At 53.1% G+C, this 135,670-nt stretch overlaps 9 protein-coding genes and 2 long non-coding RNA genes across 20 annotated transcripts in view; 4 read left to right on the top strand and 7 right to left on the bottom strand.

Annotated features, from left to right (window-relative positions):
- The window catches only part of Ikzf3 (IKAROS family zinc finger 3), an 83,532-nt gene extending 72,469 nt beyond the window's left edge, over positions 1-11,063 (top strand). For both annotated transcript variants that reach the window (XM_013117634.3, XM_021230578.2), the window contains one exon: positions 8,556-11,063. In XM_013117634.3, coding sequence (XP_012973088.1) covers positions 8,556-9,259 — 704 coding nt within the window. In that variant the 3' untranslated portion in view covers positions 9,260-11,063. The remainder of the gene's footprint in view (positions 1-8,555) is intronic.
- A 10,897-nt stretch (positions 11,064-21,960) lies between these two features.
- Grb7 (growth factor receptor bound protein 7) lies at positions 21,961-32,005 on the bottom strand. 4 transcript variants are annotated; one of them, XM_040749644.1, is made up of 16 exons: positions 30,208-32,005; positions 29,438-29,509; positions 26,530-26,686; positions 26,275-26,425; positions 25,968-26,124; positions 25,749-25,870; positions 25,564-25,641; positions 25,195-25,344; positions 23,994-24,104; positions 23,708-23,806; positions 23,400-23,480; positions 23,197-23,313; positions 23,019-23,079; positions 22,817-22,904; positions 22,621-22,714; positions 21,961-22,467 (listed from the first exon to the last, which is right to left on the bottom strand). In XM_040749644.1, the coding sequence occupies exons 2-16, from the start codon at positions 29,502-29,504 to the stop codon at positions 22,321-22,323; spliced, it is 1,680 nt and encodes a 559-aa protein (XP_040605578.1). In that variant the 5' UTR covers positions 29,505-29,509; positions 30,208-32,005; the 3' UTR covers positions 21,961-22,320. The 4 variants fall into 4 exon arrangements, with proteins under 4 accessions (XP_040605578.1, XP_005075996.1, XP_012973035.1 ...); XM_005075939.4 differs by lacking the exon at positions 29,438-29,509 and having other exon boundaries at positions 30,208-32,004; XM_013117581.3 differs by lacking the exons at positions 29,438-29,509; positions 30,208-32,005 and adding an exon at positions 29,945-30,125.
- Positions 26,693-30,722, top strand: LOC110341968. The gene is made up of 2 exons (XR_002383979.2): positions 26,693-26,891; positions 29,281-30,722. It is a non-coding gene; the product is annotated as an uncharacterized LOC110341968 (long non-coding RNA).
- Positions 32,006-37,169: 5,164 nt separating the features above from the next.
- Mien1 (migration and invasion enhancer 1) lies at positions 37,170-38,443 on the top strand. The gene is made up of 4 exons (XM_005075938.4): positions 37,170-37,319; positions 37,431-37,528; positions 37,837-37,913; positions 37,996-38,443. The coding sequence occupies exons 1-4, from the start codon at positions 37,231-37,233 to the stop codon at positions 38,077-38,079; spliced, it is 348 nt and encodes a 115-aa protein (XP_005075995.1). The 5' UTR covers positions 37,170-37,230; the 3' UTR covers positions 38,080-38,443.
- A 476-nt stretch (positions 38,444-38,919) lies between these two features.
- Positions 38,920-62,632, bottom strand: Erbb2 (erb-b2 receptor tyrosine kinase 2). Of its 2 annotated transcripts, NM_001281381.1 has the most exon segments (29): positions 39,144-39,761; positions 39,892-40,144; positions 40,374-40,562; positions 40,756-40,853; positions 41,216-41,362; positions 41,599-41,674; positions 41,789-41,944; positions 42,081-42,266; positions 42,470-42,568; positions 42,743-42,865; positions 42,947-43,085; positions 44,385-44,432; positions 46,289-46,449; positions 47,058-47,148; positions 47,529-47,661; positions 48,105-48,304; positions 48,480-48,570; positions 48,657-48,730; positions 50,220-50,346; positions 50,654-50,773; positions 52,474-52,615; positions 52,756-52,826; positions 52,829-52,856; positions 52,858-52,871; positions 53,040-53,108; positions 53,893-54,027; positions 54,979-55,192; positions 55,908-56,059; positions 62,369-62,473. In NM_001281381.1, coding segments are annotated over 29 exon segments (3,762 nt in total). In that variant the 5' UTR covers positions 62,442-62,473; the 3' UTR covers positions 39,144-39,408.
- Positions 62,633-73,632: 11,000 nt separating this feature from the next.
- On the bottom strand, positions 73,633-74,298 carry LOC106021588. Its single transcript, XR_001196829.3, has 2 exons — positions 74,180-74,298; positions 73,633-73,897 (listed from the first exon to the last, which is right to left on the bottom strand). It is a non-coding gene; the product is annotated as an uncharacterized LOC106021588 (long non-coding RNA).
- A 252-nt stretch (positions 74,299-74,550) lies between these two features.
- Positions 74,551-85,620, top strand: Pgap3 (post-GPI attachment to proteins phospholipase 3). Of its 3 annotated transcripts, XM_005075936.4 has the most exons (8): positions 74,551-74,731; positions 75,750-75,847; positions 76,726-76,878; positions 82,598-82,660; positions 83,166-83,227; positions 83,509-83,645; positions 83,811-84,015; positions 84,181-85,620. In XM_005075936.4, exons 1-8 carry the CDS (start codon positions 74,551-74,553, stop codon positions 84,242-84,244), a joined length of 963 nt encoding a protein of 320 aa, XP_005075993.1. In that variant the 3' UTR covers positions 84,245-85,620. The 3 variants fall into 3 exon arrangements, with proteins under 3 accessions (XP_005075993.1, XP_040605576.1, XP_021086235.1); XM_040749642.1 differs by lacking the exon at positions 76,726-76,878; XM_021230576.2 differs by lacking the exons at positions 83,509-83,645; positions 83,811-84,015; positions 84,181-85,620 and adding an exon at positions 83,396-83,501.
- Positions 85,621-86,407: 787 nt separating this feature from the next.
- On the bottom strand, positions 86,408-89,457 carry Pnmt (phenylethanolamine N-methyltransferase). Of its 2 annotated transcripts, none has more exons than XM_040749641.1 (3): positions 89,124-89,457; positions 87,030-87,237; positions 86,408-86,931 (listed from the first exon to the last, which is right to left on the bottom strand). In XM_040749641.1, exons 1-3 carry the CDS (start codon positions 89,266-89,268, stop codon positions 86,487-86,489), a joined length of 798 nt encoding a protein of 265 aa, XP_040605575.1. In that variant the 5' UTR covers positions 89,269-89,457; the 3' UTR covers positions 86,408-86,486. The 2 variants fall into 2 exon arrangements, with proteins under 2 accessions (XP_040605575.1, XP_005075992.1); XM_005075935.4 differs by lacking the exon at positions 89,124-89,457 and adding an exon at positions 87,871-88,127.
- A 271-nt stretch (positions 89,458-89,728) lies between these two features.
- LOC101842435 (titin-cap) lies at positions 89,729-90,876 on the bottom strand. The gene is made up of 2 exons (XM_005075934.4): positions 90,717-90,876; positions 89,729-90,553 (listed from the first exon to the last, which is right to left on the bottom strand). The coding sequence occupies exons 1-2, from the start codon at positions 90,824-90,826 to the stop codon at positions 90,160-90,162; spliced, it is 504 nt and encodes a 167-aa protein (XP_005075991.1). The 5' UTR covers positions 90,827-90,876; the 3' UTR covers positions 89,729-90,159.
- Positions 90,877-92,627: 1,751 nt separating this feature from the next.
- On the bottom strand, positions 92,628-119,895 carry Stard3 (StAR related lipid transfer domain containing 3). 2 transcript variants are annotated; one of them, XM_005075931.4, is made up of 15 exons: positions 119,740-119,895; positions 101,480-101,740; positions 98,898-98,975; positions 98,520-98,597; positions 98,345-98,398; positions 97,351-97,468; positions 97,069-97,167; positions 96,774-96,829; positions 96,324-96,416; positions 95,593-95,655; positions 95,385-95,480; positions 95,009-95,088; positions 94,829-94,933; positions 93,709-93,802; positions 92,628-93,315 (listed from the first exon to the last, which is right to left on the bottom strand). In XM_005075931.4, exons 2-15 carry the CDS (start codon positions 101,687-101,689, stop codon positions 93,211-93,213), a joined length of 1,329 nt encoding a protein of 442 aa, XP_005075988.1. In that variant the 5' UTR covers positions 101,690-101,740; positions 119,740-119,895; the 3' UTR covers positions 92,628-93,210. The 2 variants fall into 2 exon arrangements, with proteins under 2 accessions (XP_005075988.1, XP_040605574.1); XM_040749640.1 differs by lacking the exon at positions 119,740-119,895 and adding an exon at positions 102,189-102,211.
- Positions 119,896-120,577: 682 nt separating this feature from the next.
- Positions 120,578-130,612, bottom strand: Ppp1r1b (protein phosphatase 1 regulatory inhibitor subunit 1B). The gene is made up of 7 exons (XM_005075930.4): positions 130,080-130,612; positions 128,704-128,764; positions 128,432-128,454; positions 128,043-128,118; positions 123,513-123,716; positions 121,417-121,539; positions 120,578-121,331 (listed from the first exon to the last, which is right to left on the bottom strand). The coding sequence occupies exons 1-7, from the start codon at positions 130,158-130,160 to the stop codon at positions 121,282-121,284; spliced, it is 618 nt and encodes a 205-aa protein (XP_005075987.1). The 5' UTR covers positions 130,161-130,612; the 3' UTR covers positions 120,578-121,281.
- Positions 130,613-135,670: the final 5,058 nt, after the last annotated feature.

The following is a 135,670-nucleotide window of genomic DNA, read 5'->3' as shown; positions in this document are numbered from 1 at the left end:
TCAGACCATCTTTGGACACTCTACAGATGTGGACCTTGGAAGGCCCAGCTTCTCTCTTTTCTGAACCATTGCATCTTCTGGGCTCGGGAACTTGGCAGAGTTAGCTCTCTTTGTTTATTAGCGAAGCCTGTTCTTTGACAAATTCGTATTCATCTACGTACCTGGTTACTCTCCTCTCTGCTCTGTCTTATGGACACCCTCACCCCTGCCAGTTGTCCCCCTCTTACAGACCTCTTGCCCATATTCAACAGTTTGGTTTCATTTAGTGTCCCAGGAGTTAGCCTAGGGCTGTCTGCCTGATCCTAAACTTGGAACTAACTGTAGAGCCCAGTGGATTCACCAGGGTGTATCAGCTGGGCAGAGTGGCTCTTGGTCTTGGTTTTACCTGAAGTAACAGCTTCAGGGCCCAGAATAATTGAGGGCTTCTTTTTTCCCATTTTTTTAAATGTGGTAATATAACACGATTAAGAAAACACCTTTGTTTCTCAGCCATCTAGATAAATCTCAGAATGCTTTCTGGTCCTCTGTTTACTCACCTATGAGTGAGAAAACTAAATAGATTATGAAATGGCCAGAAGGTCCCTCCCATCTATGGGAGATGGATTAGAAATGTCAGGCAGAAACAGCTTGTGTTTAAAACGACCTGACTGTGGAACTCTGACAGCCTCTTCTCAAGACTCTAAAGATAGAGTATTTGTGCCATACACCAGTGCCAAGTTTTGAGATGGGTTTTTTTGTTTGCTTGTTTTTGTTTGTTTGGAGGATGACTCCCAGAGCCCTCAACGATGCAAGGTAAAAGCCCTAGTAGTAGCCAGGCATTGATGGTGCATGCCTTTAATCCCAGCACTCGGGAGGCAGAGGCAGGCGGATCTCTGTGAGTTCAAGGCCGGGCTGGACCGACAGCCTCCAAAACAATACAGAGAAACCCTGTCCTGTAAAACCAAAAAGAAAAAAGAAAAAAAGAAAAAGAAAAAGAAAAAAAAAGAGTTCTGGGCAGGGCAGGATAGAGCCAGATAGTGGGATCCTGTCTCAGAGAGGGGGTGGGGTTACACAAGTATGAGGATCCATTCATTGTCCACCCCCCTCAGAACCCACATGAAAGCTTGTGTAATACCATCAAGAAACAGGCAGGCCTCTCTAGCCAAACTGGAAGCTCTAGGTTTAGTGAAAGACTGTCTCAAAAAGATAAGAGGGAAAATGATTGAGGAAGACACCCAAGGTAGACCTCTGGCCTCCACTTGCACACACACACACACACACACACACACACACTCACCAGGATATGCACATACACACACCAAAAGAGAAAGAAAAATCATTTAAAAGGGAAACTCCTTGGATCAATTACCTGAGCCAACCATTGTGCTGGAAAGCCCTGGGGTCTCGGGAAGGAAAACAGAGCATCCCCTGTGGCATGGTGTCATACGGGATGCAACATCAGGGGCCCAGACTGGTGTCCCCTCCCTCTCTTTTTCTCTCTCCTCCCTTTCCTCTCCAAGGCACCATTTTCTGCAAGGCTTCTGCCGCCAGGGAAGTGGCACTGTGTGGGCTGTGACGAATGAGTCACTCCCTTTAATCCTTGTTAAGACTGAACACACAGCTCTCACATCAGCCCTGGCTGCCCTGGCCTCTTGAACCGTAAGGGCAAAGGTCAAATAGAACCCTCAGGTTAGCTGACCCCTTCCCTGGCAGGGGCAGTGTGCCTCATCTACATCAAGATGATTTTTTTCCAAACGACAAGACAGGCTTGTTTCTAGCATCCTAACCTGAATCTTGTCCTGTTACAAAGGACCATACTTGGCCATACTTTGGGTCAGGCTAGCCTCAAATAGTTGACCCAAAATAGAGGGCAGATTTCTCCCCCACAAGGAGGAAAAACATAACTTGTTTCTGAGTTTTCCTTTTTCCTGGTTTTCATTTTCCCCCCTTGGGAGTGGGACTCACCACATCTCCTTTTGAAAAAAAAAGTATGTGTTACTTTATTAACGAAAGTTCCCGTGTTAAGAAGAACATGAAAAAAAAAGATTTTTGTCACTGGTGGTAAACATGTGAGTGAGGTTTTGACACTTCTGCAGGCACCATCAGCTTTCTCTGCGAAGTGGCAGAATGAAAACTCACCTACTTTGGCTAACGGAGCAGCAGGAAGCAGCTTTAACACCCGTTAAAGAGTAGCAAGTGTCTTTTCTCCCACCCCTTGCCAAAGTCTTGGTGTCCCTGCTTCTGCATTCATTATGGTGTCAACACATTTTTAAGGATGTTGGGGACCTCCAGAGAAGCCCTTTGAGTCAGGAAGGAAAGAAAACCAAAGCACTGGGGGGCACAGCCAGACAGAGCAGGGCCAGGCCCAGGTCTGTGAGGTGCGACAGTCTGGGTGGCCGTCCTTCCCCAGGAAGTCACTAGAGCAGCCCCGTGCACCTGTGCTGTGGGAGCTTCAGGCAGCCAGAAGTCTGGTCCCTGAGAGCTGGTGGCAGGGAAGCCCCGAAGGCGGTTGTTCTAGAATGTCCAGAATATGTCTCCTTGAGAAAAGAAATGTCTTGGCCTATAGCTCTTTAAGGACAGATGACATCCAAGCAGCATTATCTTATATCAGAATGTCACAGATGACAGAGACCTCTGTAACATACAGTGTAGTCTCCAGCTCCGCCCCTCCCTGTTAACCCAGAGAGTTTACTCTCTACCCCCACTCCTGAAGGGAACATTAGTGAATGCTAGTGATCCCAGGTTCCCTCAGGTTGGGATCTGAATCCCCACTTTCCTCGCTTATCCACCTGCCCTTCCCTTCCCTTCCCTTCCCTCTTTCCCTCTGTTCCTCCCTTTCCCTCCTTCTTCCCATGCTTGCAGTAAAGGGAGGGAAAACAACAGGAGGCAGCAAGAGACATACTTAAGTGACCTGAGAAGCTTCAAGACTCAAAGAAAACCTGTGTTTTTCTATTACCCAGCATTGACTGCAGTGTTGGGTTTGCACTGTTTTCCTGGAGCTCAAGTAATTTTTGCCATCCTCTTTAGGTGATAAAACCCCTTTAAAGTCCTCCCAGTGCAGTGGCATCCAAGGGGCTTGCCCCGCCTACTGCAGCAGCACAGTCCACTCACTCTGCCTCCTCGAGCCCCGCCCTCTTCATGCGTCTCTGGACTTTCCCACTCCTGCACAGCCCTTTCCAGGCTCTGGGTCTGGATGCCCTCCCTCCCACATCCTTGTCCCTGGTTCCCTGTGCCCATTCCCACTCTGCGCTTCAAACCTGTGCAGTATTGTACCTCTCACTGTGGTAGTGACTGCCTCCACCACCACCTCTGATTCCGGGGACACCTGAATGATAGATGCATGTGTATGTGCATGCTGTCTGTAGCCCGTCTTTCAAGTGCCCTACAGTTTTCTCTCCCCTCTCTCTTTTCTAGTTATCCTTGGCTCCTCCCTGTGGAGGATGCTGCTTCGTAGTGGAGTGATGCAAATGTGGCATCTTGTCTGTGGGGCTGCAGTGATGCTTGTGTTTCCCAGCGCATAAGTAACTACAAAAGGCCATGACTCTATGAGTGCTGCGCGTGCCAGGCTCTCTGTGGGCCATCACCACTCTGCATCGCGGATGCTTCCCACACGTGTAAGCTGACGGCTGTGAGAAGAAAGTGCCACAGTTGCTACCCCTAAACGCCCTCTGCCATGGCTATGAGAACTGTCCCAGCAGAGTATTTCACTGCCTGTGGAGGGCTGAGCCACCATGGGCAAGGAAACCTCTGGCATGTGCTGAGGCGTGTGACTCTTGGATTGTACCCTGGTTCTCCATTCACCATGGACAACCTTGCAAGAGTGAAGCCCCCACTTGACCTCCCAGCTCCTCATCTGTGAGATGACAGCCAACCTTAAAAGCTATCAACCTCGAGGGACTGACAAAGCGGGCCGTGAACTAAGTCTCTAACACAACACCCAGTACCACAGGGCCTCAATTAAAGTCGTTTTATCATTAGCATCTTTTTTTTTCGAGACAGGGTTTCTCTGTATTGTTTTGGAGGCTATCCTGGAACTAGCTCTTGTAAACCAGGCTGGCCTCGAACTCACAGAGATCCTCCTGCCTCTGCCTCCCAAGTGCTGGGATTAAAGGCGTGTGCCAACAACTCCTGGTTTATCATTAGCATCTTATGTATAAGGCTCTGTGTGAAATGTAAGGACCAGAAGTGACTGCATTCTACAGTGGATCTTGACCCTAGACCCTGAGGGCAGTTTTAAGTTTGCATGCCCAGTCTATAACTCTAGGCTTCCAAGCTGACAGTCAAAACCAATGCAGGCGGGCAGATGTTCGTTGAGAATTACTGACATGCAGATTGAACACCTTTAAGAAGGTTCCTAAACAAGGAGTGGCCCAACCAGGCAAGCTGAGCTTCTGCATTTAGGACTCATTGTTGCCGTTTGTGTTTTCATCAGAAGAAAACCTCTGCTCTGCCTGAATCTGGTATCATGAATCATCCAGAGGTGTGGTTCGAGTTGACTAGATCTGGACCCGAGGCTCTGAGCCGCCTTGGAAGCAGTTATACTCTTGTGGTTTGACTAACCTTTTTTATGAGTGTGTTACTAAAGAAACGTGAGGTATTGGCTTTTCAATTAATGTAGCCTACCCCTTCGGAGTTTCATACACATTGAGTCATCGGATCTGCAGGTGACTGATAATCATCTGCAGCCATCAGGTTACGGTAACTGGGAGATGAGGGGATCTGATCAGGGTGAGCCCGCGTGCATGAAGATCTGAGGCGCTCTGCTCTCCACCTTGAACAATGGTCTGCGCTAACCACACAACCCAGGCACCTGTTTCCATTCTTCCAGGGACCTTTTTTCCCCTCCTGCCTTGCCTCTTTCCGCTTGCGGCATCCCAGCTGGTGCTGAGAGGTGCTGTGGGTGACACGGATTGTGAATTCACAAGCTTGGTAAGGAGAGCCCAAAGCACACTCCTGGGAGAAAGAGGTGGCGACGGGCCTGCCCAGCCATGGAAGCTTCCCAGAGCCCCTCCCGTCACATGAAAAGAGAGTGGACACGTCCTGTTATTTAGGAAGTTTGGCAGGGCCAGCCACACTGAGAAACCAGATTTCACCAATCACGAATCGTTTCCAGGGGAACGAGTGTGTGTGAACTCAGTGTTGTCTGTTCTTTGTGTCATTGCTGCGGCCAGCCATCATCAAGGGAGCTGGAAATGGTTACTTTGGCAAGCACATCCATTTCTGTTGCTTCCTAGTGAACTGCCAAGTTAGGGCATTTTTCTTCTCCTTGACTTCTTTTTTCTCTCAGGTATAAGTTTAGAAAGTAACATGTCCAGAAGATAATGGGGAGGCCAGGCAAACGTGTCTGGTGGACTGGATCTCCTAGCTGGCCTCTGCCTCAAGCCTTGTTCTGGTACATCTTACACGTTGCTGTTCCGTTCACCACAGCCTCCTTTCCTTAAAGGCATCTGGCACTTGCTGTGTGGTATTCAGAGTGTCTGTCATTTGGCCCTACTGTGTGTTTTCAAGGGTTGTCTGTTTGATCATGATACTCAGATTGAGCTATATCCCCAGACCTGTTTTGAGAAAAGATTCACCAGTCACCCAGGCTGATCTTGAACTCCCTCTGTAGCCAAGACAGGTCTTCAACCTGATCCTCTTCCCTCAGCCTCGGGGATAGCTGGGATCATAGGCCTAGCTCTTTCTTTTTGCCCCCCCCCAGATCTTTCTTTCCTGAGATATGGGATACAACCTGCCTGGAAGCACACAGAACATTTATAGGCTTTGATACCTGTGCAAAGAATACTAGGGCCAGTAAGATGGCTCAGCAGATGAGGGGATTGGTGTCAAGCTTGGCAGCCCGAGTTCTTAATTGAGGTCCTACATGGTAGACGGAGAGAAGTGACACCTACAAGTTGTCCTTTGACCTCAACGAGCTTGCTGTGGCACGTGTATGTACCCCCTTATACACAAAACAAACAATGTTAGGAAGGAAGGAGGAGGAAGGATGGATGGAAGGAAGGAGGAAGAGGAAGGGAGGGAGGGGAAGGGAGTGATGGGGGAGGGAGGGAGTGATAGGGGAGGGAGGGAGTGATGGGGGAGGGAGGGAGGGAGTGATGGGGGAGGGAAGGAGGGAGGGAGGGAAGAGATGCTGGCATTTGCCAGGTATTATGCTGGTGCTGTCCTCAGTGATTCACCGGTGGCCCTGTGAGGAGGGACTGTTCATTTCACACAAGGGCACCCTGCTAGTAGCCAATGGAACCAGAATTAAACCAGTCTGAACCAGTCCATGTGACTATAGCATGTCTCTGCACGGAAGCTACCCCAGTGTGTGGACATTGCAGTGTGAGGCTATGTGACGTTTGGGAAACCCTTTATACAGCTGTCTTCCTGCCCATGTCCTTCCAGCCTTCGTCTTCTCTTCTCCCTCAGACATAACAATCCAGATCCTGCCAGTTCACCAAGACCCTCCTCCAGAGTTAGATTTTTCCAAGAATTCAATTCTTCCCCAGAGTACTTCTGAAATTTTTGTGTCCCCTTAATGTTGAAATATACAGTTGATACCAAAAGGCCTCGTTTTGCCTATATGAGATCTTATAAAACCCCCCTTTTAAATTTTTGTTTTTATATCCCAACTGCAGTTTTCCCTCCTTCCTCTCCTCCTAGTCCATCTCTTCCACCCCTCCCAATGCCCTCCCACCCATCCTCCTGTTTCTCCTCAAAAGGGCAGGCCTCCCATGGATGTCAATTGCAGTGAGACTAGGCCTCCCCTCCTATTAAGGCTAGATGAGGCAGAAGGAAAGGGTTCCAAAAGCAAGTAACAGTGCCTCCCTGACCCCCCTTTTTTAAAAACAGAATATGAGATCCTCCCCTCATTGAAACCTCAAATGGGGCATTTAGAATAAAATCACATGCCTCCGTAGATGAACAGTAAGTACTTCCAGAAAATCCACACCATAGTTTAGCTCCAGATTTTTTGCCTAAACATCTTGTTCCCATCCTGCCAGGGCAGAGACTGTTCAAGAACGGACACTGAGTTCCAGATCCCTGTTTTCTTAGGGTGCCCTTTCCTTTCTTTCCTTTCTGGACCCTTCTCTGTGAGATGCTGACAAACTTGGAACCCTGAACGCCTAGGGAATGTTCCCAAAGAGAAGGACAGGGCACAACAAACCTCTCCAGGATCCAAAGTCAACACAGTGACCTAGGAGCCACATGCAAGCCCTGTCCCATCTCCCACACTCTCTCCTCTCTCCCCTAGCCACAGCGCCACAGTGCGTGGGGGCCACCACCCACCACCGCTCCCTGCCTGCTCTAGGCCCAGAGAGCCCCTTCTCTTTCCTAACACACTGCCCTCGGTGTGCTGCTGCTGCTGCTGCTGTTTCCAGGGGTTTCTCAGCAGTTTGACATGAGAGTGGAGAGGGTGACCACAAGAAAATCTCTTCAGTTAGGTGTGCAATGGGTCCTAAGAATCCAGATGTAACAAGGATACATCTGTCAATCAAAGATCAGTACCAAGTGGCAGGCATGGTGGTTTAACCCCCATCTTCTCATCTTAGCACTTGGGAGGCTGAGGCAGGGGTAACGGGTTAAAGGGCAGACTGGGCTACTTAGAGAAACCCTGCCTTACAGTTGCAAACAAGCTTGCATTCGCCTCCCACTTTAAGAGATGGGTAGAGGTTATTAAAAAGTCTTTCCTAGGACTGGGGTGTCAATCGATTAGTAGAGTGTGTGCCTAGAATGTACCAAGTCCAGGGTTCTATCCTCAGGACCGGGCCTGGTGGTCTGCCTGTACTCTCAGCATTTGAGAAGTGGAGGCATGAAGAGGGTTAAGGTCATCTTCAACTATATATTGAGTTCAAGGCTAGCCTGGGATACGTGAACCCTGCCTAGCTTTTCTTCTTAAAGGGAAATAAAATAAATTAGGAGAGAGCCAAGCTGCAAGCCGCTATGGCTAATCACTGAGACCCCTACTATTTGCAGTACCTAACATTACAGGCTGAATAAGTTTGGGTTTTAGAGTCAGGGTTTCTCTATGTAACAGCCCTGGCTGTCCTGAAACTCTGTAGACCAGACTGGCCTCGAACTCACAGAGATCTGCCTGCCTCTGCCTCCCAAGTGCTGTGACTTAAGGCATGCGCCACCACGAATTAACAGTTTGGAAAGTGGCAACGCTTTAAAAGTGCACACCGTGGGAAGGTGGAGGTCCCCGGTCCCTGCTCAGTGGCAGGTCACCCATCCCAGCTTATCCTGATGTCTTTGCTTCCTGTGGCCCTCCCACTTTCTCCAATGGACACACCTCACTGGAGAGAAGCCACCTCCAGTGGCTTCACCTAATGACATCTCTCTGCCCCTCTCTTTTATCCACTGGCTTAATGTAGACAATTCACACACACGTGGCTGGTGGATAGCACCTCCTGACGCTATCTCCCTGTGGAATGAAGTGTCGCCCCCTCCCCCCACGCCCCGCCATGGCTGTATACCAGTGAGCAGCAGCCACAGCTTACCCTCCCTCATTCCTGGAGGACTCTGGAAAAGAACTGTCCCCGTTGTCTGCTCCCTGCTATTTCTTCGGTAACCCTGCCTCTCACTCATTCCAGGTGAGAAGCGTCACTGCTTTGATGTCAACTACAACCCCAGCTACATGTACGAGAAGGAGAGTGAGATAATGCAGACCCGAATGATGGACCAAGCCATCAACAACGCCATCAGCTATCTTGGGGCTGAAGCCCTTCGCCCCTTAGTCCAGACTCCACCTGCTCCCACCTCTGAGATGGTGCCAGTCATCAGCAGCATGTACCCTATAGCCCTCACACGGGCTGACATGCCCAACGGGGCCCCGCAAGAGCTGGAGAAAAAAAGAATCCTCTTACCCGAGAAGAACTTGCCTTCTGAACGAGGTCTGTCCCCCAATAATAGTGCCCACGACTCTACAGACACTGACAGCAATCATGAGGATCGCCAGAGTCATGTCTACCAGCAAAGCCACATGGCCCTACCCCAGGCCCGCAATGGGATGCCGCTTCTGAAGGAGGTCCCTCGCACCTTTGAACTCCTGAAGCCCCCTCCCATCTGCCTGAGAGACTCCATCAAAGTGATCAACAAAGAAGGGGAAGTGATGGATGTATTTCGGTGTGACCACTGCCATGTCCTCTTCCTGGATTATGTGATGTTTACCATTCACATGGGGTGCCACGGCTTCCGTGACCCTTTCGAGTGTAACATGTGTGGATATCGAAGCCATGATCGCTACGAATTCTCCTCTCACATCGCCAGAGGAGAACACAGAGCCATGTTGAAGTGAGCATCAGTCTCCGAGCTCACAATCTGATGATAGCCTTACCCAGTAGACGGAACTCAAACCCACAGTCCTGCCCAGTTATGTTAGCACTCGGTCGTATTCACTCAAGCAGTCAGGGAAACACTGTCTTTGACCAGAAACTGTTTGCAGAGCCATCATGTTACTTTGTGAAGCCTCCCTTTCCCATCAGTTGAATTTGATGGGATTTAAAAGCCAAAGAATGGTCTGGTTCATTATCTTTTGTAGCAATAGACAGCCATCCGCTGCAGCTTGCTGCCAACTGGAACAGTCCTCGGTGGGCTGCAGGAGACATTCGCTGGGACACAGCCGCCATACGTGGAAAAGTCTTTTGACGCCGTGCCCAGATCCACACAGTGGAAGCGCTGAGCAGCTGCCCCTGCCTTAGGCCCTAGCCTGAGGCAGAAGGGTTAGGACCTAATCTCCTCTCCTTTCCCAGTCTGACATAACAGTAAGGAAGACAGCCATAGAGTAGGTGCCTGCTGCCAGTAATGGAAGAGCCTATTATCAGAGCTTCAGTTCACATCCTAGCACACAAAACAAAGCGGAAGCCATCCGAGGACCCACCCACTTCACCTGCCCACCACCAGGGAAAACCGGAGGTGATCTGGCCTTAGCCAGCTGTCTGCAAGAAAATGCTACACCAGAGGAACCGATGCTTTTAAATACTGAGTGTTGCTGACACCCAAGTGTCATCCACTGAGGGGCAGTGGTATTTGTTTCCCCTGATTGAGATTGGCAGAGCATGCTGGGGACACAGCTTGGTGGTACAGTGTTGGCCAAGTTCAACCCCCCAGCACTGGGGGACAAATGGGAAAGAAAGAAAAGGGAGAAAAAGAAAGATTGGCAGAGCAGAGTGTGTAGGGACACATGGGTTGGCAGTTCTTGTCACCTTCGTGGAGTACTGGTTGAAAACCCAAAGAACATTTGAAAGTGATTTTACATGTGCACATACACAGAGGACCCAGAATTCACCGTTTAGCATCCCTCAGGAGTGAGATCAGGGATGGGAACCACAGATGTTCTGACCAGGGTGCTGTCTTAAATTAGAACTGCCGCATTCCACTGAGAGTCTTGGAAGTCTGTCTTGTTCTGTAGATGGACCAGTCAGCATTGTCACTACACACACAGACACCAAGACATCAAGAAGACCTGGAGTAGAAGCCACAAAACGAGTGTGCCAAGCTTATATCTGCTACTAATTAGTGTGTGGTGTGCTTTTGTACAAATCATTTAACTCTAAAAGCTAAATTTCCTTTACCGTAAAGTAAGAGTTGGATTTAGACCTTCTTGATGGTCCCTCCTGGCTTTGATACACAGTATTCAGTAACCACAGGTTATTTTTAAACCTCCTGACGTGTGGGCATCACACAGAAAGGACCACAACGAAAATGTGTTTCATATCTCTTTGGTGTGAAAATGTTAGTGCGTTAAGTTTTTCCTTCAGCCACTGAGTCATGAACGTGAGGAGTCCCTGAGGAGGGACAAAGAACAGGCAGGTGATTTGGTCTTGCCAAAGCGTGCACACAAATTAGTATCTACAGCTGCTTGCTGGGGACCTTTTCTTTCTTTCCTTTTTAAGAACTTGTGTTAGGGAAAATAAGTTCTGCTTACAGGGAAAGCTCCATGGAGCCTATTTACAAATTAAGAGCTAGCTTTTTGAACATCTCTGCCACAGCCAAGAATCCCGTGTTCCTGGTAGATTAGCATTTTCCTTCTAAAGGGCTTATGGATCCGGCTCTCACTCAACTCGTTTATGCAATGCCAGTAATTAAAGCATTCCACCTCAGACACACAAATGGCTTAGCCTGCTTTGTAGCATGGTGTCTGTCTCAGGGAAAGTGGGGGCAGGGGCATGAAATTCCATGGCAACAGTTCTGTATGCCTGAGGCTTCTGCTAAAGGGCTGGGTGTCTTCACTGTATCTCAGCAGAGCTGGATCTGAGCTGTGCCGAGTTGTTTGTGCCCATAGTGGAAAGAGGACCTGCCTATTCTACGCTTGAGATTGTTCACATCCTGTTGACTTGGTGGGGGTGGGGGCACAATGGGAGGGAGGGAGGGAGTTGGAAAGTAGGGACTAGAAGGAAAAGATGTAGAGATGAGCATTTCCACCAGAGTGCTGTTGAAGTCCGCCACACACACACAGACACACACACAGAGTCATCTCAAGATGGTGAACCTCCACAGAGCAGACCCAGTCCTGTGGGCGTGGACTTGCTGGATAACTTCCATCTCCTGAGGCTACTTTCTGAGTGACTTTCACACTTCACAGAGTCTGGCTGAGCCTCAGCAGGGGTCCTTGACTCCAGGGTCCTACTAGAGTTCAAATACCTTGAGTGCAGACTTTGAGCCTGATGGGGTGCTGTGGTTAGTGCAGTGGTTAGCACCATCAGTGCATGCGTTCCTTCTGCTACCTAAGGGCCCCCCCTTGATGGAGGTGGGGGCTGAAGTGAGAAGGGGTAGGGATTTGCATCCTCCAAGGACTGTAAAGTCCTGGGGTAGCTTCAGCTGTCTCACACAGCCCCTCCCCCCTCCCCCGCCATGAGCCCTGTGGGTCTTTCCTTCCTTTCCCACCAGCCCTCTTAGAAACAAACTCCAACCACACACCCAAGGGGGCTGCAAACTGGGGACCAACCAAACCCACAAGATGTTCCCCTGCAGCTAAGGTGACAGAGGCGCATGAGGGTGCGAAGAGTAGAGCCGGCTCTCCAAACACTCTTTGCCAGTATCTGAAGCGCACAGAACTCAAGATAAGTGTCCTTCCCTTCACCCCAGCATTACCACAAGAGGGAAAATCCACCCATCTTCACATGCCTTAAATCATCCCCAAAGAGCCAGTGCCCGGCAGACCAGCCAGCCTTGTCTGCTCACCCTCAGCCCCTCCTGACTTTGCCTCTGGGTTCATCCACAACAAAATTTCTCCCCTTTTATGAGCTTACCACTTTGCTTGTCACCCCCCCCCTTGAAGAAAATATCCCCAAGTGTCTTTCGCAAAGAGGAATATTTTTAAAACACAAAATCTGACTTAATTGAAATATTATGTAACTAACGAAGGTCACTTTGGCATAGAAGTTTTCCAAGTTGATCCGCATCACTATTCTCCTTGGCTTCTTTGTCCCCCTTACTAAATGTGAAGGTTAGTGTGCCAAGAGGGGACAAATGCTACCCCAGGCTAGGATATATAGCTCAGTGCGAGAATGCGTCATGCCTAGTGCTAGCATGAGAGACGCCCCGGTTTCCAAGTCCGCTGGAAGAGGAAGGAAGGAAGGAAGGAAGGAAGGAAGGAAGGAAGGAAGGAAGGGAGAGAGAGAGAGACAGAGAGACAGGGGGAAGGGAGGAAGGAAGGGAGAGAGAGACAGAGAGGGGGGGAAGGGAGGGAGAGAGGGAGGGAGAGAGAGAGACAGAGAGAGGGGGGGGAAGGGAGGAAGGAAGGAAGGGAGGGAGAGAGGGAGGAAGGGAGGGAGGGAAGGAAGGAAGGAAGGAAGGGAGGGAGGGAGAGACAGAGAGAGAGAGAGAGAGGGAGAAAGAGAGAGAGAGAAGGAAGGGAGGAAGGAAGGAAGGAAGGAAGGAAGGAAGGAAGGAAGGAAGGAAGGAAGGAAGGAAGGAAAAAATCATACTTTTGAAATACATCCCAGGGCAGGCAGGAAGGCCATAAAGTCGGTTCATGGTCCTCACTGTAAGGTGCACCTCACCCCACTGAAAGATATGCTGGTCTCTAGTAAGGCTTGGAAAACTGTGACAGCTCTGACTTGTAAAAGAACTTGGGCATCTTCAAGAATGTAGGAGTCTTGAATTAAGACTTCTGCACTCAAGAAGGAAAAAGAGTGGTGAGTTGTGGTTTTTTGCTTTTGTTTTTGTTTTTTACCTAAAAATAAGCACCAAGAGCCTCAGCAGAAAAACAATATATACTGTTATGTCTCAAAGGATAAAGACGCTCTTTTATATAGAGGGCTGTCCAGGAAACCTCAATAGACAGTGTACTGGGCAACATGACTGGGGAATCTACATTCTTTATCTGAAACCAAAGGCTGAACCCAGGCGGCCCTAGGACTGTTTCCTAAGAAGGCGGGACTGATCAGCCATGGGAATTATCAGTGAGTTCAGGGATGGGGACCACTGGCCCTAAGGACAATGGACTTGGAAGGGCCTAGGATATGGGTGTGGCCTTTGGCCTAGGGTGAGCTCAGAATGTAAGACTGCATCTGTCTTACCCAAGCTGTAACCTCCATAACCAAGCCATCAATACGCTAAACAGGTTTTTTGCACTTTTTGAAGAAGTTGGATGTGCTGTTCCTTCTAAACATTCCAACTGTGGACTGTTTTACCCATTGATGCCATGGGAGCTGTTATCTGAAATTGGAACATTAATGTTTTGATTAAAAGTGTAAAGTCATAATGATATCTACCTTCCAGGGTGTTGAGGTTTGCTGTAGTCTTGTCTATAAAGTAAAGTTGTTTTTGAGGGAGGGGTGTTATGCCATCTAGCTATAAATTTTCTGCTGTAAATCCTGTGTCTGGTTAGGACATGAAAAAAAATAGTTCAAGATCACACTAGAGCCAGTGCCACTGTGGAGGAAGACCACTAATGTCTAACTGTTTCTTTATCATTGTGTTGCACAAGGCTAGAGAATATGCTGGACTTGGAGCCCATGTGAATGAGCCACATAGGACACTGCATGGTCTTTCACCAGGACAGTAGCTTAGCTTTGTTCCCTCCCTGTCTGTCAGGCCACAGCCATTAGCCTTCCTAGTCTTAGAGTTTTCCCATGGGGTCCTTGTCCTCCATCCCTCCAGTGAGCCATCCCTGAAAGCCCAGAGAGCAGCCCCATGGGCGCACCACCTTATATCAAACACAACTTTGTTTCTCTGCCTTTCCCAAAAGACACACACATTTTAACCTGTGAGGGAAACGGAGCAGCCTTTGAAAATGACTGATGTGGCTGCCAGTGACTCATCTGTATGAGGACTTTTCCAGGCTAGCAGGCAAGGCTCTTCCTGGTGGGCCTGCCTCTGTGGATTCACGGAAACCAAATTACTGTGGGTTGCAAAGAATTAGCAGGTCATTTTAGAAGCAGACATGCCTTCACCCAGACTGTGGTTTTGTATGCTCAGGTTCTCAGTCTGTGAGCACTGGGGAAGGATCGTTTTTGGCTACTGGAAAAAACCATAGCTTATTTTTAATTTCTGGTTGTCAAAGCCACCACACGTGTGGTCTGTGGATGACCCTTGTCTGCAGAGTGATGAGGGAGGAACAAAAGGTGGTTTGGGGCTCAGGGAACTCTCACCTAGAAGCTACCACAAGGCCTATGCCATTGACCTTTTCCCCTTGCCTGTTTCCCAGAAGCATCCCCTGCCAGTGGTGCTCCCCTCCCCCCTCTGGAGTTCTACCTGAATCCCACCATTGGAAGCACTGTACAGTAACTCCCCACACCATAAAGTTTGTCCAAAGTTTACTTTGAGTGAAGCCGTGCTAACCTCGCCAAAACATAAGGAACGTGTCTCCTGTATGAAACAGCTTGCTGATATTGTCAAGTTTTCTTTACTGTGTTTGATTTTTACACTGATAAATAAAAAAATAAAGTCCTGGTGTGTTTAAAATTAGACTCATTGCATGCTTATCATTTGTCATGGTTGCTGTCAGAAAACGGAGGGATTTCATCCTGCCTTGGGGAACATTTCCATAATTTTGTCTTGGTTCTTTCTTTAAAATCAAAGTATCAAAATCAGTGGAATTATCACAGAAGTCAGCAGGAGTCAGTAAACTCTCTCCCCAGACACACTGCTGAGCCTGCCTGCTGCGTGCTTCTGGTCCCTGAGGCCACAGCAGAGTTCTGGGTGCACATTCCTAAAGCTCACCGGGGATTCCAGCAGACAGGGATCTGGACACAGCAGGAGCAGTGACCTCAGAAGAGTCCCCTTACTCCACATCACTTTACCACCCTCCCTTCCAGCAGAGGGAGGGTTAGGAGACAGGCAGGTAAGCAAGCCTTGGCTGTTGTCAGCTGTGGATCTTTAAAACAGTGAGAAACCCGAGTTATAGTTTATTAAACTCAGACAAGTTACATACAGTCTATAGATACTTGGGGACTCAAACCTAAGGTGAAGAGGGGCATAGGCGACTCCCAAATGAATGACACAGCCTTGTCTTGTTTACCCGGTATTTACACCAAGACAACTGGAGGAGTATGAGAAGTCTGGCCTTCTGCCAGCTTCATATAAATTCATTCAAAGGCATGGATCATGTATGTCCAGGGATAACCATGAATGCAGCCCAACACATAAGTCATAAACTTAAACATTGAGATTTTGTTTAATTCGCTTGTGCAGTTCTTGGATGTGAACTTTGTAGATGATAATGTCGAAAGATTGGATACACATGTCTCCCTTGCCCTGTCTTGAGGTGTCTGCAGTTTGGATTTAACAAGCTCAGTCCTTGAGTGGACTGGTGGTGGGGTGCCCCCTCCCCCAACAACTCTATTCCTCCCTTTTGCTTTGAAGACTTCCAGCAAATCCTCCCAGGGCAGGAGATAGGAATGGTGGACCAGCCTGCCCTTGTAGTTTAGCATAAATCACTCAAAAGCAGCCTTTCCTCAGTTAGCCAGCAGGCATGTATGTGGCTTTCCCAAGCCCACTTTCCCAAGCTGGGAGAAAGGGAAGACAGGGAGGCCTTGAATACTCTCCCGGGGAGGGGAGGAGGGGGAAGGGGCATATCCCTCCAGCCTAAGGACACTTCACATCCCTAGCTCTAGTGACCAGTGTGGCTTTAGAGGGGCGGTGGCTCAGTGAGAGAGGCCACCTCACACCTGCAGCCTCCCCCACCCCATCACTCCACACCCCAGGCCACCTGCACGGCGGGAGGGTGCAAACCCCCACCTGCAGGCAACTGCCTCCGGAGTGAGGGTGAAGAGGCAAAGGATGGGACCCTTCCCTGGGACCCAGCCTCAAAATCCCCCAGGGGCATTAGACACCAGAGCTCCAGACCACCAGGAATGGCTTCAGGGGGATAGTGAAGTGGGGTGTCCCACCCAGGCCATAAATTCTGCCCCTGGAGCATTCCCAGGCAGACGGTTGTTTGCATAAAAGCCAAAAGCCACTGCACCTGGGCTGGGGAGGCCCTCTAGGGAGCTACTCCTTGGCTTGGGGGGAAGGAGGAAGGAAGGTATCATGGAAAGTCCCTGAAGGACACGGGTGTTGAGTTTGCTGCGGTTTTGTTTTTAACTCTGTCTTGACCTGTGAAGTATGCAGCTGCCTCCCTGTCCCCCAAATAACAGAGCACCCCCCATATATATATAATAAGCACATACACAAGGAAAAAGATCTGCAGTGGAAAGAATGGAGATTAGAGAGCTTGTGAGTGATGTAACCTGCCACCACCACCCTCTACCCAGGAGTGAGGGGGCAGGAAACCCCAGAACTTTTTTTCCCATCAACTCCCCCTTCCCTCTGCCCCCTAGCCCAAAAGAGCAGCCTAGTCAAATAAACCACAGCCCTGGGGGAGGCAGATGGATGGAAACGGGTGAAGGGCAGCAGGTGCTACCCCCCCAAGTATGTCCCACCACCAACTCAAGCCCCGCCCCGCCCCACCCCCGCTGGAATTACATTCTCAGCCTTTCTTGCGGAGCTCCTCTGTGTGTTGGGGGGAAGCTAGCAAAGCTCAGGACAACTTGGTACCAGTACTCACATTCTGGTCTCAAGTCTCAGCTTCACGACTGGTGACCTGGGTGACCTCCAGGGCTTCCCTTTCTGGACCTTAATTTTCCCTGGAGTCATGAACCTTTCAGATTTCAGTGGGTTGGGACTCTGTGCTCGACTTCAGCCCATTGCACTAGTAGACACCAGGCCTATCCTCTAACTACAAAAGCAAACCCAGGGAAAGTGACTCCTGTTCCCAATCCCCTAGTGCTCCTAGGGGATTGGGCGCAGGAGGTAAGGGGTGTGGCCTGGGATTCTCCCAAGATGTCACTTTCTTAACTGTTTGTGAGATTGTGGGCCAAAGAGGTAAGGGACAGAGAGGTACCAGGCTCCTGCCTCTTCTGTACAACTGTGGGAGGCTCTGCATGTGGGTGCTGAAATGCTCTATATCCCTTCTCATGGTGGACAGAGATTCCCGAGTCAGGGAACCTGGGAGGGACAACACAGGGGTGGGGGGTGAGGCCCGAGGTGGGAGAACCAGCCGAGGAGGTGAGGGAAGGGCCAGCTACATTTCTGAGAAACAACCCAGCAGCTTAACCCAGGGCCTGCGGCTTCACAGCTCTCCCCTCCTGCCGCCCACGCCGCCCTGCGCCTCTTGGGGGTCTCGCATCCCCGACGGGACGGCGGCCGCTGCGGACATGCAACAGATCTGGGGACAGCGGAACGGAGCCTAGGGGCGGTGGAGAGCGCAGGAAGGCGTGGGTTGCGTGACACCCCAGGGGTCCCAAGCGCTAGACCCCGCCTGCCCGCAGGTACCGCCCTTGCCGCCCCCACCCAGGTCCTCCTCTCCCAGCCCCAGCGGAGCGGGATCCAGAAGTGAAACCACGGGGGTCACAGCCCGGCGCCGCGCTGCGCCCCGCCCTTCCGGGCACTGCCGCGAGGTAGGAGCACCCCGCGCCCCCGAGTGCAGCTAGGAAACGGGGGAGGGGCAGGGGAAGTGCTCGAGAGCCAACCGGGGAACCTCGGGAGGCGTCGGCCACAGTTCCCGGAATGGCCGCTGGATGGCACTGCAGCAGCGCGGCTGGACCCGCTCGGGGACTCGAAGGGACCCGCAGAGCCTCAGCACCAGGTCGCTGCCGGCACCAGCTGGCATGGAGCTGCACGGGGACGGATTCGAAACTGTGACGTCACGCCAGACCCTAAGGAGAGTCCCGGGACCGACAGCGTGTATTTGGATCATCGCCCTGCAACGTTCAAAGAGCGTCGGCATTATTGTCGTTGTGCAGGCTGAGTTGGCGGCAGGAGTGTAGCTGTGGGCACCGGATCAACTCGCACACACCTGTGTGGGTGGGACCCTGCGTGCATGCGCTCTCCAACCCCAACCTGGTCTCACCAGTCTGGGGCCTCTTCTTACTCACTAAACCCACTCCAGGTTCCTTCGCCTCCCCTCACCCCAGAAAAAATCCCCACCGAGTTCATCCCTTAGATGTGTGGGCTTGGGTGACTCCACAGCTTGGGAGGAGAGAAGCCAAAACTGTGGAACCTGTATACGGTCTAATGGCAGTAAGAGAGCCAGGTAAGCCAGAGTTGGCGAAAGCTGAATGAGCTGGAATGAGCTGGAATGCTATGGAAAAGATGGGCAGGTACCCAGAAGGAATGTGGGAGGGGGCAAGTTCCTCTGCTGGAGGATGTGGCTCAGGCCTTAGAAACCGACAGGTATAATAAGCCTTCCATCATCACGTGTGCATGCGCGTGGTGTGTGCAACACACCCCACTCCCACACAGCTTTCCCTCGACCCATTTCCACCACTGACACCCTAATGGGTTACACATACGGTGGCCCTAAAGGAGGCTCCAAAGGGAAGCAAGAAGACTGCAAGCTTAGAAGCCAGTCTGGACTAGTAAGATGGATGTTCCCCCACCCCTCATAGATACATCTCTTTCATAATGTCACATATACATCACGCATATGAGAGGTTGGCTTAATTACATTCATCTATTATAATTTGTTATAAGTTTATCTGTTTCTTAGTGTGCATGTGTGTGGGCTTTGCACTCATGCCATGGGGTGTGTGTGTGTGTGTGTGTGTGTGTGCGCGCGCGCGCGCGTGTGTGTGTGTGCGCGCGAGTGTGTGTGTGTGTGTGTGTGTGTGTGTGTGCGCGCGCGTGCGCGCGTGAAGGTCAGACGACAATTTGCCACAGTTGGTTCTCTCCTTCCACCACAAGGGTGCTGGTGATTGGCTGGGATGTCAGGCTCGGCAACAAGTGCCTTTACCCAATGGGCCTCTTTGAAAGCCCTCAGAACATTTTTTCACATTTATTTATTTAGAGGGAAGTCACGTGCCATGATGGTTGTAGCAATGGAGGTTAGAGGACACCTTGCAGGAGAGCGGGCTCTCTCCTCCCACCAGGTGGCAGGCGCCATCCTTCCCATCCCTTCCAGTCCTCCTCCTGGGCTGAAAAGGATGGTGGCCACCACCTGCAGCCTGGGCTGGTTGTTTCTAACTTTCTCTGTGGGTCACATACTCTGAGACTCAGTTTTCTATGTGTAAAATGGGAGGTATCTTGGGCTCAGGGATTCTGATTGGCCGGTTGACATAAAAGGGGCGTAATCCCCTGCCAAGTACCTCAGGTGCTGAGGAGACACTGGGTTTCTTTGGGGGCAGCTTAAAAGGTGGCTCACCTTGGCCCCTTTCCTGGGACCTTGGCACAAACACCTCAGGAGTGGCACTGGGCATCCATGGGCGGTACACTCCTAGTTCCAAGCCTGAGGACTAGTTCTGGGGACCATGGCAGGTGTCCAGTGTGGAGAGTGAGCTCTGCGGGGGAGGTCCCAGCAGGCAACAGGCTGGAGTGTGGAAGAGGTCCCTTGTCTCTCTTTGTCAGGCCAGGCTCCAAGCTCCCTACGCAGGCATCAGGCAAGAGTGGGTTGTCTTTGTCCCAGTTGGCCGCCAAGGCTGCTGAACTTGGCCCAAGTGCTCCTTGAAGTGACTGGCCCTTTGAGGCCACCTCAGGCCAAGCTGACTGCAGAGATGGGACCTGAAGAGTCCCTTCAGGAAGGTCTATCCTGAAGTTGAGGATTTCCATCTGAAAGCCAGCTAAAGGGGAGCAGATTGTGCCCAGACCTGGCACCCAGAGCCAGTGAGCCATCCTGGCTGTCCTGCAGTCTCCCCTCCCAGTTCCTGGGAGAGCTGGGATTTGAACAGGGACAGTGACGTAGCTGGCAAAGTAACTGTTCCTTTACCTAGTGCTCAGTCGGTCTCACCGGAAATCAAGACCTGTCCTCTCACCTGAAATACTTTAAATGAGTCTCCTCCCACTTGTGCCCCTAACCCCTGCTGGGTTGTTGGTATTTGTTGAGATAGCCTCACTATGTAGCCCAGGCTTGCCAGAACAGTGCTGGGACTACATTTTACCATCCCACCCAGGTAGAGTAAGTCTTTTCAAGGGGTGGGGTTCGAACTACCACGCCATTACCATTCCTTAATTTTTTCTAAAATTTAAGCATATTCCCTAATATCACAAAAATTAAAACATCCCCCAATTGCTCATAAACGTAGTTTATGATCCAGTGAGTTTGGATCTGAATCATTAGATTGTCACACCTAAATTTCTTAGAATCTAGACATTACCCGTCTTTGCTTTTCTTGTCATTTCTGTTATTGTTGTTGAGGTAGAAACTGAGCACCCCTTCTGTAGTTTCCAAGTCCAGATTTTGCTAACTGTCCCCATGTGTCAATTCATGTGTTCCTCTGGCCCCCCTATTTCTGGTAAACTAGTTATTAAATCCACAGAACCAGAGTCCAGTTTGACTTCTTTTTGGCAAAATAATGTCTGCTTGGGGCTCACAGTCTAAAAGACGTGTCTGTGCAACTCAAGCAGGAGGTGCAGCCGTCCGTGTTGGATACACTTATTGTGTGCTGACTGCATCATTGGGTACACTCATTATAACGCTTCTATCGGGTTAGATGACAGCATGAAACTCTTGGGGAAGCTCAGCCTGACTGAGCAGAGGGCAAGTTTGCACTTTGCAAAAAGTCATTGTGGAAGCTGAAGGCTGGGCTGAGAGGATAGACGAACTTGGGACTGCAGACTTATTCCCTTTCTGGCTTTCTGGGTAAGGGAGACTATAAGGACAGAAAGCAGACCTGAACCTGGAAAAAGGGAGAAGAGGTTGGAGGAAGGCACAGGGGCTTGTGGGAAGTGAGACCATTATCTCTGCCATGGTGTTTTTCTGTTTGTCAGGCCTGTCCATCAACTAGTCCAAGACTTATTGTTGATTCATCTTGTTTTTGTTTGTGGAGAGAAGGGGTCTCCTGTAGCCCAGGCTAGCTCCGAAATGTTCTTCCTGCCTCTACTACCTAAGTGCTGAGATTCCAGGCATGTACCACCATATCTGGCTCATCTCGGGTTCCCAGGCTCTGTTAGATATAAGTGCTGTCAGAGAAGCCCAGCCTTGGAGCTGAAGAGACAGCTCATTCGTTAAAGGCATGGACTGCTCTTGCAGAGGACCCGACTCTGGTTCCCAGAATCCATAGCAGACAGCTCCTGGCTACCTATAGCTACAGTTCCAAGGGACCCAATGCCCCCTTCTGGCTTCCTTGAGCTATTGCACTCATATGCACATACTCACCTACTCACATAGATATAATGCATTATTTAAAATAAGTTTTTTTTAAAGGAATGAGGTCGGATGGTGGTGGCGCATGCCTTTATTCCCAGCACTCTGGAGACAGAGGCAGGTGGATCTCTGTGAGTTTGAAGCCAGCCTGGTCTACACAAGTGCCAGAATAGGCTCCAAAGCTATACAGAGAAACCCTGTCTTGAAAAACCAAAATAATAAAAAAGAATGGAAAAAAAGCACAGTCCCTCGTTACCGATTGTTCACTCATCCATTTAACTAGCACTGACTGACTGTGCCAGAGTCCTTGCTAGGATACAGAAGCTCCCAGGCAACTAACACCAATTTTGTGCTCAAGGCATATTCTGGTTGACCAACACCTTCACCTCTGAGGGTTCTCTTGTTCTCTTCTTGCCAGGCAGAACTCATGGATGTATCAAAAAATAATCTTTATTGTCACTAGTATAAAACAGAGCAGATCAACTGGCCTCTTCGTCTGTACAGAGTGTGGGGCATGAGGCCACCTGGGCTGCCCCTACTGCTGTCATAATGCCCCGAGCAGGAACAGTGCCTCAGGAGCTTCTGAGGAGAGGGCCACAAATGCCCGCCTTGGGGACAGGAGTCAGGGGTGAACGGGGCTGGGGGACCGTGTGTTGCCTGAGGGAGGTAAAGCAACAGGAGAAAAGAGGGATGGGGTGTGGGGGAGCTCTCAACTGGTCGCCATCCCGTCCACCTGCACCAAGTCCACTGAACGGAGGGTGGGCAGCCGATGGGCGGTAATGGCTCCCGTGGCCTCAGAGGGCCACACGGCCACAGCAGTGGCGCAACACACAGGGCAGGATGCCTCGGTTCAGCTGGTGGAATTCCACGAGCTGCAGCAGGTCTGTGAAACGGGTCTGGCCGTCGTCCATGCTAAAGTACAGGCAGCCCTCATCTTCGCTCTGTGGTATGGCCAGAGGGCAGGTCAGGGGGCGGCCCTGGGTGGAGGAGCGGCCCCCGTTTCTTGCACGAGGAAAGAGGAGGCGCATAGTAGGACTTCAAGTCATGTTTCCCCTGGCTACAAGAACCCAAACTATAAAGAGGGGGTCACTCACAGGTAGAATGAGGTAATGCTTGACTTTCTGCAGGTGACACAGAGACAAAACAAAACCCTGTGGGTTGCGCTGGCTCTCCCGGACCAGGAACACACTTTGGGGAGACAAAACCGCATTACCAGGGATTCCTGGTTGCACCTGCCCTGGGGTCTCCATGGTCCCCAGGTCTGTTGCCCCACCCAGCCCAGCCTCTTACCCATCCACCAGACCCTGCTGTCCAATTAGCCGCTGGCTCTCCTCCCGGGAAATGCGTCCGTGGAACCAGGGCTGGGTACGGTGGATAGCTGGGGTCAGGAGAAAAGAGAAGCTGGTCATTCAGGGAAGACATGCCTGACCCAAGCCAAGACTGCTCAGAGCAGCAGCACCGCCCACCCTGGGAACTCTAGACCGTCACCCACCTGCGCTGAGACTCGAGCCGGAGCACGGGGTGGGCAGGCTGAGACGGTGGTTTGTCTTCTTCTGCATTGGGGCATGAGAGTCAGAGCCATTGGCATCTACCCTCTCCCCAACCCCTCTCCCTCCCTCTCCCTCCACGAAAGCCAGTGCAGCGAACACACAGATGTACGCAGGCCTTACCCTCCAGGCCTGGGCCTCCTCCATGGCGGCACTCAGAGCTTCCCGGGGGTTCTCAATGACACGGCCAGCATGGCCAGAGAAGTCCATGGCCACTAGGGTATTATCTGAAACACTCCTCTGTGACGAGGACAGGAGGAGGAGGGTCAGAATAGCTATCCTGAGCCTGTATCCCCACCTCTCCTAATATCCCTGAGTATACTCACCAAGGGCGAAGACCCCAAATAGGATAGGCGCAGGTGACGAGACTGAGTCTGTTGATAGTTCTTATATAACTGTACCCCATACTGGAGACAGGGGAAGGAAAAAGGGGTGAAGTCGAGAGAGCCTAGGAGATAGGCTGTGACACCCTTCAGGCCAGTACTTCCCCAGAGTGGGGCTGAACCTGCCCTTCCTGACCGGTATTCTCAGAAGCCCGGCTGTGGTGAGCTCTTACTGGGAAGACTTCCTGAAGGCAGAGCTACGTCACCTCCCTCAGGCAAGATCAGCCCCCCTGCCATTCCAGGGGTCTTACCTTGAAGAGACGGAAGGCAGTCAGCCAGCAGGTCCGGCTCTGCTCATCCTCACTGCAGAAGATGTGGAGCCCCTTGTGGCCATTTCGAAGCTTGTTGGGCTGGGAGAGAGGAAGTGGGCTGTCCCCTGTCTGATTCTGTGCCCAGCTGCCCAAGGACTATCCAGATGTGCAGGTATAGGGAGAGTAGGCTGGGTTTCTCAAGACGGGGTTCAAAAGCCACAGGTAGAACTCTAGAATTTGGGCAGCTCTCGCCCTGCCCCCGACCAGGCCATGCTTGGGTCCTCACCTTGACACAGAAGCCGAAGTCCGTGGGCATCCCATAGAGCTTGCGGCCCTGGGTCACCACATACGCATTGGACTCATTCACGTCTGCCACGTACTGTAGGTGCCTCGGGTCCTGGGCATGTGAGAAAGTAGGGCTTGTTACAGGTAGGTCCTATCTCCACATTAGTGTCCCACCAGGTAAAGAGATTTTAGGACCAGGGAGAGGCAGGGAAATGCCCATGTTCACACTGCAGACAGAGGAGACGGCTCAGTTGGTAAAATGCTTACTGTGCAAGCAGGAGCACCTGAGCTTAATCCCCAGCACCCACCTAAAGAGCTGGATGTGATGCTTACACTTCTAATCCCAGTGTGGGGATGCCAATCAGCCTGACCTAATCTGCGAATCCTAGGCCCTAGTAGGGACCCTGTCTTCAAAAACAAGGTAGACAGCTCCTGAAGACCTGAGACCAATAGTGATGGCTGACATTCACACACACACACACACACACAGACATGTAAAGAGAAGCCCTTTCCTTGCCAGCAGCTTTGGTTTATCCCCCGCCAGTCGCCTGGGCTCTGCCGTGCTGTAGTCCCCAAATAACACATAAGACGCTGTATTAATTATGAAGCTGTTGGCCTTGCTTGTTTCTTACTGGCTAGCTCTGACTTAAGTATTTATCCCATAATTGTTAATCTAAGTGTTTCTCTTACCAGATACCTTTTGGGGCTTCTTATCCCTATGGTAGTTACATCTTGACTTCCTGTCTTTCTCCTACCCAGATTCCTCCTGGACTCCTAGTCCCACCTATCTTGCTTCCTTATTGGCCAACAGTGCTTTATTGACATATACACAAGACTTCCCCCATCACAGACACACACACACATAGACACAGACACACACAGACACACACACACATAGACACAGACAGACAGACACACACAGACACAGACACAGACACACACAGACACAGACACACACACACACACACACACACACACACACACACACACACACACGCAGAGGCGCCTGTGTTTTCTACTGCCATTCCTAGAGTAGGTGATCCAAACGGGTTGGGATGGATAGATTCTGGCATGGCCTGAAGCCAGTCAGCCCAAGGGGAGGGAGGAGCAGCTGAGGGTCCCCTGGCCCAAGAGTGGAAGGGTCGAGGAGCCCCAGTGCGGAAGAAGTACACGACAGGCTAGAGTTGACCTCAAGACCTCACCTTAGAGGTGCCCTTGGTGGAGTAGTAGAGGCCAGACCGGCGCAGAAAGCAGAAAAACTGTTTCCAAAGCTTTCGGCCTGAGCTCCGGCCAGAGCCCCGAAGCTGCAGGAAGCCCTGGATCTCAGGGAAGCTGCCGGCATTCAGGAAGTTCTGGGGACAGATGTGAATAGAGGGTGAAAGGCTTGCCTCCTCTCAGGCAAGCCTTGCAGCAGCACTGAGTATCACCATTTCACCAGCAAGGTCACCATGGTGGAGGCAGACACCAGCAAACACAGATCAGATCACTCATAGCAGCAGGAGGTAGGAACACTGGATGACTCGGGGTAGCGGGGGTGGGGGGCTGTGGGTCTATGGTGAAGCAGACCTCACCTGGATGAGGTCTTCATGGGACGTGCCTGTTTGTGCATCCAGACAGCTGGAGACCATCTTTTCTGGGAACAGCATATGCTAGGAAGAAAGAAATCAGGGGTCAACGCTCAAGAATCTAGGCTAGGGATCCAGAGTATGTGTGTGTGTGTGTGTGTGTGTGTGTGTACACCCAGGTTCTCACTCACCGGGGGACTCTTGAACAGTTCATACTTGGCAAAGTTTTTGCGGAAGACAAAGCGACTGTCTCCACCAACAGGCCAGGCCTCCTGCACTTCCGCCACCAACTCATGGTCCTCCACACAGCGCTCTGAGACCAAGCATCGGTAGAGATTAACCAAGCCTCACAGATGAGCCATCTATTTTGCCCAAGACATCACCCCACGGCTCCTTGTGCCCCAACTCACCCAGTGCTAAATAAGGGTGGCACTCGACCAGGCCCCAGCTCTCATCGCCCAGGGCGTGGGCTCGCTGCACCAGCATTTCACACACATGTCGAGCTGTGGCGCCTGCTGCCACCTCCACAGACCGGCAGGCCCCGTCCTCACTGAACACCTTCACCACCTGTGCCCCAGGAACTGCAGGTTACTTGGGGCAAGGCAGAGGCGGGGATTTTACTCTCTGATTTGTCTTCCGGGACCAAGAGGTCCCACCACATCCACCCAGGGCTGGGGCAGCTCTGTCCCCACTGCCACCTTTCCCAAAACAACTCACGTGGAGGCGGCTGGAATCTCGAGGAAGCAACCCCCTGGCACTGGAAGAACCTCCAAGAATGGGTTTCTGCGAAGGCGGGCTGCAGAGCTCAGGGAATGGGTTGGGGATGGAGGGTAGGGAGGTCACCTGAAGCTCCTCTTCTCGAAGTTTCCTATGTCAGAGTTGAGGGATGGAGCCCCTATGTGTTAGTCAGTGCTGGCTTGCCTCCCTGTCCCCAGACCTCCCTGCCAAGGCAGCCCCACTGCCCCATCCTACCTGCCGCTTGGAATGGGCAGAGGCTGTGACCGCTTCACATCCCCCGCTGGAGGGTTGTCAGGGGGTGGAGGAGTCTCAGGAGGGGTACCAGGAGCTGGGCACACATCTTCTGGGGAGCTGCTGAGATGATGTAGACTCAGATCCAGTTCCATGGCACCTGTGAAGACAATGTTGATGCCGTGTGCTGTCACTGTTCCCTTCAAACTGCAGCTTCCTCGGAGCCCCCAGAGAGGATACAGGACACGCCCACTTTATCTAAAGGCACTCTGGGATCCTGAGAAGGAAGCACGCATGCGCCCAGTGTTTGGGACTCCAATGCCAGTGCTCTCCCTGCAGCAACACCAGCTCAAGGGAAGGAACAGGTAGGCTCCATGCCACGTGTCCCTAGCTGCAGGCACAGGGTCGGGGCAAAGGTTGCTCATGCCACTGGGCTCTGTCCCGGCTTTTCCCAGCACTTTGTTATCCTAGCACCTCGTTGCCAGATACAGTTTGCCAGGCCCGTTGTGGTAACACCTGGCGGACAGACAAGTGATAGAGAGAGTCGATGAGGGACGGGAATCAGGAGGGCAGGACGGTGTGCTTAGGTTGTGGTGGGAACAGAGGCCTTGCCGGGGGGGGCTCTTACCCCAGCAACTGCAAATGCTGTGGGCCTTTCCCGACCCCTCCTCCTGCTCAGCTTTCCCCCAAAGCCTCAATGATAAAACCACCTCCTATGGACGAGAGGTCTCTCGGATTGTCACACTCAGCCTTGTGCTGGGAGCTCTACCCCATGACAGCGCACCTGTCTTAGCCCATCTCTGGTCTGAAAGCACCTGGCACACATCAGAGTCTCACCCATGCCTTAGCACCCACAGGTGCAGAAAGTTAGGACGAGTAAGGACAGGCGAGACCAGGCAAGCGGCGGGGGTCAGGTTCTCTGCAGGAACCAGCAGACCCCATGGTGCTGAACCTGGCAGGTCCCAGAGAAAACGCCTATCCCAGTATCCTGCCTGTTCTCCAGACCCTGCATCGGGACTATGAGACTGCCCAGGAGACCTGAGCAGGTTCCTGGCACCAGGATAGGACAAACTCTTGACCCTTCTGTGAAGGCAATTAGGGATCTGGGGGACAGGTGAGTCAGGGCGGGGCGGGACAGCTATGCCCCAGGCTCTCCATTCAACTTTGACTCATCTATAGGACTTCCTGGCTGAGGAAGCACACAAACAACCTGCCTCTGCCCTCAGTCCCTGACTCCCTAACCTACAGGGGTGCGGGCTGGGGAAAGACGAAGATGTGGGGAGGAGCAGCCCGAGGCTCCTCTGACATCATCCTCCCCACCCTTGGCCAGTGTCCAGCCCAGGTGGGACTAATCATCTGCCCACCTTAGTCCAGAACCATCACCCTGCCTATAATGCCGGGAGGTGGGAGGAAATGCCCGGCCTGGATCCAGGAGCCTATCAGGATTGGAGCCTACCTCCCGGTTATTCCCAAGCAGCATCCAGCCCTGCCTAGCCTGAGTCTGGAACCTACAACTCTCACATCCGGCCTTGGGGACTCCTGTTATTGCTCTGTGGAGGAGGGTCTCTGAACACACTCTGGGATGTCCTGTGACCTGAGGGGTACCATCAGGCAGGAGTGGAGTTAAGACACCCACGAGGACAGGCAGACAGACTGACAACACAACCCCAGGAGAGCCAAGCAGAGTAAGCAAGACACACCTGACACTTAGCATGCCCAAGTCACCAAGCAAGGGGCATCAACTCCCACACACCTGACCTTTCATTTCAGGGAGGAGGAGTCTTCCTCTGCTGAGGTGCCCCCCCTCAAAGTAAGAAAGCAATCCCCCACTGGACTGGAAAGGGGGAGGGTAGCTTCAAATCAGATTACACTCTGATGTCAGAGTCCCAGGTGCCGGCTGTACTAGGGTTAGCTTCCAGATCCCTCCACCCCACCCTTCAGCAGGAGATGATTAGGAGCAGTCAGATACCTAAAAGATAAGGCGGGGCAGGGAGCCTGCTACAGCCCGGCCCGGCAGCCCCTGCCCAAGATATCTGAAACAGTCAACTAGGGCCTAAGCATAGCTTCCAGTGCAGAAACTGGGCCCCCAACCAACTAGTCCTCTCAACCAGGACACTCAACTCTGGCTATCCAGGCCCAGCAGTTTTGGCCCCACCCTCTCTCCTACCCTCCCAGCTGCCTTGTTTACTTCCTGAATCTTGCCCCACCTAGCAAACCCCAAGGCGAGTGGCAAGGCCTAAATGTTTGGGGCCAACAGCAAACAAGGCCACCATGCACTCTTCTCAGGGCTAGGGGAGGGGTTGGTGCCAGTGGCCCTGGCCGTCTGAGGGCTGCTTCTGGTCCAGTACACCAATCCAAACCCATCAGGACATGGGAAGGGAAGACGGTGCTTAACCTTTAGGGGTGCCTGGACCAGATGAGGAGGCAGGAAACCCTTAGTTGACCCGAAGGTGATGCTCCGCCCACTCCGCTCAGGAAAAAAAAACATCCAATGGAATAGAGGGGGGCGGGACAACTCTTGTAATGTTTAATTTGGGAAGAATGCTAGAGTTCCCAGTAGAGTTCCCTGTAGAGTTAATCATTATTTTGCTTTTGGGGAGGTGTACAACACACACACACACACACACACACACACACACACACACACGAGGGAGAGCAGAGTCCAAGCTAGCACAGACTCACAATCCAGAAGGCATCACATTCTTGGGGGGGCAAGGGCAAAAAAGACTGAAAATATTACCATCTGGCCCTCAGGTGCACTCTGTCCTATCCTATCATGAAGAACCAGACCCGGACCTAGGACTTCCCCAGCTTCAGCCTCAAGGCAGGCCCACGTGAGCCGGCACACACTCTCTTCCTGCCCCTGCACAGCAGCCCCTGTTCACAGCAGCCCTGCTCGCAGCACCCGCACCTCCAGTTTTCTTTGTCCATCGCATGTGCATGCTGGAGGCATCCTCAGCCCGGCCGGGCTTCCACATCCGAGCTGGGACAACGAACGACATGGAGAGATGGAGTTCCAACCATTGTGGACCTTCACTCCCCTCCAAATGGGAACCCCCGATTGTAGGAAACTGAGCTCAGCAAGGTAGTGGAGGGCCACCTCCGGACCCCTGCCACCCCAACTAGCTGGTCGTGAGTAGAAAGAACTAGTTTTAGCCGGAAAGTCCAGGTCTCCGGAGGTGACTGAGAGACTCACTGGGAGAGAAGGAGGGAGCGTGAGGGGCACAGAATGAAACACACGGGAAGTCTGGGGGTGCAAGGCGAGGAAGGGGAAGGATTCGAGATGCCGAGCAACAAACAAACAAACAAAACAATGCAACGAAGACGCAGAGAGCTTCGGGAGGATGAATCTTTCCCTAGGCACCCAGACCGAACTTGCATCCCACCCCCAAGATGAAGTTCCCGCTTCGTTCCTTACCCAGACCTTGGACGTCGGCACACCTGCCTGAGGCCACCGGTTTAGGGAGAAAGACTCGAGGCCTTAACTACCACCGCCCCCCACCCCGCCTGTGGCCTGACCTCAGCGAGCGAGGACTACGGGGTGGGGGAGCGCCGACTGGCAGCCTCCAGGCCATCTACCTGGGCAGCGGGCCAGACCCGCCCGAGGCAGGCACAACCTGAGGCCCTGGTGAAGCTGGGGGTAGAAGCAGATTGTCTTGAGACAGATCTCGGTCGCCTTACCTGGAAGAACTCCAGCAGAAGGAGCGGGACACCGGGCCCAAAGTCAGGTTCTATCTAGAGATCCCAAACACTTGGATTTGGTTTCAAATACACTCTCTATGCTCTACAGGTGGTAGGAGGGTATCACGCCTTTGGATGTTGAGGCGGGAGAATGTGGAGAGAACCCTGTGTATCCAGAGTCCAGGCTGAGAGAAACTAAAATTATCTTGGGCAGGTGAGGGCGGGGCCTGAGAGGCGCCCTGGAGAAGGAAGCGCTGGAGGAGGGGCGGAGACTCCGCACAATGCACCGCCTGGGATAGCTCTTGCCCTTCCTACCGGGCAGCAGGTGCCAGGGAGAGAGCAGGTGCCTGAGGAGAGGCTGGGAAGAGTAAAAAAGCACAGGCTGGAAAGAGAAAAATCTAGTGTGGAGGCTGTTTGTTAGATAAGAAATGGCCCCGCCCACTCCTACTTGTCCCTGCCCAATGATGGTCAGTTCATTGGTCAAGCTAAGGGGCGGTCTTCAGCTCGCCCCCATCCCCCACCCACGGCCTGGACAAAGGGCACTCTGCTTTTAAGAGGGATGCCTGAAGAGATGCTCTGCCCTTTGACCTCTGTTGTCCTGGCCCCTCTGAGATACCCAAGGTACCCTTCCGAGCCAAGCCCAGGGTCTCACCTTCCCGGTTTTAAAACGAAGAGTGGCAAGGTGGCCTAGTGGGAGGGCCACGGTGATATGGCCACAGTTTTGGCCCTGTTACAGCAGTAACTTCAACTTTCTGGTTCAGCCCTCAGCAAACATGGGGATCGGGAAGAGGGGGTGAGAGACCCGGATCAAAGTCAACGGGGGGGGGCGCCTCCCAGCTCCCTATGGATGACAGTTAAGAAAAGCAAACAAGCCACCGGTTGATAAGGGGTCTGCCATGAGGAAGCAAGGCCTCAACTTTGCGCTTGAAAAGCTGGTGTGAAATGTGAAAAGCCGCTGTGGAGGTGCACTTTAATCCCAGAGGCAGGTGGATCTCTGTGAGTTCTATGCCAACCTGATCTACTTTGCAAGTTTCAGGACAGGGAGGACTACACTGAGACACATTGTCTCAAAGAAGGAAGGAAGAAAGGAAGGAAGGAAGGAAGGAAGGAAGGAAGGAAGGAAGGAAGGAAGGAAGGAAGGAAGGAAGGGACGAAAAAAGAAAGACTAGTATGAATGAGGCAAAGCAAAGAAGGGGCAAAGTTACTTGGACCAGGAAGCAGTTTGAACAAAAAAAAAAAAAAACCCACAAACACAAAAGACAATTTACTCATATCCAACCATGGAAGCACCTAGCGGATCCGGGTTTGGGGATACAGAGCAAAGCAACAAAAACAGACCCGCCCTTAGCCTGCTGCAACCCAGTCAGGGAGACTGACCTTTAAGAGTCAATACAAATACGAAGTGACAAGTATGCCAGGCGAGTGACTCACAGGAGGCAGGGAAGGCCTTTCTGTGGAAGTGAGAAGCAGGCAGGGGAGGTGCTGCCGCCAGCGAGTGGGAACCAGAGGGGTTAACCATCCATGGTGTCGCACAAACATGGAAGAGCTGCTAGGCGGGAGCACAGGACGCAGAGCTGAGGGAGTGGGGGTGGACAGGAAAAGCGGCCATGCAGGTGAGCCTGGGCAGGTTGTACAGGTTGGGAGGGGTGGAGAAAAGCCTCGCCGTTCTTAAAAGGCAGGAACACAGCCTCCAACACTCTTAGCTGCTATGGAAAACAGGTCCTTGGGCCCCTCCTCTGCCAAGGAGTCTTCATCTCTGAGACAGAGCCCCAGGAATGTGTGGAATTGACCAGCCCTCGGGTGGCTATTTTGCAAACCAGGTTTGAGAGCCATCCATCCTGTTTGTCCAGACTGGCAGGAGTGGTGGGCAGAAGTCAGACCCTACAGGTTGTATCTGGGCCCAAGGGGAGACACAGAGCAGCAGGGCAGGGCTGTGCTTTGCAAGATCCATGTAGGTCCCTGAGGATGTTGAAGGCTGGGCTGGAGGGAGGTCAGACTTGGAGAGCTGAGTGAAGATTCCATTTCTTCCTTTAATAAAGACTTGTTTTTATTTATGTGTACATGTCTCTGTGTGTGGTACATGTGTGTGTGTTCCTGCAGATCTCCTACCGCTGGAATTACAGTTTGGTCTTTTGGAAGAGCATCAAGTGCTCTTAGCCCCTGAGCCATCTCTCTCTGGCCCCAGGATTCCATTTAGAGGAAGTAGGGCTGGAAGGGCACGGAGCAGATCTGAGGCCTCAGGGAGGAGACAAGAGAGGTTACCCGTGGGGACAGAGGCTTGTAGGAGCTTGGAAGCCATTCTGTCTGGACCTCTCAAGGCTATGCATGTGTCAGGACTCACTGAGAGGTCCCTACATAACTATAGTATGTTGTTAGCGTGGGGAAAACCGGGGCTGCATATCACACCGTGTGTGTGTGTGTGTGTGTGTGTGTGTGTGTGTGTAGAGGTCAATGAGGATTGGTTCTCTCTTTCCAGCAGGTGGGTTCCAGGGCCCAAAACTTAGATCATCAGGCTTAGCAGTAAGTGCCTTTAACTGCTGAGCCATCTTGCTCATAGAAGATGACCTTTAAGGCCAGGCGTTGGTGGCGCACGCCTTTAATCCCAGCACTCAGGAGACAGAGACAGGCGGATCTCTGTGAGTTCGAGACCAGCCTGGTCTACAGAGCTAGTTCCAGGACAGCCTCCAAAGCAATGCAGAAAAACCCTGTTTCAAAAAACCAAAAAAAAAAAAAAAAACCCCAAAACAAAACAAAAAAAGATGATCTTTAAATATGCATAAGTTAATTTGAATTTAGGATAAACGTCACCACAAGATAAATGTATAATCTGGGTACTCAGGAAGATTAAGAGTTCAAAGCCAGACTGAGTATTTCCAACTACACAAAACTGAAATGAAAGACACAGGAGAAGGAACCGATTTCCTGCTGTCACTTGGCTTATGATGCTGGCTTATTTGCATCGGAACAAAACAAAACCTAGTTTGCTTGGCTTTTGTTTTTGTTGTTGTTGTTGATTGCTTTGGGGATTTTTAAAGATTTAATTTTTTTGTGTGTATGTGTTTGTCTTTAAGTGTACCACACTGTTGACTGGTGCCATAGAGGCCACAGGAGGGCCTCAGATCCCCTGGGACTGGAGTTAGAGATAGTTATGAAGCACTCACATGTGGGTGCTGGGAACTGAACCCGGCTCCTCTGCCATAGCAACAGGTGCTCTCCATTTCTCCAGTCCATTTTCGGTTTTCAGAAACGTCATCTTGGGGTCTTGATATGTAACCTTGGCTAGCCCCAAACTCCCTATTTAGCTAAAGTTAGTCTTGAACTTGTGGCCACCCTCCTGCCTCTGCTGGGGTTCTAGACCTATACCATCATAAATACCTTGATTTGAAGAAGCCTGGGAGAGGGCTCAGCAGGTAACGATGCTTGTTGCAAGCCTCATGACCTGAGTTCAGTTCTCAGGAACCACATGGTTAGGAGAGGATTCCCACAAGTTGCCCTCTGATCTCCACATGGGCACTGTGGTATTAGTATGTCCACACCCACACATACATACACACCCATAATGAATACTTTTATAATTTAAAAAGATACCTTGATTGGAAAATGCAGTTCATATGTAAACTACCAAATCTCAAAGTCTAGTTTCTATTGCATCTATATCAAGCAAATCACTGTAAAGTTAAAAATTCAAGGAACCATCTGATTGATCAATGGAAAGCATTGAGAATCCAAATATAAACCTTTGTGTTTCTATATCAGTGGCTTTTTTTTCCCTTTTGGTTTGTTTGTTTGTTTGGTTGATTGTTTTTTTTTTCAAAACAGAGTCTCTATGTAACAGTCCTGGCTGTCCTGGAACTCACTCTGTAGACCAGGCTGGTCTTGAACTCACAGAGATACACCTGTCTCAGCTTCCTGAATGCTAGAATTGAAGGAGTGTACCACTATGTCTGGAGACAGTAGTTTTTTGATAAAGTTGCAGAGCCCATTTAATGGACAGATAGGATCTTTTGAGACAGCGTTTTCCTATGTTGCCCAGAATGTTCTCCCAAGTAGCTAAAGCTACAGGCATGTGCCACAATACCTGGTAGAGAAGGGTATTTAACTGAATGTCACTGTGACAATTTAATGCTTAGATACCAAAAGTTTAATTTAGCTCTGTACTTCCCAGGATGCACAAAACTGATTCTAAATAGATCCTAAAGGGCTGTAGGGATGGCTCAGGGGTCAAGAGCACTTGCTGCTCTTCAGAGGACCTGAGTTCAATTCCCATCATGGACCATCCAAAGGCTCACAACTGCCTGTAAGTCCAACTCCAGGGGATCTCCACAGGTGCCTGCATACACATGCCCACATACAGATGGAAATACATACATAAATAAAGAATAATCATTAAAAAATAAATCGTAGACAGCCACGGTGGCATATACTTTTAATTCCAGCACTCAGGATGCAGAAGCAAGTGGATCTTTATGAGTTCAAGGCTAGCCTGGCCTGCACAGTGTGTTCCAGGACAGTCAGGCTATGTAGAAAGACCCTGTTTCAAAACCAAACAGAATATTATATACATAATAAATAAATAAAAATAAAAAAAAACCTATCTGGACGATGGTGACATGCCCTTAGTCCCAGCACTCGGGAGGCAGAGGCAAGTGGATCTCTGCAAGTTCAAGACCAGCCTAGTCTACATAATGAATTTCAATACAACCAAGGCTACACAGAGAAACCTGTCTCAAAAAAAAATAAAATAGGGGGGCTGGAGATATGGTTCAGAGGTTAAGAGCACTGAGTGCTCTTCCAGAGGTCCTGAGTTCAATTCCCAGCAACCACATGGTGGCTCACAACTATCTATAATGAGATATGGTGTCCTCTTCTGGTATGCAGGCAGAACATTGTATACATAATAAATAAATAAATCTTTAAAAAAATAAAATAAAGCTATCAACAACAAAAAAATGAAAACCAAAAATTAAATAAATAACAATGAAGGAAAATCTGTAGCCTTGGGTTAGGCAAAGGATTTTATTTATTTGTTTGTTTGCTCTGGAATTTACTCTACAGACCAGGCTGGCCTTGAACTCAGAGAACCACCTGCCTCTGCCTCCCAAGTGCTAGGATTAAAGTCGAGTACCACCACTGGGCATGCGAAGGATTTATTTATTTTTTTTTTTATTTTGGTTTTTTTGAGGTAGGGTTTCTCTGTATTGTTTTGGAACCTGTCCTGGAACTCGCTCTGTAGACCAGGCTGGTCTCAAACTCACAGAGATCCACCTGCCTCTGCCTCCCGAGTGCTGGGACTAAGGGCGTGCGCCACCAACACCCAGCTGCAAATGATTTTTTAAAGAAAAAAATTTTAATTGAATGTAGTCATTTAGCGTAAGTGTGTTGCATAAAAACAAGAAAAAATACTTGTAAATTATCTATTTCATTATAGATATAGTATGCGGAATACATAAAGACCTTTTTTGTGTTAGGTTTTGTTTTCTTCAAGACAGGGTTTCTCTATGTAACAGAGTTGGCTGTCCTGGAACTCATTTTGTAAACCAGGCTGGCCTCAAACTCACAGAGATCCATCTACCTCTGCCTCCTGAGTGCTGGGATTAAAAACATGCACCACTACCCCCTACTCCCCCCTGCAGCCCAATAATTCTACTCCTAGGAATCCACCAAAGAGAAACGGTGGCACACATCTACAAAATGACATCTACATTTATAGAAGCATTATTCAAAACAGACAAAACCCAAAGTAACAATAGTAACTGCTCTATCTACACAATGGAATGAAATCATCAATAAAAAGGAACTCCTGGTACACACCATGTACAGTATGAGAGAAACCAGGGCAAGAGCCACATGATGTACAACTCCATTTATGTGAAATATCCAGAAAAGACGATAACGAGAGGATCAGGGGTTGTTCAGGACAGAGCTGGGAGCTGGATGGACAGCAAGCAAAAAGGAAAGACGGTATTAGATTGGTGGAAACGTTCTGTAACTGCATGGGGTGACGACAGAACCCAGCAAACAAAAGTTGAGCAAACAAGTTTAAAGAGACTCCAGAATGGGAGGCGTGTTAAGGATACTGTGATACTGACGTGTTAAGGATACTGTGGTACTGGCATGGTGCTTCAGGGAAGGAAGGCAAGGAAGACTCAGGCGGCCTCCACTTCCAGAATTACAAACTGGGTACCATGATAGTAGCCTTCTAGAGAGAGGCTAGGATGAGATGGGTATGCAAAAAGTGGGTGTCCGTGAGGAAGCAAAGTCTGAGGACACAGGTACATCCTCTCTGTTAGTGCAGGAAAGTCACAAAGGTTAGGAAACCTTGGCACTTTAGAGTCAAAAGAACTAGATAGAGTGTTGGGCTGATATGTGGCTTCACCTGTAAAGACGTTTGCGACAGAGCCTGACAATCCCTGGGACCCACAGGATGGACAGAGAACGACTTCTGAAAGCTGTGCTTTGACCTTCACTAGTAAATTAATAAAGAAATGTAATAAAAGTTTTAAAGGATGCCCTCACATGCACAAATCCACACTCACACACACACATACTTAAAATAGCTTTGAAAGATTAAAAAAAAAAAAGGCCCAGCATGTAACTATGGGGTGGTTTCAAATGTCATCGTCATGCTAGCGAGAAAGACCAACAATGACAGACCATCAGCTACTTCAGCTTCCTCCTCAGATGCTTGTCCCATTTTCTGTCTTTTGTAAATGGGAAAGAACCTTGCAATCAGAAGCAGTCCGTTATTTAAGCAAATCCATGACGTCCAATAAGCAATGGATGCGGAAAAAATATAGTGCTCTCAAAACCCACATCAGGGAGGATTTGAGCAGATTCCCCCGGGGCTGGGTTCAGGATACTCGCTCTCCAGCCGCAGTACAGGAATCAAGATGTAGCAGTAGCTGGTGACTGCAGGGGGCGCCCAGACGCAATGAGAGAGCCACCACGCCCGTGACCACGCCCCTCACGTGACCTCGGCCTGGCGTCACACCCGGAAGCAACCCTGCAGCGGAGCGGGCAGCAATGAGTGGGGAGCCAGGACAGGTGTCCGTCGTTCCCCCTCCCGGGGAGGTGGAAGCAGGCAGTGGAGTCCACATCGTGGTGGAGTACTGGTGAGCCAGTCGGGCTGGAAAGAAGCCCTGTGTTCGCCGGCAAGATGGGGGTGGGTCCGCGGGAGGCCCCACCCCCGGAACCCCAGCTCACCCCTCGTCTCTTCTCCCCAGTGAACCCTGTGGCTTCGAGGCGACCTACCTGGAGCTGGCGAGCGCCGTGAAGGAGGAGTATCCGGGCATCGAGATTGAGTCGCGACACGGGGGGACAGGTGAGGTCCGCAGAGCACCTGCTGAGTCAGTCTGTTATAAACCCCAGCTCTCCTACCTTCTAGAGCTAACATTGACTGCTGAATATAAAGCCCCAAGCAGTGTTTGGCACATAGTGAAAATGCCTGGCGCGGGTTTGGAGTGATAGAGGGACACACAGGTGAGTCCTCCCTAGATTCTTGGGCTGAATGGCCTAAGGTTTTAAAATCCGGGAGACCACGGACGGTCTTGCCTGCAGTCTCTGGAGTGCCAAGGACCTCCCTGGATTTCTGCCTGTTCTTGGCTCATCCTTGCGTTTATTTCATACCAGGGGCCTTTGAGATTGAGATCAATGGACAGCTGGTGTTCTCCAAGCTGGAGAATGGGGGTTTTCCTTATGAGAAAGATGTGAGTATTTGCAGCGTTGGGAGGATGGCGGAGACACACCCTCCTCTCTATGCATAACCCTGCCCCCCTCCCTCCTCTCTAGCTCATCGAGGCTATCCGAAGAGCCAGCAACGGAGAACCTTTAGAAAAAATCACCAATAGCCGTCCTCCCTGTGTCATCCTGTGATACGCGGTTCTTGGAAGCTTGGTTCTGGGGTTCAAACCTTTGTTTCCTTGTGGTTCCACTAGGAACCCCCTCTGCCATTTGCCCCTTACTTAGCTCCATGTAGCTAAAACCCCGACCTCTACTTCGCCCCTTTGGGCACAAGGAGGACTAGACATGTCTATGGTCTTGGGGGCAGTAAAGGCATGTTCTCTGTGGACATTTCCACTACCACCTCACACACCTTTCCCAGGATCGGTGCCCTCTGCAGCTTGGTCCCCTCTCCAACTTGGCAATTCCTGTCAGATGCCACAGGTGCCGTAACTTACTTCCCCCAAGTCCTGGGCAATGTCAGCTACTGGCAATAAAGAGCTATCGGCGCTACAAACATTTGTGCCAACTGGTGTGTGTTTATGTCCAGCCTGCCGGGAGCACGGAGGACAGTCTGGCCCTGTTAACACCTACTGGGTTGGTCTTTTCTGGACAGATGCATCTGTCTAAGGCAAGGAAAATGAGTCACACAGACAGCCCTCCCCCATTCCACTTTCCCATAGGAGGAGAGGACCTCATTCTGGGGGTGGCCTTGTAAAGAGTGTGTCCAATGGAGAATGAGCCCGTTGCCAAAGGGTCCTCAGAAAGGAAGCCTAACTCCCCAATCTTCCCAACCCAAAAGCAAACCGCCTCAAGTTTTTGGAAGCTCTTTACCCACATACTCCAAGGCGAGCTGTGTGTCAGGTGAGCAGGAGAGTCTAGTCTAAAGCCACTCCCATACATAGGCTGCGGCCTCATCTACAAATCTCACTGCAAATGGAGAAAGAGGGACACCACTCCCTAACTTCCATATAACAGCTGCTCTCCACCATGTCCTTATTTCATCTTTTAAAAAACAAAAGTAAAAACAGAACAAAATACACTCTGTACAAGGATTGGTCTGGATGCTAGTGCAGTGTCCCTTTCCTCTTGGGATGCACATGTCTCAGTCCTAGTGGCCTGTCCTGCTCCCAGGATATTCCCTTGGGGCCTCTTCCCTTCTAGGCTGAGTGTCCCTCAGTCCTCAGAACCAGGAGAGCCAGGCCAGAAGAGGGGCCATGACTGTGATGCCCCTGGACCCTACAGGCTGTCAGGGCAGGGTCTGTGATCCACTGAGGCTGTCCAGTGTGCCACCTCTTCCAACCAGGCGGCCCCTGTCAACCACTCAGGACTCAAGCAGCAAGGAAGGTTCCGCAGGGTGGGCTCCTGGCAAGCAGGCTGCCCTGGAAATAATGTGGCCAGAGGACCTCCCCCTGCTTTGGGGTGAAGGAGACCAGGCCTCCCTCACTCTGAAGGCAGAACAGGGCCTCTACAAACGTGACGTCACACGGGCACATCCAGGCCCAAGTACTCGGGGTTCTCTGCTGTAGGGGTCCCTTCAAAGGTACTTGGTGGAGACCCCCGCTCTGATGGGTCCTGGTCCCAGTAATAGAGGTTGTCAAAGGCTGGGCACAAGGCGGGAGGATGGGGTTGAGAAGCAGAGCCTCCTCTGGGTACTAGGTACTCGGGGTTCTCCACAGCACCCCCAAAGGTAAAAACGTCTTTGACGACCCCATTCTTCCCAGGAGAGAGAGTCTTGGGTCTTTCCAGAGTAGCGCCAGCAGGCCGCACAGGAGGCAGAGGGCCCTCCGGAGTCAAGGGAGGCTGAGGCCGCACCTCTGGCTGATTCACATATTCTGCAGGGGAGAAGAGGGACTGTTAGGGAAAGGAACCAGGATGTCCCTTTCCCACCGGTACCTCTCAGTGGGTGGCACCTGAGGGTTCTCAACTCCCCCCCTCCCAATCTCTCAGGCCTGGATTCCATACCAGGCTGGGGGCTGCAGGCCAGGGGAGCAACGTAGCCATCAGTCTCGGTGGGCAGAGGTAATGTGGGATCCTCGCTGTACCGCTGTAGAGGGCTGAGGTCACGTGGAGAGATGCTCTGCGGCCCTTTGGTAGCCCCCATTCCCAGTTCACCCTCAAACACATCAGAGCCAGCCCCTTCCGAGGGAGCCAGTGGGGACCTGGGGGGCTCTTCTCCCGAGGGCTCCATGCCCAGTGTCAGCTCGCCGCCTCCACTCTGGGGTAAGAGAGGGTCAGGATGGAAGTTACTCAAAGGTCTGGGAGGGGGACCTTTATCGGGGAATGACATGGTCCCAGGAGAAGAACACAGGTCACCTTGGAGTCATTATGGAGAGAATGGAGTCCCAAGGGTTGGAAAGCAGCAATGGTAATGGAATCTTAAGGAAATGTGAACGTGGGGGAGTATTCAAGGGAAGGGACCCCGACGTTCTAAGATGGGCACTGACCCTGGTTGACGAGCTACGGTGCCTACGGTGGGCCGTGCTCCCGGCGCCTGGAGCAGGGTCTGGGCAGAAGAATCCCTGCTGGGGGACCAGATACTCTTCGGCGTCTACCAGGTCCCCCATGTCGTCATCCTCCAGCAATGAACGGTAAAAGGTACTGTCCAAGGGGCTGGAAGGGCCCAAGTCCTCATTCTAGGGAGGAAGGAGACACAAAGTGACAGCCCTTCCCCCAGCCTTGCGTTTAGTTCCCAAGAAAGGTTTATCACGCTTGGAGTAGAGGTGGGGGCTGGGCTTGGGGGTCTTGGCATCTAGGTGTCCCCTCCCTTTCCTGTCTGCAGGAGGGAGGGCACTGTTAGGGCAGGGATGAGGTGGGAAGGCCCCGTACCTGGATGACCACAAAGCGCTGGGGGTCCCTGGCCATGCGGGAGAATTCTGACACCAACTCCCGGAATCTCGGGCGACATTCAGAATCTATCATCCAACCTAGGGTGGGAGAGAGCTCAGCATCCTTGTCCCTGGACCAGGCTGAGGACCAGCTGCGTGGCCCCTTCCAGCTCCCCTTCAGTCTGGCCTAGACAACCCTGGCTGAGCCCAAAGTCCTCACTCACACGGCAGAGGAGCACACAAGTGGACTCTGGGTCCTGAGCCAGAGCCCAGGAGCATTTCTCCTAGTTTCCCCTTTAAGCTGGCGTCCTGGGCAGCTAGGATCTACTGTGAGTGGGGTGAAGCGCCTTTTGAGGCTCCTTCAAGGACACCTGAGCCCATTCACATCTCACCCCCCCCCCCCCCACATAGGTCGGCCCACTTTCCTCTACACCTGAGGTTCGGCCCCGGCCACCACGCACATTTGACCATAATCATGTAGACATCGATAGTGCAGATTGGAGGCTGAGGCAAGCGTTCTCCCTTCTCCAGCAAGTCAGGGATCTCCCGGGCTGGGATCCCATCGTAAGGTTTGGCCCCAAAAGTCATCAGCTCCCACACAGTCACACCTAGGACAGACAAGCATCAGGAGTGGGGGAACAGGATGCTTAGGCATACAAAGGGAGAGGCTGTGCCAAAAGGTAGGATCTACCTGGTCTCCTCATACCCCAAGGTGGGCACAGACTCCCACAGGGTGGACTTCAGCAGCCCCCCCCATCCCCACCCTCATTCCTGTATCCATATCCCACCCTGACACCCTGCCATGGCTTCTCATCCAGCCCTCCCTATCACCACACACACACACCATAGCTCCACACATCACTCTGATGGGTGAACCGCCGTCGAAGAATGGATTCCAATGCCATCCATTTGATGGGCACCTGGGAATGCAGAGCAAAAAATCCTGAATGGGTGTGGTAGGGAGGTGACCCTTCTCAAAGTTCTCCCAATGGCTGAATACCACTCCCACCCACCCCAACCCTCCCTCCTCCAACCTTGCCCCCGTCTGCATGGTACTCTGTCTCATCAATATCCAGCAGCCGTGCCAGCCCAAAGTCTGTAATCTTGACGTGGTTGGGACTCTTGACCAGCACATTCCGGGCAGCCAGGTCCCTGTGCACGAGCCGTACATCCTCCAGGTAGCTCATGCCCTGAAAGATGAGCATCAGTGTGGAACCTGAGTCTGGATCTCACCTTATTAACATTCCCCATCCCAGCCTGGCCCCAAATGAAGATAGGGACTTGCACCCAAAGGACCTGCAGAGTCAGAAGCCCCCAAGCACATACCTTGGCAATCTGAACACACCAGTTGAGCAGGTCCTGAGAGCCCAGGCGACCTCGGTGCTCTCGGACATGGTCCAGAAGGCAGCCATAGGGCATAAGTTGTGTCACCAGCTGCACTGTGGATGTCAGGCAGATGCCCAGGAGGCGGGACACATAGGGAGAACCCACACCAGCCATCACATATGCTTCCTGCAGGCAAGGGCACACTGAGGGATACAGGAAACCACCTGCTCCCTCCCACCATACTCCCCCCTCCCTACAGGGCCTGCAGACCGGGAAGATTAAGAATCAAGGTTTAGAAGTTCCATCCCAAACTCCAGGAAGAGAAAGCAGCCCACATCTGCAGCTAGGGGGCGTCTCACAAGTCCCTGTAGAGAAGGTGAGGGGCTTACATCTAGGATTTCTTTGTTAGCTTTAGGGGATGTGTTTTCCCTCAACACCTTGATGGCCACCGGAATTTTCACGTTCTCCCCATCTGGGATCCAGATGCCCTGAGCAGAAAGAAATGGGCTTGAATCAGGCCTGTGGCCCAGATCCAGCTGGTCCCCAAGAAGCCACTGATGAGTAGCCTTCCCTGCCTGGTCCATGTCTCTCTCTTGACCACGCCCCTCCAGGCCCAGCCCCTCCTCTAGATCCACTCATGCCAGAGCCCAGCCCCTCCTGACCTTGTAGACAGTGCCGAAAGCTCCTGATCCAAGCACCTTCACCTTCCTTAGCTCGGTCTCTTTTAGGATCCGCATCTGAGCCTGGTTGGGCATGGCTCCACTGGGCGTCAGCGGCTCCACTAGCTGGAGAGAGAGAGGGTGGCAGGGTGAGTGCCAAGCAAGCTAAGTGGGGGGGAGAGGTAGGAGGTCCTCACCCCACCTCACCTCAGTTTCCTGCAGCAGCCTTCGCATTGTGTACTTTCTGATCTTCTGCCGCCTTCTCTTGATCAGGATCCCGACAACCACCCCTATGACCAGGAACAACAGGATGCCCACCACCGTTGCGATGATGGAAGTCGCCGGGCTGAAAACAGAGCCCAGAATCAGAGATTAGGGCTAGCCTAGGGAGGAAATTTGAAGAGACCCCATGAAGGGACAGAAATGTGTCTTGGCTCAAAAATATCATGGGAAGATGGGCACGCCTTTAATCCCAGCACTCGGGAGGCAGAGGCAGGCGGATCTCTGTGAGTTTGAGACCAGCCTGGTCTACAAGAGCTAGTTCCAGGACAGCCAAGACTACACGGAGAAACCTTGTCTCGAAAAACAAAATGAAAAACTTTATGAGAGAAAATCCAACAAGGACTTTGTTAATCTGTACTGTGCCCACCCCAGAGATTCTGCCACACTTGAAATGGGGTCCAGGAATGTGCACCCCAGGACTCTCAGGTACTAGTCAAAGCTTTCTCCAAGGAGCCATGGTTCCTGGCCTTGCAGCTGTTGTACCTAGGGTACCCATTACCAGAGCCCCTCGTTCTCCATATTTATGAACCAGTTCATCTTGGGGCACATAGGACCCCCTGAGATTCATCGGACATTTATTGCTTGATTCACTTATTTCTGTGACTATATAGCCCAGGCTGGCTTTGCACTTACATGCATGTGCCTCAGCCTTCCGAGTGCTGGGGTTATGGGTGTGTGCCTCCATGCCCAGCCAGGAAGCATCGTCATCCTTGCTCCTTACACCCCCACCTTGCTCTGCACAAGGCCTGCCATATATTAAATTAAGTGTTTGCTCCATGGACAAGCAGCAGCTCTTCAGAGCATAACCCAGCTTGCTTTTCTCCTTTCCAAAGCTCCCTTCTGGAAATCTATGGCCCAGTGGTCAAGAACTCTACTCTCCAGATCGGGCCCTCACTGCTTCAACGTTTACTCCTCTGCACTCTCTGGTTCATAGGACACACACTAAAGATCCCTTAGCTACTCTAGACTTGCCAGATCTTCCACCTAAGTACGAAGGAAGCACAGCGCCCCCTCCTGGAAGCCTCCAGCTGCCAAGCTCAAGCACTCAGAGGTTCTGCATGCTGCCACAGTATTCTCTGCTTGGTTCATCTCCAGGTTTAGGAACTCGATCCTGGCCTGAGTCCCTAGAGAAACATCACTAGAGGCTCTTGGTACACGCAACACATTCCCAGCGTCCCTTACCCCATGGCATCCTGCATAGGTCCTCATCCACTTGTTGAAACACAAGTCAACAGAGGAAAAAGGGGCTAAGGAGTGAGGCACGTGGGGCATGCTGGGAAATTCCTTTCTGTATTACTGACCACCAGGGGCCAATGAAGGAGTCAAGCAGGGGCAATGGGGTGCTTCTGGGGCTCAGGCCCACCTGGCTCTCTGCTCCGCTGGGCAGCCTCGTTCATCCAGGTCCACACAGCTGTAGAAGAGAGAGTACCACCATCAACTCTGGGAACAGCCTCCTGGGGCAGGTGTGATGGGATTATCCCCATTGTGACAAGCAGAACGGCTCCAGGTCACCAATTTGCTCTGTGCCAGCCCACAAGAAGATTCCTTCTTTAGTCTGGAAGCCTAACTCCTGCATTCCTGTAACTTTCTGTGCTGGGCAGGAAGGGGTACACTATCAAGGCTGGAAGATCAGCTACTCCCTCCATGAAAGAGGTCCAGGGTATACGGCACATGAGAGGGGAGGTTGGCAAAACCTATTAAACACCATGGGACTGGGCCTTAGCTAAGTGGGAGAGGGCCCTAGCATCTATCTCCACCAAGCAAGCAATAAAATACCAACAGTTCTGCCTCAACAGTTGGCACTACCATGCCAACACCAGGTCACAAGAAGGCATGCACACAGATGCTCCTTTGTATGCGGTACTGAATGGCAATGAACTATTAAAAAGAAAGGCAAGCAAGAGCAATATCCTCAAGTAGGGCTGGAGCTGAGTGACATGCCATGAATTGAGAAGTCTGCAGAGGGGTAGACCAAGATGTGCTCACAAAACAAAAAATGATGCAGAAACTAGGTGAAAGGCAACGCGCAAAGTATGTAGAGAGAGTTGTATTACATTAAGAAAGGAAGGTAGGCTGGAGTGATGGCTCAGCAGTTAACAGCATTGGCTGCTCTTCCAGAGGTCCTGAGTTCAATTCCCAGCACCCACACGGCAGAACACAACTGTCTAGCTCCAGATCCAGGGGATCTGATGCCCTCACACGGACAAAATACCAATGCATATGAAATAAAAATAAATAAATGGCAAAAAAAGTTAAAAAAAACCGAGGGCAGGTCAGGCAGTGGTGGCGCACACCCCTTTAATCAAAGTACTTGAGAGGCAGAGGCAGGCAGATCCCTGAGTTTGAGGTCAGCCTAATCTACAGAGTTCCAGGATAGCCAGGGCTATGCAAAGAAACCCTGTCTCAAGAACAAGCAAACAGCCGGGCATTGGTGGCGCACGCCTTTAATCCCAGCACTCGGGAGGCAGAGGCAGGCGGATCTCTGTGAGTTCGAGGCCAGCCTGGTCTACAAAGTGAGTTCCAGGACAGCATCCAAAGCCACAGAGAAACCCTGTCTCGAAAAACCAAAAAAAAAAAAAAAGTGTTGGGGAAGTCCTGTGCATTTGTCAATAAAGTACTGTTGAGCCTATAGGAAACCTAGATAGGAGGGACTAGGAGTCAAGGAGAACTCTGGGTAGGAGAAACACAGGAGTTCGAGATGTAACCGCCATTGGGGTAGGAAGCCTGGAACCTCTCCGGTAAGAAGCATACTTAGATTAACAATTATGGGGTAATTACTTAAGTCAGAGCTAGCCAGTTAGAAACAAGCAAGGCCAACAGCTTCATAATTCATATAGCCTCCTGTGTGTTTACTTGGGACTGATACGGCTCTACAACCAGGCTGGCGGGAAAGCGGCTCTGAAACCAGGCGGGCAGAAAGGCTTCTTTCAAAGAAAAAGCTTCTCTTAACAGAAAAGAAAAGAAATATAAAAATTACATTTCAGCCTGGCAGTGGTGGCACACCTTTAATCCCAGCACTCAGGATGCAGAGACAGGTGGATCTCTGTGAGTTCAAGGCCAGCCTGGTCTACAAAGCAAGTTCCAGGACAGCCAGAACTGTTAACACAAAGAAACCCTGACTTGGAAAAACAAAACAAAACAAAACAAACAAAAATTACATCTCAGCATGAATGAAGGTGGATTTATGCCCCCTTTCACAATAAGAGCTCCAGGGAGGCTCCAATCATGAAAGCCCTCCTCTCTATAGAAAAAAATCCCTCCACTCACGAATGGGTGCAGTTGATGGGGCAGGGCTGGCACATGCCCTCCTCATCTGGGTACTTCCAGATAGGCATGTAGGAGAGGTCTGGTTTCACCCCACTGGGGCATCGAGCCACGCAGAAGGGCGAGTCCTTGTAGTGGGCGCAGGCGGTACACTGGTCAGCCTCCTGGATGGAGAGGAAGGGTTTGCGGGGCGTTAGGATCACCATCTCTACAGCAGAAGGACCAGGCCCGATGTCCCTGACCATTCAGCAAACTGTCTCCCCGTCACTAGGGTAAACATCCCTTCTCTTTACAAGGAAATGGAGGCGCCCAGAGAGGAACGTGCGTTCTCTAAGGTGTGACAAGTGACAACTATTATGTACAAAGTTTTTTCCGTGCTTGGGCACCGTACCAAATCCTATTTAATTTCATTCTCACCACGCCCCAACCAGGTAGGAACTATTGCAACATTCTCCTTATAGAAGTGAGAGCTGAGGTTGGAAACGGGACCTGGATTTGATCCTTAGCCAAGGAGACAGGCTTTCTTGGGACTGTTTGAAGGGCTCCAGTGTCACCAGCACGAAGGGATAGCCCATGGTCCACAGCACAATGTGGGCAGGGCTGTCCCCCATTCCAGCCTTCCTGACCTTCTCCCCTCCTGCTGTCCAGGTCTGAGCCGAACCTTCTCAAGGAACATTTTACCCTGCAGCAACCTACCAGACCCTCAATACCCTTCTGCTTGCCCGTCCCCCTCCCCTGTCACCCCCCCGCCCTGAGCCCACCAGCACCTCACCGATCCAGTGCAGGTCTCTGTGCTGTTTTGAGGCTGACACTCGGGGTGGCATGGCAGACAGTGCTTGCCATTCACATACTCCCTAGGGAGCCTGTGAGAGAGGTGGGTACAGTAAGAGAGGTGGGTACAGTAAGGAGGGGTACAGTAAGAGGTGGGTACAGTAAGAGAGGTGGGTACAGTAAGAGGTGGGTACAGTAAGAGAGGTGGGTACAGTAAGAGGTGGGTACAGTAAGAGAGGTGGGTACAGTAAGAGGTGGGTACAGTAAGAGAGGTGGGTACAGTAAGAGGTGGGTACAGTAAGAGGTGGGTACAGTAAGAGGTGGGTACAGTAAGAGAGGTGGGTACAGTAAGAGGTGGGTACAGTGAGGGTCTGGGAGGTGGGTACAGTAGGAGGTGGGTACAGTGAGGGAGGTGGGTACAGTGAGGGTCTGGGAGGTCCCCCATGTGCGCCTCAAGCCCCCCCCCACATACCCCTTCCACACGCGACACTCCTTCACACACTCCTGGCCCCGCAGGAAGTGACTGCAGTTGACACACTGGGTGGGCCCTGGCCCCCAGCAGTGCCCATGAGCACACAGTGGGTAGCAGGCAAAGTCCTTGAGACCTGCAATGAGGGGAAAAGCAGCAGACAGAGGCGTTAGGAGAGGCTCGGGTCTAAGCAAAAGGCTGCGAATGAGCATGGCTCTGGGCTGAAGGGGACTGACGCTATGACACTCAGGGAGAGGAAGACTTCCGTGGCTCAAGAAACAGGGAAGGGACGGACATCTGGGCAACATGGAAGGACACCACTGGAAGCCATGTCACAAGGCCAAGCCATCACAGGCGAGTGAAGAATGGCTCAGCAGGCGCGCCTTTAACCCCAGCACTCGGGAGGTAGAAGCTGGCGGATCTCTGTGAGTTCGAGACCAGCCTGATCTACAGGGCAGCCAGGGATACAGAATGAGATCCTATCTCAAAACAACAAAACAGGGCTAAAAAGGTTTGCACGGGCCAGAGGCTATTGACACTCCTGTGTACTGGCCCGCAGTGCTGGGCTTCCTGTCTTACCACATTCCTCCTCTGATGGGTTCCCACTGTGGAGCAGGGCCTGGTGGGGGTTCCGGAAGAGCTGGTCCCAAGGCACAGTGTGTACAAAGCACAGATGGGTGTTTCGGTGAATGAGTACCAGCCCGCTGCCCAGCTCCCGCAGTGAGCGCAGCCCCAGCCAGCGGATCCCCAGGCCTTGCAGCGCCAATGAGTAAGCACCACTGTGGAAACAGTTTCCAGTTGCAAGCAGGTGCCTACTCTAGGTTCATTTGCAGCCACCAACGGGTGCTTTCACCCTCGCCCTGCCTCAGAACACTGCAAACTCATGTAAAAGCTACTGTGGTGTCACTGGGGAGCAGTGTACTCAGGCCTCCTAGGCTCCCTCTCCGCACTTACTCATGGAGAACTCGTCCCCGAATGACTCGAAGGTTCTGGAAGACGCTGAGGTCATGGAGGCTGTCTGGCCATGCTGAAATGTATAGATAACCTGCAGGCAGAGCAGAGGGCTGGGTATGCACAAAGGTCCAGAACTCCTGGCCCCTGTGGAGCAGGACACAGAAATACAGGGCCCACCTGTGATCTCCTCCAGGGTTTCAAACACTTGGAGCTGCTCGGGCGTCAGAGGGGCAATGCCGGAGGCAGGGTTCCTAGAAGGATCAGGAGGAATGAGTAGGGCAGGAGGGTGGAGGGCAGAAGGCCTTAACGCACCAATCTCCACCCTCACCGAAGCCTTCACTTAAAGCCCAATCAAGCCTGGCTGCTCCCATCCCAAGAGTCAAAGCCTAGGGTCCAAGTCCAGCAGAACAACATTTGTGTCCTTTGATCTAGAAGTCTCATTTGCAGAAGTATGGTGGGCAGGGACACTGGCTTCAGCTGCCAGGGCACAAACAAGCTGAACTGTTTGTATGAGAGAAATTTGAAAATGGCCCAAGGTAGTCATTAGTGAATAGGGGTGCTGCCGCATAAAACCCTGCTCTCTGCAGGCTCTGAAATACAAACACCGAGTGCTCAGTATCTGTCAAGCCCTGTTCTAAGAGTATCCCAAATATTAACTCTTTCAGACTTTACCACCACCTGGAGAGTAGAGCTATGATGGTCTGCATTTTACATGAGGGCACCGAGGCATAGACAGGAGAAGGCAATGAAACTAATCAGTAAGACTGCCATACAAGGGTGAATCTAATACCCAGAACCCACACAAAAAAGCCCAACCCCAACACTGGGGAGTTGAAGACAATTCCTGGGGCACCCTGGCCAGTTGGCCTAGCCTGTTCTGGTGAGCTCCAGGTCAGTGAGGAGCCCTATTTTAAAAAGGCTGCCCTTCAGACACACACAGAGACACACACCCACAGACACATACAGAGACACACACACACAGACACAGGACACACACATACAGAGACACATACAGACACATATAGACACACACACAGAGACACGGACACACAGACACAGACACATGGGGCCGGAGAGTAAGTTTCAAACCCAAGCCTGTACTCTGTTGCTTTGTCTTTGCTGCCTCCTGATCTATAACTATTATTAGAATGAGACAGCTTGGGTTCTGAAGAAATGGCTCAGTGGTAAGAGCACTAACTGCTCTTCCAGAGGACCCAGGTTCAATTCCCAGCACCCACATGGCAGCTCACACCTGTCTGTAACTCCAGTTGCAGGACTCTGACACCCTCACACAGACATACATGCAGGCAAAACACAACGAGGCAGCTCAACATGTCATGAGCAATTCCCCAAAGCAAGGGCACATGGCAGTTTCAATAACCCAGCCTCCCCAGCTGACACTGTCTCTCTGTCCATCAACACACAGAACACAGAACTTTAACAATGTCCTCTCTGGGATGGGAGCGTTGGACTTCATCTGGGATGGTTTCATGACCACATATGTCCATGTCTATGGGTAACAAACTATTTATAAAAGTAACCTTCAGCCTCCAAAACAATACAGAGAAACCCTGTCTCGTAAAAACCAAACCAAAACAAAAAAGGTAACCTTCTACTCCATGTCCTCAGCTCCCTCTGGTCCCCCACCTGGGGGGTTCCTCAGAGATGCTGATGCTACACCTGGGTCTCCAGGACCCTGTGTCTTCCCTGACACTGCCTCAGGCCACTGTGTACCCTTACCCATCAAAGCTCTCTGGCAAAAACGCCAGGCTCCCAAAGATCTTCTTGCAGCCAGCGAACTCCTGGATATTGGCACTGGTGATGGCCCTTGCCCCCCGCAGGTGCTCCATGCCCAGACCGTAGCACACTGAAGACAAGGGTATGAAAGAGGGCACCTCAGCACCACATGGCATACCCGAGACACGTCCGCCATCCCCTCCTGCAGTGGCGACTTTCTTCCCTATGCTGGCAAGAGACACTCAGGGACCGACTTGTAGAGGGACAGGGGAGACATCGACAGACCGACTTTGTAGAGGGCTGTACAGGGGAGGCAGGGACAGTGGGAGAACAGCGCTGCAACCCCCCAAGGGGAGGGCGGTTCTAAGCAACAGTGGGGTGGGCCAGGCTAGGATGGCCATCAGGGGCTGCAGCTGGTCTTGGAGTGGGGCGGGTACCTCGGGCGCAGGACTTGCTGCATTTCTCACACCGTTGTGTTCCGTCCTCAGCCGTCACCTCTTGGTTATTCAGGGGACAGACCAGAGTGCAGGATCCCACTTCCGTAGAAAGGTAGTTGTCTGCACAGATTGGGAACGCAAATCCATGTCCCCTAGCCTCCCAGGCCACCACGAGCAAGGCCACCGTGCCCAGGTCTAAGAGGAATACTACCAACCGAGCCCTGAAGGCCAGCTCTGTGTGTCTGACTCCGGACACCGCTTACAACACTCCTATTGAACAGCACTGTCATTTGCATTTTGCAAAAAGGGAAATCAAAGCACCGAGTTATGCAAATCACCCCATCATTGTGCTACTAAGTAACAGACGCAGGAATATCTTATTTTTTTAAAGGTGTGGTCCCATGTAGCCCAAACTGGCCTCAAATTTACTATGTGTTTGAGGATGACCTGGACTCCTGGTTCCACCACCTCTACCTTCCAAGTGTTAGAGTGACAGGTTTGTGCCACCATGTCCTAGGAACCAGGACTTGAACCCAACAATCCGACTCCCCAACTTGTCCTCCCACCCTGACCACAGGGAAGTGCAGTCGCACGGAAAGGCCCACTCCACTGCCCATTAGAGGAAGGAAAAGGGGGTCCTCAGGCCCAAGCCCAGTCCTGCAGCATCCGTCAGTGCCTAGGGTTACTGTCACACAAAGCCTTCTCTATGCAGACTGTAGAACAAGACATACATTTAAAAGAGTATTTAGTACAGTCTGGGCATTGTTCTAAAAGAGTCACAAATAAGAGGCAGGTGGAGCCGGGCGGTAGTGGCGCACGCCTTTAATCCCAGCACTCGGGAGGCAGAGGCAGGTGGATCTCTGTGAGTTCGAGCCCAGTCTGGCCTACAGAGCGAGTGCCAAGACAGGCTCCAAAGCTACACAGAGAAACCCTGTCTCAAAAAAACAAAACAAAAAGTCACAAATATTAACTCATTGAGGCATTACACATTATTAGGATGGGACTATTACTGCCCCTATTATACAGGTAAGGAAACTGAGGGGAAAGCAATTAAGACTATTAATTGGCAGCGGACAGATTTCAAATCCTGCACACTAGCTCCCAAGTCTGGGCTCTTTTGCTGCCACCTGCTATGTAGCTGTTAAACAGAATGAGGCAAAAACCCCGCACACACTTGGCAGGGCCAAGCAGAAGGATCAGAAGTTCAGCATCATTCTTGGCTACACGGTGAATTCAAGGTAAGGTCAGCCTGAGCTACATGAGCTCCTGACTTTAAAAAGGGGTAAGAGGTAGGGGCCAGGTGTGGTGGCACACACCTTTAATCCCAGCACTTGGGAGGCAGAGACAGGAAGCTCTTTATGAATTTGAGGCCAGCCTGGTCTACACAGCAAGTTCTGGGATAACCAGGACTACACAGATAGACCATGTCTACAACAAAACAAAACAAAAAAGGAAAAATCAAGGGCTAGAGAGATGGCTCAGCAGTTAAGAGCACTGGCTGCTCCTACAGAGGACCCAGGTTCAGTTCTCAGCACCCACATAGTGGCTCACAACCACCAGGTCCAGGGGATCAGACGCCCTCTTCTGGCCTCCATGGGCACTGCACACATATGGTGTACAGGCACACATGCAGGCAGAACACTCGCACATAAAATAAAAATAAATAAAATATTATTTTTAAGAAAAACAATGAGGTGGCCGGACTTGAGAGTCATGACCGGCCCTCCAACAGGCACACGACACTTACAACATGCTCCCATTTATACAAACCACCTTCCCCAGCCAAGGCATTAAAGTGACGTCTTCTACCCAGTACTCACAGGGACAGGTGGTCACACAGCTGGCACCGAAGGTGTAACGACCCTCAGGGTTGGGCATGGACTCAAAGGTGTCTGTGTTGTAGGTGACCAGGGCTGGGCAGTGCAGCTCACAGATGCCACTATGGTTGAAGTGGAGGCAGGCCTGGGAGAGACAGGCCGCTGGCGGTCACTGGGATGCTGCGACCTGGGGTGCCAACCCCAGCAGGGCAGTGCCAGCAAAGACGCCTGCCCCTTGCATCCTGGAGGGTTGGCCCAAGGGGCACAGGAGCGAGAGGCACATACCAGGCAGTCAGAATGCTTGGGGCCCGTGCAGCCTGCAGCACACTGCTCATGGCAGCAGTCAGTGGGCAGCCGGCCCTTGCAGCGGGCACAGCCGCTGGTGCAGATGGTGCCGGTCACTGTTGGCGAAAGGACAGGATGCCTGGGTGGGTGGGGCCTGGGAACCAGACCCTCAGTAGCATAGTGTCACCTTCTGCGAGACATCTTACCCAGGTAAGTCACCCCACCACTCCTAGTTGTCCACCTGCCCAGCCCCGTCTCCAGACCCCAGGTCTCCTCAGACTCACAGGTTTGACAGTCCTCGGGGCTCGCACCCCAGCAGTGGTTGTCTTTACAGGCTGGGGCACAGGGTGGGCCTAAGGTCGGAGGCAAAAGGAGACAGTAAGGGAGGGAGGAAGTGACAGGGGATATGGTGACAGGGGAGATGGTGACGGGGGAGATGGTGACAGGGAAGACGGTGACGGGCAGTGACAGGGGAGACGGTGACGGGCAGTGACAGGGGAGACAGTGACAGGGGAGACGGTGATGGGCAGTGACAGGGGAGACGGTGACGGGGGAGACGGTGACAGGGGAGACAGTGACAGGGGAGATGGTGACGGGCAGTGACAGGGGAGACGGTGACGGGGGAGACGGTGACAGGGGAGACGGTGACGGGGGAGACAGTGATGGGCAGTGACAGGGGAGACAGTGACAGGGGAGACAGTGACGGGGAGACGGTGACAGGGGAGACAGTGACGGGGGAGACAGTGACGGGGGAGACGGTGACGGGGGAGACGGTGACAGGGGAGACGGTGACGGGGGAGACAGTGATGGGCAGTGACAGGGGAGACGGTGACAGGGGAGACAGTGACGGGGGAGACGGTGACGGGGGAGATGGTGACAGGGGAGATGGTGACAGGGGAGACGGTGACCAGGGACATGGTGACAGGGGAGACAGTGACGGGGAGACGGTGACGGTGACGGGCAGTGAGAGGAAGAGGTGGTGAGGGGAAATTTGGTGAGAGGACCATGTCAGCAGAGCCCAAGTACAATAGAGAAAGAGTCCTCAGCCTAAGGCAGGGAGACGCAGCAGCCAGGACAGGAAAGAGGACGGGGTAGGGTGGTCTGGGTAGGGTGGGTTGTCACTCCAGCATGGCTTACAGGCCCGGGAGCGATTGGTGTCTATATCTACAGGAGCCAGCTGGTTATTCTTGCGGAAGACATCCTTCCACAAAACGGTGTCCTGGTAGCAGAGCTGAGGGTTCCCTCTGATCAAAACTCCTCCCTTCAGGATCTCTGTGGGGAAGACAAAATAGTGAGTTCCCTCCAGGCCTCCCTGGGGCCTCCTACCTTCCCCAGTGAGCAGTCACACACAGGAATAACCCAGGACTAGGAAGAGGGATCGGGTCGGCAGAGTGGGGGTGTTCAAGTGGATGGGGGTTCCCCAATCGCCTTTTGCCTCACCCTGTGCACACTGTGTGGGGGTAAACAGAGAGGCTCTGAGGCAGGGGTACAGCTCAGTGGCAGAGCAAGCATTCAGCATGCACCAGAACAAAAAAGGTCCCTAAAGTCTGAAACCCCACTTTACCACCGACTGGCTGTGTAACCTTGAACAAGTCATTGATCCTCTGCATGCCCCGGGTTCTCATCTGTAGAGTGAGAATAACACTGAAGACGGCTGGTGGTGGCATGCCTGTGATCCCAGCACGAGGGAGCTGAGGCAGGAGGACTGCCTCGGGATCAAGGTCAGCCTGGGCTATGCAGTGAGATCATTTCTCGGAACAGCAAGACCAGAAAAACAAAACAAACACAACAGACCCAAAAGTACTTGACAGATTAGCAGCAGGACTTACAGGATTGTAGCCTGACTGAAATGAGACCCAGCATGTAAAGCACCTGGTACCCTGGGTTGCTCACTGCGTACTTTGATATGGCCAAGATGGAGGGAGAAAAAAACCAGCCTGGTCTCAAATAATTAAATCACGGATCTGAAGCAAGCTGCAACTTCCTGAAGAGGAGGGGCTCAAACCTAGGGCCTTGCAATGCTAACCAAGCACTCTGCCACTGAGCCACCCCACAGCCTTCTCTCTCTAATCTTCACAGGGGGTGCAAAGAGAGGGAGACTCGGTTGGCCTGCACACAGGCCAGAAGGGACCATACATAACCCTCACTGAGCCCCTCCACAGCCAGAATGGCTCTAGTCAGCAACCAAGACCCAGGAGAAGCTTGCGACGGTGGCAAAGGCACCTGTGAGACTTCGAAGCTGCAGCTCCCGCAGCCCTTCTGGGGTTCTGCCTGTGGCGGTGGTAACATTGTCCAAAGGATCTCGGTTGTCTAGCACAGCCAGAGCATACTTGTCCTCAAAGAGCTGGGTCCCTCTCACGATGCGCAGCCTCTGCAGTGGGACGTGCCTCACCTGGCTATGAGCGATGAGCATGTATCCCTGAACTTCCTGGATGTCCTGGCGGGAAGGGCAAGGGATGAAGAGAGAAGCCTGTCTGGGCTTGAGAAGCGCCTGTACCTCACAAGGCCTGAGGGTGTCATCCAGGGTGGGAGATAAATCCTGCAAGGCCCCCTGGCTACTGAGTAGTCCTGTCCCCTCAAGCCCTAGGGTGATGGAGCCGCCCTAGGCTACTCCCCACCTGGCCTCACCAGATTCTGGTCTGGCTGATCAGGCCTGATAAGAGCTCAGGAGCACTTTGGCAATTGCAAGCGGGTGCCCCACCCCCTACACATCTGTGTTTCATCAGGTGGGGTCTGTGTAAGATGGTGTCTGTGATTCAGCCACTAGTCTGTCCCTTGCACCTGCTCCAGGGCTTGGGGATACAATCCAGTAGGCTGGACTCCTCTCCCTCCTATGTATAACTTTCCCTCAGACCATTTCTCTTGAATTCTTCACGATGGTGGACACAATGTCCGCTAGATAATCAGAGAGAGACTGGGGCCTGGAGAAGTTAAAGACACAGACCACATTCACAGGACTGGACCTGGAACTTACACCCCTCAAGGAATAGTGACGGGGACAGTTGGAGCAGTCACTGTGGAGGGGGTCAGCTGGGTTTTACACAGGCATCAAAAGCATCCCTGTTTGAGGGGCCACAAGACAGGAGACAGAGGGGAGAAGTACCCTTGCTCTCACACCTCGCATCGGGGGGCTCAGCAGGACCAGGTCTCACCTGCAGGAATGAGAGGGTGGCGTTGGCAGGCAGGTAGGTAAGCTCCAGGTTACCCTGAACCACCTGGCAGCCCTGGTAGAGGTGGCGGAGCATGTCCAGGTGGGTCTCAGGACTGGCAGGAAGCCGCAACTTCATGTCTGTGCCGGTGCACACTGGGCAGAAGAGAGGATGTGGGTCAGGACACGGCTCGTGACCTTCTCCAAACTAGTCACCTCCTCCACGCTCACTCTCTGGAGTCATGTCATCTCAGACAGGGAGAAAGCGTGGCTGACAGCCTTTCCCCCCACGCCTCTGCATCCACAGGGCGGAGAGCGGAAGAATGCTCCTGTGTTTGGGAGGAAGCCCACAAGCTGGGGAAAGGCCCCTTCTAGCTGGGCCACCTTGAGCATCCAGAGGGGCCCCAGTGTGTCAGCCCTTTAGGGCTTACCACCCATACAGGGCTTGAGCAGGCAAAGAAAGCCTTCCTTTGTCCCAGAACTGAGGGTGAAAATCCCCGAAGAGGAGAGGCGATGATGAATCAGGCCCCTCTGGATACCCCCATCTGTCTCGCAGGCAAACAAACTCAGGGTATCCTCCTCCTGCCATTCCAACACGCCCACAGGCCAAGTTCCCTGCTCAGGACAACTGCCCCACAGTACTGCCCAAAACATGGGCAGGGGTGGGGGGTGACTGGAGTCACTGCTGGGACATAAGGGGAGTCAGAGGCTGGTCATCACGGTAGAACTCCCTGGAACACATCCACATGGAGAAGAAAAGCCTAGAACACCAGCTAGGGGACTTGGCCGCAGATCCCAACCAGGGTGAGGCATATTCTGCAGGCTCCTACACTGGCTCCCTCTCACCCTCACCGCCTCTTGGGGCAAGACTCCAGAAGCAGCTGGCAGAAGCTATGCCACGAAACTCCTGCCACACGGGCACTACGTCAGCTCTGTGTACCTGCCCAGTGCCAACTGTCAGCTGAAGGGGTCCCAAGACGCACTGCCATCCCACTGCCTCCCTGACCCTCAGGCTGCTTTTCTAGAGACCAGATATTCCCACTAAGTCTCCAAACAGGAGAAGCGGCCCCCAGCTAGGGGGCTCCAGGTAGCAGCTGGCACCAAGCCTACCAGCCCGAAAGAGATTAAAGTGCCCAGTTGAACTTGTTTTTCTGCTCGGGTGAGAAGATGAATCACCTGGTGCATCTTGCCCAGGAGGTTGGGGGGAAGGCAGGTGGAGGTGAGGTGTTGCCCTCGCATACACAGGCCCACAGGTACCTGCGCTACTGAGAATTCCTATTGGTTACTGCTCCGCCTTCCAGTGACTGTGTGCAGATTCAAGAGACAGTGCAAGACCAGCTTTGGGATCAGACTTCAGGAGCCCTGTTGTACCAGTGACATGAAGCCTAAAGCCAAATCTTAGTTATCTTCCCACCTCAGGATCTGGGGAAAGTTCCTGGTCTCCCAGGCTGCCTTCAATGGCCTCAAGCTGATGGCCTTCTAGTAACACTGACAGAGGTCTCTTACCCCTCTAGGCAGACAGGGAAGGAAGCAAGGAGGGAGGAGGGGAAGGAACAGAAATAGAACTCATCTCCTGGATGGAGGGTAGACAACCAGGCCATACCACACCCACTTGCACCCTACCCTTCCTCTTCTTGCTCACCCCCACCCCCCCCAAATCTCCTAAAAGAAACAGTAGCAAGGGGTGGCAGCCAGGCCCAAAATAACGCCCTGCTGCCAGGACCTCCCCCCCCAGCATCACAGCTTCAGCTGCTGATATGCACAGCTGTCTCTAGGCCCAGCTCCCAGGGCTAGCCTCGCTGAGGACAGGATGGCAGAGCTGGAGTAGGGCCCACCCCTGTGGAAGCTTACCCCCTGCAGCCCTCTGCTGCCTCATCTCCAAAGGGAAGGGACACCAGCTGTGGCAGGCCAGCCAAAGGAAAACAACAACAGCACTCGCCATGGTAACGGAGCTGAGTACCTGCTGTATACATCAGGGGCTGAGATTCCTGCCTCTGTTTTACAAAGAAGGAAAGTGATCCATCCAAGATCACAAAACAGGTTCAGCGGCAAATCCCTTGCACAAGACCCGAGTCCCAAAGCCAGCACCACAACACCAGAAAAACAACCAAAACAACAGCACAAGCAGCAATCGAGCGAGAGAGGAGGAATCTGAATCCAGGTCCACCTCAGATCCCGTTCCCTCCACTAAACCTCAGCGCACACACAAATAATGATGCCACTCCCCCACAAGCATAAAAACACATTAATTCTCCAGTGTGACCAGTAAACACAGGCTCAGGCAGGGCAGGGTGGCTGGGCCGGGCAGAAGGTCAGAAAGAGTGGCAGCCACACCCCACTGGCCAGTTTGTTTATATGATTTGTGGTCGGTTTGAGTGAGAGTCTTAGAGTGTTTGCAGACAGGTGGGAAAATTGGTACTCTGCGACCTCCTCCGGGGGGGGGGGCAGGGAGCTGCCAGCTATCACCACACACACCACCAGGGAAACATCTGAATGAACCCTTTCCAAGCTTCCCTCCCACTCCCCACTCTTTACCAGGCTCACCCCACCGGCTCTGGCCACTGTCCTGTGAATTTCAGGGTGGGACAAAGGGCTCTAATTCTACACAGGGATGCTCTCGGCCTCAAGACAGGTGCCCTTTAGAAGCCCCAGCTCCCAACTCTTGGAGACAAAAGCAGCATGAAGCAAGACCATCCCAGAGCAAGGTCAGGGCTCATTGTGAGTGCAGGACAAGTATCAAACGAATAAATGAACGAATGAAGGAACGAATGAGTGTGAATGACATCTAGTCAAGAGCCTCCAAACTGAACAGGACAAGTATCCATCCCTCTGCTCAGAGCTGGTCTCAGTCCTTCAGGTCCCTCCTGCTGAACACTGGCAATCAAGGTTCAGCCCCAGCTTAGGGCTTCCCAGATGTGTTCTTGTCTCCCCACTGGTCCTAAGACCCAGCCGTGTTCCTTCTTCTTTCTTCACTGCAGCGTGGAGAACAGAAGCCAGGACCTCCTGCACGCTGGGCCTCCAGCTGCTGTCACAGTATGAAAGCCAACACTTCCTTCGGTCTTCATAAACACTGCCAGGAAACTACCTACATCCCCAAAGCTCCCCAACCAGGCCAGAGGCCAGCCTTCACTCAAGTGACACCAGGACTCCCTTGCCACACACAGCTGCTCTCTGACGCTGGTGTCAGAGCAGAGCCTGGACTCAGGTTCTTTTGTCCAGAACCCTAGCTCAGCTACTCTTGGGTCATAGCACGGGAGAATACGTTCAGTCCTCCAGCACAGACAGAAAGTAGACTCAGATCTCTGAGGCCAATGGTGACTGGAACTTAGCTGGCCCCTCGGTGAGCATTTACTGACCTCAACAAGTGGTCAACTCTTACTCCCTTCAGAGGGCCCTGAGAGTTAGAGGCGAGGAGGGAGAGAGAAGCAGTCTGTAAACACAAGCAAGCTTTGTAAACAGACCCGCAGCAACCCAAACATAGGACTTTTACCGACTCACCCACTACCACTGCTGACAATGTAGGTGCCCTGCATAGCTGCTGCTTGATCAGTGCCTACCAAATAGCAGAACTGTCACCCCAGGAGACCAGGAGCGCTCTCCACCGGTTAGGGACAGGAAAGGGGTTCTCCTTCCTGACCATTCACTCACCCAAGTGTGAGCACACCTTGCCTGGGCCTCCTCTGCCCCCAGCTCAGCCTCCACCTCATCTGTGTACATTCCTATGGGCCTGTGTGTCCCAGTGGCCTCTGCACCTTCCTGCCCTCCATCCCGGGCACTGAGGACCCAAGAGAAAGGCTAGCATGGGCTGGAAGGGAGCTAGCTAACTCTGCAGCCAGGAAGGGATCTCAGGCCCCATCTCAGGGCGCCTTCTCCAGCCTGGATTAGGAGCTGGGAAGGCCATACTAAGTAGTAACAGACTAGCACTTTTTCCCTGTGTGGCTGCCTGACTGCCCCAAGGCTCTTCTTACTCATCCCTGGCTGATGCCTAGAACTCTGACCACCTCATAAGGCCCCTGATACGTCTCTTCATTTCCCTGAGGTTCATCTGTCCACCCACTTTACAGGACAGTACAGAGAGGGAACAAAGCCATCTACGGAAAAAGATCTGCCATGTACGAAGCACACACACGTTTTTAGAAGGTGAGGGAGAAGCAGACAGCAGGTTCTGGGTAATTCTAGATCAGGAAAAAGGAGAAAGCCTTTTCATTTGACTTTGAAATGCAGTATTTTTTTCTTGTTAAGATTTGTTTTATGTGATATGTATGAGCAATTTGCCTGCCCTTATGTGTACACTATACACATGCTTGGTACCTGCGGAGGTTAAAATTAAGCATCCGATCTCCTAAAACTGGAGCTATAAAGCTGTGAACCACCATGTGGGTGCTGGGAATGAAGCCCATGTCCTCTGCAAGAGGGATCTATTTAGTCCCCCTACAGCAAAAAGGGGGAAGGGTTTGGAGAGAACCACCCCATCAGAACCGAAATAGGAATAAGCCCTGCAAGGTTCACTGCACTTCTCAAAACCTAGAGCCCCGAGGATCCCAGCACCGTCTTGGCCCTCAGGGCCCTCCCCAGGTCTCCTTTCCCCTACACACCTGCCCTACACCAGTTCTGGGGTATCATCTGGAGCTGGAGGCAGCTGAATGGTGTTCTGCCTTTTCAACCATTCCTAGCAGGACAGTGTCTTGTCCTCTGCACCCAGCAGTGTACCTGCTGGAATAAGACTCCGCCCCCAGCCTCCCCCTGCTCCCCGCTGTCCCCATCCCATCTGGAGAACTGACCCCTCAGGCTCCCACTGCTCAGTACAAGGCCACTCCTGGCCAACTCCACTCCCAGACTCAGGTGAAGGATGCCCTCATGAGAAACTGAAAAGAGCCCTCATCCTCAGCCAGGCAAGGGGCATCTCCCACTGTTTACAGCAGATATAGCCTAGTACCTTGAGGGAGTTCCCGGAGAGGGCAGAGTTCATCTTGTGTCCCCAAGTCAGCAGACAGATTGCTGTTTGGCAGCATAGACATACAACCATCATAAACACCTCAGACACACAGGGGTACCCCCACAGGAAGCACAGCAGTATACTGATTCTGGTGGACACACTGGTGATACCCCACCAGTCTCTGGGCTCCCTGGCCGCTGGAGAAAGAACGTCCATGGCTCCCAGGAACCTCTTTCTATGTCCTCCCCGATTCAGGAAGCAGTGCCCCATGCCAGGTAGATTCACATTATGATTTCAAATGTGTGGCTGGAGTCACACTGCCCGGGCTCCACCACGTCTCCGATTCTCCAGCCCATGTTTTCACCCTGGGACAATGAGAAGGCTAACTAGTATTTCTACTGTGGAGTTGTTCTTAGGACCGAAGAAGGAATGCATGCAAACCACCACCCACGGAGTCTGGCAGCGCAGACCCACACGGAGTGTATACCAGCTTTTACGCTTATGGCAGAAAGGGACATATGGGTTAGTATACACACTGCCGCGGTCGCCCTCCCAGCCCCCAACACGAAGACAGAGGCAAGAGAACAAGCCAGCTGTCTGTCTATCCGTACCTGACCTTACTTCTTTTCCATGCCCTCCCCTTAAATGCCCAGGAACCCTTCCCACTCTACTAAATGAAAGCCGGGAAACACAAGACCACCCTTCAAGGTGCAGCTCTCTCAGAGTCCCAAAGCACACAGTTCTTAGACTGGCTCTAAGGAAACTTGTTCAAAACAGAACTGTGGAGAGTGCTGCCCAAGTGGTAGTGCACTTGCCTAGCACGCCCGAGACTGGGGTGTGGGGGTGCGGTAGAGGGTGTTCTATCCCCAGCACCGGGGAAAAAAAAAACAACTTGTTCAAAACAAATAACTACTCCCGCCCCGTCCCCCCAAACCCCAGACACCGTCGATAAGCAACTCAACTGCGGACCCGCCACCCTGCTCAACAGGACCGGTTACTTTCCCCACCGCCCCCTCCTCCGCGACCCCGCGGGAAGCTGGAGTAACTTACTAAACCCAAAGGGCCGGAGGGGGGAGGGGAGGGGGAGGGGCAGGGCAGAGGGGACCCCGAAGGCATCTTGCCCAGTCCAGTCCGGAGGCGGAGGCTGCCAACTGGGAGAGCTTTGAGAAAGCGTGAGGGGGCTCGGGAGGGGGGGAAACACGCGCACGCACGCACAGCGCTCCGCACACCTCCCGAGGAAAACTTTCTGGCCAGTTTCAGAGAACTTCCCCCGAGGAGTTCCCGGAGCTTCTTTCTCTGAGCCCGTGAAGCTCCGCCGAAGGCAGCGGAGGCCGGTCCCGACCTCCAGTGTGGTCCTCCCAGTGACTGCCCCATCCCCAGCCGCTCTGATCCCCTCCGGGCCGCGGCGCCGGCAGCCGGGATCGCCCCATCGCCCCGGACCGCCCGGTTGTAGAGCTCACGGGGCCCCGGGGTCCCGGCCGCCGTGGGCGCAGCCGCAGCGGCCCGCGTCCTCCCCATGCCAGACCCACCTTGGGTGCCCGAGGCTCCGGGGGACAGGAGGGCGAGGAGGAGCCCCCAGCCACACCAGGCCGCCAGCTCCATGGTGTTCACTGCGGCTCCGGCCCCATGGCTCAGGCTGGACCAGGCTGCGAGCACGGGGCGCGGCGAGGGCAGACACAGGCGCGGCGCCGGAAGGGGCCGCCGGGGAAGGGGCGCTCCTGGTCTCTGGGTCCCCAGCGGCGGGCAATCTCAGCTCCACAACTTCACGCCGCACTTCCTCGAGCAGCCCTCCTCCTCCTCCACCTCCTCCGCCGCCCGTGATTGGGAGCCGCGCGCTCCCGGCTCGCCCCCCCACCTCTCCAACTGCATTCCAGCAAGGCTGGGAGTGGCTGCTCTCAGCTTCACTTTCTCCCTCCCGGCGCAGGCCTGGGTGCGTCGCGCCCTGTGCCCCGACGCCTGGCTAGCTTGCTGCAGTTCTCACCCATTCCCTAAAAGCTGAGCATCCTTTTACCCCTCTTTGCAGTCTCAGGTTTTATCTTGAACATTCCTGGGACCTTTGCATGTAACTTCATCATACCCTTAATATCAAATAGTGGGTCTGCCCCCACACCCTTCAGGTAGAACCCACAGTCTGGCAAGAGGATGTGTTACGTCTAACTGGTGACTTCCAGGACGCTCTGGGAAGTCAGTTTCATCCTTTTGGCTATCTCCAGCCTGATCTTAGAGGGATCCTCAGAACTAGAAGTAGCTAGTCACATGGAGGGACCTCTGTTCAGCCTTGGAAGAACAGCTTCCCTGTTTCCTTTTTAATTTTTTCCTTTTTTGAGACTTATTTTTATTTGAAATCATGCGTGTTCACGCGTGGGGTGGGTGGGGAGGGGTCATATAAGTGCAGTTGTCCCCAGAGGTCAGAAGAGGGCGTGGGAATCCTCTGATGCTGGACTTACAGCCAGTTGTATGCAGCCCACGTTGGTGCTGGGAACTGAACTCAAGAGCAGCACAAGTTCTTAACTGCGAGCCACCTCTCCAGCCCCATCGCTGTTCTTTATGAGTTCACCCAGTACTTAGTTCGTTCAGTGTCTCCTCTGTCCCTGTCCTGTCTCCTGCCAGTTTACCCCTGAGGCCTGGGGACAGTTGGGAAGGGGAAAGAAAGGCACGCCTTTTGTTGGAAATTCCAAGAACACCCTGCAGGAGACATGTTTACACTAACAAATTACCCGTTGTTTGTCTGAAATTCAAAGCGAACTCGAATAGTTACTTTTTATTTGCTAACATCTAACTAATGATGTCAGTTGGAATGGTTCAGTCAAGAACACACCTGTGCTGGTCATGAGGCAATCAGGCAATGGGAGGCATCTCCTAGGAGTGAGAAATGAAAGACAGTGGCCTCTGGTTGTCACACCAGAGACCAGGGAACAAGGACTCTCAGATTGAAATGAGTGGAGATCTTCACTCTATCACGTACTAGCTGTGTGACCTTAGGCTAGTGACTAACCATCTCTGGGTCTTGGTTTACAAATCTGTAAGATCTAGCACACTGAGCTAAGGGCTAAAGGAGAAAACATTATAAGAAGTACTCAGCAGTCTGGTGCATAACGAATTATAATTGAATGAACAGTCTCAGATTTAGCAGTTGTGGAGCAGATGCGATATTTGTGGGGATCAATTTGAGGCACAAAGTTATTAGATAAAAACAAGCCACGTGCATGAAAATAAAGAGTCTGAAACTTACCCACCTAACCAAAGTAGATCAGCATGCCAGAGACAAAGGTTTGGTTTGGCTTGGTTTTGCCTGAGAAAGATCTCATTCTGTAGACTAGCCTGGAATTCAATATATAGAGGAGGCTGGCCTCGAACCTGAAGTGAGTGACTCTCGTGCCTTGGGGGGTGTTGAGGTGACAGGCGCACACCACCAGCCTGTGTTTTGTTTCTTTAAGAAGTAGAACAAGGGGCTGGAGAGATGGCTCAGAGGTTAAGAGCACTGCTTGCTCTTCCAGAGGTCCTGAGTTCAATTCCCAGCAACCACATGGTGGCTCACAACCATCTGTAATGAGATCTGGTGCCCTCTTCTGGAGTGCAGACACACATGGAGGCAGGATGTTGTATTCATAATAAATAAATCTTTAAAAAAAAAAAAGAAGTAGAACAAGTCAGCAGTGGTGGTGCACGCCTTTAATCCCAACACCCAGGAGGCAGAGGCAGGTGGATCTCTGTGAGTTCAAGGACAGCCCGTTCTAAGAGCGAGTTCCAGGACAGCTGGGACTGTTTCACAGAGGAAACCCTGCATCGAAAAACCAAAAACAGAAGCAGAACAAGAGGACTGAACCTGTGGTTTGGTGATATTGCATGCACATGCCTGGTATGAATAGGGAGGGAGGAAACTGAACACAGAGAAAAGATGCATGGCCATCACATGTAGTAGGAATCACATGTAGCTTTTGTCTATGTAAATGAGGTGATGATGTCAAATGATTTACTCCTTGAGTCACTGTCGGGAACGGTCAATACTGACATGTATTGTAACATAGCAGCCACTAGACTAGCCATCCCTCGGGCGTTGGTGGCACACACCTTTAATCCCACAGGTGGATCTCTTGAGAGTTCGAGGCCAGCCTGGTCTACAAAGAGAGTTCCAGGACAGCCTCCAAAACAACAATACAGAGAACCCCTGTCTCGAAACAAAACAAAACAAAACAAAAACCAACAAACAAAAATAACCAATAGCCATCCCTATATTCAACTAAGCAGGGTGGACTCATGCTTACAATCCCAACACTTGGGAAGCTGAGGCAGGAGGATTGGGGGTGTTGAGGCCCCAAAAATGTAGTAACAAAATGAAATACACAGACACACTTCCATATTTGAGGATTATGAAAATCAAGGGTCAAAAAGAGTAAGAAGCTTGTCCAAGGCATTTTCGGGCAACAGAGATAGCTGAAACACAGCAAAACCAAGTCCTTCCCCTGGCCCCATCCTCCAGTCAAGGACCTAATCTATGTCTTCCTAGGCTCTTCTGGGAGATGACATACTGACCTGGCTCTGAGAGTCGTTGGAGATGTACACTGGCATGCTAAGGCCGTTAAGGTCACACTAAAGATGTCCCTTCCACCCCAGCCCTACCCCTCCCATGCTCTCGGGTTAGTGCAACTGAGAGCAGCCGAAGTTTGACCCCAACTCTGAATCACTCTGCAGCCACATTCCTCCTCTCAGAAGTCCCTGAGGTCCCAGGTATTGTATCATTATTCTTCATTTTGCAGACTAGACACCCTGAGATTCTGAGAGGTAAAAGCAACTTTGCAAGGTCATACAGCTGAGCCACAGAAGCAGTGGCATCCACATTATCTTCAAGCAAGGGGCCCATGAGCTACCCCTCTCCCTAGACTGCTGTAGGAGAGCAAAAGTGGTTCCTCCATCTGCCATCAGAATCCCTTCATCTGCAAAAATACCTCCTCCCCTCTCCCTGCTTCCTGCAAACAAGCCCACGTTCTGGGCATCCGAGACCCCAGCACTGCAGACAATGCTCAGTCCTAGTGGGCTGCAGGGAGGGCGGGGCCTGGGTACTGAGCAGGCAAGGGGAGGGGGGAGAAGGGAGGAGGAGGAGCTGGGGTCAGAACTCACGCCCTGGGGAGGAGGCTCCAGAGGGCTGAGCCTCCCCAAGAGAAAGAGTGCATTGAAAGCCTGGAAGGAAAGGAAAAACCTTCTGGGTGTTTGACAAGCGGAGAGGAAGGGGGGCAGGGTGGGCGATGCCGATTCGATTCTCTGCTCAACTGTCGCTTTAGCAAGGCCTGGCAGGGAAGCCAAGGGAAGAGGATGTCTGGGGACAAAGACTGGAGGGGCAGGCTGGGGAGAAGGGGGTGGGCACTGGAGGCTGAGAGTTTGTGAGACAAGGGAACTTGGAAGAGAGACAGGGAAGGACTGCCCTAGGACGGAGGGCCCTGGACTCCCACCCAGAAGCAAGGTGCCCGAGAGTCACCTGAGAAAATCCTAGGCAGAGGAAAGAGGCTGTGGGCAGATCACCAACATGGAAGGGGCATGGAGGGGCTCTGGATGCTGGAGGTGACCTCTAAGGGTCACCAAGCCAAGGTCTGAAACCAGTGGCCTGTGAAGTGCCGGTCAATCATTGACCAGCCTGGGGGGCACAAAAAGTGTGGTGTGGTGTGGTGTGGTGTGTGTGTGTGTGTGTGTGTGTGTGTGAGCGCACGCGCGCTCCTCCCTTCTGCCTACCTCACCAGCCAGCCCTCAGGTCAGAGCCTTGAAAACAAACAGAAAAAGGGAGGGGACAGTCTGGTCCACAGTCCGAGGTCCATGCTGCAATCTAGGGCCTCCTGTGCAGCCTTGAGATGGGGTGCAGCTGTCAAGGCAATGTCTGTATGGATTAGTTACTTGGAAGGAGTCCCCCAGGTAGGCACAAGGCCTCCCTAGTCCACAGGAGAATAATGCAGACACTTCTGATAGGACAAATATGTCTTCCTAATGATGGTCCTTTTTTAGTTGAGAGATGATGGCACATGCCTTTAATCCCCAGCACTCAGGAGCAAAGGCAGACTGATGTTTCTGAGTTCAAGGGCAGCCTGGTTGACATAGAGAGTTCCAGAATGACCAGGACTACAAAGAGAAACTCTGCCTTGGGGGGCGGAGGAGATGGCTTTTTTTTTTCCAAGACATGAGTCTCACTATGTAGCTCTGGCTGTCCTGGGGATAGGGTTTTGATATGTCATCCAGTCTGGTCTTGAACTCCTGAACTCAAGCCATGCTGCCATCTCCAGATAGTTGGCAACTGCAGCCGCGCCTGGCTTCTCATCGGTATTTTAGGAAGTGGCATGGAGGTGGTGGCCCCTGAAACTCCCACTCTTGTCTCCTGAGAGCCTCACTGAGACATTCCTCACTCAGCCCAGGGTTCCTTTGTGCAGGTGAGCTCGGGGCAGGTGTCCCTTACTCCACCGTGACACTTAGTCCCTTGAGGTCCTAAATTCACCCCCCCCCACTAGAGTACAGAACACTGGGGTGTGAATGAGGACTCTGCCTCTGGCTTTGGAAAGAGCAGGCTCGAAAGTTTGCAGAGCATGTGGTGTTCCAGTGTCAGACTGCTGTCGAACCCACCTTGCCGTGTCTTCTCGTCCTTTGCCCTTCCATGTATTCATTCTCCCCCGTCCTTTAGTTCTGAGGACTGAACCCAGAGCCTCACACATGGCAGTCAAACACTTTACCATTGAGCTGTATCCCGCTCTATTTCTATTTTTATTTTGAGAAAGAATCTCACAAAATTACTTAGGATAGCCTTGGACTCATTCTATAGCCCAGGCAGGCTTTGCATATGTGATCCCCTGCCACAGGCCCCACAGTAGCTAAGATCTTTCTTAAGTTAAAACAGGAAAAAAATGCAAAGGCACCGTTTCCTGTATTGGTGAATGTCAGGTAGAAAATAATTAGATAATGTAATAGTGATCTAGCTGGGAGGGTAGGGGTGGGCAGGTGGAGAGCCTGCTTTGGGGTGGGGTAGAGAGCACCTTTGGGTGAGTGGAGTTCTCACCTGTCTGACCACAAAGAAGCAACTCCGAACACTCGTAGGGGGCAGAAAGTTCTAGACTGGGAAGAGTGAGTGCAAAGGGCCCGAGGCCAGAACAAGTTTAGTATCTCAGAAAAGCAGTGAGGTTGCCTAGGAGACAGACATGCAGCGTGGACTGAGGCAATGACAACTAGAGGTCTGGTTTGGGAGTCTCAGGACTTCAGGCAATGGGAAGCCACAGAGCCCTGGAGCAAATCCACGATGGGGTTTCTGCTTATGGACAGCTATTTGACTGCCATATGGAAGAAAACGATTGTGGGAGCCGGAGGCTGGCAATATGTCCGAGAGGTGCAAACACAAGGGCGTAGGGCAGCTGGTGATAGAAGCGGAAAAAGGAGCCAGGGTAAAGAGGAGTTAAAAAGTGTTTGGCATCGGGCATTGGTGGTGCACACCTTTAATCCCAGCACTCGGGAGGCAGAGGCAGGCGGATCTCTGTGAGTTCGAGACCAGCCTGGTCTACAGCGCGAGTTCCAGGACAGCCTCCAGAACAAAACAGAGAAACCCTGTCTTGAAAAACCAAAAAACAAAAAACAAAAAAGTGTTTGGCTTCTGTTTTTGTTGTTGAGACAGGATTTCTTTGTGCAGCCCTGGCTGTCCTGGAACTCACTCTGTAGACCAGGCTGGCCTCGAACTCACAGAGATCGGCCTGCCTCTGCCTCCCGAGTGCTGAGATTAAAGGCGTGCGCCACCACTACCCAGCTCAATTAATTTAGTTTTTGAGACTGTTTCACTGTGTAGCTCTGGCTGGCCTAGAATTCATTATGGAAGCCAGGCTTACTTTGAACATACTTCTACCCTCCTCTTTGAACCCCCACACCTGTCCAGATATATTTGCTAAAATAACGAACCTAATAGGTTCTTCTTTCTCTTCAGCTTGAGTAATAGATACACATAGATGTGTATATTTTTTACTAATGAAACCATTGTGAAGATTTTTTTTGCTTGTCAGTATATAACACCTATAGCCCACTGCTATGAATTTCTAGTTCACTTTCTATTTTAGAGATCATTCAAATTGGCAAAAATCACTGTCCATTGACAGGTATTCAGTCCCCTGTCCCTGTTTTTTGTTTTTTGGGTTTTTTTTCCTTTTTGAGACAGAATCTCACTACGTGGCTCTGGCTGGCTGATCTGGAACCTGCTATGTAGACTAGGCCTCTGCTTCCCTGCAGAGTCCAGGGATTAAAGATGTGGGCCATCACACCTAGCCTCCTACCAGGTTACACTTGGGTGGGTTTTCTTGGGGTGGAAATGCCTGGGTAGACCGTGTGTGTGCGTTCCAGTCACCTTATTCTACAGAGCAGTTGCACAGCATGCTATCAGCCTAGCAGTGACCAAGTTACCTGAGTGTTTTGCTTGACACTCGTTCACTTGTCTCCCTCGTCTGACCACAGACAGCCTACCTCGCTCAACACTGTTTCCACAGCCTGTGCACCATTGACAGGGCGCCCTCACTGTGGCCTGTGTTCCCCGGGTTTGCTCTAAGAGTGCAGCTTGCCTTGAGCTCTCCTTACACAGTTTGTCTGTCTTCCTCCTCCCTGGACTCAGAACAGTTCCTTTTGAGGGCAAAGAGAATTGCTGGGGATTGAACATAAGACCTGGCATGAGTGCTGGGAACCAGTGTGTCCTACACGGCTATGTCTTGGTCCTGGAAACCTGACTGGGGTAATGAGGGAATGACGAAAGGACAGACACTCAGATGCGCTTACAGAAAACCTGGGGCCAGGGGGTTTGCGCTTGCTCTGGTGGTGGGCATGAACTACACAACTTGGGAAGCTCGGTGTGTCTGTTACCCAAGGCACAGAAGGAGGGCTTACTTAGTGCTGCAGTTTTTTCACACTCTGCTCAAAGTAGTATTGTGACGGGAGAAAAGCTTGGCCATTCTTCTGAGCCTCGTGGGGAGGAAGGCTTTGCCAGTTTCCTTGGGTCTGAGGCATTGTTGTGCCCTGTCAGCACTACAATTCCCTCGGACCTCCTTGGCTCTGTGCGCTCCTTACATTCATTCACTCAGGGCTCACTCGGCTCCCACAAGAAGCCACTTCACCTTTTTCTCCCTTCACTGGCTGATGCAATGGCTGCCACACAGTAGGGCTCAATAAACCCGAACTGAAAGAGTGATCCATGAATTTTCAGCCTGTGGCACACTCAGAAACCCAATGTGAGTTCAAAAGCAGGTTAAGCTAACAGAGGGCAATATGAAAAGGGGCTGTAGGCTGGAAACCTGAGAAAGAGGAGACTAGTTAAGTGTTACCAGGGAAAATGTCCCAGGGGACAACATCCTGCCGCCAGACAAAAATTCCTAGGGAGAGACGGCTCAGTGGGTAAAGGCCTGTTGCCAAGACTGATCCATGGAGTTTGATCCCTGGGACCCACGAAGTTGAAGGAGGCAAGTCCCACACACTGTCCTCTGACCTCAACACACCATGGCATGTATACCCCCCACATAAATAAAGAGAATATAAAAAAATTAAAGACAAAGTAACAACAAAGTCACTCATAGATCTAACTTGCTTTCCTTCGTGATTCATAAACAGACTGCCCCCATCCCATAAATAGAGTGCAGACTCACACTGGTAGTAGCAGAACAGTGGGTCTTGTAAAGACAAACAGAACAAGAGGAGAAACCCTGACTGTAAGGCAGGCATCAGGAAGCAGAACGGGAGAAAACAATCATCCAACTTTGCTTAGCTCTAGTCCTCGGGTTGAAGCCAGGGCCTTGGGTGCTGTGACTCCCAGCCATTTCTGCTTCTGTTTTGTAAGGACCAAACCAGACAGAATTCTTTACTGTGATGACTCCAGTAGACCAGGGCCCTCTGCTTTTGTAGCCCTGGTTGACTTTGGGGTCTATCTGCTTCTCTAAGCACCCAGTTCAGTCCAAACAGTGGTCTCCAGCTGGATAAAGATCAGAAGCCTCCACTGGGATAATTTTTTCCACCAGGCAGATAGGCATAGGTGTTTAGGGTACTACAAAATGCTAGGGACTGCACAAATGTTCACTGAGCTCCAAAATATGAACATGAATTTTATTTGTTTTGGGATTTGGGGTTTTTCTCTCTCTCTAATTTTTTTACATCTATTTATTTACTCTGTTATAGTTTTTGTTTTGTTTTGTTTTTGGTTTTTACTTTTTGGAGCCCTCCACCCAGCTCCCAAATTAATACACCGAGACTTATTATTACTTATGAATGCCTGGCATTAGCTTGGCTTGTTTCAAGCCAGCTTTTCTTAAATTACCCCATTTCTCCTTAACTACATTCTGCCTCTGGGCTTTTTACCTTTCTTAATTCTGCATATCTTTCCTTCTTACTGTGTGGCTGTGTGGCTGTGTGGCTGTGAAAATGTGAAGATGTGTGGCTGTGTGGCTCTGTGGCTGTGAAGATGTGTGGTTCTGTGGCTGTGAAGATGTGTGGTTCTGTGGCTGTGTGGCTGTGTGGCTCTGTGGCTCTGTGGCTGTGTGACTGGCCCCTTGAGTCCTCCCTCTTCTCCTCCTTTTCTCACTCCTCCCTCTCTTCTCTGGATTTCTCAGAGAGATCCACCCGCCTCTGCCTCCTAAGTGCTGGGATTAAAGGCATGTGCCACAACATAAACAAATGTAATGCATCTTAAACTAATATTCCACAACATTCTGTGTGTGGTGAGCGTGACAGAATAACACAGCAAGTGTACAGACGTCAGAGGACAACTCGTGGGACTTGATTCTCTCCTTCCACCAAGGGAATTCCAGAGGCGGAATTCAAGCCATTAGCCTTGGTGGAAGAACTCTCAACCACTGAACCATCTTGCTGACTTTAAATTCATTATAAACAACAACAACAAAAAACCAGGTTGGGCTGGAGAGAAGGCTCAGCAGTTAATAGCACTGGCTGCTCTTCCAGATGAACCTGGGGTTCAATTCCCAGCACCCACATGGCCACTCACAGCTGTTTGTAACTCCAGTTCCAGGGGACCTGACACCTCTACACCAATGCACATAAAGTTAAATAAAAATTATTTTTAAAAATAGGTCTCATTTAGCCCAGGCTAGTCCTGACCTCTTTATGTAATTGAGGCAGGCCTTCAACTCCTAACCCTCCTATCACCGTCCCATTCCCTGGTGCTGAATTGTAGGTGTGCACTAACACACCTAGCTGCAAGCTATAGACTCTAACCCCAGAACAGGAACAGAAAAAAAAACATGGAAACTAAAGGTTCTGTTTGTTTTTAAGACAGGGTTTCTCTTTATAGTCCTGGCTGTCCTGGAACTCAGGCATTCACCACCACTGAGGGCAGAAACCAAAAGTTTTAAAGGAGTCCTGTCTCCACCTAGTTTACTCAGCTGGAGAAACTTTTCTCTTTCCTTGTCAGGATTTCATCCTCCCTCTTCCTAATGCTCCATCTTCACATGGGGATTATTGTAAAAGATACATCCTCAGAATAAAAAAAACAAAAAAAGTGTATTGTTAAAGGTCTGGATAGCAGACCCAAAGTAATATTAGGATTTGACTGTGTTCTCCATCAGCGACTAGGGACCACAATGCTCGCTTTTTCGATGTTTGTTGTTGGGTTTGTTTGTTTGTTTGTTTGTTTTGGAGGGTGTGTGTGTTTGTTTGTTTTGAGAAAAGGTCTCCCCATGTAACCCTGGCTGGCCTGGATCCACTTGCCCCTGCCCTTTGAGTGCCGGGATTTAAGTGTGTGTAACCACATCAGGCCTGAATGAACCAAGGTGGCACATGCCAATACTCCCCGCATTTAGGAGTCAGAGGCAGGAAGATTCCAATTTGGAGGCCACCCTGGGCTATACATTGAAACCTTATCTCCACAAAAAGTAATAATTTCTTCATCCCTATCAACTGGCTGGTCAACTTCAAGGACACTATGGTATACTTAAATGGAAGAAGTGCCATTCACAGAAAATACAGGGTGAATGATGCACCCCTGAGCAGCTTGCTGGGTGAATGAAGGTAACTCCATGATACTTCTAGTGAATTCCACACCCCACCTTCATCACCTTTAAATCCTACCCTCCAACCCCAGTTCCCTTTCCAGGGTATAAAGGAAGAAAGACCATGAATGAAAAGATTGGGGGGGAGGAGTGTTTAATCGCATGACTTCAAAACTACAGTGAGATTTGGGCACTGTTGGTTGGGCAGCTATGGGGATCACTAAAGCAAGCATCCAATTCCCAAGTATCTGTATCAGGGTATGTGCATGAAAGTACAGTGCCTACAGAGACCAGAAAAGGTTATCAGATTCCCTGGAGGTGGAGTTGCAAGTGGTGTGAGCTGCCATGTGTGGGTCCTGGGAACCGAGCTCCTGTCCTCTGAAAGAGCAGTACTCATTGTTAACTTTTGGGCCATCTCTTCTCCCCTAAGAAATTTCTTCTTGTTGTGTTGCATTTGTGTATGCCTCTGTGTGTGTGTGTGTGTGTGTGTGTGCGCGCGCGCGCACTATAGCACACACATGGATGTCACAGGACAACTTTGTGGAGTTGATTCTCTACTCTCACCTTTATGTGAATGCTGAGGGTCCAACCCAGGTTGTCAATCAAATACCTGCCCTCACTGAGCCAGGCACTTGGCTGGCTCATCCAGTTTTATGTTGTACATTCACTTAAAAAAAGGGAAAAGGCTCTCCAAGTGTCTCACACGAAGCCCAAGTCCTACTTCAATGCCACAGGTGAACAGGACAGGAAAGGACCCCCTCCCTGCCTCACAGGAAAACCATGCACTGCATATTTTCCTACCCATGTTAACAAATCAATCACCCGCAACAGGGGGCCTTTAATTGATAACAGAAAAACAAGCAAAAGCAAAATGATGTGATAGAAACCAGACAAGGCCAAGAGGCTCCGGAGACAGGGACTTTTGCAGTGGACCCGGAGTGATGAACGCAGTGGAGACCAGCAGGAGTGATGAACGCAGTGGAGACCAGCAGGAGTGATGAACGCAGTGGAGACCAGCAGGAGTGATGAACGCAGTGGAGACCAGCAGGTCAGGTCATGCAAGAAAGAAAGCTATGGGTCAAATTCGAATTTTAGAAATTGGAGTTGTGATTAGTTTTTCTGAGTTTTTGTTTGTCAGCTTGACATCTGGAAAAGGGGAATCTCAGTTGAGAAAATAAATGCACCCATCATATTGGCCTGTCAAGAGGGGGACACTCTCTTGATCAATAATTGATATGGGAGAGCCCATGCCACTGCCGGCGGTGCCAACTCTGGGCAAGTACTACTGGATGCTATAGAGACTAAGCAAGCCAGAAAGCAGTACTCCTTCGTGACCTCCACTTCCGTTCTTACCTCCTGGTTCCTGGCCTGGCAGTGTCTTTAATCAAGGTGACGGCACAAGAAATAGAAATGGAGAGCCCAGAACATCTGGAAACTGAAATCTAAGAAGGGCAGATGACAGGAGGGGCCCACTTGGGACAGAGATCATGGAGAAAGAAGAAAGAAAATACACTAATTTGTTCCCGAATACACACCACCCCTTGAATACTGTGTTTAGAGTAGATAGCAGATTAGAGGCGGGGATCCCCGCCCACTAAAATCCGGGAATTTTTATTTAAAGTGGGCGGGCGTCAGCGGAGGGTGCAACATGAACACAGGTACTTCCGGTTGATACGGAAGTGGGACTTCGCGCTCCTCCCTCGGCGGCCAGGCAGAGTGACAGGATGGCCGAACGGACGGCGCGGCTGCTGCTGCTAACCGTGACAGTGGGTCTCGCGTGGGGCTCCCAAGGCGACCGCGAGCCGGTGTACCGCGACTGCGTGCTCCGGTGCGAAGAACGGAACTGTTCGGGGGACGCACTGAAGCACTTCCGCTCCCTCCAGCCAATCTACATGAGCCTAGCTGGTAAGCCCCACCCCCGATACGCCCCGCCCATTGAATTTAGCCCCGCCCATTGCGCCCAACTGTTCTGCAATCTCGGATCCTCAGTTTCCCCATGGGTTCTCTCATGAATGTAAATGTATGGAATCTCCTGAGTGTGTGTGTGTGGGGTCTCAACGGCTTGTCCTAGCTTTCCAGAGGCTTAATTATATTTATTCAGATCAATACTTGTTAAACACGGCGTACAAGACCTGAAATAACACAGGAGACAGACCAGGAGCCTGCCCTTCCGAGTTTATAGTGCCCAAGCCGGTGAATATTCACAAAGACAGAGTGGTTTGAGCCCTAACAGACCCATACGTTAAGCACTATATGCATTTGGAACAGGAAGGAATGGAGTCTGCTTCAAGGGGTAGAGGCAGGGATCACCATGGAACAATTTAAAAAGGAGGGAATTGATGCCAACCAACATATTGAGACCCACACTTGACAGGCGTCACGGCATCACGGCAACCCATTCGGATAGTGTCCCTAATCCATTTTACAGGTGGGAACACTCAGATTAAGTACCTTGCCCAAGGTCACTCAGCCTATAAAGTGATAGAGCTGCATTTCCAGAAAGAGGGAGCAGAGAGCTTGGAGGCCCTGGGAAGATTTGGGTACATGTAGCAGCTTGGTTTTCCCCAGAGCAGGGAACATGAGCAGTGGCAGTGAGGGAATAAAGGAATCTGAGGAGTCGGGGTGAAGGGTCTCAGCTTTATTTTTCATAGGAGCGGGGAGACACCAAAGATTCCACCTTGGATGCAGATGGGAAAGTATAAACCCATGTCCCCTAACAGGCCTGTCAGATGCCAAGAGCCCCGTCTTGGGTAAAGGGAGAAGAAACTATTCACTTGGCTCTCACTGCTAAAATCTGCCCCCCCCTCCCCTGTGTGTAAGCTTTTGAGATCTCCTGTGGTTCTCTGCATTCATGCCTGGGCTTCATCAGGCTGCGTATGCCTCCCTGAACTACAACATCTGTAGTCCTGTCTGTCTGTTTCAGGCTGGACTTGTCGGGATGACTGCAAGTATGAGTGCATGTGGGTCACTGTCGGCCTCTACCTTCAGGAGGGTCACAGAGTGCCTCAGTTCCATGGCAAGGTGAGTTGCAGAGTCAGGCAAGGTGTGTGGTGGTGGCCTTTAGCCCCCAACTGGCCCATGCTGTCCCAGCAGCCTGAGGTAGGGTGTCACAGGGAGGGAGTGATGGAACAGGCACTTGTGCTCAGAATCTCTTGCTCTTCCAATGGTGCCAGTGTGTCCTGCTTCTGAATTTGGAGTAATGATGCCTGTGTCCCAAGCCAAGTGTGATGGCGCACACCTTTAATACCAGCACTTAGGAGGCAGAGGCAGGTGGAGCTCTCGAATTTGAGGCCCACCTGGTCTATGTAGCCAAGTAATACCCTCTTTCCAAACACACACACACACACACACACACACAAAGGTCTGTGTTCCCTCACAGTAGTGCTGAGCTTCTCAGGGCTGCCTGAGATATCCACTAGCCCTGACTAAGGTGTTTTTCTCATAGTTTCTGCAATGGGAGTCCAGATCATCAGAAATGCCCCTTATGTTGACCCCTTCTTTGCGCCTTTTGACCCACTGTTGTCTCATTTTTGCCTGCTGGCAGGAATTACTCATCCCAGCTTAGCACAAAGTAATCAGGCACTCAGAGGACTATGGGAAGTAGCTGAGGAGGGATGGACCCCAGATCTGGATGGCAGGTCTGTGTGGTTTCACCTGGCCTGTCTGCTGTCCCCAGACTCAGGGTTCCACTGCGGTGCCTGCCTACCAGGGAAAGACTCTAATCTTAGCCAGGGACTTCCGGAGAGATTCTCATTGACTTGAGAGAATTAAAGGCTTTGGCCAAAATCTTGAGCTGAGGAACCAGCTGGAGACCTGTTGATGCAGCTGTCAAGGAAAGATTGATCAGGCCAGTTAGGGGCTGCCTCCCCTCAGGCCTCCTCCCTATGCTCCTTTTTCAGTGGCCCTTCTCCCGGTTCCTGTTCATCCAAGAGCCAGCCTCTGCCGTGGCCTCACTCCTCAATGGCCTAGCCAGCCTGGTGATGCTCCGCCGCTACCGTGCCTCTGTGCCAGCCTCCTCCCCCATGTACCACACCTGCATGGCCTTCGCTTGGGTAGGTAGCCGAGCAGGACACTCTACACACCCTGCTCTGCACAGAGGAGCTCTTCCATCCCCAGTGATGGGCTTCCAGCGACTAGCCTCTCTCTTTTCCAGGGCTAACACATATGGTAGTCAGGCAGAGTGGAAATGGGAAGCGCTGGACCTCCCTCCCTTCTTACCAGGACGGTCTTCTTGGGAAGCAGGGAGGACACACATTCTGGTTGGTCCTAAGTGAGGAAACTGCAAAAAGGCTCAGTGGGCAGTTTGCTAATGTGGATGGGAAGAGGTTTCACTGCAGGGAACATGCTGACACTGCTGGTCTCTTCAAGACCTCTCTGGAGGATTGATGTGTCTTTTGTTCTGGCCCAGAGATCTTATTAGAGCTTAGTCAAGTGCAGGCCTATCCCTGGAGAACACAGGTGGGTCCTTGTGAGCAGAAAAAAGTTCTCAGCCTCACTAGTATGGTGGGTCTGAGGAACTAGAATCCAGGCCTGGGACCATTGGAGACCTTCGTGCAGAGGAGCACTGGGTGACAGTAAGAGCTACGGTGGGTGTCTAGGGGGCGGAGCTCCTCCGACAGGCCTTAATGGGGAAATCCCCACCCACTTCTTCCTGTCATAAGAACCTCCATCTGTGTCCATTGGCCACCCGCTGCACGCCAAGCACCTTACTGCTGCTAGAGGCCCCCAAACATGTAAAAACACACCGGTCCTTGACCTCTCACACTAGTCTCAGACACACAATTGGATGTCAAAGTACAGCCTTGAAGAAACGCGGAAGAGGGGGGAGCTGTAGGGCACGTGATGGGGCTGGGCCCTACAGGGCAGGCAACAAGGTAAGGCTTCCTGGGATATGAGACAGCATGAGGACTGGAAATATCTAGTAATCATGAAGAGAGCAGGGGAATCCCCTGGCCAGAAGACAGGAAGTGTAAAGACAGCAAAGGGAAGAGGCATCTGTAGGCCAGGAAAACCAAGAACCACAGGGCAGGACAAGGAGACAAGTGGCTGGAGGAGGGCACAGGGGGCGCCTGATGTGGGAGGGAGGACATGGATGGAGGAGTAGACCTAGTGTGTGCCTTCAGTGGTAACAGTAACTGTTAGGGGCTATGGAGCAGCAGCAGAAAGGAGGGAAGGAAGGGATGGACAAGGAGAGAGACAGAGAGACAGAGAGAGAGGGAGGGGCTGGGCAGAGTGACCATGCTTGTAATTCCATACTTAGGAGGCTGAAGCAGGACTTTGAGTTTGATGTCACCATAGGCTGCATATTTGAGACCCTATATTAATTTTTTGCAGGACATGATAAGTTTTAGGCCTAGACTTTAGTCCCAGCATTCAGGAGGCAGAGTCAAGCAGATCTCTGAATTTGAGGCCAGCCTGGTCTACAGAGTGAATTCCAGGACACCCAGGGCTACACAGAGAAACCCTGACTCTAAAAACAGAAAGAAATCAGTTTCATTTAAAATTTGAAGACAGTAGTTATATCTGGATGCAACATGAGTCCAAGGCTATCTTTAACTGCATAGTAAGCTCTAGAAGAGCAAACGCTGTGAAGGAAGACCATGTGCTTGTGGTACCAGGCTTGTCCTTGGTGTTTGACCAGCGTTTCTTCATGGGATCCTCATTATGTACCTATGTTCTTTGAGTAAGACTCAGGCACACAGGGATTTGACCTCAGATAACAGCTAACAAGTCAGCAAGTAGAGAAGGCAGGGCTAGCCTCTGGCACTGCACCACTGTGCTCCAAGGCTAGCCTCTGACACTGCACTACTGTGCTCCAGGGCTAGCCTCTGGCACTGCACCACTGGACCCCAGGGCTAACCTCTGGCACTGCACCACTGGACTCCAGGGTGGAGTAAACACTGGCTGAGCAAGAATCAGGTTTTGCATTTGTCTAGCTCAGAACTGCAGAGCAAAGGCTGTGTCTAGGCCCTTTCAGCCTGGAAATCAGGATTGGGTCCATGTGGGAGAACTCAGTGGGACCTAAGACCTGGAAGCAGGACACAGGTTCTCTGGTAGGGAACAGATGCCAAGGCTGTTGGGGCCCCTTCTGGCCTTTATGAGGTCTTCCAGGGACACAGGGTCCACTCTGGTTGGATGATTTAGTTTTTGCTTTGCTGACTCAGGGTCTCTCACTGGATAGCCCAGGTTAGCCTTCAGTGTTCACTCTTCCTGCCTCGAACGGCTGGGCATTGCTGTGGTAGGCAGGCACCACCACCCTTATTCTAGTTTGGATTTCATACTTGCCATTAAGTCTTGTGTTTCTGCCCAGAGGGTGTGGCAGCGGACTTTGTCCTGGGCCGGGTCTTCTGGAACAAGTGTGGCCCTCGCTTGTGCTGGGGTGTGGATGGGAGGGCCAGGGGTGTCTTTTCTCTGATACCTCTGTTCCCCAGTGGAGCCTTGAAACTTCAGCATGAGAAGGCTGCCCCTGCCTTGCCATTTAGACCCAGGTGCAGCCTGGGGAGGTACCAGGAAGGGCTGGGGAAGCTGCCAGAGGCCTGTGTGCTGGAGCCTTTCACTTCATGGAGTGAGGGGCCAGGCCCTCTGCCAGAGCTAGGAGGCCGAACCAACCCCACCTTCATCTATCGGGGAGACTCTCAGGGGCAGCTGTGAGATGAAAGGACAGGGACCGATCAGAGCATCCCAGACTGATGGCTAGAGTTCAGGAAGAACTTCCCAACTGTCAGACAAAAGCCAGTGAGTCAGACAGTGTTAAGAAGTGAAAAAAAGAGTTTTAAACCATGTATTTATTTACTCATGTGCCTGGGAACATGCTGTGGCATGATGTGGAGGTCATACTCAACTCAGGAGAATTAGTACGATGTTACTGTGCAGGTCCTGGGATTTGAACTCGGGGCATCGGGCTTGACACAGGTGCCTTCATCCAAACCATCTCACCAGCTCAGGAATCCTCCTTTGGAGGTGGGAAAAAGCCCCGCCTCCCCTCAGAGTGAACCCGAGGTAGTCTTGGCCCGCTGGACTGTGGCCCCAGAGAAGGGGGCAGGATGGCAGCCGACATCATATTTAACATTCTACCTCCCCCACTGCTGAGACACCAGGCTATTTAAAGACCCACTTGTCCCCACCGTGATGATGTCAATGACAGCTCCGAGCACTGGGGCTTAACACCGGGGTCAAATTCCTGACAGATCTGGCTCTCTTGGCATCCAACCAGTTTCATGGCTGATATTTTTGTCTGTTCTAGTATTTGCCAGCAGACTTGAAACAGGCCCCTGCCTCCCTCCACCAGCCTTCCTGTCCCTTCATCCCTGCCACTACTGCGACCCCGAGTCCCCCATTCTCAAGTGTTTACACAAAATTCTCACCTACCCCGCTGGTCCCTCCCACCACACCGAGTGCAAAGCAGGTGTGCAGAACAGTTGTGCATGACTCCCCCCCCCGCACTCCCGCATGCCCATCTGCTCGTGTCTTGAAGAGAAGCAGCACCGATGAGACAGTGGGACCGTGCTCATGGGACAGAGGCTTGGGAACATGAAGAGGGACTTTCCCATATCTGAGCTGTCTGCACCCTGGAGCCAGTGCCCCTGAGACCCCACGGTCTGACCTCGAACTTGAGGAAAGAGAAGTTGGAGGTCAGGTGAAGGGAAGTGGTGGAGTCAGCCTGGTGGACGTGATGAAGGAAACCAAGGTTCATGGGACACCCGTGTTCCAAGCAGCGGCTGTAAAAAGCATGTGTAGCACTGGAAACTGAGACAGAGAGGGTGAATAACTTGCCTGAGGACACACAGGAAATGCTGCCCAAGGCTAGGGCTTAAAGCCCCCAGGTTTGGCTCTGGGGCCTGCATTCTTAGTGGTACTGCCTTTGGGTCTGAGGAAATGATCGGAAAGACCCCACCCTTCATGGGACACTCCTTAAGAGAGGGACATCCCAGGGGTTCAGAGTCCAAGCTTCAGACAGGACTCAGTAAGTACATGGCCCCTTGGAGTCAACGGATAAAAAAAAGTCAGCAGCCTACACCTGTGTGTGGGTCTACAGCCTGGCCCAGTGCACCCCACCCTCCGCTTCCAGTGTTCCAACTGCCACTTAGACCAGCCCTCTTGTCACCTCCCCCTTCCTGCTGTGGGTGACAAGGAGGCCTGGCTGGCTGCCAGGGCCTGCTGCCTTCCCCGCCTCCCTCCCACACAGGTTCCAGGGCCACTGTCCTCCCCAAGATGTCCTGCACCTGGCCGGCCTGGTCCTTGTGATTGCTTGGGTCCTGTCTCAGCCCGGGGTCACCCCTCTCCCCCATACTGACCCAGCTCACCATAGGCCGTGTGAGGGAGGAGATGAAGGCCACTCAGGCCTGCCCCATCTGAGGAGAGAGCCCTTAGACCCACCCTCAATAAGCCAATCTCAAAAGTCACATGAATAGCGGAAAGCAGAAAAAAGATGATCTCTTCGGTGTGGCCACACGGGGAAGTCTGCTTAGTGAGGATGAGTGGCCGAACCTGGCTTGGGACACAGGCTGTGACCTCTCCTCAGGTCCCATAGCAGGCTGAGGCACAGCCAGGTACCCACAGTACAGCTGCCTCCCAAGTCCTCTGAGGAAAAGGCTAGAAGTGGTGGCCTACCCACCATAAGACACCTCAGACCCTTGTCAAGGCTGCAGACGCCATTCCTCAGGCAGCCCTCTGTAACTAGAAGGCTGTCAGAGAAAGTCAAGTTTGGCAGTGGGTGGGGGCAGAGGGCTCCCAGGCCAGAGCCTAGCATCAAGAGTACTGCCTGGCTCCAAGCCCTGCCTTGCCTCTATCCGGACCCCCTGTCATCCTCTGCTCCTGTCATGTCTCAGCCATGTCTGGCCCTCCCGCTGTGAGATTCCTGACCTGCTCCTGTGTCCCCTGGCCGCCCATTTGTTGTGGTACCTAAGTGGGCAGCTCCTACAGGCCTGTCCTGCAAACATCTCTGTTCACCTTCTGGGTACGGCAGGCCAGGGACTGCTCTACCTTTCGTGACTGATTTCTTAGCCTCTGGTTCCTGCCTCCACCACAGCCTGCCCTTTTCTCAGTAACTTGGACCTGTGCTGTGGACAGAGGCCTTGAAGAAAGTGCCAACACCGATTCCCACAAGAAGGTGTATTTTCAAGTCTCAGGCTCTGCTGTTCCAGGAAAAGGGCCCCCAGCATTCCCCTGGGCCATTCTCAAAGCCTCTTCAGCCCTGCCCCTACTCCTCCCAAGACTCCAGAGCAACTACTGGCCCAGCGGGTTAGGCTGGCCCAGCCAGGAAGAAGCTGTGCTGGGTTGGCCAGTCTTCCTCAGAGGCTAGGTTCCAGTGGGATCTGCCTCACCTCCCGCCCTGGATTGCTGCTCCTCTGGACACACCCCAAGCTAGCTCAAGCCCCCCACCCACCCACTCACCTCATCCCCGCCCCCAGAAGCTGAAGTCACAGGCTCCCTTGGGCTGGGGTGGGGTTGTCATCACCTGGCAGTGTGGGGGAGGAGGCAGGGCCCTGGGGGCTGTTGTCTTAGAGATTGGGTAATTTGGGAACGAGGCTCTGCCAGGACTGGTTCCCTGGCCAGGCCAGAACATGTGGAAGCTGCAGCTCTGTGGCCTGGGGGCTTGGGTGGCAGTGTATAGCGGTGGGAAATCCTCCTGTGGGGATTCGCTGGGTGGGAGTGAGGCCTGGGTTTGTTCACACAACTCTTGGGGCACAGGATGCACATCCCCCCCCCCCCCAGAGCACCTCAGGTCTCCTCCACCTTGAGCTGCAAGCTAACTGACGTCTCCTTCCTCAGGTGTCCCTCAATGCTTGGTTCTGGTCCACAGTCTTCCATACCAGGGACACTGACCTCACAGAGGTGAGCGCCTCCCAGCCCCCTGCATGGGACAGTCCCAGAGGAGCCCAGGAGAGGGCAGAGCAGGCACCGCAGAGTGAAGGCAGTGCCATTTGCAGAGCCTGCATCCCTTCCTGGCAGCCCAGGGAGCCTTACCTGGGTCTAGCCAGGAGAGTTTTGTCATTGGTTTCCTGATCTATAAGGCCACCGAGCTTGGGAGAAAGGAAGTCATTTCCCAGGGTCACCCAAGCTAGTGTAGTCCATGTCTACCACACTCCAAACGACATTTTGAATTCCGTGGTGTGCCCTTCTCGATGCCACGGATGGCTCGCTGCCGTTCTAAAACGTTTTATAAGTGTGGACACAGGGAAACAGCCATAGGCAGAGGGAATGCAAGATGGGGTTCCTGCAGACCGAAAGCCCAGACCCTGACCCCTCCCTGCCTCATCCCTGTGGCTCCTCTGTGGGCCCTGACCTGTGCCATGCTCTGCTCCCCTCACATGGCCTCCTGGGCTCTCCCCACCCTCAGAAGATGGACTACTTCTGCGCCTCTGCCGTCATCCTGCATTCTATCTACCTGTGCTGTGTGAGGTGAGCCCTTGGGGCTGTGGGCAGCGAGGGTGCCGCTGAGGGCTTTCTCCCTGGCCTCCTCACATTCCCACAGCGCTGTCTTGGGGGGGATGCCAGGGTTAGAGGAACCGGGCTCCTCCGGGAGTTGTGGCCCTTGGTTTCTAGGAAACGGTTGGTTTGGTGGGACAGGGAGAGGACAGTGGCTTCGGCAAGCCCTCACCACTTGGGGCGAGGAAACAGTTGACGGACCACGGCTCTGAGGCTAGCCAGGGGTTGTCTGAGTCGCTCTGGATGGCTGACAGGACTGTGGGGCTGCAGCACCCGTCGGTGGCCAGTGCCTTCGGAGCCCTGCTGCTGCTCCTGCTGCTGCTGCACGTCGCTTACCTGAGCCTCGTCCGCTTCGACTACGGCTACAACATGATGGCCAACGTGGCTATAGGTGAGGCAGAGCTGCAGAGCTGTGGGCGGGCGTGCGGTGGGTTCTTGAGGCGTATTCCGGAGAGAGGAGTTGAGATGGGAGGCTGGGGTGGGTGGAGTCGGGACAAGGCAGTTGGAGTCAAGGAGGACAGCCAGTGAGTGAGCCTCTTGTGTCTCCGGCCTCCAGGCCTGGTGAACCTGGCATGGTGGCTGGCCTGGTGCCTGCGGAACCACCGGCGCCTGCCCCACACGCGCAGGTGTGTGACCGTGGTGCTGCTGCTGCAGGGGCTCTCCCTGTTGGAGCTGCTGGACTTCCCGCCCCTCTTCTGGGTCCTGGACGCCCATGCCATCTGGCATATCAGCACCATCCCTCTCCACATCCTCTTTTTCAGGTTAGCGCTTTAGCTCCGCCCCCGACCCGGGACCCCCTGCCTGCCCCCTTCCTTACCTACTCCTTGACTGGGGCTCTCTTCCCACTTGCCGGTTGTCACCCCACCGTCTGGGAGGGCTCCCAGACCTGGGTGACTGCCTCAGTGGGGTCATCTCTACACCCACAGATTTCTGGAAGATGACAGTCTATACCTACTGAAGGACTCTGAAGCCAAGCTCAAGCTAGACTAAAGACCCTGGAGGGGTAGATCTGCCTCCTTCCTGCTGCTTCTCCCTTCTCCCCCTGAGATGATTGTTTTTCTCCCTTTAGCTTCTTGAACTTGAACATGTGGGGTATGGGCTTGGAATCATATAGCCACACACTCCTTGCTGGCTCTCACAGGGCAAGACCTCTGCCTGGGGCTGAACTGGGAGCAAATTTTGGGGTCTACGGAGAGAAGTGCTGCTCCTGTCTCCTCAGCCACTCCCTTTCCCACATCACTCACCCCGTAGAACCACCCCCAGTACCTCCATTTACCCCTAAATGCCACTCACGGGCCTTTGGGGTACATTGGGGTCTCTTTTGTCAGGAAGCCACTAGGTGGCGCTGGAGGCCTGCTCTTCAGCTGCCCAGGTTTCTCCGTGGTCTGAGGCACTGAGCTGCTGGACTGGTACCAACGAGGGGTTTCCACCCTGCCTCCTGCAACAGCCTTTCTTGCCGTCAGGGCCAGGACCCCAGGGGCCTCCGGGTTAGAACCCTGGCTGCTGTTCTGGTTGGGGATGGACACATTGACACATAGAGGGGCAGGGACCAAGCCAAGAGCAGACACGACCAGGTAGTCAATGTGCCATGTTTGGCAGGGCTGGGGCATTGTGGGATTCACTTATAGTGTAGAGACTGGATGTGTGTTCAGGAGGCAGGTGAGTGGGGGTGGTTTTGAGAAGGCCTGTGTCTGACATGAACATGCGTGGGCTACACTGGTAGGCTGGAGTGGAATGGGGGAACCAAGTCATCACCAGCAGTCATTTGAGCTCCAAGTCTGCCTAAGACCCCAAGTCCAGCCAGCTGCCAGCATGTGCGTGTGACCTGATGGGTGCTGTGAGTGTGGAGGCCTGCCCGACGCCCCCTCTGCACTCCATTCCAAATCACAGTCTGCCCCCACCCCCGCATGTCTTGAGAGCCCCCTGCAGAACTAGCCCCTGAAGGGCAGAGAGAGGAAGGGAAAAGGTACCCCTCCCTGCCTCCTCTCTACCTTGGCATGGTATGCCTCCCACTCCCTGCTGTAGCCCCTGGTCACAGCCTGGACCTCAGGGGCATCAGCCAAAGGGAAAGAGGATGTGGAGCTTGGGTCTGAATGTGGTCACTGCCCTCCATAGAGAACCTGCTCTCCCAGGATAATCCCGGGGCAAGCAGGGCCCATACAGCCTGAACCTGAATCAGTCCATCAGGAAGGCAGCCTGCAGCTGGGCTCTGCCATTATCCCTGCCCTCTCTTTGTGGGAGGTAGCTATGCCAGGACTCCAGCTCAGGTACTTGGGTAGCCTATTAGGATTTTTTTTAATACTAAGAGCAATTTTAAGGCCGGGGACAGTAAGGGTGTGCTTAATAAACCATTTCCTGGCCTCGCACACACTGGTTCTGCTTCTCTGTATAACACGGGCTGGAGGGAAGGAGACATCGTCGGCCAGACATTGTGGATTTTAAATCTCTGCCTGGGTACTTGGGAGTAAGGGTGGCATGGAGCCTGACAGAGCCTGAAGCGTATGTGCATGTGTGTGTGTGTGTGTGTGTGTGGTGTGATGGTGCGTGTGTGTGTGTGTGTGATGGTGTGTGTGTGTGTGTGATGGTGCGTGTGTGTGTGTGTGTGTGAGATGGTGTGTGTGTGTGTGTGATGGTGCGTGTGTGTGTGTGATGGTGTGTGTGTGTGTGTGATGGTGTGTGTGTGTGTGTGAGATGGTGTGTGTGTGTGTGTGATGGTGTGTGTGTGTGTGTGATGGTGTGTGTGGTGTGGTGTGGTGTGGGGGTGTGGGGAGCTCGCACCACCGGCTCTTGTTTCTCAACCTGAATTTGTGTCTGGGCCTCAACACCTCCCTGCTATCCACTTCAGTAACCTGGCTCTCTAGCTTTGGCTTCTCTTACTCAGGCTCCCTGAACTTCACCTGGAGACAAACGGGCAGGCCCTGCTGCTGAGCTGAGGTGGAGTGCCCGGCCACTAGAGCCACACAAGTGCCTGGCAAGCAGCGGGTGCTGCCTGTGCCCCCTTGAACTTGGCCCTCCTGGGATGGGAGAATGGGTGGTACAGAAATCAACCTTCGTGGAGGCTCCTGGGGAAAAAGAGCAGCCAGGACGGTCCCCTTCTAAACCTCAGAGGCCTCTACAGAGTCTCTACTTCTGGAAGCCACAAACAGCACGACAGCAGGGGCTGTTTCTTTATTAGGTGCCTTGTCAGGTAATAAGGAATTGGGAGGCACAGGACACCAGGTGTATAGGGCCCTCACACCTGCACCCCCATCTTCTGAGCCCAGGCAAAGAAGACGCCCTTGACGTCATCTACGCCCGTGCGGAGGTGGGCAGGCATGACGTAGGTACGGAAGTCTCGTACCTCATAACCACCAAGGACCAGGGCCTCCCTCACCTCCTCCTCTGACACTGGCACTACAGACAGCCTGGCCTCCCCAGCAAGGTACCAGGACTCCTCTAGGGCGCCGATGAGGAGGAGGTGGCCCCCGGGCCTCAGCAGGGTGGTGACATGATGCAGAGCCCGCTGGAAGCTGGCAAGGTCTGGGCTCACAGCCTCCAGGCAGAAGGCAGAAACCAAGGCGTCGGCGGGCAGGGGTGCCAGGCTCGACGTTCCCAGGGGCTGGGCCTGGTGCACGTCTATGGGCAGGACTCGCTTCACCCTGGCTCGTAGCTGGCGTTCCTTCTCCTGCCAGGACTCACTGGACAGGGGCACAAGGCAGGGCTCAGGACCACCCCAGGCTCAGTCCTCTGCCGCCCTCCACCACCCACCCACCGCTCCATGGGACGCTGCTCTTACCCCTTGCCCTCAATGAGGCAAGCATGCTGGCTATACACACTCCAGTCAAAGGCTCCTGGCTCCTCTCGAAGCCAGAGTCCCAACTCCTGCCGGTTGACCTCCAAGAAATCTGTCATGGTGATGTCCTCAAAGTAGGCGCAGGCACTAAGCAACTGGTAGATGGTGGGGCCCGAACCAATGTCAATGAGGACCTGCCCAGACACCTCACCTGGAGAAGCAGAGAAACCAATGTCAATGAGGACCTGCCCAGACACCTCACCTGGAGAAGCAGAGAAAGGGGTTCCGGGTGGTCCCTACCTCAGCCATCCCTCCCATGCTCTCCCAGCCCTTCTGGGCAGTGAGTGCCTGGAGCAAGTACCCACACAAATCAGGTCCTGCTGGGGGCCATCCTGGGCTACCTACATTGGAGAGAAGCTGGGCTCCTTTAAGTCGGGTTCCACCACTAAAAAACTAGCTTCAGTGACGATCAAGTGGGGGAGATTCTGAGACCCCTAGCCTGTCCCTCTAGTCTCCAATCTCTGCCTCAGCCTTCATCTCTGTCTGTCTCCTGTACCCCACCCCGCCTGTCTGTCAATCCTCAGTACCCTCCCCTCAAAGAAAAGAGGATCTAAGCTGTCTAGCCAGGCCTCCAGTTCAGGGGCTCAAGCTAGTAGCTGGGACTAGAGGCGGGCACCACTACCAGCCTCGCCGATTTGCTCCCTCTTGATTATACAAGCCGGCCTCCTATACAGTCCTGCTTCTGGGTCCTCATCTAGAGTGCATTCTTGTTTCTCTCTCTCTCTCCCTTTCATTCCCCCCCCCCTGCCTTCTGCTCTCTCATGCCTCAGTTTCCGGTGCTCACCCGTGGCAAAGGTTTGTGCCATGCAGCGCAGCTTCCAAGGCCCAACGCCATCAGGGCTGCTCAGGTCCCCACGAGGAGGAGCATAGTTGTTGCGGAGATAGGCGCGGGGCTCGAAGCCCTGGTAAGCCAAGGCGACAGCTGCCCGGCCAGGGTCCGAGTCAGGGGCCATCCCTGCAGCGTGGTTCGGGTCTGTGCCACAGCTCATGCTTCTGTTGGGGCCTCCTATCCCCCACAAGCCTCGCCATCCCCTTATCTACCACTGCCCCTCCCCGCCCCGACCCCTCCCTCCGTTGCGGGGGCGGCGGCTGAGGGATGAGGCGCCCGGGGCCACTACGTCTCTGCCACCCCATCCATCTTTGTTAGTGTCCAGAGAAACAGACACGCGCGGAGGTGTGGAGGGTACTCTCTAGAATATATAGCTCCTGCTTCACCCTCGCTCTGCACTTGTGCTGGGTATCCCTCCACGCTCCACCCATACCTCCCCCAGCTCACTCCTTCCAGTGAGGTCCTGCACCCCAAACCTCAGTTCCGGATCCCCTGCCAGGTGCCCCAGCTCCTCTCCAGCCTCCCACAGACACTTTGGCCCAGCATCCCATCCCCTTTCTTTCCCGAGGTTTGGATAGCGCATCGACCTCCCCCAGGCCTCCTTCCCTCTCTCGGGGCGCCCCTTACAAGCCCCCCTTCCTAATAATGACATCCCTTCCTCCAGGCCTGGATCCCAACTCTATCCTCCAAGCCCCTTCCTCCTCCAGAAGGGACACTCTGTTCTGGTGGCCCGGGGGAGCCCCTGAGCAGGTCTCTGCCCTGAGCATCCACGGCAGTAGAGATAAGGGAGGAGAGCAGGGCTAATGCTTTTAGCAAGCAGAACATCCCAGCATCCCTGTGGCCTCTGGGCTGTGTTGCTTATCTGGGGACCAACAAGCACAGCTGATTCAGGATGTTCCTACCATATCAGGGACACCGGACTCAGGTAAGAACAAAGAGTACTGAGCTCATTCTTGGTATTGCAATGGCCACTAGAGGGGCACATGGTGCGCTTTTGGCATTCCGAGGGTACAGGTCCCTGACTGTCCTCCCCCAGTCAGCACTCCTGCCCCTACCGGGGAGTTGGCAGGGCCTGGCCTGCAGGTCTTGTTTTAGTGTTCCAGGTACCTGGCACACAAGCGTCTACTCTTCTGTCCCATCTGCTCAAAATGACAAACCACCCTGCCAACAGCATCTCGTCTTCCTAGAGGAGAGCCCTCTGAACGAACCTGTGCCCTTCTGGGTGAGCAGGATGCCAGTCTCTGCTAAGATAGTCCTGGCCTCTTTCAATCCAGTCCTCCTCTGTGCCCCTTCCTTATTCCAAGGGGACAGTCTCCTTGTTAGGCCAGACACCCAGGTTGGGACATGAATCATCCTAACAGCTGCAGGGGTCACAGACAGGAACCTGTCCTCCCACCCAGGCCAGGCTAGTGGAACACCTGATGCCAGCCAAGGATTGATTCTGTCTGGATCTACGACTGACAGGCCTTCAGGTCATTGACCCTATGTACACCCCAAGGCACAGCCAAGGACAGCCCTCGTGCCAGCCCCTTCCATATCCTCCGCAGATACCATTTGAAGATACCCTGAAGCCAGCTGGCCTGCTAGGCACTCTCTAGTGCCAGGGACTGGACATGGAAGCCAGGACCGGGCAGTGACACAGGAAGGGGGACCAGACAGTTACCCTGTTTACAGTTCTTCCCGTCCCCACCCCTAAGCATGGGGTGTACCCTCTGGCTGTGCCATATTTAGCTCAAATGCATGGCTGTTCCCAGAAGTGCATAGGGGACGTTAATGCTCATCCCCAACCACAAAGAAAGAAAGGAGCCTGGAGCATGGTTGAGCATTTATTGCAGTGCTAACAGAGGGTGCTGGGGGCCTGCCCTGCCTCTGCCCTCTTCACATCCCCCTCCCTGGAATCCTCAAGCATCCTTTCCAGAGCATTCCACGTCGCTTCCTCATCCTACTCCGTCTCTAACTGAACAGGTCACTGTTTCCCGGGGCTCTTGGCCTCACCAGTATCTCTTGTCCTTTCTTCTGGGGCTGAGGGTGCTCAGCCCTCCACCTCTAGGGCCCACCATTCTTGCTCCCCTCCCTTTGGGGACTCAGGACACCTAGGCATCCTGGCCTCTGGCTCCCTCCTCCCACAGCCCCCACCTCTGGGCAAACTACAAAGCAGCCATGGCCAGCAGCTCTCCTCCATGGTCCTAACCAGGAAGGGCCGAGCCCAAGGCAGACGCAGTGGAGCCTGAGTCCCAGTCCATCTCAGCCTCTCTGAGCTTCCTGAGACATGGATCTAGACAGGGTACGCCGCAGGGTCCCGGGTTTGCTGACAGGCACCACTGGGGGAAGCTGCTTGGTGATCTCAGCCACGTCCTGGCGCTCCACGCACTGGCCGCCCAGAGCTGTCTCCAGTGCCAGCAGCTCCCGCAGCTGGATGGGGGTCTCCTCGCGTTCCTCCTTGGCAGCTCCCACCTTGGTGGGGGTGAAGATGGGCAGCGGCAGCACCCGCTGGTACGGCAGCTGGTATTCCTGCAGCCCACGGCCGAGGATACCCAGGCGCATCACCAGCCAGGGCGAGCGTTGCACCACCGCCTGGCACTGTCCCTGCCTGTGGTAGGTCTCATGTCTCTGTGTGTCCTCCTCATGCAGGGAGCACCTACAAACAGAGAGAAGGGTGGTGAATTCCTGAGGGCTCCCCGGATGGCCAGGTCCCTGGCGCAGGGGAGGGCCTCCGGAAACTTAAGGGGTTTGCACTCTGGTGTGGAGACAGTGCTCTGGGGAAGCAGAGGCAGAACTTCCAGATGATCTGTCACACTCACCCCTCTTCCGGCCGGGTGGACAGAGTCAGATCTTTCCACTCTGCCCAGAAGGCTTCCCGGCGTTCCTGGTTCTCCTCAGACACTTGGCAGCTCAGCTCTGAAGTAGCCATTATCCCTTCTCGCTCCCTCCGCTGTGGCTGGCTTCTCTGGAGCCCTTTAAATAGCCCCTTCTCCCCCTTCTCCCCCTCCTCCAGGGACTATTTTCAGCCCCTCTGGCGTCACATGCTATAAGCAGAGCCAAGACTCACTGGTGGTGGCGGGGGTTCTGAGTCCAGCGCGGGGGCTGGCATACCCAGATTCTGGCTGCTCCCGGGTCAGAGGTCAGCTTCTAAAGCAAGGGCAATGCTCTGGTGAGACCTGGGGTCCCCAGAGCGGCACCTCCAGGTATCTGGCACTCTGCAAATGACACCTCAGACCAGGCACATGCCCAGCCTCGTGCCACCTTGGCACCGTCCTCTGCCCTGCCCGCTCCTCCTTGCCCAGGGAGGACAGCAGCTCATCTGTAAACAGAACAGGAGAAGCAGGAACTGATGCCCCCCTCACTCTGCCCCATGACTGCCGTCTCCCCTTCCTGGGTTCAAGGGCACATACCTTAGTGAGGCCCCTTGATCAGAAGGATCACGTAACCTGTCATCCGGTGTCTACACAGAGCCTGGTTCCTAACCAGCAACACACCAGCAGGGGAGGGGACACTATTGCCACACCTGAGACCCCTGGGTATGGATGTCCCCAGGGCCTGTGGTTAGAGAGGCAGTCTCCTACGGGCCACCGGTCAGGGTCAAAGAGGCAGCACTCATCCCCAGTGGCCTACGTGGGAGAAACGGGGTGAGCTAGAAACAGGGGACAGTCAGGAGCAGTCAGGAGACCTAGTACTACCCTCAAGCTGGCTGTTTTATGTAACAAGGGGACAGTCCCTGCCTCCTTCCATGTCTCACTTTCCATGCTTTTCTGGCCACAGTGGAATGCTGAGCCATAGAACTCTGGGACCTGGCAGCTCCGTGGTGGTTTTACCCAGGAAGGGGACTAGCTCTCCCACATGAAGCCAAGCAAACAGATGTCATGAAAACACCCAAGCACCCAGGGAGCAATTCATGGTACACGCTGGTGAACAAGGAGGCGGGCTAGGCGAGAGGGGCCGGGGAGGAGCAAGGACATTGCTGAGGGAGTAAGCAAAGGGCATCCGAAGAGGCAATGGAGGCCGAGGACTCCTGGGGACATCAGAGAGCACCCAGGTGCTGTTGGATGCAGAATAGCTCGTTACTGATCGCTGAGGCCTCTGTCTATACACCATTCATTTTATAACCCTACAGCACTGGTCCTTCCTGTTTGGAGTCTCAGGGAAGGTTTGCCCAGGGTCTTATACCCAGCCAAGACCAAGAAAAATCCACCTGGCTCCAGGTTGAGACTTTAGAGGCTCATATTGGGGCAGGGGGTGAGGGTGGTGGCTGGGCACGGAACCCATGCTCCAGTCTGCCTCTGTGACAGCAGTGGGGATACAGGGACAAATTGAGCCTTGTAGACGCAGGGTCTATGTCTGGGGTGCCACAGGTAACTCAGTAACCCTGAAGCCAGGTGCCACCTCCGGGCCTGCTGTGGCTCTGTGAGCATCTCCCCAACCTCCAGCACTGGGCCTGTGACTAGCTCAGTGGAGCCTTTTAGAAAGGGGAATCTAGAAACTGTTCACCCCGGTGCTGGCGAGGGGCTGGGCGGTATTTCTCTCAGGAGCTTCCAGGCTCAGCTCTGCCGTGAGACTTAGGCCAAGGCTCCTCAGCAGGCAAAGCTTCTGTTGATTTGCTTTTTAAAATGTATTTTACCTTTGTGGGAACAATGTCTATCTATGCAGTCCTGGCTGTCCTGGAATTTGCTTTTGCCTCTCAGGTGCTGGGATTAAAGGCACGCACCACCACCAACCAGCATTTTTATTTTTTATTTCATGGTTTTAATTGGCTCAAATTATTACAAAGGTCCCCCAGGAGGCCTTGGGAGAGGCGGAGGACACGGAGAGGTGGAGACGCAGTGCCATCCCGATCACCCCACCGCTCCTACATCCTACAATGTGTATGGAAGAGAGTCACAGACCCTTTCACTAATGGTACAAAACCTTCCTAGCAGCTGGAATGGAGAGCTTCCTTGCCTTGACACCAACAGTGGGCAAGCCCGGGTCCTCTGTGACCAAGTCTGAGATCCCTAGAGAAGCATGGAGGAGGAGAGGGGGAGTCTCCTCTTCCAGAAAGCAGGGACTCTGTCAACATCGGGAGAACAGTCCTGGCTCCTCCAGTCTGGGGCACGCCGGAGTCCAGGTGCTCAACCCCACAGCTGCTCAGGGCCACATTCCCGGGCAGTATGGCTTGGGGGGGGGGCAGCCAGAGAATGATGTGCCACCGCTGCTCAGCGTCATCCTTCATGAGCAGCAGGAAGCCCAAACAGTCCCTCTTTCCGGCTCTGGAGGCTATGGCGACAGAACCCTGGCCCGCAGGGTGGCAAGGGAACACGTTCAGGCTCGGGCCCCCAGTTCTCCAATTCGCTGCCGCAGATGAAAGGCAAACTCAAACATGGTGGCTGCAAGGCTCTGGTGGATAAGGTACCGAGGCAGGCGACCCTAGGCAAGGCAGGAAGGTCACGGCACGGCTAGCCTTCAATAGGGTCTCCCATTAGCAGCCCGCACTAGTAGGGGTATCCTGGGCCAGAGGGCAAATGCAGCTCTGGAACCTGCCTGGGCTCCCCTCCCCTTACTAGCAGAGGGAGGAACATGTATCCAGGTCTTGGTACAAACAGACCCAGGTGGGGGTGGGCTGGCAGCCAGCCATTCTTGCTGGGTACTCAGGAATCAGGAGTAAGAAAGGGCGCCACGTGTCTCCCACAACTCGGGGCTAGAAGGTCATCTGGACCTTGCAGACTAAAAGTGGGGGTCCCTGAGTATGGCAGAGAGGAGTGAGGTCACACAGCAACCAAGACTCCATTCTGCAGGGCCTGCCTTGCTGCTTGACCTCACCTTGAGATCTGTGTTCAGAATCCAGATGAAGGTGCAGACTCGGGGGTTGCTGGCTGACTTGAGCACAATGAAGCCTCCAGGACCATTCTCTCCCCTAAGGAGGGAGGCAGCACTGAACAAAGCAAGTCCCCCAGCCACACCCACCCCATCCTCGGCCTGCTGGGCTGTGGCGGCAAAGGGGGCACAGGTAACACTCGGCCTGCTCCCTACTCACACCCACACCCACACGTGACACTCGAGTCTGCCGACCACACCGGCCGCTGGCACTTCCTCCCACCCCACAGTGCCCGGAGCTCAGCACTTCCCCGGTCCTCACCCACTCTGTACAGATTGCAACTTGGGACAGTGGCCTAGGGTAGCACTTTTCACCATCCCCATCCAAGCCTGGGTGGCACTGCCTCCAGAAGAGGGCGCCTGAGCAGGAGGCAGCCGGCCACCTCCCAGGGCCTTTTTGCTGAGCACACTTAAGCTACTGCCACAGATAAAGAAGTGACACAGAGGACACAAGCCTGCCCATCCCCTAGCAAGGCTACTGCGGTACTGAGACAGAGCCCTAATCTCAAATTCTAGCAGAGAGCGCTGCTGGGGCCACCTCTTGGATCAGCCGTGTGTGTGTGTGCGTGTGTGCGTGTGTGTGTGTGTGTGTGCGCGCGCGCGCGCGTGTGTGTGCGCGTGCGTGTGTGTGCGTGTGTGCGCGTGCGTGCGTGTGTGTGTGTGTGTGTGTGTGTGTGTGTGTGTGTGTGTGTGTGTGTGCACATGTTAGGGTACCCCTCCTACCTCTGGCATCAAAAGAGCCTAAACTCCATTCCCCTTCCATCCACACACTGGGGGGGGGGCAGGGCAGCTTTAGCTAAGGTGGAGAGGTGAAACCCAGCACCACCTCCCAGCTCCTCAGCCCACTACTGGGACTAACTCAGTCAGCTGCACATGCACCCCTCCCAGCCTCAGTGGCGGCGGCATGGTTCCAGGCAACAAGATTAGCAGGATTAGGGACGGGCGAGACTGGCAGGCAGGGAACAGAACAGGACTTCAGCCTCGGACATGGGGGTGAGAGGGGAGTTGTTCTAGCTGTACACACTGTACCCTGTGTTGTTCACAGCTTGAGGGAGGCCACACTCACCTGACGTATTTGTGCGTGGGGGGCTTGGCACAGTGTGTGGTGGCAATGCCACATGATAGGTATCGGTCTCTGCGCCGCTCAATACGCCGGACATTCACAAAGTCCCTGGGGGTGGAGGAGGTTAGAACACAGGTCCCAAGTGTGGGGGCCTAGCTAGGAGGAGAGGACCTGGGTGCTCACCTGGGGGACACAACGCCACCTGCAGCCCCTGATGACACATCGTAGGAGATGAGGGTGCTGTCTTCTACACGTTGCAGTATCTAAAGGCCAATCAGGGAGGTCTGAGGTACAGGAGAAGCCCTGACAGCACCCCAGGAACTCCAGACCATCCTCCTCCCTGCCAGGGACACAGGCCTAAGAGCCACCTGCAGGCCCAGGGCTGGGGATAAGGTAAGCACACGGAGCCTTCTAGCCTCTTGGCCTTTTCCAAAGGAACCCCGGCAGCACCCACCTTATAGAGAGAAGCTAGGGCCCCTGAGGAAAATGATGATGAGAAGGTGTGGCTGTGCCCTGATCCATGTCATAAGAGGTGGCAAGCAGGACACGGGTGACTCACCTGGCAGGCAGTCACTGTCTTGTTCCACAGCACCATCTTCTCGGGCTGCAGGATCACTTCCTGGTACACCAGCTCAGCAGGACAGGGCAGGAAGGTCTGTTGTGGGGGCACAGGGGAGTCAGGGCCAGGTGGTGCCAGAGAAGCAATCCCCTCTAGACGGGAGACCCCAGACAGAGCAGGTGTCTCTGGGATACCCTTCCCTACTCACCTTCAAGATGAAGGTCTTGCCATGGAAGGGAACCTCAATGGTGTACACAGTGTCCCCATACTCCTGTGGCAAGGACAGAGAGTGACAGGGAGGAGAGTGGAGGACATGGGTGGAGGGGGAAACTTGTGACACAGGAATGGGTGGACAGGCCAGGTAGGTTTCCTGGCCTAAGGTGAAAGCCCCAGGAATCTGGAGACTTCTGGGCAGCCTTCAAAGCACGGTCAGCTCAGAACTGACCTTTGTGGGAGCGCGTGCAAAGGTCAACTCTGCGCTCACGTTGAAAGGCAGGAGCTCGGCTGGGACTCCAAGCTCTCAGCTGCCAAGGGCTGCCAGAGGAGCTGGCCAGCAAGGACTCGGGCACGCTTCCCTGTTTCCCCAGCTCTCTGCAATCTTTCTAGATAATGTTCTTTTGATCATGAAACAAAACACCACACACGGGACACAGGTTGGCTTCCCCTCAAAACCTGAATCCCAGGAAGCCAAACATTAGGGAGACGAGACCTGGGCTGTGGAAGGCTGAGACAGAGTCCAGTCCAGCTCGGCCTCCTACTGAACGGCTGACCCCAGGCTGTGGCTAACTCCAACCCTATCCCACCGCCTCCCTGGGGCAGGCTGCGGTTTACTCAGACCTCAGGTCCACTTTTGGGGCTCACTAAAAGGGGTGAAGACTCCTAACACAAGCAGGTGGGACGGGTGGTGCAGGTGGGGAGGGTGGGCCAGGGGCTCCTTACATTACTTCTCTCAAAATTCCAGTTCTCCTCCTGGGCCAAGATCTGATCCACCACCGCCGTGGCTTCCCTCCCCTGGCGGATGTACTCCCGCTCCTGAGGGGGAACGGAGACGGTCAGCCGGGGGCCTGTGCCCTCCTTGCTCCACACCTGCTCTTTCTCCACACGTTCCGCACCCTTCCAGAGACCAGCCCCGCTGGATGTGGGGTCCAGGCTGGTGCCCCTGACCCTGCACACTTTGTGTGGTTTGCAGGATTGGCTGGTGTTCCTGTGTCCTCAGGCATGGGGCAGGCCAGTGGGCCTAACCAGCCAGTGGTGAGGCAGATAATCCAACAGACAGGCACTAACTGGCACTCAGGCCAAGGCCTTTCTTCTGCAGGGAAATCTGTCCAGCCTGGCAGGGCACGGCACCGACCCATTCCAAGGGTGGGGTGGAGGTGGGCAGCGGAATACCTGGGCAGAGAAACTTTTCTTCCCAGGGACTTCCTCATCTGATTCATTGTCAGACCCTGTGGGAAACAGGAGCAGATGACAATGACAAGGGGTAGGGAGCGAGGGTGGGAGGCGGTGGGGTTCAGAGATGAGTACACGAGTGTGGGGGCTGGAAATGTGTGGGAGAGGGCTGCTGGCTTTCCCCAGGGAACCTGAGAGAAGGAACAGAAAGAACAGACCCAGCCTACCTGGCTCCCCACACAGCCCCCCCCGCCCCGCCGCCGCCCCAGGCAGCTCCCCACCCATCAGCTCTCACCTGCAAAGGATTCTGGGGGAGAGTAGAACTGGCCCTCAGACAAAGCACCAGACAACAGGAGAGGTCCCCGGGCAACAGCAGCCTGGGCAGCAAGATACCCTGCAGGAGATACAAGCAGACATTATCCAGACCAAGGGTCCCCAACTTCAGGTCGTCCTCCAGCTCAGAGAGGCTGCTGAGTGGCAAATGGCTCGGACCGACTAAGGCATGAAACCCCCCTCCCTCCCGGCTGAGAGACTTTCTCAGAACCCAGCCCAGCCTGGCCCTAACCCCAGCACTCACATCTCTCCTCTTCAGCCTCCTGGGGCAGAACTTTGAAATCAAGGAACCAGGTCTCCAGCCAGGCCAGGACAAAAGAGACAATGGGCAGTAGGTAGCCGAATGCCCCCTTGCTGAGCAGCTGAGGTAGAAAGAGAACACTGAATTCCATGGTAGGAGGTTACCCCAAACCTAGAGCCCCCTCCTGAGGCCACCAGCTCTGGCTAGCCAGACCAGTATATGCCCTATGTCTGGCACCAGCGATTTAGGAACCAGCGGCTATGGCACACATCTCTAAGATGAATTACATGTGTGGCAGGGAAAAACTGATTCTGGCTAGAAGGTGTGTGTGTCTCAGGACGTGGACAGAGCTCTCTGGGCTCCATACCCAGCTCTTGAGAAAGCAAGCACCCAGCGGGTGGTACATGCTTATAATCCCTAACTGGGGCAGTAGAAGCAGGAGGAGCATAATAAGCTCATGGTTATCACCACGTGAAGTCCTGTCTTAATGAAAAACAGAGCCGTGTGTAGTGGTGCATTGGGGAGGCAGACGCAGGAAGAGTTCTATGAGTTGGAGGCCAGTCTGGTCTACATTGTGAGTTCTAGGCTGTCTCAAAAACAAAAAAAAATTAAACAAACAAGATGGGGGGTGGTGGTGCACGCCTTTAATCCCAGCACTTGGGAGGCAGAGGCAGGCGGATCTCTGTGAGTTCGAGGCCAGCCTCTAAAACAAAACAGAGAAACCCTGTCTCGAAAAACCAAAAAACAAACAAACAAACAACAAAAAAACAAAGGGCACACACACACATACACACAGAGACTGAGAGAGAATTATTGAGCTTTGGGGTGGGTGTCAGGAGTCTAAGTTGGGGAACCCAGTAAGGATGACTCCTTGCAAATAATGAGGAAGATTTCCTTCTCTCCAACACAGCAGAAGCAGACACCCCAAACGGTCTAGGAGAGAAGCCCACCCTCAGGCTGGATGCCTATCAGACCCGCCAGAGCCGGAGCCACTGACCTCAGAGAGTATGACCTTGACGATGAGGAATGCACTGGACACCAGTGTGGTGACCTGCGGGGCAAAACGTGGGGCAAGAAGGAAGGTGGAGGCTGGGGAGTGAGTCCTCCCCATGCAGCCCTCACGCCAGCGCCGACCAGGGAAGGCCTCAGAGTTGCCACAGGGGGCATCTTACCGCAATCACCCACCAGTGCCGGAGCCGCAGCACAGCATAGCCCAGGAGCAGTCCAGAGAAGCGGAAGAACGCCAGAACCTGGCGTGGAGAGGGGAGGCATCGTAACATCAGACCCTGGCTGGCTTCCACAGCTCTGCTGCGGGGTACCCTTCTACTCCTGCTCCTCCAGACCCCCACACGGGCACCCTCACCTCTGGTTCCCTTGGCATAAACTGCACGTAAACTTCCTACTCAGAAATCTGGTCTCCCTGCCCCTACCCTGGGCTCTCTGAAGGTGGGGCCCCACTTAGGAGCTTTGTGAAGACTGAGGGACCCTCTCCCACCCGCTCCCACCGGGCTGGCTGTGGCTGTACTGTCTTGGAGCCCGAGGTCACTCACAAAGATGTCAAAGAATGAGTTCTGAAAGCTGTAGTGGGCAATCTCCTGCTCCAGGTTTCTCCGGATGCCGGTGTTGGTCTAGAGAGGAAGACAGAAGGGCTCTGAGGGCAGAGGCAAGCTGAAGACTGACACTCCTCAAAGAATGGCGAGGAGCCCATGCCGAGGGGATCTGAGGAGAGCTGGAAGTGACAATCCACAACCCAAGATGGCCCTTGAAGCAACAAGAGAGTCGAGCCAGCAGCCCAGGATGCCAGGCAAACCTGAGTTCAAGAACACTGCCCAAGACGACCCGGGCTTGGAGGCCTGTGGAGTGCAGGGGAGCTGGCAGGCCCATGAAAGGCTGGGTCCGGGAGACTGCCTCTTCTATAATTTCATTTCCTTCCCAGCACTCTGGTTTTCCATCTTCCCAGCTACCATCCATGTGGGATGAGGGGGGCTGGGGTGGGTAGTGGTGTCAGACAGAGCCCCAGGTGGCAAATCAATCAATTAGGTTTGTGCTTAATGGGTGAATCCATCACGATGCTGCTGCTGTGCCTTGAGAAGCCAGCGTGGAAAGTCAGCCCACCAGTGCTTGCTCCTGGCCCTGCCCAGCCCACTATGGATTTTCACCAAGACCTTGGCTCAGACGCCAATGTCCGGGGATCTGGGAGACGAGGAAATCCAGACAGATTCCAAGAGCCAGACTATATCCCAACTCCTCAGAGGGGATGGAGATGCCAGGCCCCGAGGAAAAGGGGGGATTTTGGTAATGGAGCCCAAAAAAGCCTTTAATGATCAGCCAGGCTGGAGGCTTCCTACCCTGGCAGGTCATCTACATTTTGGAGTGATTTCCTGGCGATGTCTGTTTGATACAGGGTATTGTTTGGTCCAGGCTGGCTTCCAGCTCACTATACAGATACGGATGACTTGAAAATCTTCATCCTTCTGCCTCTGTCTTCCAAGTGCTAGGATTACAGGTGTGTGTCACGTCCAGTCTGGGGACACTTGTTAAAAAGCTCAGGCCACTGAGTCTGGATCATAGGCTGAGCCAACATTAGGAATCCGTTAGAAATCCCAAGCAGGGCAAGCAGGATAGATCAATTAGCAAAGATGCTTGCTGCCTGACGATGCAGACCTGACCCCCGCCAAAGCACGTGAAGATGGGAGAGGAGAACCGCCCCACAAGGCGTGTGCTCCCCAACTCACTCCTCCCACCTTCAACTAAGAACAAGACAGCAGCTTGAAATTAATAACGTTTTCAGCCAGGCAGAGTGGCATACGCCTGTAATATCAGTGCTCAAGAGGCTGAGGCAAGTGAATCTCTGAGTCCAAAGCCAGCCTGGGCTATGCAGCCACCCTGTCTCAAAACGATACACACTTTTTTCCTCCCTAGGTCTGCTGAGTGAAATGTCACAATGACTCTATTAAAAGTTAAACCCAGTACTCTGAAACTTTTCATTACATCGGAAAGCAGTTTGTTTGTGGGCTAGATGCTACCACTTCGCAGGAACTCTCAAGGATGCATGACTGCTGAGCAATCACAGCTGTCAGCAGAAGAATTTCAAAGGCAAAATTATCAGCATCCTCCCAGCTCTTCTCTGGTTATAAAATGAGTATTGAATCAGGGGTGTGGGTGAGCTGTCGGGCTGCTTGGATGCTAGCTGGGACTTTCAAGGTGCCTAGGATCTCAGAAATTCAGTCCTTTATCAGTAAGATAACCCAGTGCCCCCTTCAGCAGTACCTGCATCATTCCAAGGGTACCGGTTCATCTCAGATACACAAAGCAGTCACCCACCCTCAGAGCCCTGCCTTACCCTTTCAGCTCAACATGACCAGAGGACTTCTTGTCCATTTTGCTGCTAACTAATAACCCCTTTCCCATTTATATCAAGAAAGGGAAGCTTGAGACTGGAAAAAGGATGCTTGCCAACTAACTCTGACGGAGAGCCCATACTAACACAAGCCCTGGGGCAGCCCGCTCCAGGGTCCCTGACTTTGTGTATACTGAGGTTCGGTCAGATCAGGCCCAAGGGGGGGACCAAGCATTACAGGGGTATGGACACTGCACTCTAAGACAGCTCCATCTCCAGGCCATGAGGCCGCATCCCCAAAACCAGGGCCGCTAACCAGGAACTGAGGGTTTCCCCCCACTGTGTTCTCTGCTTTTAGCATAGCACCTGAGACACCAAAGGGCCTCCAAGCATGTCTGATAAATAAATGGATGAATGGATGAATGTGAGCCAGAGAGAAGGCAAAAATGTCCTCATCTTGCTAGAGGTGCTTGTCCTCCTGTTTGCAGAGTCTCCACTAGGGGTCAGTGTGGTTCAGAGGCTAGGTGTATGGCTCTGGAGCTAGAGATCTATCTGGTCCTCCTCTGCTGGGGAGCCTAGGACAAACGACAACCCCTCTGATCACCCTCCCCCCCCCCCGCCTGCCCAATCCTATTCTCTTTCTTTATGTAGAAGATAAATACAGCTATTCTTATTTCCCATTCTCCACTTAACTCAGATAACCAGCTCCACGCACGAGGCAACCCTCCCACTTTGCAAGTGGGTGAACTAGGAACCAGGGGACTACTCCCCCACTACGTGGCCCCCACTCACATTTAGCTCGATGATCCAGAGGAGGGAGATGAAGAGCAGGTCGAAGGTGACAAAGAGACAGAAGGTGCGGCGGACGTCAGAGATGGCCCTGCGCTTCTCCAGCGGCGGTGGGATGAAGTTCTGGCTGTGGGACAGCGAGGAGCCCAGGGAGGCCAGGGCTGGCAGACTGCGCTCCAAGTCACAGGCCAGCTCACTAGGCAGCTTGCTCATCCTGGTGGGTCCCCACGTTGAAGTGGGGACAATGGGGTCTCAGCGGCAGGGCTGGAGGAAGAGATGAGTGGCTGTCAGGGTCCTGGTGGTCCCAGGAATACCACCCCTTTCTATACCATCCCCAGAGCCCTATTTATTTTACAACACATCTGGGCTCCCCTCTCCTACACCAAGGCCCATAGCTCTGCTCACCCCCCATGAGCTCTGCTCACCCCCATGAGCTCTGTTCATACCCCATGAGCTCTGTTCATACCCCATAGCTCTGCTCACCCCCCATGAGCTCTGCTCACACCACATAGCTCTGTTCATACCCCATAGCTCTGCTCATACCCCATGAGCTCTGCTCACACCCCATGAGCTCTGCTCACACCCCATGAGCTCTGCTCACACCCCATGAGCTCTGCTCACCCCCATGAGCCAGGCTCCACAGGGTGGGAAGACCTGAGCATCCCCCTTGCTCTGTCTTGCAGGTTCCGGGATTCCCCAGCGGGGCACTTACTGGCCTCTGAATCTTGGGGATATAGCCTGCTCCTGCACAGGCTGAAGCTCTCAGGTCCTGTCAACAGCCTCTGGCCTGCCCCCGCCCTGCCCCCAGGAGAAGAGGGCCCTGGCTCTGTTCTTTGTTTTCACAGGACAAAGCCTCATTCCCTCCCAGCCGGCTGTCCCTCCACCCCTAGTCCACGGCAACAGGGACGCTGGAGCAGTGTCTCAGTGGGTCTGGACAGAGGACATCTTGGTATCTTCTCTGTAGCTCTAACACTAATCCAGGCCCAACTACTGTCAACTCTTCTCCCTCAACAACCTGTCTTTGTCTCCACAAGGCAGCTGGGGGAGTGTTCAAAGCAGAAAGCTGCCATTCCCCCACCCACCACTCTCTCTCAACTCCCCAAACTCTGGCAGAAGGGTGGGCACTGTGCCCAGCTCTTCTAACCAGGCAGCACCCTGATCCGAACTTACCACAGCCACTTGGGCCTTCAATCGGGTCCCTCCATGTGGCAGTCCTGTCCATCTCTGCCCCTTGGACCTGGCCTTCCTGTTTGTTATGTTCTTCCCTAGCCCCAATGCTCTGCCCACAGCGGCCCTTCCCAGCCCCCACCAACAGTAGCTCACGGCTACCTGAAATCTCACACATTACCCTTTCTACCACTGGACCATCGTGATGTCCAAGCACAGGCTCGGGGCTTTGGTTAACTTGATCACTGCTGTCTCCCATGAGCCTGGCATTATGAGTGGCAGACCGCAGGTGCTTCCCGACTGCTGGATAAATGAACACTCCAGAAGGCCTCCTGGCCTTCAGACCCATGATGCCCAGCAAAGAGAAATGGGGCAAATCTAATCCAGTGTTTCTGGCCTGAGTCCACACGGCCATGTTTGTGCCCAAGCAGGGTAGGATGGAGCTCCGTACGGGTGAGACCGCCAAGGTTCTGGGGCAAGTGGACTTATCTAGGCCTGAACATCTGGTACAACTACAGGACTCCGATGACCCCAAAAGACTAAATGGGTCTGAGTCCTTTGGTGCCGTGGAGGCCCCATGCCAAGGGCCCCTACTACACCTATCTGCTGAGCTACAAGGGGCGCTGTCCCTGGGTGAGAGAAGGAAGGCCTGCTGGGGGCAGAGAGCAGCTGTCTCTAACATGAATCAGAGCAGCAGCTCCGGGGGCTAGTGGAGGGAGAATCCTGGATATTTGTCCATTCACAAAGGTGGGATGGAACCACCTCCTTTCTGAGCTGTTGGTGCTGTCTCTCTTAAACCTCTTTTCTCTCTGCCACCTTCCAGGTACTTAACCTGCCAGGAATTAAAAGATGACCCGGTTTGTGGCCAGCAGAAGATCCATCCCTCTGCCTGGGAACAAATCCCACCAAGAGGGGGCAGACTGTTCTCAGTAGAGACCTCAAAGTCACCTGAAGGACCCAAGGGCACCCCTGTACGTAATCACCTAGAGTGCTGAGGGGGAAGCTGGGCTCAACTCCAAGAAGAAGGCCATCAGTGGAGGGGATGTGACAGGCCAGGGACAATGGGACTCCCCAACATCCGTCATGAGCTTGAGGCCAGACTGTAGACTCACCACATCCCTCACTGTGATGTGCCCCAGCTCCAGGGCTGGTGACATTTCCTTGTGGCCTCCCCGACTGTCTCCCTTCCTCTCTGGCTTCATCTCCTCCTGTCTCTTTCACAAAGTAACTTTCTACCTGTGAGTCTGCTATAGTGACAGCACTCTGCCATCCAGAGCAGCTCAAAATCCACTTCTGTTTCTCCTTCTTTTTCCTTTTTCAGTTGTTTGAGTCAGGGTTTCTCTGTGTAGCCCTGGTTGTTCTGGAACTTGCCCTATATACCAGGCTGGCCATGAACTCAGACATCTGCCTGCCTCTGCCTCCCAAATGCTGGAATTAAAGGCGTGTACCACCACTGCCCAGCTATTTTTTCTCTCTCCCAGATGTTTGTTTGAAGGACAGGATCTCATGCAGCCCAGGCCTATGGAGCCAAGCAGTCTTGAGCTTCTGCTCCTCCTGCTGCCACCTCCTGAGTGTTGGTTTATGTTGGGATTAAACCCAGGGCTTAGTGCATGATGGGCACAGACACCTGCCAGCTGAGCTGTACCCTCAGCCCAGCCTGTATAAAAGAAAAATCTGAGCTGTGTAAAGTGATGCATGCCTACAACTGAACTAAAAAAAGAAGATAAATTCAAGGCCAGCCTGGGATACATAGTGATATTCAAACTCTGCCGCACAAAAACCCAAATCCAAAATAAACTCTCCATAGGAATTTGAGGTGGGGACGTAGCCCAGAAACAAAACCCCTGACTAGCATGTGTAAGAAGCCCAGAGTTCAAGCCCAGCAAGAGGAAGAAGGAAAGAGAAAGAAAACAACAAATTTTAAAGCATAGAAGTATCACGCCCTCCCTAGCGTCTGGAGTGCAGAAGTCTAAAATCATGCTGCCGGCAGACCTGCCTCTAGGGTTCAGTCCCCGACTTCTGGTGGCGCATGGCAACCTGGCCTTCCTTGGAGTCAGCTCTCCAACGCCACTCTGCTCCACTCTCACAGCACTTTCCCCACGCCTCCCTCATAAGGACGCCCGTCACAAGAACCACACATTGGATTATGGGCCCACTTGCCCCTGGGTGACTATATCTCATCTGTGATGGCCCCATTTCCAGACAAGGTCACATCATGAAGTACAGAGTGTCAGGACTTCAACACAATCTGTAACTATACCCAGTCCTCTTTTTCTATTTTTATTTTTTTAAAGATAGAGTCTCACTGTGTAGCTCTGGCTGTTCTGGAATTCACTATGTTGACCAAGCTGGCCTTGAACTCACGGAGACCCTACTGGTCTGCCTCAAGTTCTAGGATTAAAGGCCCATTATGCCCATCACGAACCCAGGTTCTCTAAAAAGGAGAACCACTTTTAATCACTGAGCCATCCCTCCAGTCCTGTTATTTCTTTTGGATGTGCATGCATGCACGGGGAGGGGACACGTGTGTCACAGCATGCAGACAGAGGTCAGAGGGTAACTAGTAGGAGTTGGTTCTCTCCTTCTACCAAATGGGGGCCCCAGAAATTGAACTCAGATCATCAGGCTTGGTAACAAGCATCCTTAACAATCCAGCCACCCCACGAGCCGTATTTTGCTGTTTTTGGATGGGGTTCATGCACCCCATCCAAACATTTGCCTTGAACTCTGTTTGCAGGTAGCGATGCCTTTGAATTTCTGACGCTCTTGCCTTCACCTGCAAGATTAGTGGTGTGCACCACCACACCACGCATGCGGTGATGGGGCTGAATGCAGGCCAGGCAACAACACTCCAGCAGCCGAGCTACAGCCCATCACGTCAGTTTAATAAGACTTCTTCATTTGCTTATAAGACCGTGTTTTGTTCTTGTTTTTTATTTTTAGACTAAGTCTCTCTACCTAGGCCAAGCTGGCCTCAAACTCAAAATCCACCGGTGCCTTCTGAGGGCTCGGATTAACAGTCAAGTCACCACTCGAGCCTTAGTACTACTCTATTTATATGTCCTTCCCCCACCCTGTACTGGGATCCAACGTGAGGCCGTGCACGTGCCTGGCAAGCACTGTGCTGCTGATTACATTCGCAACCCTGGTAACTGCGGTTGACGGATGAAATGCATCGCACTGAATCCATGTCCTAGGAACGAACACTTACATTTGTAATTAGCAGAAACGCTGCATTGAGTTAGGTGGTATGTGTACATTTTCATGTTGCCTCGAGTGTATATTCCAGATAAGATTCCCTAGAAGCAGCATTGCTGGGTCATCCTGAATGTGTGGTTTTGTTAGGCACTGCCAAATTCCCTTGGCAGCTGGCATTCCTAGCGTAATGTATGAGGATGCGTGTTTGCCCACAACCCACGGGAAATACTGTCACCCCTGTCTGTCGGGGCCTTCATCTCCATTTCTCCCCCATTCGGGCGCCTCTCTCTGCACCCCCAACCATCTCTGTGTCTCTCCCATCGTTCATCTCTCCACCCCTTTTGCCTACCTCACTTCTGAGTGCTGTGGCTTTCCCGCTTTCGGTCCTCTCCTCCGACAGACTGCCGTTCCCCCTGGCTTTCCTGTCCCTCCCTGGGCACAGGACTTGGGTGGCAGCAGCTTGGGTGTGAGACATGCTTGGATCAGCGAACGCCCTGAAACTCACACCCAGACATCCTTGTGGAGGCGAGAGACTCAGATAGAGCCGAGAGCAGAGGTGCTGGGGGGCCTGGAGGAGCCGAGGATGCCAGCATGTGGGAGCCATGCATGGGCGCTTCCAGGATGGCTGAGGAGAGGCTGGCCAAGAGCCACCCTCCTTACAAAAGCTGCTCCAAGTCCCTAGAGGAGACCACAGTCGACTCTGAGCCACTGTGGCAAGGCCTATTTACATCTTCTATGAAAGAGAAACTTAAAAATAAATAAATGAATGAAACTTTATCCGAATCCTTAGTATACACAAAAGATAAAAATGAGATTTCTGGTACCCAGGTGTAGCTTGGTGGAGAAGGGCATACTTAGCATGCATGAGGTCCTATCCTCAACCTACGAAAACCAAAATCCAGTCTTCTATGGACAGTGGCTATGAGACCCACAGCTTTCCTCCAGTCCCGGCATCACCCTGGAGACCTCCTGGGACTCAGCGTGAAGCTCAGTTCACCCAGGCGACTTCAAAGGGCCTTTGGTAGCCAGAACACCTGCTGGCTCACAGTAAAAACTGCCTTGACCCGGACCTGCCCCTAAGCACTTGTTTAGCCCAGAGGACAGAGGCTGGCAGTCACCCGAACTACAGCCCGTTGGAGACAGACATGAGCCCCTGAGAGCAGCACCCCACCTCCAAGCCCAGCCTGCTGTCACTGGCCCCTCCCAAGCACCTTCAGAGGTGTCAGGACGCAGCACGAAGAACCAATCCGCCTGGGATGGCTGTGTGCTTGTGGGAGCTGAGCCGTGAAGGCTTGGGAGAGTGGAAAGGAAGCAGAGAGAAGGGTGGGAGGGGACGGGAAGTTCTGCCACCACCCCAGGTGGGAAGAGGAAGAAGTGGGGGATGGTCCAGGCAGGTGTATGAGCACAGCAGACCAAGCTCGGTGGCTTCCCAGGCAAAGAGGCAGGGGTCACTGCAACCTCACCTGCTGCCCATGGCTTCTCCCAGGACACACTGGTAGAAGCCCAACTTGCAATGGGATGTTAGCTGGGCAATACTCTGGAGGTGGTGAACACAAGGAGCGGATGCAGGATGCAGGAGGGGTAAAACACACAGACCCTGGGTTGAAATCCTAGCACCAGTAACCACAATAAATAAGTAGAATGGAGCGGCCCAGAGGACAGCGTTCAGAGTCTGGCTTGCTCCCTCCCCAGCCCTGCGATCGGGGCAAGGCAGATCCTCTCTGAGACTTAGTCTCCTCAGCTTTGTCATTTCAGTGTTCTCAGAACAGGAGATGGAGCCCGGAGTTGTGCATCTTGAGCGAGGGCTGCCCCGAGGAACGACATCCATAGCCTCTGAGCTGTATGTTTGTTTTCTTTTCTGAGACACAGTCTCATGTATCTCGGGCCGGACTCAAAGAATGACAATGAACTTCTGATCCTCCTGTCCTAAGTGCCACCTGCTTCTTCAGCGCTGGACTGAAGGCAGTGTAAGCACTCCACAGCTGAGCTGGCTGGATCCTGAGCCTAAGCTGTCTTTTTTTCCTTAATTTATGTGCATGGGTGTTTTGTCTGCATGTGTATCTGTGCACTGTGTGTCTGGTGCTCTCAGAGGGCATTGGATCCCCTGGAACTGGAGTTACAGATGGGTGTAATCCTCCATGCAGGAGCTGGGATTTGAACCCATGTCCTCGGGAAGAGAAGCCCATGCTGAGCCATCTCTCCAGTCCCTCCAAAGTTTTATTTTTTAAAAAACTATTTATTTTTTGCAGGCAAATTGGCAGAACTAAGAAAAACCATCCTAAGTGAGGTAACCTAGAACCAGGAAGACAAATATAGTATGTACTCACTCATAAGTGGATACCAGACATAAAGCAAAAGATATCCAGCCTACAATCTATAACCCCAGAGAAGCTAGAACCCTCTTCCAGAAACAGATGGAAGCAGATGCAGAAATCCACAACTAACCATTGGACCAGGCTCCTGGAGAAAATGGAAGTGAGGGAGGAGCGATAATATGAACAAAGGAGTCAAGGCCATGATGGGGAAACCCACAGAATCAGCTGACCAGAGTTAGCGAGAGATCACTGACTCAGGTCTGACAAATGGGCAACTAGACCAAACTAGACTGCCTTAATAGGTGACAATGCTGTGACTGGGACAATATATGAGGCCACTGGCAGTGGGTCCAAGATCTAACACTAATGCACAGACTGACTTAGTGGAGCCCATTCTGTATGGAGAGATACCTTGCTCAGCCTAGAAACAGGGGTGTAGGGGTAGAGAGGGGTGCCTTGGTCCTGACTCAATGAGATGAAGGGACAGACTTGGTAGACTTCCTAGGGGAGGCCTTACCCTCTCTGAGGAACAAATCGGGGAGGGAGCAGGAGGAGAGGAAGGAGGGGAACTGGGATTGGAATGTAAAAAATAAAAAATGTTTTCAAAGAGTATTGATTTTATTATTTGTTTATGTGTATGTCTTTGTGGATGGATGTACTCATATGTGGGTACTTTTGTTGGATCCCCAGAGCTGAATTACAGGCAGTTTTGAGCACATAAATCCTGGAAACTGAATGAACCAGGCCTCTGAAAGAGCGGCAGTGCTCTTAACCGCTGAGCCATCTCTGTAGACCACAAGCTATTAATTACACATACATATTTAAAGCAACAATGCCCTCAGCACACCTGGGCTACACACTTGAAAGTGTTAAAGTGGCAAACTTTGTTACATATTTTATCACATGCACCGGTTCCTCCCCATACCCACCCCCAAGTTTTACAGGCTAGCTTCTACAAACACTGGAGGCACTAAAATTCTTACCTCACCGGGATGCTATTTGTCTAAGTATCAGAGGGAGGGAGGGAGGGAGGGAGGGAGGGAGGGAGGGAGGGAGGGAGGGAGGGAGGGAGGGAGGGTTTGGTCAGTGGCTGAGGTGCATGTGTAGCCAATAAAAGGGGCACAGAGAGCTTTGTCGTGCTGTGTGGAGACGATGAGCAGACAGATCGCAAGAGCCACTCTCAAAGGCTCACAATGGACTGCTGGGTGGCACGAGCAGGCTCCCCAGCTCCTCGTTCTGGCTCCCTGGTGAGGGCCAAGTTACTCCACCTCCAGGCAAAGGGAGAGTCCCAGGCTAGGGCAGGGGCAGAAGTCTGTCCTGGCTGCCTGTAGAGGGCCTTAGGGAGTATACCGAGATGACTCTTTAGCAATGGCCCTTCCTCTCACCCTTCCATGAGATGGAGAAGCAGATGGGAAGACCCCAACTGTCAAAACTGGACCCTAGGTGATAAGGTTCTTAGAGCTCTCTTCCCCAGGCCGTCCAGAGGCCCCAGCCACCTGCCTGCAGCTCCTTATGGGCACTTCCTGCCCAAAGCAAGTGTGTGTGCCATGACTCCTGTGACTTACAGGCTAAAGCCTCGCTACTGTACCTGCTGCACCTGCAGACTGCGGATACAATTCTGGCTTTGACTGTCTGGCAGTAGGAGACAGAAGTGCCTGGAACAGTGGATTCTGCAAGAATTCCAAATACTTCCTGAGGACAGACAGGCAGTCCACCCCAGGAGGTTCCATGTTGCCAAAGAAATGTAAGCCTGTGGTTTGATATGGGGGACTCTGCCTTGGTACAAAGCAGGGGAGTCGGAGGAGCCAGGTGAGAAACGGGCCCCAAGCTGGGAGAAGGAGCGCCTTCCCCTCCCCCTCCTCAACACTCCTCTCCCTCTTCTGCGGAAGAGAGCAGACATCATTGCCTCCTGGGCCCTGCACAGACATCAGTGCCTCCCAGACACTGCATAGGTGGCTCGCAGAGAGAGGGACCCACTTGCTACGATGGCTTACAGCATTCCTGAAGTGTCTGCCTCTTCTGCAGGGAAAGAATCCATGAATCTTTGGGTCAGGACTGCATATCTAGGTGAGGTAGCCACAGGATGCCCACGTTAAAAGTGAGTAAGGGACTGGGCTGGAGCCAGGCTTTGGCTATGAAAGATGGCAGTCCTGGCCTGTGCCCTACTGCAAGCACATAAGTTAGCAAACCCGGCTGGTAGTGGCCCTTGTTGCCACCCTGTACACACTGCCTCCTTCATTCATCACACCCCCTACCGGGAGAGGAGAGGACAACCCCCTGGGAAGGAGGAGCCTGAGTTCCCAAACCTGCACATATAGAAACCCAGGGGTCTTTCCTCTAAGCTGAGGCCTATCTACGACATGGGAGGCTTTGCTGGCCCCCAGCAAGCTCAGCAGTCTTCCCCTGGGGAGCCTGTGCCTTCTCACCACAGCCAATAAAATTGGGCTTGTCCTTCCAAATCCAGACAGTCTCTACCGTCTTTTGAGGTACCTCCATGTCACCCTGCCTGAGGAGTCTCGCAGATCTCTCGCCATCCTTCCTCCTTGTACTTGACCAGAGCCTACTTTTAACCCAGCCACCACGGGAAACCCGGTCGGTCAGATGACATCTCCCAAATGCCCACTCCTTGTTGGCTTCCAGCTCAAGCAGAGTAACGGCCAAAGTCTCTGCTATGGCTCACAGCACACACACCCTTTGTCTCTTCCCCTCTGAACTCTCCACATCAGCCATATTGGTCCCTCACTGTCCCCGGACACATCAACCTTGCTCCAACTCCAGGACTCTTGCACAGCTGTCCCCTTGCTCCATTCTAGTTTCTATGGAAACATCCCTGGAGAGAGACCTTTCCTACGCCCCATTTAAGTCCCATCGTCTTTCCTCTTTCCTTTGCTTTCTCCTAGGTCATAGCATGTGTTGCCCTAACAATTGTTTTCTACGTTTCCTGCCATCTTCTCCGTGAGAACACCGGAGAGTCCCTCGCCTTGCCCACTGCTGCACCCCAGAGAAGCGCACCAGGAAAGGTGTGGGCTCCTTCCCGACACGTGCACGTGTGCGGGCGCACAGACCACTCACGCCCCGCCCTCAAAGCAACCTTCCTGAGACTGGATCTTGCCATCTGGCCTTCTGCCCTGCTCAGAGCCCAGGCAGCTCCTCTACGACTAACAAGGGAACTCATTTCCCAGACATCTGGAGGCCGCCCTATGGCAATGGAAGGAGAAGGCCCTGGGTGAGTTACATCCCTTGGATGAGGAACATTACGAGGGAGGAAGGACCCTGGCACTTTTCTCTAGACATAGAGCTTTATAAGTGACCCCACATGACTGTGGGCTGCTCCCAAACACAGCACAGCAGGCTCCCACTTCCTCGTTCCAGAACAGCCTCCTCCACTGCCTGGCACAGAGCTCCTGCCCTTCAGAGAGGAGGTCAGATGTCACCTCCTAGGCAAAGATCTCCTGTACCATCTAGGTTCCTCTGACCTCAGGACTCCAGGTCAGCACTACCCCTATCTTGTAGCAGACCTGAGCTTTGGCTGCCCAGCTCTCAGTGGCAAGCCATCAGCTATCACAGAGTTCTGCCTGTCTCTGCTTCCTGATGCTAGGACCAAAGATGTGTGCCCCACTGCCCTGCTCTGAGAGTATATATTTAACAAGGCTTGAAGGAATGAAAAATTCCACCATGGTGTCTGTGCTCAATTAACGACAGCTCCACCAGGCTGGGTGGTGGTGGCGCATGCCTTGAATGCCAGAACTTAGGAGGCAGAGGCAGGCGGAGCTCTGTGAGCTTGAGGCCAGCCTGATCTACAAAGCAAGTACCATGACAGTCAGAGCTATTTCACAGAGAAACCCTGTCTTGAGAAACAAAACAAAATTAAATTAAAAATTAGTGACAGCTCCCCCCACCATTTGCTACCACACAATGCAAGGCCACTGTGACCAAATTAAAGGTCCACCTGGCTACTGGACAGGACTCTGCCTTAGGAAGCTTATCAGGAATGGTGCCCCTGTTCGGTGACTCCAGCCCTCAGTCTAGGAACAAGTGACCTACTGCTCCCTAACCACACACCCTCAGAGGACTAGCGAGGTGCCCTGGTCCCGGGGAAGTGGAAGTTTAGGGGAACAGGGCATACAGCAGCAGTGAGATACAGGACTGCAAAGTCAGAGAGGCTTCTGCTTCCCCTTTCCTTCAGGCTAAGCAGGAAGAAGCATCAGGCTAGCATAGGAATAGCCACTCCTTCCTAGACGCGGTTTCTGACCACGCAGTACAGTAACTGGAAAGCCCAACCACAAGTCAGGTTTGCTCACCACCCCCTCCCCCAATCCTGCCCTGCCAGAATGCCCCTAGCTCAGTGACTCTGTGACCTCTGGGCCTCCGGGGCTGGTGAGTCAGACTCCACTCCGTTCTTTAGTGATACTGGGTAAAAGCTGAAGCTGAAGAAGTCAAGTTCCCAAAGTCGGTCTGGAAAGGGCCAGTGTCTCGCCTAGAGCTGTCAGCTCCCTCAAAAACAGGCCTGACTGCGCAGGCTCCACTCAGGCCCAGCTCCCACCAGACAAAGCCCTACATTTACCTCACTCCAGCCAGAAAACTTTGAGAGGGACACAGAACTGACAAAATGGCGTGCTCTCCGTTGTCCTCTGTCCCAAAGTGCCTGGGGGATAGCTATGCAATGAAATTAAGGTAAAATCTTTAAATCTCTGAGTGGCCGTGAACCAACCTCCCCCAAAAGCTCAGCTTCATCTGTAGAATGAAGGGAACAAGCACTAGCTTTTGGTGGAAGAGCGTGAGCCATCAAGCCACACTGTCGCCCTCCGGGATCAAGTCACACCGACATCCTCCTGCAGGCCTAGGTGTGAGAGCTCAGCTAACACAGGAGAGCTGCAGTGTGGCAGACACTGGCTTAGTCTATCAGGGTCACCAGGTCTCATGAGGAAGACTGAAAGAGGCATCCACGCTGCTCTGAAGTGATGAGCATTTTCAGAAAAATGAGTGAACAAGGGCCCAAGTCTCCCAGAGAAGGAAGCATCTGCCTTGGGCTGCAGTAGGAGGTCAGGGGAGCCACAGGGAGAAGGGACTACCTAAGACCGAGAAGAATCCGCCTCAGGAGGGAGAAAGGGGGGCGGGCATCCCTGAAGGCAAAGGAGCCACAGAGGGTGGAGGAGTGTCCCAAAGAGCACTTGTTCTTGCAGAGGGCCCAGCTTTGATTCTTGGCACCCACAACCATCCGTTAACTCCAGTGCCAGGTAACCCAGCACCCTCTTCTGACCTGCATGGGCGTGTGGTATGCACATGGTGCACAGACATACATGCTAACAAAACACACATATAAAATACAATTTTAAAAATCTTTAAAAAAAAGAAAAAGAAAAAGCTGGGCGTGGTTGAGCTCCCCTTTAGACCCAGCACGCGGGAGGCAGAGGCAGGCAGATCTCTGAGTTCAAGGCCAGCCTGGTCTACCGAGTGAGTTCCAGGACAGGCTCCAAAACAATACAGAGAAACCCTGTCTTGAAAAAACAAAAAAACAAAAAACAAAACCAAACAAAAACTTCTTTAAAAAAAATTCAATAAATAAGGCGGCAACACGGGCCCAGACATTGGTCAAAGGCAGGACTTGGCCCAAATGTATTCAAAATAACCTAAAACACCAACCCTTTAGACATCCCCACGCTACCTTCCCTTCCTACTCCTAAGTCAAGGGGACCTTTCCTCATAACCGGTCATGGAGAGGAATCACTCCACAGAGGACCAGCTCTCCTTTCTCTGGGAGTCCAGTCGGTCTCTATGCCCCTTCTCTGAGTCCACTATGGTCTCTGTGCCCCTTCTCTGAGTCCACTATGGTCTCTGTGCCCCTTCTCTGAGTCCACTATGGTCTCTATGCCCCTTCTCTGAGTCCACTATGGTCTCTATGCCCCTTCTCTGAGTCCACTATGGTCTCTATGCCCCTTCTCTGAGTCCCCTATGGTCTCTATGCCCCTTCTCTGAGTCCACTATGGTCTCTGTGCCCCTTCTCTGAGTCCACTATGGTCTCTGTGCCCCTTCTCTGAGTCCCCTATGGTCTCTGTGCCCCTTCTCTGAGTCCACTATGGTCTCTGTGCCCCTTCTCTGAGTCCACTATGGTCTCTGTGCCCCTTCTCTGAGTCCACTATGGTCTCTGTGCCCCTTCTCTGAGTCCACTATGGTCTCTGTGCCCCTTCTCTGAGTCCACTATGGTCTCTGTGCCCCTTCTCTGAGTCCACTATGGTCTCTGTGCCCCTTCTCTGAGTCCACTATGGTCTCTGTGCCCCTTCTCTGAGTCCCCTATGGTCTCTGTGCCCCTTCTCTGAGTCCACTATGGTCTCTGTGCCCCTTCTCTGAGTCCACTATGGTCTCTGTGCCCCTTCTCTGAGTCCACTATGGTCTCTGTGCCCCTTCTCTGAGTCCACTATGGTCTCTGTGCCCTTCTCTGAGTCCACTATGGTCTCTGTGCCCCTTCTCTGAGTCCACTATGGTCTCTGTGCCCCTTCTCTGAGTTCCCTATGGTCTCTATGCCCCTTCTCTGAGTCCCCTATGGTCTCTGTGCCCCTTCTCTGAGTCCACTATGGTCTCTGTGCCCCTTCTCTGAGTCCACTATGGTCTCTGTGCCCCTTCTCTGAGTCCCCTATGGTCTCTGTGCCCCTTCTCTGAGTCCCCTATGGTCTCTGTGCCCCTTCTCTGAGTCCACTATGGTCTCTGTGCCCCTTCTCTGAGTCCACTATGGTCTCTGTGCCCCTTCTCTGAGTCCACTATGGTCTCTGTGCCCCTTCTCTGAGTCCCCTATGGTCTCTATGCCCCTTCTCTGAGTCCACTATGGTCTCTGTGCCCCTTCTCTGAGTCCCCTATGGTCTCTATGCCCCTTCTCTGAGTCCACTATGGTCTCTGTGCCCCTTCTCTGAGTCCACTATGGTCTCTGTGTCCCTTCTCTGAGTCCACTATGGTCTCTATGCCCCTTCTCTGAGTCCCCTATGGTCTCTGTGCCCCTTCTCTGAGTCCACTATGGTCTCTGTGCCCCTTCTCTGAGTCCACTATGGTCTCTGTGCCCCTTCTCTGAGTCCACTATGGTCTCTGTGCCCCTTCTCTGAGTCCACTATGGTCTCTATGCCCCTTCTCTGAGTCCACTATGGTCTCTGTGCCCCTTCTCTGAGTCCACTATGGTCTCTGTGCCCCTTCTCTGAGTCCCCTATGGTCTCTATGCCCCTTCTCTGAGTCCCCTATGGTCTCTGTGCCCCTTCTCTGAGTCCACTATGGTCTCTGTGCCCCTTCTCTGAGTCCACTATGGTCTCTGTGCCCCTTCTCTGAGTTCCCTATGGTCTCTATGCCCCTTCTCTGAGTCCCCTATGGTCTCTGTGCCCCTTCTCTGAGTCCACTATGGTCTCTGTGCCCCTTCTCTGAGTCCCCTATGGTCTCTGTGCCCCTTCTCTGAGTCCCCTATGGTCTCTGTGCCCCTTCTCTGAGTCCACTATGGTCTCTGTGCCCCTTCTCTGAGTCCACTATGGTCTCTGTGCCCCTTCTCTGAGTCCACTATGGTCTCTGTGCCCCTTCTCTGAGTCCCCTATGGTCTCTGTGCCCCTTTTCTGAGTCCACTATGGTCTCTGTGCCCCTTCTCTGAGTCCCCTATGGTCTCTGTGCCCCTTCTCTGAGTCCACTATGGTCTCTGTGCCCCTTCTCTGAGTCCACTATGGTCTCTGTGCCCCTTCTCTGAGTCCCCTATGGTCTCTGTGCCCCTTCTCTGAGTCCCCTATGGTCTCTGTGCCCCTTCTCTGAGTCCCCTATGGTCTCTGTGCCCCTTCTCTGAGTCCACTATGGTCTCTGTGCCCCTTCTCTGAGTCCACTATGGTCTCTATGCCCCTTCTCTGAGTCCCCTATGGTCTCTGTGCCCCTTCTCTGAGTCCACTATGGTCTCTATGCCCCTTCTCTGAGTGCCCTATGGTCTCTATGCCCCTTCTCTGAGTCCACTATGGTCTCTGTGCCCCTTCTCTGAGTCCCCTATGGTCTCTGTGCCCCTTCTCTGAGTCCCCTATGGTCTCTGTGCCCCTTCTCTGAGTCCACTATGGTCTCTATGCCCCTTCTCTGAGTCCCCTATGGTCTCTGTGCCCCTTCTCTGAGTCCACTATGGTCTCTATGCCCCTTCTCTGAGTCCACTATGGTCTCTGTGCCCCTTCTCTGAGTCCCCTATGGTCTCTGTGCCCCTTCTCTGAGTCCACTATGGTCTCTATGCCCCTTCTCTGAGTCCACTATGGTCTCTATGCCCCTTCTCTGAGTCCCCTATGGTCTCTGTGCCCCTTCTCTGAGTCCCCTATGGTCTCTGTGCCCCTTCTCTGAGTCCACTATGGTCTCTGTGCCCCTTCTCTGAGTCCACTATGGTCTCTGTGCCCCTTCTCTGAGTCCCCTATGGTCTCTGTGCCCCTTCTCTGAGTCCACTATGGTCTCTGTGCCCCTTCTCTGAGTCCACTATGGTCTCTGTGCCCCTTCTCTGAGTCCACTATGGTCTCTGTGCCCCTTCTCTGAGTCCCCTATGGTCTCTATGCCCCTTCTCTGAGTCCACTATGGTCTCTGTGCCCCTTCTCTGAGTCCCCTATGGTCTCTATGCCCCTTCTCTGAGTCCACTATGGTCTCTGTGCCCCTTCTCTGAGTCCACTATGGTCTCTGTGCCCCTTCTCTGAGTCCACTATGGTCTCTGTGCCCCTTCTCTGAGTCCACTATGGTCTCTGTGTCCCTTCTCTGAGTCCACTATGGTCTCTGTGCCCCTTCTCTGAGTCCACTATGGTCTCTGTGCCCCTTCTCTGAGTCCACTATGGTCTCTGTGCCCCTTCTCTGAGTCCACTATGGTCTCTATGCCCCTTCTCTGAGTCCCCTATGGTCTCTGTGCCCCTTCTCTGAGTCCACTATGGTCTCTGTGCCCCTTCTCTGAGTCCACTATGGTCTCTGTGCCCCTTCTCTGAGTCCACTATGGTCTCTGTGCCCCTTCTCTGAGTCCACTATGGTCTCTATGCCCCTTCTCTGAGTCCACTATGGTCTCTGTGCCCCTTCTCTGAGTCCACTATGGTCTCTGTGCCCCTTCTCTGAGTCCACTATGGTCTCTATGCCCCTTCTCTGAGTCCCCTATGGTCTCTGTGCCCCTTCTCTGAGTCCACTATGGTCTCTGTGCCCCTTCTCTGAGTCCACTATGGTCTCTGTGCCCCTTCTCTGAGTCCCCTATGGTCTCTGTGCCCCTTCTCTGAGTCCACTATGGTCTCTGTGCCCCTTCTCTGAGTCCACTATGGTCTCTGTGTCCCTTCTCTGAGTCCACTATGGTCTCTGTGCCCCTTCTCTGAGTCCACTATGATCTCTGTGCCCCTCCTCTGAGTCCCCTATGGTCTCTGTGTCCTACGAAACTCACCCTCTGCTTTGCGGCCTCTCACTAATCGTCATCACATTTGGAAAGCAGCATCTGGCCCTTCTCTCCCTCAGGTTTTCGGAGCTCTTGGTGTAGTCCTCTGGACAGAGGAATGCTTACCATATAGTATGTGCCCACTCTCTTCCTGAGCAGACTGAATCACATCTGCTCTGGGGCCTTGTTTTCTTCAGTGCTAGAGCCGGGCCCAGGGTCTCATGCGTGCTGGGCAAATGTCCTACTACTGAACCACATCTCCAGCTAACTCTGACCCCAACTCACCACTCCCACCACCTTTTATGTTATTGGTTTTTTTGTTTTTTTTTGTTTTTTTTTTTGCAGTGCTGGAAATCAAACAAGCCTGGGTCCTTTTCACCCTTGAATCTTTACTCAGTAAATCCAGACTCTGTTCCCAGAACTTTCCTGTCCAAGACTTCCTTGAGGACCCAGGGACAGAATGAGAAGTTAGACCCATCAGTCATTCTCAAGCAGCTTATGAAATTAAAAGTCATAACCAGTGAGCTAGAGCGTTCCTATATAAGTCATGTTAATTAACGTGTGCTTACTGGGCGCTCATAGGCCTGGCAGTTTTATGTTGTATGCATACACTGTCATTTATCCTCACAACTCTACAAGGTAGACACATTACTATCTCCATTTGTCCAAAAGTGAGGTTCTGACCTCATCAAGGTCTCAAAACAGTATCAGAACCCAAGCAGTGCGGTGCAGGGGTCGATAACCTCAGCCATGATGCTGAGGGTGTTCAGAGCACACAAGGCGGGGGGAGGCCTCCAACCTTTGGAGTAGGGGTAGGTGGTGTGGAGATGGTGCTGTCTGGGCAGGACACTGAAGGGCAAGTTAGAAGGAGCCCAGCGGGTCAGAGAGGAAAGAGGTGCCAGTGTTGCACAGGCATGGAGACAATGTGAGCAAGCCACGTCCCACAGAGCCACATTGCTGAGATTACAGTGAGCATGATCACAGAGCGCTCCCTACATGGTTTCAGGGATTCAGGCAAGGAAGCAAGCAGAGGGCCACAAGGAAGGAAATGACACACTCAGACTCGTGACCTAAAACTTGCGAGAGCTAGAGTTTGGAGACCAGGCTGCAAGCAGGAGGACCACTAGTGAAAACTGTCGACAACGGTGGTAACAGAGAAGACTCAGGAAGTCAGCTGCACTGACACCTCTGAGCAAACTGAGGGGAAAGGATGTGAGGCAATGCTGGAGTTTTTCTTTGGGATAAGACAAAAGTAGAAGAATGGATTTACAGAGTAAAGACCACGCAGGTTTGAAAGATGCCAGCCCCATCTGAAGTGGAAGTATCCATAGACAGACAGACAGATAGCCAATTTGGAGACCCTGGAAAAGGATGTGCTGGCATGGTCGACCTGGATAATCAGTGAACGTGAGCCTGAAGCTACTACAGTGTAGATGAGGGCATCCAAGATCAGTGCAGAGAGGAGGGCTGGGCCAGAGTGAATGTAAAGCGGTTCTTCTGGTCTACTCAGAGAGGTAGGAAGAAAAAAGGAATCAAGAAATTCAGGGGAGTCAAAGAGTGGGAACATATCAGGAATGAGAGCCAATGGTAATACCCGCTTCTGAGAAATCAAGAAAAGTCTCAACCAGCACTCGGGAGGCAGAGGCAGGTGGATCTCAGTGAGTTCGAGACCAGTCTGGTCTACAAGAGCTAGTTCCAGGACGGCCTCCAAAGCCACAAAGAAACCCTGTTTCGAAAAGCCAAAACAAGAGAAAAAGAAAAAAGAAAAGTTTTAAGAGCCTTTCTGATATCACTAGGAAGTTATTCGTGGATGTGTCCAACCGAAGTTGGAGAAAACAGCGGGTGGCGGAGACTTGTAAAGTGGTTTTCTCTTGATTTCGACCCCTTCCAACGCCCAACCGCTGCCCCATAATACTCAGATACCCACCCCTCTCTTCTCCCCTCGCTATAAAGACGAATGCTTAGGAAAGCGACCACAGATGCCTCCCAGGCCCCCAGGGGTGGGGAAGGACGAAACACCCCCTCTTCTACCCCGCGCACGCAGCAGCAGCCGGCAGAGAGGAAGGGGGCGGAACCCGGAGCGCGAGGGGCGTGGGAAGGGTCGGACCGAACCAAAGACGGACACCGGGCAGGGAAGCGGATTCCGTTGGCATGGGACAGCTCTCATACCATCGCCTGGCCCCAGCGACCGCTGCGGGACCCACCTGCTTCATGTCACCACGGCCCCCACTCTTCCTGCCTCAGCTGCAGTCCCGCTCCACGGCACAGGCAACTCCACAGAGCGGAAGGAGATCTTCCAGCGGCGCAACTTCCGCCGCTGAGCCCGCCCCCAAAAAGCAACCCGGGAATCATGTGCACCTGCAGCTCCGCCCCAGTCCTGCCCCTCTCTACCCGGAGCCTCGGGAACAAGAGCCGGAAATCGGGTGGCAGTTTGACTGTGAGAGCGTTCAGGAAAGCCGAAGAACTCTTGGGTGTCGTCGTTATTAGACCACAGGCCTGGAGTAAAAGGGAACTGCAGGAGGGGCGATCTGTAGGTACAGATCCCTTGGTGAAATACATTTTTGGTTTTTGAAACAGAACTCAGAACCCTCTTTCTCTGAACCTTCCAATTGCTGGAATTAGCCGGGCGATTGGTAGCACATGCCTTTAATCCCAGCACTCGGGAGGCAGAGGCAGGCGGATCTCTTTGAGTTCGAGGCCGGCCTGGACCGACAGCCTCCAAAACAATACAGAGAAACCCTGTCTCGTAAAAAAAAAAAAAAATTTTAAAAAAAACCAATTGCTGGGATTACAGACGTGCACCACCTCACCCATCACACACTTTTAAAGGACTTTTGTTCTTCCTCGACTTTTAGCCATCTCCCTCAGGAGCTAATATGTCTCTCATGCTTAATGCCTGTTATATGCAGGAAAAATTCCTGAGGAGGACTAGACCCCGGTGTCAAAATCCTGACCCTTGGATAACCACCATTTTCCCTGTCAGGACAATGTCATTACTTCCTGGTCTCTCCTCCCTCCCCTGAAAGAGGAGTCTCAGGACAATTATTTACAAAGATTTATTACAGCGCAGGAGGAGTTCAGGCCTGGGGTCAGGGAAAAAGGAAGAGAGCCAAGCAGCTGGAGGACAAGGGGAGCCAAGCTCCCCACACTGTATGGCCCCGCTAAGGACATACACTAAGTGGCATTCCTGACACCGCAGCACAAGCGAAACGCCACAAGCAGCATCTGCCAGTCCACCTTGCAGGCACCCAGCAGGAGTGGACAATAGGGGACGACATCCAATTTTGAGGCTGTAGAAAAGAATGCCTGAGACCTGGACCCCGGTAGACGTCTGTGAGAGGGGTGGGAGCTCAAAGCCCCCATGGGAAGAAGGGAGGGGGGTTCAGGACACTTGCAGGCTCTCAGCCTTCTTTCCCCAGATCTTAGGGGCCTGCCCTGTGGGTCTCTTGGGCCCAGGGGAGTGAATCTGGAGAGGAGAATTGTGAAGGGCAAATATTTGTCTCTGGCCTTCTGAGTTCTCCAGTGTGGGCTCTCCCTCACCTCCTCCCTCCCACCGGGGAAATAGAATGACTGGCAGGGAGAGGCATCGGGGACTCTGGGCTTCAGCCAAAGCAAACATAGATCAGCCTTAGTCTTCAGGAGGTCAGAAGCCGCAGCCCTAGCAGGTGAAAGAAAGGGTACAAAGTGGGGTGGGACAGAGCGGGTTTCTGGGGAGCACTTCCTCCTGGAGATGCAGGACTCTGCGCTTATGTGCCAGGCTCAGGACGGGCAGGGCGCTGGGGCTCCTCCCCGGACACTGAAAGACAAGTAGAGAAGGCTCAAGGCCCGGCTTGGCCAGTGAGGTTTCCATCCACCTCCCCACCCCACGCTGCAAGGCTCACCACTTAGTGCTGCTCGGTCTTCCACTTGGTCCTCAGAGTTTCCGTGTCTCTGGGGCTCATCCAGAGGAGGCGGACGCTCCCAGGGCCCCTCCAGACCCCGGCCACAAGTTAGCTTCTGCCCCCCTGGAAAAGAGGGCATACAAACAGGCTGAGTGTCCATCTGGGGCCCTGCAGCATGAGTGATGTCTGGTGGCTTGAGACCAAGCTTCCAAAGCACCATCACACAGTGGGTGGAGCACTGGACCGGACAACTCTCCCTACGACTGGCCACGGGTCTTAGCTCACTTCTGTTTTTTGAGACAGGGTTTCCCTGTATTGTTTTGGAGGCTGTCCTGGAACTCGCTCTGTAGACCAGGCTGGCCTCGAACTCACAGAGATCCACCTACCTCTGCCTCCCTAGTGCTGGAATTAAAGGGGTGCGCCAACAGCACCCAGCTTCATGGGCACTTTTCTGAAGGAAATATTATGTAAGAAGATAGGTGTACATTACCTTAGATAAGATTATACCTACTGGGAAGCTGGGTGTGGAGGCTTATGCCAGTAATGACCCAAGACAGGAGGCTGAGGCAGGAGGATTACGTTGAGTTCAAGGTCAGGCTGAGATACATAATTAACATTCAGGCCAACCTGGATTTCAGAGTGAAACTCTACCTAAAACAAGAAACAAAAACAAAACAAAACAAAAAACAACCAGAATTGGTACCCTGGAGTCCCTCAGGAGTGCTGGGGGTTGATGTTGCTCCTTAGTGACCCAGTCACGTGACCCAGGGACGTCTTCCCCTTCCTGAGAGAGCATCTCTCATCTATTTCCCACCTGTTCTGGGGGTCTCATAGGGAGGCTCACTCAGCCCTTGCAGCCCAGTCACACCCAGTGCCAGAGATGCAGAGAGGAGACTCAACTCATTTTGTCTGGGCCCAAGGGCTGGACACTTGAAGTAAGAGACTGCTTGTCATTCCCATAAAAAAATGGGTCCAAGCCAGGCAGTGGTGGTGCACCCCTTTAATCCCAGCACTGGGGAGGCAGAGGCAGGCAGACCTCTGTGAGTTCGAGGCCAGCTTGGTCTACAGAGTAAGTTCCAGGACAGCCAGAGCTACACAGAGAACCCTGTCTCAAAAAACAGAACAGGGAGGGGGGGCACTGGAGAGATGGCTCAGAGGTTAAAAGCACTGACTGATCTTCCAGAGGTCCTGAGTTCAATTCCCACCAACCAAATGCCACATGGTGGCTCACAACCATCTATAGTGAGATTTGGTGCCCTCTTCTGACGTGCAGGCAGATCACTATATACTTAATACATAAATAAATCTTAAAGAAAAAGAGGGCTGGAGAGATGGCTCAGGGATTAAGAACACTGACTGGTCAGTTTTTCCAGAGGACCCTGGTTCGGTTTCCAGCACCCCCATAGCAGCTCATAAGTGTCTGCAATTTCAGTTCCAGGAGATCCAACACCCATGACAAAACACCAATGCACATAAAATAAAAATAAATAACTTAAAAAGGGAAAAAAGCAAGAGGGGTGGAATCTAAAAAGTTTAATGTTTGCACCAGGCCAGACGTAGCATAGCCTTCTGAGGTCAGGCATGGGAGCTACAACCATAGGAGGGGATGAGGTCTTTCTGCCCAATTTGTCTGCATGTGGGTATCTTCTGTGGGTTTTCTGATTCTTGGGCCTTGTATGAAGGATTAGGGGCCTTATTTCTAGGTAGAGTAGGGATGTGGACCAGATTTGTTCTTAAATACTTGATTCAACATCTGGACACTAGAGGGCACTCTCCCACCCCATCCTAGGAAGGAAAAAGTCTCAAAGGTCCTGGAGGGGGCAAATCAGTCCGCCTCCGAAGCACAACATGGGATTCAGAAATGCAGAAAAGGGAATGCTGGGCTCTCTTTATCCGTGAACCTTCTTACAATTCGCTTCCATGGATAGGAAGTTCTTTTTTGGGGTCTAGCTAATCAGGTGAAGGATTAACCAAGGCTAGGTGATGCCAGGTCTCCAAAGGTGGCCCTAGAAGGACATCACAGGATATTTCTGGACGAGCCATGCCTGACCCACGGTAGCAGAAACTACAGACCAACTGCAGCCCCTTCAGCTTACCAGTTCCCCTGCTGCCCTTCAGGACTTCTGCCTGGCTGTCTTCCTCTTCATCCTCCTCTTCATCCTCCTCCTCATCTTCTTCATCGTCCTCTCTTGGGTACCCCAGCTCCCGAAGCTCCCCTAACTCATCCTCCTCCTCCGAGGCCTGGTTCTCGCCCAAGTTGCTGATGGTCTGCAGGTGGGACTCTGCAATGCGCTGCACAGCTGGCAGAGGGGACCCAGGGAGGCCAGGGTCAGCCAGGCTGCAGGAGCAGCTCATGCACACACTGAGGGGACCCAGGGAGGCCAGGGTCAGCCAGGCTGCAGGAGCAGCCCATGCACACACTGAGGGGACCCAGGGAGGCCAGGGTCAGCCAGGCTGCAGGAGCAGCCCGTGCACACACTGAGGGGACCCAGGGAGGCCAGGGTCAGCCAGGCTGCAGGAGCAGCCCGTGCACACACTGAGGTAGAGGCGATGCTCTAAGGGGCCCACGTTCACTCCACTGCGGGGGTTGTCCAAACGAGGTGGGAGCAACAGGGGTACATGTGATCTTATTGGCTCTTCAGCTGTTCCAAGATGCCCCCCAAGATTGGCATCAGAAAATTCCCCTGCACCACAGGGCACCAGGCTGGGCAAGACCAGGCCAGCACAGCAACAGCTTAACATTCTCTGCCCAGGGAGCTTATCAGCCAGGTGGCCAGCACTGGAGAGTGTCTACCAGTGCTAACCCCAGGCAGAAGGTGCCAGGCCTGTGGGCCAGAGCCATTTTCCCTGACACTGGAAGATGCACTTTGCTGTGCTTCCCTGCCCAATACTGCCCAGCATGAGGTACCAAACTGCACCTCTCCCCCAGCCTCCCAAATCAGGAACAATCCTGAGCCTGAGGTCACGGCATCTGCAGCCAGTAAAGTCCTTGCTGGGCAAATGGACCACTCAGCCCTCACCGTCTTGACCCATATCCCTAATCTCCCAGCTCCCTCTGCGATGACCCAGAAAGCAGCAACACCCCACCACCACCACAAAGACCTGCTCAGATGCAACCTAGGAAAGGAACAGTGTGGGCGGCTTCCCAAAGATGGAAAGGGGGGGAAGGGGAGGAAGGGATGGGCTGGGGGTTCCGGGGAATGGCAAGGTTTGAAGGAACATTGTTAGGTTAAGACTGGGGTGGAGGGACTGGGGGTGTGGATCAGCTGGTAGACTGCCTGCCTGGCACACAGAGCCCCTAGCAGAGGCCTGTGATCCCAGCACCCATAAGGTAGAGGCCGGAGGATCAGGAGTTCAAATGCATCCTCAGCTACATAGCAAGGTCTAATCTAGCCTGAGCTACATAAACAACCCCCTGAAACAAAACAAAAGTCTAGAGCAGTCTCAGCAAGGGACCAGGGACTTTCAGGCTTTTAGAGTAGTTGAGACACTAAACTCACAGCCCCCAGCCTAGACTCTTTGGAGTGGTCAGTGCTCCTTGGCTTCTCAATCCAACAGTGGCCCCTCCCCTTAGCAGCCCAGGGGGTAGGCTGGAAACCTCCAGTGCAGGAGCAGGGCCAACTCAGGGACAGGCACAGAGGGCTCATTGTGTGTGCCCAATGCCCCGCCCTGCCCCCAGCTCCAAATCTACCTCTTCCCGCTGGCTGTGGGCAAGCTACTCAGGCAATAAAATGGCAATAAATTGCCCTGCCTGGCCTTGGGGAACCGGCAAAGTTTCACCTTGATCCAACCGAGAGAGCCCTGACCTAGGAGCACCCTTTAAACTCCCACCCCCTGCCCCCCTGAGGCTTTGTGCTGTTCACCCTTCATGGAGGACTCTTGAATCCTGCCCTACAAAACCCAAACCCTGCCAGACACTTGCCCTTGCCCAGAAAGGGCTAAGCTTGTCAAACAGAACCATCTCGATGCAGAAGGGCCTCTGGGCTGGGGGAGAGGAGGTGGCAGGCACGCAGTCGCGAGAGGAGAGCTGGTTCTGGTTCGTGATCTGCGCCACGATGATAGGTGTGTGCAGCACCGTGCATGTGCCGGTGAGCTCCTGTTGGCCTCACTCAGCCTCTCATGCCTCGCTGGGCCTTCTGGAGGCTAAACTTTCCTTACCACACTGTCTCCTTCTCCTACCTCTCCATGTCTGGAAACTAACCGCACCCCTAGTCTTCCTTTTCAAGACTGAAGAAGCCCAGTACGGCCCTCTCCTGATTCCTTTATACAACCCTGTCTCTCTCTACCCAGACCATGGGCAGGTAAGTCTTTGGTCATCTCTTGGTACGCAAGAAACTTCCTGGCCACTGGTCTGTGATGGGGCGCACCTTTAATCCCAGTACTCGGTCTACAAGAGCCAGTTCCACGACAGCCTCCAAAGCTACAGAAAAACCCTGTCTCGAACACCCCCCAAAAAAGAAAGAAAAACCAAAAAGAAAAAGAGAAAAAGAAACATTTCATGGCCCTAAACAAACTCCTACCTCAGCGCACTCCCAAAGTGCATAACCAAAGCCAGGGAGGACTGAACGGGGGGGGGCTGGAGCTTGGCATTACACTGTGTGTTTAGTGCATAAGACCCTGGCTTCTGTCCCCAGCACCTCTCCAAAAGCCACAGGGGCGGGGGCTGCTTCCCCCTCACATCCACCCAGCCTAGAGTGGAGACAGGGTCTCTTGATGTATCCCAGTCTCAAATTCACTGAATATGATCTCGAACTTGTGATCCTCCAACCTCTACTTCCTGAGTGCCAGGCTTACAGGTGGGTAAGTTGGTGATCAAATCCAGGGTCCCAAGCACTCTCCTCCCCAGTCTCAAGGCCAAGTTCTTGTACTCTGCCTTGGAAATGCACCACTTGTCTTCACGCCTGCTTTAAGTCCTTCTGCAAGTCCCTACAGGAAGTCCTTTCCCACGGCCACTTGCCGCAGCGTCCTCCCTTCATTTTCCCAGGAGAAGCAACACACCTGTACTCTTCCCCTGGCCTCCCGGCTTCGCTCCGCTGTCCCCGGTCAGCAGGCGGGGCTGCCAGGTGCACCTGTTGACCTTGGCTGGTTCTGGGAAACCATATTAAACTCATCTACCCACTCTGGGGAGAGAGAAGGGACAGGCCAGGCAAGAAAGCTTCCTGTGGGGGTGATGGGCAGCTGGCACCTAGCTGGGAAGAGGCCCCTGGCATGTCCATCTGCACGGCTCCTCCTTCAGGTGCGTCTCCCACAGTCCCCTGGCCAGAAACCAAGTCTCCAGCTGTCCCGAAACTCCTGACACACACCTCCCTGCCCTCTGCACACCTTCTTCCTCTGCCTCTCTTTTCTGGTCTGTCAATCCCACAAGCCCTAGCCTTGTCCCTTCAGCAAACTCTCCCTGACCCTTAGAGGCAAGGGTCTGGGGCCAGGGAACAAATCGCTCATTTTTCATTTCTTTATGAGACACGGCCTTGTTGTGTTGCCCTAGCTGACATGGCAGCTAGGGTGCAGCCCAGGGTGACCTCATGTCCCTAGCAATTTTCCTGCCTCTGCCTCCTAAGTGCAAGGGTGACTGGTATGAGCCACCAAGCATGGTGGGGGCGTTGTTTTTTAGTGTTTATTTATTCATTTATTTATTTATTGTTTTTTGAGACAGGGTTTCTCTGAGGCTTTGGAGCCTGTCCTGGAACTTATTCCTGTAGACCAGGCTGCTCTGGAACTCACAGAGATCTGTCTGCCTCTGCCTCTCAAGTGCTGGGATTAAAGGGGTGACCCACCACTGCTTGGCTATTTTAATTTTCTGAGACAGGGTCTTACTTACTGTACAACTCTAACTGGCCTGGCACTCTCTCTATAAACCAGGTTTACCTTGAACTCACAGAAACCTCCCTGCCTGTCTCCAAAATGCTGAGGTTACAGACCCCTGTGCCACCATACTGTCTTTAAAAAAAAATCAGTATTAGGGCTGTAACCCAGGGTCCTATACATGCCAATCAAGTGCTCTACCACTGAGCTACACCGTGAGCCTCCAAATCTTCCTCATCTTTTTTGGGGGGAGGTTTCGAGACAGGGTTTCTCTGTGTGGCTCTGACTGTCTTGGAACTCACTCTGTAGACCAGGCTGGCCTCGAACTCACAGAGATCCGCCTGCCCCTGCCTCCCGAGTGCTGGGATTAAAGGCATGCGCCACCACCGCCCGGCTGTCTTCCTCATCTTATTTCCCCCAGTACCCACCAATGAGACCTGGCATGTGTGACAGGGGTGACAGGCTTTAATCTAGGCAGAAAGAGCAGTCAAGGGGGTGTCGAGGATGCAAGCCTGCATGGGAGTGGATCTGGAGGGATAGTGGGGTAAGCTTGGCCCAGGAGACACACCTCCAGACTCTCACTCCAACGCTCTCGGCATCCTGGGGGCTAGCCAGCTCTCCCCTTCGCCCCCCTCAACCTACTGTTAGAGAAATGATGCCCTTTCCCTGCCTCTGGGAGCCCAGGAAAGAACCAGTCTCCCAGGTCAGGCAGTGATTTGGTGGCAGGTCCTTTCCAGTGACAGTGACACCATCTTCCTCCCCCACATAGCCCAGCTGCAGGGCTCCAGGAGGCCACAAGACAGATGGAGGGGCGGGGTTAGTACCTTTCAGTGACGGGGGCGTGTAGGCACAGGGGTTGGGTCTCTTCGACTTCGGGTGGTGCCCCTCTCCAGAGGTTCTCTACAGGGAAGAGGCAGCTGAAGTAGGTTCCCCATAGACCCCTTCCCTCTCCCCTCCCTCCAGTGGCACAACTCTGACAGCTGAGGGAGCATGGGACACCTAGGCCAAGCCCTGTCCCCATTAGCAGAGGGGACCCTCTGTCATGGACACCCCACCCAGCGCCACTCAGAGAGAGGGTGACACTCCGAACAGGATCTTTCCAGAGAAATGCCACTGATATGCTAATGTGTCCTGTGGTGGCCCCTGGGTTGGCTCAGCAGGCATCACCCTACCCCAGAGGGCCCAGCTAAGTGTCCTGCCCCAGGAAACTCACCTGGTGCGGGGAGGCCTCCTCCTCTGAGAGAGATCACCAGGCACATGCCAACCACGAAGGAGGAGGAAGAGAAAAAGAATCAGGTTACTTTCCCCAAAGCCTCAGTCTTCGGAACAGCAGAAGTGTGCCCTTCCCTTCTGGTGCCAACAGGTGCCACAACAGTAGGCCAGCAGAGTGAGCCTTCCAGGTCTCTAGTCTCCAGCCTGTCCCCCTCTCATGGGGGCCCCAGAAAGGCACCGGACTTGAGGCAGAGAACAGGGAATGGGCCCTACCTGGAGAAGAATGCTCCGAGAGCCTGAACAACATGGCAGGCGTTGGTCTCCGGCGCCGGATCTAGGGAGACGGAGGAAAGGAACACAGGAGAAAGACTGTACAGGCCCCTTACCACCACCCTGAGCCAGCTGGAAGCAAGACTTTGGAGTCCTCAGGGAGCCTGTGAATCGAAGGCAGCTAGAGCTCACTCAACTCACTCAATCCCTGTATTTTACAGGGATGAAAAGTCCCAGGCATGGAGAGGTTCAGCAACGTGTTCAAGGTCACACAGCACAGCACGCTGGGTCCAAAAGACTAGACAAACCATCCACTGACTCCAAGTCCAGATGGTCCCACACCACAGCTATCACAGAACCTTCTCTAGAAGACTCTACCTCGCTCACTCTAAAGGAGGTGCCTATGGCTCTGCCCACCATAGGTCAGTTTAAGGGCTCCAAAGCAACTGGAGGTGTCTGAGCCCAGTACTGAGGAACCTGCATCCTTACCTGAGCCCCAGACACCCAGTGGTCTGCTGGGGTCTCTAGAGGTTGGAGTCTGGGCCCCTGGCACAGTTTTTCCCAAGCTGTGGGATTTTTCACCCAGTTCCCATGAAAAAAAATGTAAAATTGTTCTCCTTGTCTACCCCTAGCTTGGCAATCAGACCAACTGTCAGTTAATTAGGTCCCCTTTGAGCTCCAGGGAAATGCAGAGAGGACTAGGTAATTGAAGTTGGAGCTGTTGTTGATGCCAAAAGCTACTGAGGCCCAGGCTTCAGCCCACCCCGACCAAATACCCCGAGAAGGGTTTTGCCTAGTTCTCAATGCCCTCCAGAGCGAGTGGCATCTCAGCAACAAGTGTCCTTACTAGGTCGTGGAGTACAGACCTCTGCCTCCACCACCTCCCGCTGGCATCTTTGTAGGTCCAACCTCCAAGGAAGCCATGACCATTCAACTCCCTGGGGTTGTGGCTCTAGGTCCCGATAGCAGAAAGTAATCAGAACAAGGTTCTGGCGACCTCAGACCAGGCCTATAGGGTGAAACTGAGGTCATCTAGACCACGAAGTTGAAAATGACTGCCTCAGACGCCTGAGCTGTGTGCATCGCTGGCGTGCCACCACAGTGACTTGGTCCTTGGGAAAAGACTAGCCTAGCGGGGCTCTGTAAGGGTCAAAAGGGCAGTCCCATGGGAGCACTGCGGGACGCCCACTGCCGTAATTCTCCCGCCCAAAATCGGCTCAGAGGTCCGGAGTGGGTGTGGGGAGTTGCTAGGAGTCGCTAACGAACTTCCCGCCCTGCGGGGCGCCTGGCTGCAACCCAGGCAGAGTCCAGCAGAACAGCTGGGTTGCGCGGAGGAGTCGCACTGAGGGCGCTACGCGGATGGGGCGCAGCCCCCTTACCATCTCCACCTGGCGGGGGTCGAGCTGACTGGGGGGCGCGGGCACAGAGAATTGGATCTTCTTGCGGTCCTTGGGGTCCATGGCGAGCTGCGCGCGCCTGGGGTGTTGGGCTGATATCTGCTCCGCTGTCCGGAGCTATGGGTGGCGCGTGCTGCGCGGAGGAGGAGGAGGAGCGCTGTCCCCGCACTTAGGAAAATCCCGCGACCCGCGAGGGGAGCGCTCTAGGACCGGGAGGGCTGGACCACGGGGCTCGCCTGAAACGCTCGGCTCGGCGTCCCCTGCCCTGGGCTCGCGGTCCCCTCGCCTCGGTCGCGCGCTACCTGGCTGGGGCGCGGGGCTCCGGTTGCCAGCCTGCGCTCTCTGCGGGTCTCGGTGGACTGCCCTCGGTCTCGCTCCACCACCTTCTGTCTACCCTCCCTCTGCCTTTCTTCCTTTCGGTGCCTCTGCCTCTGCTGGCTGCACCCTACAGGTCCCAACCCTGGGGTCCCAGCCCGTCCCCTCTGCCAGGGACTGGCGCCCAGGCGCTGGGAGGGAGGGCTTAGGGGAAAGCGGCCAATGAGCATCGAGAAGCGTGTTCTCCCGGGGATGGGAGGAGGGTGCAGAGTGCGAGCCAGGGCCGGGGAGCGGCCTGGGGGCCCCCTGCCGTCTCCCCAGAACTCGGCGCTGCATTATTGATGGAGTCCAGCCGCGAGGCTAAGGGGAGGGGCAGGGGCAGCTGGAGCCGTGACTGACTCTGGCCTTAACCACTTCGGAGCGCCCCCCCGCCCCCACCCAGGGACGTGGAGTTTCAAGAGAGGCCTGTGAGGTCGAGAAGAGAGTGCCAGCATGTCACGCTGTGAAAGGGGGTGTCCTAGAAAGCTAGTGTGAGAGGTGTGCGGGGGAGGACACCTGTCAGTCATCGTGGTAGGGAGTGTGTGCAAGAGACTGCCAGAGGCCTGGAGTGCTGTAGCTGGGGAGGGTGGGGGTCGGTGTGGTGTGAGTGCGTGCGTCTATGTAAGTGTGTCAGAGTGTCAAAGATGCGGGTGTGAGTGGCAGCGTGTAGGAGGACCGCGTGTGTACGGGGGAGGGTGTGGGTGTGGAGGAGGATGTCAGAGGCTGTCAAGGTGATGGGCAGGCGGGTGCCAGCTTGCGGGGGGGCTGTGCAGGAGAGAGAGGGGCTTGAGGCTGAGAGTGTGAGAGCGAATTTCCCAGGGGAGAGGGGGATGAGTCCCTGCTACAACTTACCCAGCATTCACGTGTCTCTTGCCTTTTCTCTCCATCTTCTGGGGGAGGGGACAGAAGCAACCAGGGGGCAGGGTTGGGGGGCTGCCTTAGGAGTACACGTGCCATCGGGTGTGTGGGCTTGGTGCATTGGGGAACAGAGCTGGGGGAGAGAGGTGTGTGTGATCATTCTGAGGTGTCAGCCTCTTCCACAGGTGTGTGTGTGTGTGTGTGTGTGTTGGAGGAGAGGGGCCGCTTTGTGGGTTAAGTGCCCCTGTTTATCTGCCCAAGCCCTTGAGTCTCTGCAGGAGCTGGCACTACCCTCTGCGGGGCTGGCAAGAAGGACTGAATGCCACTCTGTAGCGCCCAGAAGGGGCGTGTGGACCTGCGCTGTGTGTGCCCTCCCGGGGTTCTGTTTGTGTTGGCTGTCCTCTCTCCTGGCCACTCTCCGGCCAGGAACAGCAGGGGCCCTCCTCACCACACCCCTAACTCCACCAGCAACTTTTCCACTCCCAGCTCCAGCACTGTGGCTCCAGGTGAATGACAGGCGGTGGAGTCTCAGGGAAATGAGGTCAGGGGCCTGCTGTCTGCCCCAGACTCCGTGCCCTCTGGGGGATGAGAGAGAGAAGGTGGCAGCGGACAGGCTCTACTCTTGGGACTAGGATGTCCTGGTGGCCAGGCCCCACACCCTCCAGTCCAAGCCTGGCTACAGCTTGTTGACGTATATTTTCTGGGAAACAGCCCATGTTAGGTTGCTGGCCAGGGACATGGGCATCTCTGGCTGTCCCTAGCTTGGCCCAGGACCCCTCTTCCAGATGGGGTGGGGAATAACAAAAGGCAGCTGTGGTGTGTTGGGAGGATAAAGAGGAACATGGCCAGAGAGCAGCAACCTGAGGAGCCTTTAGCTAGGGTGTACCCTGCTATACGTGAGGAAGGGTATATGGAGGATAAAGGGGACCGAGCCCCCCCCAGTATACCTCAGTGCCCACTGGAAACTTCTGGAAACACACTAGTTTAACAGAAACAGTTATGAAGGATCCCCACCACCACCACCACTACCACCATGGTGCCTGGGTAGGGAGACAAGAGCACAATTAAATCCCAGAAGATGTCCCCCTGGGGACAGAGGGTGGTCTTCACCTCTTTGTCCAGCTTTGTCTGGGTGTGATGCCTCTGATGAAAAGGTAGGGAGATATATGTACAGGGGACAGGCAGAAGGGGAGGGACACATAGCTAAGAGGGACGGGGGTGGGGTCGTGGAGAGAGTGAACAGAAGAGGGGACCCAACGTGAGATGAAGAGACAAAGAGAATGGAGAGGAGAAACCCTCACGACAGAAAGGCAGGAGACAGAGATGGAGAGAGAGTAAAAATAGCTCCACATTAAGATAATTGCAGCTCACAGCTCTGCCCTCCGTTAGGAATTAAATGAGGTTTTATTACTTTGATTTTTCTCTCCTGGATCCTACGCGACTTCTCGGGAACTTGGGGAAAAGTTTTTCCGGTGGGCGGCCAGGTGGCGGAGGCTGCGTGGGCGACAGAGAGGAAGGGAACAGGGAACTAACTGGAGAGGGAGGGACGGGGCAAGGAGTAGGTAAAGGACGGTGGGGGGAGCAGATTCCAGCAAGAGTTAGAGGAGGGGGGACTGGGCAAACAGGTAGGAGGGCTGAGAAGCCAGCGTGACTTCCATTCACTCAGGCTTGGAATTAATCATATGCAAATGAGATGTAAAAATAATATGTCACTCCTGGGTTATTATTCTTGAGTTGGAAGCACAGGCAGTTAGGTCCAAAGAACAACTTCAAGTCCTCATTTGACTTGCTTCCTGCCCGCTAGCACTAACAGGTTGTTTAGTGGCGTGCCTGTCACCCCATCTCCGGGCTGAGCCCACAGTTTGGAGGCCATGTTCTTTCTGATACTTGTTTTCTCTTCTTGACCCCGTCCCAGCCATGCGAGAGCCATCACATCCTCCTTCCTGAAAGACGACTTTGGGAAGGTGCTGTGAGGCCTTTGCCCTCCTTTGGGGAGGTGAAAAAGGATAGTCACCTCCCCACCCGTTTTTTCCCCCCTACTCAATCCCAAGCACTTAAATTCACATGGGGGAGGGGAGCAGGAACCATCCCTGAATAGGAATCTCAGGTCCCAAGCTTATAGTACGAACGACAAGTTTCTTTGCGTCTCCTCGCTTCTGGAAGTTTCAAAGCCCACCTTGCACAGTGGCCGTGGTGATTCTAAAGGATAAAAATGTAAGCCCCAGCGCAGTCTTCCACGGTTTGATCTTCCCCGCTGTTTAAGAGAGGAAGTTCTGTCCATGGCCAGAAGGTGGCGGGGTCGGCCAGGGTTCGGGCTGCTGCGCCGCTGGCAATGTGGGTCTGTAGTTGGGCATCGCACAGGTGACCTTGGCACCACTGTGCAGAACTGGAACTGCAAACAGTGGCACGTGGCAGCTGAAAGGGACTGGGCCCCAGGAAGTCCTGGGAAGCAGCTTTAGAAGAGCTGGGGAAGGCTCGCTGCTTGCACAAGGCCATCTTCGGGCCGCTAAGGGAAAGCAGAGATTGGGGAAGAGAGGGAGAGAACAGTTCAGAGCAAAGAAAGAGGACAAGCATATTCTTAGCCAAGACGGTGGTGGACAGTCACCACATTCAACTACACATTCACTCACCGTTCATCCAGAATCTATCTTTTCACCGTTCAATGTATTCCTATCTGTACTTGTGTGCTTAAAACAAAAAACAAAACAAAACTTGACAGGCCCAGCAGTGGTGGTGCAAGCCTTTAATCTCAGCACCCACTCACTTGGGAGGCAGAGGCAGGCGGATCTCTGTGAGTTAGAGGCCAGCCTGGTCTACAGAGCGAGTTCCAGGACAGCCAGGACTGTTACACAGAGAAACCCTGTCTCAAAAACAAAACAAAAAACAAACACACAGACACACACAGCTGGATGGTGGTGACACACCCTGAATTCCAGCACTCGGGAGGCAAAGGCAGGTGGGTCTCTGTGATTGAGTGCCAGGACAGTCAGTGAAAAAAACCTGTCTCAAACCAAGCAAACAAACAGGCCTGGAGAGATGGCTTGGTGGTTAAGAGCATGGACTTCTCTTCTAGAGGACCCAGGTTCAGTTCCTAGCACCTATATGGCAGCTCACAACTGTCCAGAACTCCAGTTCCAGGGGACCTGACACCCATGGCAAAACACCAATGTACATAAAACAAAAATAAATTTAAAAAACCAAACAAAAAACTACACAAAACAACACTAAAAAAACCTTACAAGCAGCAGATGTAACAGTTGTGAGCTCTCGTTTCAGCGGAGTTTTGAATTGCATTTAAAGATCGTCTTTATTGATGTGTGCGGCTGCTTACCTTGCTTCTGTGCCTCCCACGTTCAGGGTCACAGAGGGTGACTGAACCCCTGGAGTTACAGTTGTAAGCTGGCATCTGAGTGCTGGGAACCAAATCCTGGTCCTCTGCAAGAACAGCAAGTGGGATTTGTTGTTGTTTTGTTTGTTTTTTCGAGACAGGGTTTCTCTGTGTGGCCCTGGCTGTCCTGGAACTCGCTCTGTAGACCAGGCCGGCCTCTACCTCACAGAGATCTGCCTGCCTCTACCTCCCGAGTGATGGGATTAAAGGGAGGCACCACCATGTCTGGCCCATGAGCTGCAAATGTTTCTTTTCACTTCCAAGATATCGCTTTGCTCTTATTATCATTTTGAGACAAGGTCTCACTGTATAACCCTGGTTGGCCTAGAACTTATTATGTAGACCAGGCTAGCCTTGAACTCACGGAGATACTCTTGCCCTCTGCCTCCTGAGTTCTGGGTTTTGTCATGAGACACCAAGGCCAGCTGAAAATTCTATATGGCATGTGACTACCACCATAACACAAATACACACCCCCCCCAATAAAAACAAGTTCTCTTGCCCTGCCTGGCTCAGTTGCCTCCTGAAACGGTTCTATGTGAATCGAATCAAATTATATATATATATATAATTTTATTTTTATTTTATATGCATTGGTGGGCTTGTTTGCTTGCTTGCTGTTTGGTTTTCTGAGACAGGGTTTCTCTGTGTAGCTCTGGCTGTCCTGGAACTCGCTCTGTAGACCAGGCTGGCCTCAAATTCACAGCGATCCTCCTGCCTCTGCCTTCCAAGCTCTGGGATTAATGGTGTGTACCACCACTACCTGGCTGTGCATTGGTGTTTTCCTGCATATGTGTCTGTGTGAGGGTATTAGGTCCCCCAGAACTGGAGTTACAGAAAGTTGTAAGCTGCCATGTGGGTGCTGGGAATTGAACCTGGGTCCTCTGGAAGAGCAGCCAGTGCTCTTAACTGCTTTCCAGCCCCTCCTTTTTACTTTTATTTTATGTGTGTGGGCGTTTTGCCTGCTTGTACA

The sequence above is a fragment of the Mesocricetus auratus genome, unplaced genomic scaffold (assembly GCF_017639785.1).
Source record: "Mesocricetus auratus isolate SY011 unplaced genomic scaffold, BCM_Maur_2.0 Super-Scaffold_100007, whole genome shotgun sequence".
Taxonomy (NCBI): domain Eukaryota; kingdom Metazoa; phylum Chordata; class Mammalia; order Rodentia; family Cricetidae; genus Mesocricetus; species Mesocricetus auratus.
This window is presented reverse-complemented; position numbering and strand designations above follow the sequence as displayed.

What these genes read in the sequence shown, in the direction of transcription:
- Mien1 (XM_005075938.4), top strand. Translation starts at nt 37,231, where the DNA reads ATGAGTGGGGAGCCAGGACAGGTGTCCGTCGTTCCCCCTCCCGGGGAG. An exon ending in CACATCGTGGTGGAGTACTG is followed by an intron (nt 37,320 to 37,430) that starts GTGAGCCAGTCG and finishes TCTTCTCCCCAG; the next exon opens with TGAACCCTGTGGCTTCGAGG. An exon ending in GTTTTCCTTATGAGAAAGAT is followed by an intron (nt 37,914 to 37,995) that starts GTGAGTATTTGC and finishes CCTCCTCTCTAG; the next exon opens with CTCATCGAGGCTATCCGAAG.
- Ppp1r1b (XM_005075930.4), bottom strand. Translation starts at nt 130,160, where the DNA reads ATGGACCCCAAGGACCGCAAGAAGATCCAATTCTCTGTGCCCGCGCCC. An exon ending in CACGCCCCCGTCACTGAAAG is followed by an intron (nt 123,717 to 128,042) that starts GTACTAACCCCG and finishes CCCCTCTGCCAG; the next exon opens with CTGTGCAGCGCATTGCAGAG. An exon ending in GAAGGGCAGCAGGGGAACTG is followed by an intron (nt 121,540 to 123,512) that starts GTAAGCTGAAGG and finishes CCTCTTTTCCAG; the next exon opens with GGGGGCAGAAGCTAACTTGT.
- Pnmt (XM_005075935.4), bottom strand. Translation starts at nt 88,075, where the DNA reads ATGAGCTGTGGCACAGACCCGAACCACGCTGCAGGGATGGCCCCTGAC. An exon ending in GGCACAAACCTTTGCCACGG is followed by an intron (nt 87,238 to 87,870) that starts GTGAGCACCGGA and finishes CTGCTTCTCCAG; the next exon opens with GTGAGGTGTCTGGGCAGGTC. An exon ending in TGCCTCATTGAGGGCAAGGG is followed by an intron (nt 86,932 to 87,029) that starts GTAAGAGCAGCG and finishes GCCCCTGTCCAG; the next exon opens with TGAGTCCTGGCAGGAGAAGG.
- Erbb2 (XM_040747894.1), bottom strand. Translation starts at nt 62,441, where the DNA reads ATGGAGCTGGCGGCCTGGTGTGGCTGGGGGCTCCTCCTCGCCCTCCTG. An exon ending in TTGCCAGAGAGCTTTGATGG is followed by an intron (nt 48,731 to 50,219) that starts GTAAGGGTACAC and finishes TGATCCTTCTAG; the next exon opens with GAACCCTGCCTCCGGCATTG. An exon ending in GGCCTGCAGCCCCCAGCCTG is followed by an intron (nt 39,762 to 39,891) that starts GTATGGAATCCA and finishes TCTCCCCTGCAG; the next exon opens with AATATGTGAATCAGCCAGAG.
- Pgap3 (XM_005075936.4), top strand. Translation starts at nt 74,551, where the DNA reads ATGGCCGAACGGACGGCGCGGCTGCTGCTGCTAACCGTGACAGTGGGT. An exon ending in TGCCTCAGTTCCATGGCAAG is followed by an intron (nt 75,848 to 76,725) that starts GTGAGTTGCAGA and finishes CTCCTTTTTCAG; the next exon opens with TGGCCCTTCTCCCGGTTCCT. An exon ending in ATCTACCTGTGCTGTGTGAG is followed by an intron (nt 83,228 to 83,508) that starts GTGAGCCCTTGG and finishes GATGGCTGACAG; the next exon opens with GACTGTGGGGCTGCAGCACC.
- Stard3 (XM_005075931.4), bottom strand. Translation starts at nt 101,689, where the DNA reads ATGAGCAAGCTGCCTAGTGAGCTGGCCTGTGACTTGGAGCGCAGTCTG. An exon ending in AGAAAAGTTTCTCTGCCCAG is followed by an intron (nt 96,417 to 96,773) that starts GTATTCCGCTGC and finishes GTTCCCCCTCAG; the next exon opens with GAGCGGGAGTACATCCGCCA. An exon ending in TTCTGAACACAGATCTCAAG is followed by an intron (nt 93,316 to 93,708) that starts GTGAGGTCAAGC and finishes TGCCTTGCCTAG; the next exon opens with GGTCGCCTGCCTCGGTACCT.
- LOC101842435 (XM_005075934.4), bottom strand. Translation starts at nt 90,826, where the DNA reads ATGGCTACTTCAGAGCTGAGCTGCCAAGTGTCTGAGGAGAACCAGGAA. An exon ending in TCCACCCGGCCGGAAGAGGG is followed by an intron (nt 90,554 to 90,716) that starts GTGAGTGTGACA and finishes CTCTGTTTGTAG; the next exon opens with GTGCTCCCTGCATGAGGAGG.
- Grb7 (XM_040749643.1), bottom strand. Translation starts at nt 29,528, where the DNA reads ATGTCGTTCGTTGTCCCAGCTCGGATGTGGAAGCCCGGCCGGGCTGAG. An exon ending in CTGCCCATTCCAAGCGGCAG is followed by an intron (nt 26,426 to 26,529) that starts GTAGGATGGGGC and finishes ACTCTGACATAG; the next exon opens with GAAACTTCGAGAAGAGGAGC. An exon ending in AACTGTTCAAGAGTCCCCCG is followed by an intron (nt 25,642 to 25,748) that starts GTGAGTGAGAAC and finishes CTTTCTTCCTAG; the next exon opens with CATATGCTGTTCCCAGAAAA.